Raw genomic sequence first — 113,343 nt, 5'->3', positions numbered from 1 at the left:
ATTTGCAAACAAAAATTATTAAATAGAAGTTGTTTAATTTGCAAAAAAATATTTATACCATACAAGAAATTGCTAATTTAATTTAGATATAGAAAGGGAGCTGTAAAAATCTTCATAAGTGAAAATAACCAGTAAATAAAAATCAAGTTTAGCATTGAACTTAAGTATTAGGTAACTTTTTTTTTGATTGAATATTATTAATGCCTGATGTTTTAGTGAAATTTAGTGGGGAAATGTGTTTCTGATAATGAAGTTATTTTTACATTTATTGTGATTTCATAATGAAAAATGCCCTTTGATGTCTCATCAAGATTGATTTTATAATTCATCATAGTACTAAAACCGATTTCCAGAAAAATCGTGATTGAAGATTTACAAACTTTGCATCATATGTGATTTTATGGGATAAATTTGTAGTAACGTTGGGAATCTTCTAATTGCTATGCACAAACAATTGGGACAAATGATTTCAAAGAAAAAAAATTGACTTATTCCTTAAGAATCAGGTTCAAATGTTTATTTATTTAACTTCACTTTTCTTAATATTTATATATTTTGTGCTTTGCGAATCCTTGTTTTGGAGCATTTATATTTCAATTTTCACTTTAATTTTTGAATGCAAAGAAGAATGAATTAAAAGCTATAGAAATGGAGCCGTATTCATATGGAGCCATTATGCATTGAATCAGCATCTGTTATATACATACCATTATCTCTGAGTAAATAAAAAATCTTGTCTTTTTTCCTCAAAAAGTTATAATTTCATAGCTTTTAATATTGCATTTAATTTTTTGTTGTTTTTCCAATTCTCTGAAGAGTAGTTCTCATATATTTTTTTACTTTATTGTGTCTGATTTAAATTTTCTGCCATCTGTAATAAGTCATTAAGATTTTCAATGTCACGGCCAGTTTGTATACACCAATTTTTCTATCATTTTGATGGAATAAATCGTGATTACTTTTGTTTCAGAAGTATTAATATTTAATTGATTTATTGGTTTATGCCTATTGACTTTCTTGATTTGGCAAGATGTAATTAGATTTTTTTTTCAAAACAGCTTTAATAATCAAAGGCTAGAAAATTCTGGGCTAAAGTGCCATGGTCAAGTGAACTACTACCAAATTTTGATTCACATCTGCTATGATTATTCTCAGTAAAACGGAGTCGATGAGATCTTCTCGTTAGTCCGGAATTAAAGCCTGGAGGTTCGAAACACTTAATAATGATTCAGTTCAATTGAAACGGTATTCTTTCTACTATGAATCGTTATCACACCCGTTCGAACTTCAAGGTTATAGGTTCATAAACATCGCCAAAATTTCAACACACAGAAACCGAAGCTGGTCGAAAGTGACTATTAAAGTAGCTTAAGAAGAAGCCTATGAAAGCCAATTACGTGTGGTTTCCTGCCTTCCGTAACATTTGACCGAAAACCATGCCACCATAATTTCTGTTTGTTGGTCCAATTAACTTTAGCTTGATTAGCCCTATACGAGAGCAGGGGCCATGTTAATCTCTATCGTTTCAATTTTAGTATATTTACTGCCGAAGCAAGTACAAGGAGTGTTCCGGTAATTACAATTCCTACATTCTTAGTAATACAGGAGGCATTAGCACGCCGGTGATTGGTTACTACAAGCAAGAAAGATAACAAAACACCACGAGGGGCAGAGCTTTTGGCGAAACTGAACTTCGAAGTTCATTAAGAAAAATGATCGCAAAGATGGAAAAAACAAAAAACTCGAATAGGATTGAGTGGGAATCAAGCACATAACCTTCGGTACGTGTGTCTAGCGCTCTAACCATTGCTCCAACTGCGAATGCCAACTTCATGCACAATTAAGTGTATCTATTGTTAAATTGCTCGCCAGCAAAAATTTCACGAGACGTAATGGTTCATCACTCATTTCGGCCAATCACAATGCGCTAAATTTCTGTAATGTAGATTTGTTTATAAGCTTCCGGGCTCTGTCACAAAGTTGGGCTGGAAGATATCTCGGTAACGGGATAAGTTCGATTTCAGAGTTCTGGTGCTCATTCGTTCAGCTCTATACGAGCGTGATCCAGCAGAGAGCCGACGCTCCCTCAAATAACTAGCCTCTCGATCATCTCCAGACAACCGAGAAGATCTCATAAGCTCCGCCGAGGATGCGGACGAAACTTTTGATAGTAATTCACCTGAACCATGGTTTTTATAGCTTTTCCTTTCCATCGCTCACCAACTCCAGTGATATCGCCGTATGGCAACTTACTACTGAGTTGAGTCGGAAATCGAGTTGCATCGGAAATCTTTCTAGAGTAGAGGTTCTCAAACTTTTTCCACCCGCTGCACCCTTTTCATTAATCAACGCTTATCCGCAGCTCCCCAGTGCAGTTTAGCAAAGAATCTTCGAGAAACCTTTGTCAGGGGCCCCACGTCGACCCTGGCAAAGATTGGCGGTGCACAGTGAGAATTGCTGCTCTAGAAGAAGTCATGTTATACTCTTGGATGAAGGGACTTCTCAAGTTACGGGAAAAAAGTTTTTTTTGCCATTCCCTGGGATCGAACCCGCGGACCTGATGATCACCTTGATGGTGGTAGAAGTTTATATATAGCCTGGGATCTTCCAAGCTTCAATATTTTTCGTTCAAATGACATTTTTTGATTATTTTTCTTCTAAACCAAGTCATTTTTCAATTTTTGTTCTGAACCAATAATCACACTGTGGAATCAATTATGTCTTAAACATTCTGAGTTTGGAGTTGATATTGTGATAAAATAAGTTACTTATTTCAAGTTAATCTTTCATTTCAGCAGAATTATTTTATGAAGACAGCAGCTCTTTTTTTTTCTCTTGGTGTTACAGCATTTGTGATGCAATTTGTGTTCTCAGTGTAGTTTATTTTCATTATTTTGTAAGATATATTCATTGTGAATAATTAAAGTGTGGTTCTTCATATTTTTAAGACTTTGCACAAACTATTATCAGATCTCAATATATTTTCAGCACCCATAAAGTCATATCAGATTTTACATGAATAAATAATAAACACTTGCATGAAAAAATATACATGTTGTGTTTTCTTCTCTTTTTTTGTGATTGATCAGAAAAGTTTTCTTTCAACTGGTAAATTTTAAAATAACTAATAAATTTGAGAAAATATGATATTTTTGTCTCTTGTATGAAGTTAACAATAATGATATTAATATAATATACTCAGTTATCCTGATCACTATTCCTGAGAAATAAAACAAACGTCCAACTTTACGAACGAAACTTCCATTGTTTTGATGATCCTGCATTATGATATTTATTTTTCTCAGTTCTTGTTATACTGTGCCGTGAAGTAAAATATTTATGTCAGATTCCTAGTTTGAGTACATTTACTCAAATGATTATCTTCGTATGTTCTCAAAAATGCATTGTATGTTGCCACATCACGTCACGAGGCACACGTTATGTGTGCCTTTTAGTATGATGAGCACAATAAATGAACGAATATTCACGATAAATAGGTAAACACAGATATCATGCTTAGCGCATTAATCTTCGTCTCAAATGGTATTGTTTGAACTTCAGTGAGAATGAGTGTAAATAGTCATTCGAAATTGGCTATATCAGGTTCTGGTCAGGCCTTCATGTACATAAAATGACCATGACCAAAACGGCAATCAAATACCATGTATTTGGAAAAGATTCTTTGTGATAAATTCAGTAATGTATCAACTAATATATCGAAATCTCAATTTACAGAAATGTTTGGTAACTGCAATTTTCGAACTGACTGAGATGATAAATGCGTAAGAGTCGTAGAAAATAGGATTTAAAGTTTATTATTTTATGAATTTGCGACGCAATGGTTAGAGAGTGAAGTCTTTCATCGGAAGAGATTCATGCATAATACAGGGTGATCAAAAAGTCACGCAACTCGTTCTAATATATTTTATTTTTAAAATTTATCAAGAAATAAGTAAAAAAAATTATATATCTCAAATAAGACAACATTTGTGGATACAAAAATAAAGTTTGCTTCAAAATGTTACAACATGTATTCAACTTGTGAGTTTTTTGCGTGAATACAAGCGCGCATTCTTTTTGCCAGGATTCTAGCCACTCTTCTCATGGCACTCACCTTTTCAATCTTCGATTGAATTTTTTTTTAGTTAATCAATGAAATGGGGGGGGGGGGGGTTATTCTTGATCATTTGTCTTTAGGTGTTCTCACAAGAAAAAATCGGGATTTTTTTTCAGGGTCCGTGATCTTGGTGGCCACAATCCTTTTGAAACAAGGCGGTCATCGAAAAATGTGGACAGTAATCCATTGTCTCATTAAACGTATGGCAAATTGCTCCATTCTGTTGCAAAAAGCAAAAAAGTTCATTTTCATCTAGCAGTGCGATGAATTACAAGATCATATCCCCATCCACTGTTTCTTAAAAGAAAAAAATGAACCCACAATTTTCCTACGGCGTGAAATTGAGCACCACACACCGATTTTGATCGAATGCAGAGGCTTTCATGATAGACGTGCAGATTTTCGGTAACCAAGTTCAAAAATTTATCTGATCTGGGACTTTCATCTCCGAAACAACCCCAACACGACAGGGTTAAACTCCTATTTCTTCGGAATTTTTTTTTTAGTTTTCCTTCAGTTCACGCATTTGATGCTAGATCAGTAGAGATGGACGCCCACTTCGTCTTGCGGTCTTCAACATTTCCAGTTTCTCGAAAATGGAACACCAATCAGAAGAATGTTGTCTTATTGGGCACAGAAACATTTTTGAATTCACTTTTGAATGCCTCAATAACGACTTCAAAAGAATGAGTTGAAAAATATTGTTCAATAATAATTCTTTGCTTCTGGCAAAAAACCATCTTGATTATACAACAAAAAAAAGAGCCACTGAGAGTATCAGTGCACATGGAAAATTTAAAAAAAAACGACTTTCTATCTTGAACAGTATAGTGCTGCTGTCTATGAGAAACTTTACATTTTGAAAAACTCAGTCGAATTTGCGAAATTATTTTTTATAACGGGTTTCGTGACTTTTGGATCGCCCTGTATTAAACTCGTAACAACAAATATGTTTACCTTAAGGTTTTGAAAGAAGACATCTTCATGAGTACGAAGTGAAAAAAGTTCTTTAATAATAACGAGCATATCCATGAATTTTTTATCGTACAAAATTTACTGTTCTAGTTAATCGTGACAAGAAAATATCAGATTACTTACAAGGGGAATGAGTGGCTATGTATACCACTTAAATATGTAAATTAGAAAAATGATAAAACGGCGCATTTGTATAGAAGATCTCTTATGTTCAAAGAAAAGAGATTTGATTAGGAGTTAAGAGAGAGAGAGTGGATTGGATTTAACTGAATTTGTTGTCGGGGCTTTCAGAATAAATTTAAGGTTTCCCAGAGATAATATGTTGTTTGGAAAATTGAAAGATCATATACCGTAATTGAAGTCTTTACATAATGAGTTGCTTTTCGTGGGCCATTTTCGTATACGTGTTAACAATTCCAAATTACTCAAACAGTGATTAAAATGCCTTTTATGGTAATTACTAATAAGAAAGTCCTTTGAGATCGATACACTACAACTTACTAAATGTACCAACGTAATTCCTGCCAAGATCGCGGTAGCCTAGGTCGATAAGATACTTGCCTAAAGTACCAAAGGATGTTAAGAGGTGTTGCGAGTTCGATAACCGATCTGTCCTTATCAGAAACTTTTCTGATCTAACTGACGCGGAGGTACACAACAAAAATGGCGACAACATGACTAGAGAAAACGATTGGTACCGCAAAGGAGTCAAACACCGACCTCTCGATGAGTATAAAAGGAAGGCAAAATGTCGAACGTCCTGTTCGGAATCGGCAATAAATTGTAGTTCCCGGTCTAATTGCCTTTGTGTGCAGAAAATGGCCGTGGTGTAACGAAAATAATCAAATTAATATCTGCCAAATAATCTTCCAGTACATGGGCTGCATACCAAGTATGTGAGGTGAGGTTATATAAAATCTTAGTTTTCCTTTCAACTTACTCAAGGAATGCACTAAAGGTATCATAGATATGATTTTGTCTCAAACAACTAGTCCACTTTTACGTATCGTAGTATAACGATTACACGCGGGGGAGGGAGGATTATAGTACAGTAGAATCTTCATAACGGACACTTTTGAAGACTGGAACAGGGCCTTGATGTATTTTGCTATTTAATAACGGGCACTCCCCATTAGCGGACGAAAATGTCGATCCACGGTGTCCGTTATCGGGAGTAGGGCCGTGACTAGGATTTTTGTGGGGGGTACAAATGTGATTTTTCCGCCTTTTCGGCAGAAAAATTCTATGATATTCTAACTAATTTTGTTCTTTCCTAAATTATGCCCCTCCAGAAATTTGCTGCCTGAGGCAGTTCCCCTCTCTCGTTCCGGATTGGATTTTGGTTTTAATCTGGCGCAAGTAGTTGGGTCAAAACTGTGGCAAAACATAACCAACTCTCTTGTTCCTGCCCAGATTGAGAGGTAGTTTCACTGTAATATTTCTTTTGGTGTCTGTATTTTTGTACATTCTAAGTGCCTTTTAGCATAAAATACATTTTCCAAGCTCCCTCAAACTAATTAACCACTTTACGATCAACGACGAAATATTGTGTCCAAACGCCAGTGGAATAAGTTCAAACAAGTTCTCTCTATTTTCTTTCCTCTCTCCTCATCATCGCGAACCTTTGTTACATCCCTATGAAAGAAAAAAATTGTTCTCTTTACCTCCGTGATGTGTATCATTCTACTATATACATGTAAGAGCTGAAGTGAACAGGTAGGGGTGAAGATGAAAGGGGCGGGGGATCTACTTCGTACCTACTCTCTGTAAGTACTACAAATAAGAGATAGAGAGTATAGTATATATAATAGATAAGTACATCTCTTATATTTAACTATATTACACTGTTTTCTTTTCATTTGTTTTTTTTTCCCTTACTTTTATATATTTTTTCCTTTCTTCTCCATCCTTTTTCTAAAATGCAGTTATGTTAGGTAAGGGTTACCACATTTATCGCCGATTTCGTCAAACAGAGATCACCCGAATTTATTGCCAATAGCTTTTAAGCGAAGGGGTTAAGACGATCCTGGTGACGAGGTCGATAGCATTCATAACTGCAAATAAATTTACTAGAGTCTCGAAAATCCGAGCTCCGAAAATTCGAGTTTCCGGATAATCCAAGGCACTGAAAAATTTCAAATTTCCTTCTTGGGACCCTCTTTTCTCTCTCCAAGAACCCAACTTCTTTATTTTTTTTTCTCAGGAATATCACGTAGTACGCGTACGTATTGTATATTAATTTCAGTTTGAAAGGAACTAGGCAGCCCCCCCCCCCCAATGGGTAACTGGAGCAATAAAATGTTCGAATCCCTTGAATGGGCGTAGACCATTTTAACTTTCGGAGAGTCGCTGAGAAAGAAAAGCAAGTTTGATCGTTTTCTTCGTAATGGTGGACAATGGCATTGTGCTTGCTTACGTAAAATCATTGGAAAGGCAGTAACTAGTGACTCGACGTTGTTCACCACCAATCCCTTCCATGGGCGGAGATACGGGGGGGGGGGCGTGGGGGACACCCCCCAGCGTCAAAGGTGGAGTCGACTGATCTAATGTATATGTTACCGGCAAAGTATGAAATCCAGGCATTCTATACAATGCCTGGATTTCATACTTTGCCGGTAACATATATATGAATTGACATCATCTTGCCTCCCCAGACTTCCAAGTCTATCTCCGCCTATGATCCCATCCCCAATTCTTCTCATCTTCGCGCCCTTTTCGCATTCTTCATTTTTTGAAACATATCGTATCACGTCTATATCTTATTCAATAATAAAAATACGGCAAGTATGCTGTACTGCTTTTTTGCTTGACTTTTTTTTTAAAAGTAAAACCAACATCTATAGCATTTTTTATTGTTTCTCGGATAATTCGAGTTTTTCGATAATCCGAGGTGGCCCATTGCCACACACACATCTTAACTACACTAGTCTCTACATGAGTCACGGTGAAAATGGATGGCCTCGGTCCCATCCACCGCTGATCATCGAGATTCTACTGTAAGTAAATTAAAGGATTAATTTTTTAGCTTGAAAATCAGGTAAAAATTCAGAAATGCTGTTATTTTTACGGGTTTTTTCTCTGCTTTATCCGATGAGAGGCCTATTGAAAAATTCTATATCTGCTGAAACACACAACACGGCCAACTAATAAAAACTTTTTTCTTCACAATCAGCGTCTTTTCTCTCATTTCTAGTTTCATATGTGATAAGATTGTTTCCTCTCGGCAACAGAATTGGATACTTGAGAGTTACGGAATTACACAATTCCAGAATAACGGAACTTTTATAACCCATTTCAAAACAAAGTCCGAAAGTTTCTCAAAGAAATTAGTTCATCTCTGGGAGCCAAATCACCTGCAACACCGAGAATTCCTGAAATTCTCTCTCTCCCTCTCTCTAGTTTAATTCATCGCCAGGTCGTTTATTCATGGATTGAGCAAGATGCTCGACAAACCGAGCGAAAAGCATCTCATGCGATTTCAAGGAAACTCACAAAATCAAATAGTTTTACAGAGCTTATCGCTGATTAAATTCAGATAAGTGCTGAACTCTGAAAAGAAACGATTCACACACAACATTTACGGTGAATATGTTAGTACAGAAAGATGCCGTTTCATTTGTGGGTTTCTAGAGATGGTTTTGAAACTATTATCCAGTCCAAATACAAGTTTATTCATTCAAAAGGAAAGTTTCGAATGTTAAATCAAATTGAAATCAAATTTTCATGTCTAAATTAATAGAAATGGAATTAACTGGAAATATTCTAGAAGGAATAGCATCAGCCATGTTGCCTTTATCATTTAAAACTAATCAACAATAAATAGTGATACACCCAAATGTCGAGTATAGTTATCACACACTTAAATACACTCAGATTTCAATCCCAGTTTTGTCGTGGATGTTTTTGGCTAGTCGTTTTTTAACCAGCTCTAAAATTTAAGGTCTTAGTGGTGTAATACTGGAAGTGACATAAGCCTAACGAGCTATGAATCCGTTTCTAATTGCAAAATAGAATCTTAAGCTGGAGAAAAAGCCAGACATGAGCATTTTGCGGCCCTCTGCAATATCTGTATCTTTAATCGCACGTAAGACTAATTTTTTTATACATTCATTCATTCAAACCGAACACATTTATCACCATGGGCAATTTACTACCGATTGAGTTGTGCCGGAAGTATGTATATGTGTAGGTATCTAACAGTCTGAGTGAGTATCTAGTGTCGTGTTTAAAATTCCATTCGCCATCTTTGAGTTAAGTGTAATGATTGGATATTTGTACCGTAATAGGCCTGTTGCTCACTGTGGCGAGACTTTTTTTAACGGGGGAGACCGGCTCGCATTCGTGCCTCGAAGTTGGGAACCACAGAAAACCACTGTGGTGGTGGCGGGATTCAAACCCGGGTTCTCGCGATGCGAGTCCGTCACTATGACAGCTCGACCACCACAGTGGCATATTTTTGATACAGCATATCTATAAACTTATAGAATTTTAAGCGCATTGTTAAGTCGTTAGAATCAAACTGAAATACGTTTTCCATGTATTTTGCAGCTCGATGTGATTGCACCTTTATCCTCTACCCAAGTCCATCCCTGGATAAAAGAGTTCTCAACTAATTACACAAAGAAAGGAAAAATAAATTCGAAAACTGCTATTACCATCCTCGAAAAGAAAAATTTCCAACTTCCTTATGCACTTGGGAATATGATAGCCATAGACGTCAACAAATTGGCATCAAGCCTAAGTAATTTACGTAAAGTGTGCTGAACTTTCAACGAAAACCTTATATATATATATATAAATTCTGTTTTCGCCATCTTTTTATTTTTCCTTTATATTTTTTTTTATCTTCACAGCCGACTTTCAAATCGCGTGATCTGACAGTCATGTTGAAAAATAAAGATGCTAATGCGTATCTTCTCGTGCTTGTCAGACAGACACCACGCAAACTTTAAAAATATATTTATAAAAAAAATCCCACAAAAACACATAGAAACATGAAAAAAAAAAAAACACGTATAATCTTCTTTTATTTTTCTTTCCAATTGATTTCGCTCTATAGGTAAAAGTGAAATTCTCTAAAACAAAAATGTCTAAATCACAAATTCTCGAATTTCATTATATATCACAACAGCAATAATTATATATCATAAGCAGTATATTTATTTATATATACAATAAACACCACATATACATATATATATATAATATAATTAATACATTCTACTTCTATTTTTTTTTTCAATTAATATTAGTTTTTTTTTTACTTCCATGAAGTTGATGATGTTTCGAAAAATTTCGTGGAAGATATACAAATGATTTTGGATGGTTACGCCATTTATGTAATAGTTTGGTACCGATAATTGCATCGAATACTGTAAGTACTGAAGGCCAAAACAGCAGAAAATGTGAATTAGGTATTTTATTAATGCAGTTATACTTAATTATTGAGAAAAATAGTTATTTTAAACCTTTCATTGTCACGGTATTTCGGTCAATAATTGTGCAAGGACTAAATACGGTGTGTTTTAGCCTTTTCCACTCTACTGTCGTCAACTATCGAATATATTATGTGATTCGTATCCAGGGCTTCTAGATGTTCACCAAAACTTCGTTATTTATTATATATTTTTTTATTTTAATCAATATAACCTTGACGCGACTTGTTTTTGGGTTGATTAAATGGAATCAATTTTAGTGCTTTGACGTCTAATGGGCCGCATCATTCGTTTCGCTACACATGCATATTTTATGCCAAATATTGAATTTTTTTTATCCTTCCTATTTCCAAAACGACTAAGGGACTTAATTTGTCATTTTGGCAAATGTTATGGCATATCCTTACGTTTTAGTTTTTCGATATCTACCGAGATAATATGGCATTTTGACAAATATAAGTAGATTAGTATATGCTCTTTTCTGAACGAAATGAGAGCTAGGATCTTTGTCTTCAAAAAAGTAAATGAATTCTGCCTTTTATGCATGTTTCGGGTTTGTAACCATATCGTGATAAAGTATGAAATAAGAACAAAGCCATGTAAAGAAGAGTTGTGAGTTTTCGCAATTTATTATCCAACAGCATTCAGATTTTTTAAATTGAAAAACAATGAAAAAAATCAATTATTTAAGGAACTGATTGAAAAGCAAATAACACTGACAACTAACAAAACATGATCAGTTGAATAGCGCTTAGCATATCAATTTGGACGTTTGATCCGACACTTACATATGGACTAGAACAACTAATTTATGAAATAAAAAGGCTCTCAGAAAGATGGTCGCGTCGATAAAATAAAACTTATTATAAATGTATAAATAATTCTTCATTTTAAATGCATAATTTTTGGTACATCAGCCTTATAGGAAACAAAACGCAAATAAATATACGGAAACACCTAGAAAAAAGTGTTTCAGATAGTGGTTAGTTATGACTCATATGTACGTATGACTAAGAGCGAATTTATAATGAATGGTTTTGGATAGGACATTGTTTGGTTTTTATGGGCAATTTATAGAAGGGGAGTTGTTTCTAAATAATGAGTGGTTATGCAAAATCAAAGATGTGCAAATACGTAAAAAGAACAGATAGTCCGTTTGTTCCTACAACATGAGCACTTTTCAACATGGAAGTATTTTTGTTTCTCAAGAAAGTTCCCAACTGAAAAGACGATTCAACTGATGTCAATCTGTTTTTTGATTACTGGTGCTTGCCGTTGTAGGACAACTTTCCTTGGAATCCAAGACATTTGCATCACTGGCGTCCGAAGCATCTTCTTCGTCATCGTCTTCTTGAGTTGTTTCGGTTTCTTCTTCAATGTTCTCGTCGGACAACAGCCGTTTTGCCATGTGCACACTCAACCCTTCTTGATGCTGCAAAAGCTTCCGCTTCAACTCGAACTCTTCTCTTCTTGCTAAAAATGAAAAGGTGAAAAATTATTTAAAAAACACGGTGATATAACCATCTATGGTTCTTCCCCCATAAAAACGTATTTAAATTTTTTCTTTTGCAAATACGAATATAAATGTTACTTTTAGCATATTTTTAATTAAAACAACACATTAACGCAGCATTTTTATTAATTAGAGGGGATTTTTTATCCCCAAGAGTAAACCCGAAGTTTTCATTCAAAAAAGAAAAAAATATTTCTAAGAATCACGTCAAAAGTTCGCATCGTATTCGAGGAACATCGATACATTTTTTAATCAATGTACGATCATTTTTATCTGTAGTTGAATCTAGTTACAATGGCATATTAAGGGTAAGATATATAGTTTTACTTTGTTTTACTATTAAAACAGATATAAACAGATAAAATCCTGCTCAGTAAAGTTGCTACCTTGAATGTTATTTCCAATTCCCTCAATTTGGTGCGATTTCATAAATCTCTGAACACATAAAATTTCAACAGCTCTAAAGAATGACACCGACAAAGAATCAATTCTTTCTAAATATAGAGTGTCCCACAAAGTAAGCCCTGATTTAAAAATGAAATAACTCGGAAATGGTGATTGATAGAATAGAACTAGTGACATATTTATTTTGAAAAAAAGTTTTCAAACTTATTTACAACTGTTGCCGACAGGTGGCATTGCACATTAAAGTCACAGTATGGAGTCCGAGAAAAAAATATGCTATAAACTGTCCTTCACAAGCAGTCGTTGCAATCACATCACAATGGATTCAGAACTATGCACCTTTAGCAGAACAGAGATGGCACAAACGAAGAACGAAATTTTTAGTCACTCTCTGTAGTTTCTCCACGGAAATGGACGCACATGCCTTACAGATCAAATCTTGCAGCTCGTCCAATGTTGCAGAATTTGTTGGGAAAAAAACAGTGTCCTTTTTTTTCAATTTGCTCTACAGACAGGGCCGAATCTTGAATCTTGCGAACTACACGGCCGCAGAAGGCTGAAAATAACGGAAGGGAGCCGATTATTTAGGGTGCCAACTGAAGACGGGTGGTTTTTTTAGGGCGCCAACTGAAGGGGAGGGGTGATTTTTTTCACCAAAATATTATTCGCTTAAACTTGAAAAATGTCCAGAACCGGCCCTGCCCACAGAAAGTAGTCGCAGTGAGTATCGAGGCCGGGTGAGTATGGAGGCCAATAAATATGGTAGTTCCAGTAAATATTGAGTAGTTCAAAGCAATGATTCTATTCCGGGAGTGCTCCTCAAGAAAGACAAAAACTGTTAGGGTACGGTGTGGTTGGGACCAATCTTGCATGAACCATGAAGTGCCTCGTCGGTCCTCCAAACCAGGAGACAAATTATTATGAAACGCAACGTACCGTTCATTAATAATCGTTTGCGCCATGTCTGTACTGCGTAAGGTGCACATTTCGATTTGATATGATTGCAACGACTGCTTGTGAAAGACAGTTTATAGCAATGGTTCCCAACCTTTTTTAGGCCATGGCTCACCAAAGCCTCCCTGAAATTCTGATGTCCCCCAGTCAGGGCTGTAACTAAATTTTTTGTCAGGAGGGGTACCCCCTGAAAATTCATAGTTCCATGACAACGTTTTTTTTTTCTGTTATGTAAAACCTTTTCGCTTTACATCCTTAAATTTTGCAACCCAGGGGCATTGCCCCCCCCCCCCCCAAGTAATCCTTGTTATTCAAAAAGTAGTCCCATTCACGTTGAGGGAGCCAAAAAAGTTATTTACTCAGTTTAAAACAGCGGTTCTTAACCACGGGTCCTTGGAGAGACTTCAGGGGGTCTGTGAGCTTGGATGAGATAAAAATTAAGTCATTGTTTTTACATTGCTACATACAGAATATTAATTTGTAAAGGGATCCGTGGATTGCATGTTTATTCTTTATATTGGCACAGGGAGTTCGTCGACTTCATCCCACTGGCACAAATCGTCCGTGGAACACAAAACGTAAAGCACCCCACTTCCAAAGTAATAGTAGTAGTTAAATATATATATATATCTCCCCCCTCCCACTTCCAAAGAAAACACTGGGAGAAATTTAAAAAAAAAAAAGGCTTTTATCTGTATGAATAAAATACATACAATGGCATAACAGAAACAACACAATACATAAACTACACGCAAACTGAATACAAGGGTATGATCTCCCAAGGGACCTATATCCGTCCAGGGCAGATCCATGAAAAATAACACCAAAATGTTTTCTCGTGGCAACACATCGTTTTAGTATATACACGTATGTGTGTACACGTGCACACACACACATATCTGGTTTCACCCACGGTTTTTCAAGTATGTGTTCATTGGATTCTCTTAGAACTTTATATACTATTTATGATATTCGTATTTTACACATATGTTTTAATCAGAGTTTTATATTTTTTTAGGCATTTTCATTTTTTATGCGTGAATCCAAGGTAGTGTAAATTTTTGGTCCTAAATAGATAAATTGTTTTTTTATTATACAGGGTGTACATAAATGAATATCCCAACTTTGCAGGGCTATTGAAAGAAAACTAAACAAAGTACAAACTTGTTGTTCATCGGAAATCAAGAATAATAGTTGGAAGTTTAAATTCGATCATTTTTGTCGCACCACGGTCATTTCCTGCACGCGAGGGCTAATCAGACCGGGACCTACAATTTATTGCCGATTCCGAACGGCAGGCTTGTTTTTTATACTCATCGTGAGGTTGTCCGGGCGGACATTGAGAGATTGGTGGTTCGATTCCCCACAGAGGAATGTGAATTTTCTTTCCGAACTACATCTCTATCTCCGCTTGGTTATCCACGCTTTCGTACTTCGCATCCTTTGGTACTTTAGGCGAGTAACAGGAAGAATATCGAGGCGGTAGGATAACTCATCCCACACTCTTTTCAGCATGTCTGATGTGATGGTTTGAAAGGCTGCAGATATGCATGTCTTAAGTTCGTCAACGTCATTTGGTAGCGGTGGAACAAACACCTGATGTTTGATGTAGCCCCAGAAAAAAAAAATCGCACGGAGTGATGTCAGGGCTGCGAGGAGGCCATTGACGAAGGGCAAGGTCCTGGGGTGCTCAGCGACCAATCCATCAGAGCGGCAATTTGCCATTTAAAAACCCACGAACAGCTAAATGCCAATGGGGTGGTGAACCATCCTGCTGCAAAATGAAATCACATGATTCTTCTTCTAACTGTGGCGAAAAATGAATCACATACGTTAAACTCACAGCGTTCAGTCTGAGAGCCTCGTGCCGCCATCTATCCCAATCTTCATGAACTTTCAACTGTTATTTTTGATTTCCGATGAACAACAAGTTTGTACTTTGTTCAATTTTTTTCCAATAGCCCTGCAAAGTTGGGGTATTCATTTATGTACACCCTGTAGTTTCACAAGGAATAATGATTTGAAATTGGGTTCCGTTATTTCTGATATTTCTTTGAATTTGTCTTATTTTAAACCAATCTGTATTTTTGAATAGAAAGAGTAATATGAAAGGATGACGTCACTCTCCGCTACCATACGAAGGTTTTTAACAACTGGCTGTTGCGAAGAGCAATTTTTTTTTTTTTTGGAAAGAGAGAAAATTTTCAACGGCCTTGGCGGGGAATTGAACCCACGTCCTTTCACTGTCCGGAAAGTGAAAGGACGTAGCTTCGATTTCCCACAAAGGCAGTTGAGAGAATTTTCTCTCTTTCCAAAAATTCATCTTTCGTACCGAGTCTTCACGCCCTGAGAAAATGTATCTACCTCAGGCAGTCATGACACTAAAAGACGTTCTAAATACTAAAAAAAATTGGTACAGTATAATGGTTTTTTTGACCATGTATTTTCTATGCATAATGAAATTATATACCGGATAGAGGGTGAAGTTTAAGGGTCGGGTTCCAAGGCACTTTAGTAGCAACTGAACATAGTTACGCTTATCAAAAACTTTTCGTCGAGATTATTCCTCATTTAATCTTGATAGATATGGTAAGGAAACAGAAACGTTATGTTGCGATTAATTATCATACATATTGCTAAATATCATATCCAGAAGCCAGAAATCCCCAAAATTTCAAAACAGAATTTCCAACAGATAATGACAAACCAACGCCAAAGCTGAACCTGAACCAGATATAATCAATAATCATCATATAATCAATCTCACATTATAGTCAATAATATATTGTATTTGTTTTTACGACATAAAATTCATTCAAAACTACTGTATATTGTTATTATAACAAAATCAATGTATACATTTTTAATGTTAGATGTTTGTTTTCTTCTGTGATGTAATTTATATGGGGTTGTATCGTGTGGAGAATAATACGTATTCGGGGTCTGTGAATTGTGATTTTTATGCATCCGTGTATATCTTTTAAGTCGTAAAAAACTTTATATTTCCTTTTCTTTTCAAACTTTATAAGACAAAGATTGTATTAGAATCAATATTTTCCAACAGTAAACACGGAGTTTTCATTCAAAATAGAAAAAAATATATTTCTAAGAATCACGTCAAAAGTTTGCATCATATTCGAGGAACATTGATAAATTTTTTATTCAATATACGATCATTTTTATCTGTAGTTGAATCTAGAATATACAGCATCATGTTTCGTGCAACATCGCGATATCACGTAACCCGATTCTGAATATTCGAGCGAGGGATATTCGATTCCCACGGAAATAAAGCCATATCCAAAAATGATTGTATTTAAATTAGAGTTGTTACGTCTATTGTGGGAGATCCATTAGACAATAACCGATAAAATGTCGCGTAAGCAATTTCTAAACACGAGATTTCAACATTTGTTGCAAACATTCCTTGATGAATGTTATAAAACATGATATACACTTTTTACCCATAACCCTAAAATAGATGACGCATACGTCTATATTCATACCTTTTTCTTCTGCAGTTTCTCCAGGATATTCAGTGGGCACTACAGGTACTGGTTCTACAATCACTTTCGTAGGCTTCTCGGCATCAAGCTTGAACCTGCAACAAATAAGAAAGTTGCAAATAACTTTTAGTGTACTTTATATATACACATGAAGAAGATCTTATACATGCAAGGGATTAAAACTAGTCTCAAAATGGTCTGAAAAAAGATCCAATGGTTAGAATGTTTTGAAATTTTCGTATAAATACTAGTGAAACAATATGATTTTGTTTAGTGAAGAAAAAAAATGGTTTTTAAAAATTTCCCATTTGGGGACATCACGTTTAAAAGTAATACAAATAATAAAAATTTACCAGTGATTTAAAGGAGGTGTCACACGACTCCTAAAGTCAATTTCAAAGAAATGACTTTAAAAACTACTCCATTTAGACGCAAACCAAATGCAAAAAAATTTTTTTGTATAAATCCGTCAATTTTTTCTTTTAAAATCAAAAAGAAAATAAATGAGTTATAGTGTGAAAATTTGTATACAAGAAAAAACATTTTTGACGTGATTTTCTCAGATTGCAGTTTTTAAGCTTGTCCGTAGGATTAAAAAACAATTGCATCAAAATTTCTAAAATTTTGTAGGAACATACGACAGTTGTCAGTAAACTAAACCTCGAACGTGGATATCTCCGACCATTGTTTAGAATTTTAGGAATTTTAAAAGTTTGGAGAAAACCATAAATTTCAAAAACCTGAATTCATTAAAAAAAAAAAGTACTGCCCATTGGTCAATTGCTAAATCGGAGATTCATTTTACTAACTCGTCGAATGCAAAATTTCAGAATTTTTGGTGCAGTATTTTTTTTTTTGAATCTTATGGATGAGTTGCAAAAACGTCAGAAATTCGATCCGAGAAAAACATTGAAAGCTTGTTTATTGAATACTTTTCACTCTGTAATCCACACTCAGTTTACTTCGTTTTTTTTATTTTGAAAGAACCAATGAGCCGATCGACACAAAATTTTTGTATTTGGTTCTAAAAAATTAAATTAAATATATTTTAAAGTCATTTTCAAAAATCGACATTTCGAAGCCTCAGAGATCGTGGCACCCTTTAATAAATGTTTAATACTCTAATTGAAATCAACTCGTATGAGGACAATGATCATTGTTGAAATTCCCCATGGTTATCCATACAATACGATATTTACAGAAAATTTATGAGCATGGTGGTATGTATGTATAAGAGGGGATCAAAAGCAGAGGAATACAAGTGACAAAATCTGCTAAATTAAGTGCTTACGGCGACTGCCTACCTTTCTTGAACTTTTTAAAAAAAATGTCATATTATATAAAATATGAATATAATTCATTTTATATAAAACGCATGTGGTTTTGGTTTAAATAGATATAAATTTAAGAAAATAAATGTTATTTCATAGATATTTTGACAAAGAAAATTTATATTTGTCATTTACACATGTAAAATCAGCATATTTTCAGTACTACTTCTGCTAGACATTGTACACTAAAACTAGTGCTTGTATCAGCATGCTCTTCACCTAGATTATTGCTGTGGCATGTTCAGCGCAATTAAGTAAAAGTTTTTCCAGTGTGATCGCATACGTAAAAAATACGAATTTTTCTCGTAAAATATATTTGATATTCTCAATTCAGAATCAAAAAGTTTCAAACGTATTACTTAGTTTTTAGTTCATTGCACAGCCAGAATTATTTAAAATACAGTGGGGGAAAATTTCATGGAGATATTTTGAAAAATGCTTGAGCTATATGAAGTTCTTCGTGAAATGATAAGCAAAAAAAAAAATCTTCAGAAAACGCACATTCAGATTTCATTACTGGATTTAGGTCATTAAATTCGTTTTATTTAATCGAATAAAAAATTTTGACGAAATTCCTCATTTGAAGGTAGGCAGTCGCTTTACAGAGGTTCCTTTACCTAACATCTGACTACTGGCAGACGGACAGACCCATATACACTAGGGCTGCTTTCTAGCTGTCGCTAATTTGACTACTACATAGAATTAATAAAACAATAACTTTGAAGTTGATTTTCTCAAACTCAGTCTCGATAACCTGCATCCCTTTGCTTCTGACCCCTCACATAAGAAGACATATTATTCTTAGAAAGACGTTATTCTTTTCCGATTGTTAAAGGAAATGTTACAACCGGAAAAAATAGTTTGCAAAGGTTTCCTCACAGGATCCGTTCGATGAAGCCTAAAAAGTTCCGGAACCAGCATGCAGAAAAAAATATTCGTATTCGTGGATTCTTAAAGAAAATAATGTTTTTTTACTTTTTCTTAGCATGCAAGAAGATATACATTGCCTATTCCGAAACTCCAGGAAAAGGATATCATCGCAAATATATTATATATGCAAGGATTTTTCTATTCCAAAAAAAGTTTTCACCCACTAAATAATACGCTGAACATTTTTTTGTTAAAAAAATAACAAAAAAGAAAGATTCTATAGATCCTATATGTCTGGAAATGTTTTTTTCTTCTCTGTATATACGCCATAAAAAGTCATTCTCTTTGTGCGTTGGTGGAGTGCTACGGCAATCTTTCGACTCGATTAGCAATTCAGATGACAGAAACCGGAGCCATATATTAGACGTTTTTCCCAATCCTTTGCTTGTGAATTTTCATGGGCTAAAAAAAAATAAGGGAAAGATGTTGATCTCTAGATTCTAGATCCTTCCCTCCGTTCACATGCCACGATATTTTTAAGCTATGATATTCGCCTTCGAAAAATTCAAAATTCACTTTCACAAGAAAATATTGGAATAAATAACGAACAGTGCAAATATTATAATAATGCCGTCCGTGTTTGAGTTTCAGAATTAAATGGAAAATTTCGCCCTTAATGTAATAATATTCGTCGAACTGCGGAATCGAAATAAGCGGGAAGGTTATAGGGGCAAGATATTTCTTGGGTAAAATTTATAAGAACCGTATCTTCATTTATTACAATCTTCACTTCCAATCATGAAAGTTTCAAAAGTGTGGCGCCCGAGGTTTTAAAATCTCGTTAAAACGATAAAACTTGTCGCAAACATTTATCTATAGCTTATATATGATTCAGAAATTGGAATTTTAAGGCGACTGCCTACATCATTCGGGGTACTTGTTTTTTAAAAAGGTCATTTTGGATAAAACGAATGTGATTTTGGTTTGGATATGGTATAAAATTAAAAAAATAAATGTTATTTCATGAATATTTTGGTACGTTTTTACGCTCGTTATTTCATGTTGTTAGGTATTTAAGTGATCGTAGAGATTTTTTATTTTGATATCATTTTTCCATAAGTTATTTCGTAATAAGATTGATTGTATGCAAATTTTAGAGAAAGTGAATATTAATGTTCCAATGTATCGAACGAGATTTTTTTTTATAATTTATTAGCAACTAAGATCTACAGATCAAATTTATGTCATTTTGATCCAATTCATCGATTCAGTCATCTATATAATTGTTGAACAGGGCATCTAGATATTTTTTATTCCCCTTTGAAAGAATTTTAGAAATCATCTTTTTAAACTATAATTTTTTCTTTTGTTTTTATTCTCAATTTTATATATTTTATGTTTCATGCATTCGTATGTTAAACTTGCCGCAAGGGTGCTCTTCTTTTGATGATGGGTACAAGTAGTGCTCGCGACTGAGAAAAGGTTGAAGACCTCTGTTTTAGATAATTAGGGTGACCAAATATGATCAGGAAAAATATGAGAAATTGGAAATCGCATCAACACCGGACATCGCCAATTCTTGCTAGAAATGTTGCCAGTTGTAGGCCAAATAACCAATATTTCCTTATAAATAGCATTTGGCAAAAAATACAATGCTACAGCAAGTCTGCAGTAATTTAAAATGTATTTCATTGTGTGGGGGAAAAAGTTTAACACGGCGAGGGCCGTCTTAACGCATCACAGGCCCCTGGGCAAAGTGATTTTTCTGGGGGCCCTCTTACCTGGCTAGAAATACCTGCTCATAATTTACATACTCACTCTCGAAAATTTTACCAGATCTCATTTTCATGAGGCCCTTTCTGAGCCCGAGGCCTCACGGGCCGTGCTCGGGTGGGCCCATGCATTAAAACGGCGCAGAATACGGCAAATATGTGATTAATATTGATATTAATAGTCATAACTAACATAATATGATCTATAAATTATACAAATTATCTTCATCCCCCGATTTCAGTAAGGGTTATGAATTGAAGTAAGTTTCATTGCGAAGATGGTGGGGGGGGGGGCGCTTTTCAAATAAAAAAGAAGACAAGAGCAAAATTAAGAAATTTTCCGTAAACGTGTCATATTATCACCCTAACTATGACAAATAACACGGAATAAGGACAGAAAATGTTTCGTTATATCCGAGGTCGTTGCGTTTTCATTGATGTTATAAACAAGGTTCATTAACATTATTCTCTATGCGAATTAGTCAGAACCACCAACTACTGACGTTATAACCGTGGTCGTCATTACCGAGTTCAACTGTAAGTGGGCAAAAATGAAACGTTGAACCACTCATGGCCTGGTTTGACTGATGTCAGGGCCGGTAGTTAAGAAATGCTGATCTAGAAAGTGGTAGATAGAGTCGGAGATGGGTTCAAAACTCAGTTCACCGGAAATTTTATGGTGTTGTAAAAAGATGTCATAACTTGTGCAGATTGTGGCAATGTATAGTGGCAATCATTATAGTGGTATTGCATAATATAATATTTCACGTAAAAAACAACATTTATTCACTAAATTGATTATTGGAAAGCATTGGAAGGTAAATAATAATATGAATGCTCTGAAAACTCATATAATCATTTCGTAAACTTTCATCATAGTTTTTTGTCTAATATGATTGTCATGTAATATGATGTTCAACCTTATTCAAACCTGAAGGGTTTATATAATATATAATATAATATATAATTTTATATAATATAATATATAATTTTATATAATATAATATATAATTTTATATAATATAATATATAATTTTATATAATATAATATATAATTTTATATAATATAATATATAATTTTATATAATATAATATATAATTTTATATAATATAATATATAATTTTATATAATATAATATATAATTTTATATAATATAAAAAAAATCACCGCGATAGTTGTTTTTAAGCAACCATCTTGCCATTCACTGATCAATATCTCTACCCAAGTAGAGAAACCAAGACGAAGACGAGAGCTCAATGCTCAATACTTCGCACCAACTAGCAACGGCAACATGAAATATTATACAGACACTTCTTTCCCTTTAAGTAGTTTTTAAAATTTTTCTGGTCCGCATTATAACTGCCACATTTGATTACGAAACCTTCACAAATTGGATTATATATACCAGCTGCTTTCCCCCACCCCCAACAAGAAAATCGACTCAGCCCATCGCTTTTATTTCCCTCACTGTGATACAAAATCACCTGCCATGATGTGTGTGGCCTTCTAGCAAGAGAAATACCTTTTTAAAAAAGTCTGTTGTATTATTTATATACTAAGTACACTGCTGGCCACCGTAAATGCAACACCCTGAAGGAAGCATGCAAATAATATGAAATTTACAACATGCATTAGCGGAGGTGAGATATGCAAATGATTAGAATTTCAGCGCAGACGCACATCACGCGCGCCTGTGGCGCCACTTCAAAGCGCTATTTAAGGCTTGGAGATTTCGACGATTTGAAGTACGGCAATTGTGTTTTTCTTGTGGTTTTTTCAAAAAAACGATCAATTATGCCTCGTAGAAAACAGCGATCATCTTTTGATCAAGTATCCGAGTTCGACAGAGGAAGGATAGTGGCCTACCGAGATTGTGGATTATCTTTCAGGGAAATCGGTAGTCGTGTTGGACGAAACCAAACAACTGTAATGCGGATATGTGATCGTTGGATGCAGGAGGGTACGACGGACCGACGTGTTCGATCGCATCCACCTCAGTGCACCACTTCACGTGATGACAGGCGTATTGTGCGTATGGCAGTGACGGATCGCTCAGCCACATCACGAACCATAGCACAGCGCATTCAGTCTGTACCGCATCATCCAGTGTCTGCGCGTACCATTCGACGCCGTTTACAGCAGAGTGGTCTGTCCGCAAGACGTCCATTGCTTCGTCTACCCTTGACGCAGAACCACAGACGTCTTCGCCGCCAATGGTGCGATGAAAGAAGGATGTGGACGGCACAATGGAATGAAATTGTCTTTACTGACGAGTCACGCTTCTGTCTGCAACACCACGATGGTCGGATTCGAGTCTGGAGACACCGTGGAGAGAGGATGCTGAACAGTTGCATTATGCACCGCCACACTGGTCCTGCACCGGGTATTATGGTATGGGGCGGTATTGGATATCACTCTCGCACTCCTCTAGTACGCATTGCCGGTACTTTAAAAAGCCAGCGCTACATCTCCGAGGTGTTGGAGCCAGTTGTCCTTCCTTACCTTCAGGGCTTGCCCACAGCCATATTTCAACAGGATAATGCGCGACCACACGTGGCACGCATTGTCCAAAGGTTCTTCGTCAATCGCCAGATTGAATTGCTTCCCTGGCCAGCTCGCTCTCCGGATCTTTCGCCGATAGAAAACATGTGGTCCATGGTTGCTCAACGATTGACCCAGATTACATCCCCAGCTGCCACACCAGATCAACTTTGGCAACGCGTGGAAGCTGCTTGGTCTGCTGTACCCCAAGAACACATCCAAAGTCTCTTTGAATCAATGCCGAGGCGTGTGGCAGCGGTGATCTCCAACAATGGCGGCTACTCTGGCTACTGATTTTGGCAGGAACCGCACTTCACAGAAGTCTATAAATTTAATCATTTGATGCTTGGTCAACATTTTATCTACAAAATAAATATTGTTGCGATATCTCTTGTCTTTCTTGGTGTTGCAATTTGGGTGGCCAGCAGTGTATATTTCTTCCTCTCTTTTTCTAGCTCCTTCTCTTATCTAACCTTGAACACGAACTGAATACGCGCACTGGCAGTTGATTGATTGGAAGGGGGGGGGGATGGAAAACATGTTTTACGGTAAAAACAGCTTCAACACATTTTTAGAAGCCGAGATATTTTGGGGTGGCTGAAAATAAAGCAGATCAAGTTTGACGAGATATTTCGACATTGCCGCTGAAAGGGTTAAAAAGAACAAAGAAGAAAATCAACTTACGTGCGAAAATGTAGATGGCGCACATACTAATAACTAATTGTCATTATGGAGTTGGTTCTCTACCCAGCCAACAACTACCGAGCCAATGTTAGTATCTAGGTATATTGTATATCCAGTAAATTGACACACTGCAATGTCACCATCAGAGTTAGTAGAAATAAACTCAAGACAAGTACAAAAACACCTTTATTCTAATGCATATGGAACGCCTTTTTAATATAACTAAAATCTCTGCTACTCACAACCATCAAGGAACAGATACAAATGCCAATCACAAAAAAAATATTTTCTTTTGACAATATTTTTAGCTACACGCAATCAAAATTTCATAGAATTTACATTTCGTAGGAGTCATATTTATTCTCACGCCCGGCAAAAATCCGAATTCTCCCAATTTTTCCGCCCGAAGGAAAACAACTTTTTCATTAGAAAGAACTTTTCTTCGACGAACTTCAACTTTAGAAATGTTTGAGACATATCAAAGTTTGCTGCCGGAAAAGCGACGCAGATTATTATTACATCAGTTTCTCGAAGTTTAAACATCCCGTTAAGATCGATTCGGTTCTTGAACAACAATTCCAATATTAAGAAGACACCAACGAATAAGGCGAATGCACGAAAATACAAAAATCCTGATGCATTTCGACAACAATGGGTGTCGTCTTCAGAGGAAAAATATTTAACCACTAGTCACGCTGACCGAGTTTTCCATTTGGGTTGAATACCAAATCTTAACGCTCAGTTGGTCAGCGGAAAAAGTACGTCTGTTCACTTCAAACGTCGTGGTCAGAATGAAGCTGTGAGCCTGCGTGAGATAACTAATACAGCGTCCTGGTGGGACGCTTGTGGAATAGTCCTACCCGATTGGTCTATTCGAATTTTCTTAGAATTCCCGCTCGAAATGAATTTTAGCCATGGTGTTGCGATCGGGGGTGTAGATTTATTATATCTACGAATTAGTATCTTACGAAATTATTACTATCTTACTATTACTATTACTTATTACTGTCTTACGAAACTCTCCACAAGCACAATTTTTATAAAATCATAACAATATTACTACTGCAGTCTACCGATGTGGCTGCAGTGCATTTGCACGTTAATTGAATTAAAACTTGTCTTTTCAAGAGAGAGAGAGGGAGAGAGTAATCTATTTATGCATTTTTTTCCACTTGAAAGTTATATTTATTTTTTTTATAATTCTACAATTGGGCCGTGGACCCCTGGGAGTCCAGGCACACCCATTTGGGAACCGCTGCCATGAAGAATAATGTTAATGAACCTTGCTTATAATGTCGATGGATAGCAACCACCTCGGACATAACGACAAATTTTATGTCACTTTTTTTTCTGTTTCAATGACGTTTTCGTAAGAAATTTCTAAGATTAGAACTGATCTCAACCAGGGAATTTTCGTTTGTTCTATTTATACCTAACGTTGAAAGAAAGATTTATTAAATGTTTGACGCTCCGACTTGTACAACGCCACAACAGGCAAAATACCCAACGAGGTGGCTGATAATAAGATGCCCATAAAAATATGGATGTCATATATTTCAAAAATATAGCAACCCAATTAAAAATGCAATTAACAAAAATTGTAAACAATATATACACAAATATATACACAATAACGAGATAGTGTCATTTAAAAAAAAAAAATCAGACCACTCAGATGACTAAACAACTTAATGAAACAGTAAATTTTCACATCGAATTTTCGAACCAGAAGCTTCAAAAGTTCATGAATGCCATTTTCCGTTTCTTCAGAAAATTATAAGTTGTAAATAGAGTGTTTTCTTGAAGTAGAGATTCTTGAATTGCAGAATTTATACGTGTACTTAACGGGACGCCCAGAGCGATCTTAACACATAAGACCCACCCGGACACGGCACGGGGACCTCATTTGCGAAGAGGCTTCCACGATAAGGTCTGAAACAATGATTTATGGCAATAAATATGTAAATTAAGAGGTGGTGTTAAAGCCCTCTTTCATTTTGCCCTAAAGCTATGATGCTGTTGAGACGGTAGTAGGAACACGCTTTTTTGGGTAAATATTCGAAAAATTTGTTAAAGTTCTATACAAGAGCCTAATTATCATCAAGGGTTCCACGGTGCAGCCCTATGACTATCAAGGGTTCTGCGATACAGCGTTATAACCATGGAGGGTTCTGCGATACAGCGTTATAACCATGGAGGGTTCTGCGATACAGCGTTATAACCATGGAGGGTTCTGCGATACAGCGTTATAACCACGGAGGGTTCTGCGATACAGCGTTATAACCATGGAGGGTTCCACGAAAAACTTTACGTTGGAGACCTCTGTTCTAGAAGATGATATAGTTGTAGAGCATTTCACGAGTTTTTTGATTTACCAAAGAATGATAAAGATTTTTAATAAGATTTTTGATATCTCTGACAAGAATCTTTCAACTAAAATCCCTAAAACTATACAGGCTGTCCCAAATTGTTTGCACAGCAGATATCTCCCTGCAACTTATCTCCTTGACTTAAAAAATACTTTCAATTACAAAAAGTTTTCGAATATATGCCATACAGTTACTTGAAATCTCAAAATTTGTTTGCGGCGTCGGATACATAAAAAAATTAATTAATTAACTTTTTATACAGTCCCCGTGAACACTGCTGTGCTTCAGCCTTTATCCAAATCGCAAGAAATATTTCACCTTTTACTAATGTCCCCGTTTGATAAAACTTCCATTTATTGAAACGTAGCTAGAGCTCAAGAAAGTCATTTGCAAAAAATATCATATTTTTAAACGAAGTTTATCGAGATATTGAATATATAAAATTATTATGTATTGGCAACTTATCACTGTGTTGGCGAGCTTTCGATGGCTCAAAAGTTGCTATTTTTAAGGACGGTACGCAAAAATAGACGGAATCCAACCTTTTTAGCTTTTTTTTATTCACAATAGATAACAATTACATTTTTTGACAATTATTTGGACAATTTCAGAATTTTTACAAATTTGAATTTAATTTACGTTTCGCAATTTGTGAACCACACCTTCAATCATTGGCGATAAATGCTGAAAACTTCTAAATCAAAAATTTCCGTTGATATTGCATTTAAAAATATACAGTTTCTTGTAAATGACTTCTCAAGAGCCGCATATACATTTCACTAATTGGAAGTTTTAGCGCACAGGGTCTGTATGAAAAATTTGTTTTCTATTTCTTTATGAAATTTAAGACATTTTTTGAGTAACAGCATGCCATTTGAAAACTTTTTGTAATTGAAACTTTTGGTATTGCACAATGAGTACGCATGCATGTGAATGACCAAAAGAGTAACCGTTGAGTTAGTAGGTAGGTGAGCAACCAAAAGAGTGACCAGGTCAGTTGACGAAAAACAGTAGCGTCGGAGTCGGGGGGGCTGTGTGTGCTCGAACAACAGCAGTATTTTGTAGCATGAGCCTCAGCACCTTCAGAATTGATTTAGAAATAATAATTTTCATCATAAAAACTCAAGTCGAGCACCTGTAAGTTTGTGTTGTTCATTGGTTAGCACATCAGGCTGGAGATCGGGGTTTTATCAGCTGTCATAGGTTCGAATCCCGACATAAAAAAGTTTTTTGCCGCTGTGGTGGTCGAGTGGTTATAGTGACGGACTCGCGATGCGAGGATCCGGGTTCGAACCCCACAGTGGTGGTCGGCTGAAGTTGGTTTTCTGTGGTTCCCAACTTCAAGGCGCAAATGCGAGCAGATCTCCCCATTAAAAAGTCCATTATTAGTCCGTCCCCATTAAAACAGAGAGCAACAGTCCTACAACGATAAATCATTCAATCATAACACTTCACTCATAGTTAGAAAAACTAGTGGCAGATGGCAGCACTACACATAACAAGCATTACAGAGAAACAACAAAAAACTTCACGTCAGGTTTCACTACACGTACACGCACATTCCCGCATGTACCGATTCGTTGGGGGGTTCCGGGGGGGGGTGTGTAGTAGTAGGTAGGGCCTCCAAAAAATGGCTCGGGGATCCATGATGTTCTTAAGTCAGCCACCTCGTTGGGCAATTTGCCTGTTGTGGCGTTGTATTTGTATTACCTACAGGTCTAACACACTTCCGACGCCCCGGACCAAAAGAGTGACCTAGAAAGTGTGCAAGCAGGGGGGGTTGACCATTAAAGTGACCTACAGAGAATTGGGAATCAGATCAGTGAAGGACCAAGAAAGCATGCAAGAATATGTGTGACAAAAAGAGTGACGAGACATGAGGCTGGGGCCCAAGTGTGCTAACAATAGCAAAAAATAATTGGAGAATAAGTGGCCGGAATATTCTACCAGAATGTCAGAAATGCGAAATTTGTATAGCCCACAGGCGGCCAAACCATAAATTTACGTCTGGCTATATATGGAGCATAATACAGCCAAAGATGGGACGACTTGGAATGAATATCGAACTTTATCAGTCGAAATAGATAATACAAATATAGGTTTCTGTTCCATCAAAGAAAGAAAAATCACTAATATCCTTGAGATGTCCAACGTGATAAAAAGATGATATGAGAAGTGAAAGCAAAAATATTCTAGAACCTACCGATTGGGGGGAAAAAATAAATCTTATTTAGTTTTCTTTTCGAATGGAACGTTGACGTCAGATTACAACTTCACTTATTAGTTTGTCTCTTTGGATTATTGTACTTGCGGAATAGGAAAAGTTGAAACGAATCGATATCTGGTTTCTTTCCAATAGTTGCGACGAGACTAAACGTGTTTCTGAACGTACAATTGCTCTGTCAGCGTTTATTTCAGGAAACGACATGAGAATTACTATCGCTAAAAATCCATCGCTAAAGAACGAAACTTTTCCTACATGCCATGATCAACGTTATTTGAAGAAATAAATGCACTCTATAAATTTGTACTGATGCGAATTTTTCTAAAAAAAAGCCGAAGTATTAATAATGAGACTTAATTAGTGTTCTATTTCGTTTGTTTTTGAATACAATTAAGTATAAATTATGACTTATATGATTCTGTAAAATATTAAAGTCTATAAAAGATAAACGGGTTTGGTGTAAAAAGCGGATTTATGGTTTTGCCGCCTATGCGGGCTAAACAAATTTTGTCAGCCTTCTCCAATTCTAGTGTAATTTTCTTGACCACTTATTTCTGGAATTTTCCGCCCTGGGCTATCTAGTCCGCTTGGCCCCATCCCGTCTCTAAGTCGCTGACATGTTCATCCTTTTGGCCACTCATGCTTGCTCATTGACCTGTACTTAAAGCCAGACATGGCCCAGGCTCTGTCACACGGGTTCCCGAAGGGTTGGGCCACGCTGGAGATAAAAAAAAAGTTATCGCTCTCTAGGTCACACACACACCCTTCTGGTTACTTCATGCTCACACACAGGGACACAACTAGAAACGAAAATTTACTCTGTCGCCAGAGGGCCACTGTCTATATTGGCGCCCCTCTACTGTAAAATTGAACGAGAAAACGATAATAATATCTGCACCCTTCCTGATCCAACACCCGGTTCACCAGACCCATCCCCCTCCTTGCCTTCCCCTAGTTGCGGCCCTGCTCACAAACTCTAAGTTACTTTTTTGGCCCTTCACATGCTTGCACACTGTTTTAGTCACTCACCGACCTGGTCGCTCACTCTCTAGGTCAATCTTTCTGTCGCTCATATGTGCTGACGGTCATTCAAATACTTGCACAAGCCCTGGGTCACTCGCCAATCGGTGCCTCACTCGCTAGGTCACTATTTTGTTCACTCACTGGCCTGGTCTCTTGTTCTATAGGACAGTCCTTTAATAATTCACGTTATTGCACACTGTTTTGGTCACCCACATACCTGCAAACTCTCCAAGTCACTCGTTTGGTCATTCACTAACCTAGGTCCTCACTCTTCTAGGCCAGAGTTTTTCAACGTTTTCGTCCTCACTTAACCCTGGGTGGTTGTGAGACTTTTCCACGGAACCCTAACAGAGATGAATACTCCTTTGTGTATAAATTTATAGCAATACCAGTAAAAACTTGTACTTTTTACTACCGCGAAACCCCGAAAAGCTCGCACGGAACCGTAGGGTTCCACGGAACACCAGTTGGAAACCAATGCTCTATACCGATTCGTGGTTTTACCAAGCCTGTAGACCATATAATTTTTTCCGCTTTTCTCTCGCTCTCTTTCTACTAATTTTCTTGACCAGTCATTCCTCAAATTTGCCGCCATTTCGAACATGCCACCCTGGGCTATAGCCAGCTAAGCTCTCCCTCCCCATAAATACGTTTCTGGGTCACACTTATGAGTTTACTTCCACGTTTCTCCAACGTCATTGATAACATCATCAGATGTTTGAATGCCAACCCCTGACATTGACGAAATTATAGATTAACTCATATAAACGACGGCCCTTCAGCCCAACAAACTCTCCTTCGATTGACGACGTCCGAAAATGAAAAAAAAACTGGTAAATTACTAATATATCCATAAATTTTAAATAATTACTTTTGAATAGTTCTACTAAATTTTGAAATTTATGGCATCAGCCTGAATTGCAATGCGGTTTTTTATAGCACTGATTCAGTCAGGCTAAATATTCTCATTTGACAAAAAGAAATAATTTATCGGACCCGAAACCATTCTTTACAAAATCATTTTCTCAATTTTCTACGTTACCATTAGCGTAAAATTTATATAGATATCCGTAGAGACGAGAGAAGAATAAATTTATTTATTTTTTTTACCTTATAAAACATCGTTAAGGTGAGAGAGTTTTTTAAATATTATTTTATATATATATATTATATTGGTCGTTTTCAAAAGTAACTCCATAAATTTGGCGACGGAATCTCATTCCTGGAGATGGTCGATCAACAAAGGCTGGATTCTCCGCCTACATCTTGTAAATGAATCGTGGCGTTTGACAAATGTGACGGGTCTCTGAAAACGTAATTTAAGATGAAAATAGTCTCCGTTTTCGTTCATCGCTAAAGAGACTCCCATGTATTACAAGACAGCTCTATTGATCTGGGGTTTTTTTTTTGAAATTGATATACGTCGAGATAATTACAGTCACATGTAATACCCTCTGCAAAAATCTTTTTCCAATTGAAATGCTTTTATATACCGTGGAAAAGCCTCATTAAATCGTCATATGTTGTTCCCTTAGTAAATCTAGTAGAAAAGTTAATCAAGGGTTAGTTTCATTCTGTCTGAAATTTAACAGTACTCGGATGACCGTCGCGAATTGTTTTCAATATACAGAGTGCATGTAATTAAAGTTCCGATTTCAAAACGCTATAAAATAAGAACCATGCCCTGCCCCACGAAAAAACGATGGGACATAGACGATTCTCATCATTTTTAGTTTTTTCGCACCATAAATTCGCTATAGAGGGCACCGCAAAATATCCCAGCCCCAAGAGGCTCTGCTGCAGAATGCGGGGCCATGATAAGAACCACTGGTCAGAATGACTTGAAAATTTTCACGAATACTCCTAAAGCAATGGAATTTTGTTTGGCGAAGGAACAAAAAATACTTTTAAATGCACTGATAGATGGCGCTGTACTCGTCAAACATCGCGAAGAAATTCGCTTACAGAATAGAAAAAATAGTCAGCCAGGGCAAAATGACAATTTAAATATCACATAAACCAATAATTCATGTAAACATCAGAAAAATGAAGTCATAACACTGACACCTACGACAGAAATGCTCAGTATGTTGTTCTGATACGAGGTGGAAAACTGCATGTTCGACAACAGATCGGAGTGGTCATGCTATGGATGTGGTGCGTAATGTGTGCTTTAAAAGTCGACGAAGTTCGCAATCGGACCACTGTGCACACCATTCTTGAGGTACCCTTGAAAGCCAGAAGTCGAAAATGTTGAAGTGATGAACGTAGTGGCCAGGTGTAGAGTGTCATCCCCGAAATTGTTCCTCAGCAGCAGCTTCACAATGCGCATCTTGATCAAAATTGTACTAACCCCCCCACACACACTGACGCTGTTAAAATGCCGAAAATTTGTGGTTAGTGGTGTGTTCTGTGCAACGTCAAGACTACATTCCGTTCATAAATTATGTGTATAATGCTATCGTGCATGTCTTGATCGCTGCATAAATACGCAAGCTACTGATGTATCGACACATTGAATGTCAGGAATTGGGAATTTCATTAAGTGGTGAATTCAATTCCTGATCCAATCCAAGATGTTGAAGAATATTCGGAACTGTTCAAAGAATGTATAGGGGTCTACGCTGGTCCCGAGGTAAAATTTTACCTATATAGATTCTAAGTTTTTTCCTTTTCGAAATATGCCACTCGTGATGAGGTCAAAAATTGAACTGGAATTGAAGGAACTTCTTGAAAAGGATGTAATGAAGTCTATCGAAAATCCCAGGTGGGCGACCCCGGTGGTACCAGTATTGAAGCCATCTGGTGAGGCTTTGTGGTGATCACACAAAAGCCCCCTCAACAGATCCATGGCTCCATACCCTTACCCCGATTCCAGCTATAAACAACTTGCTAACAAATTTAAAGGGAGGTGGGTTTTACGCAAAAATTGATCTCGCTCAAGCCTATTTACAGCTTCGAGTTGATGGAGAATCGGCAGAGGCCCAAACAATAATCACGCACAAGGGGCCTTTAAAGTGAATCGATTACATTTCAGAGTGAATGTCGCACCGCGATTATTTCAAAGTTTAATTGAACAATTATTTGAAGTTCTCGAATGGGGTAGTATCCTATTTTGATGTCTTGGTTCGGGCAGAAACTCTAAGTCATAGTTTCCCAAACTTTTTGTTCCATTGCCCCCTTCATCAGAAATTTTTTCCTCTCATCGCCCCCCAACTCACGTAAACCCATAGGATCCCATGTTAAATCAGTAGGTTCTATCACCCCCTTGGACCATTACATCGCCCACCAGGGGGCAATATTGCCCACTTTGGGAAACACTGCTCTAAGTGAATTGGCATGTCGTGTAAGAGTGGTTAGTAAAAGTAAAAACCACGGATTCTTTCAACTGTTTGAAAAATTTCATTTCTTCCTCAAAGGTGCCCGTGTCTTTCGATGAGTAATTGCCAGTGAATCTCGCGTGCGATGCTTCTCCCTACGGAGTTAGAGGGGTGTTGAGCCATCGGCTTCCAGATGGTTGCGAGACATCCATTGAGTTCTCACCGAGGAGACTTGCGTCAACTGAATGCAATTGCTCTCAGATTGACAGAGGCACTAGCTGTGATTTCGGCAGTTAAAAATTCTATCATTTTTTTATATGGACGGAAATTTACTCTAACTGACCACCAACGTCTGCTGGGTCTCTTCAACAGAATCAAAGCAACTCCCGAAATTCTTCCTCCCAGAATGTTTCGATGGTCATAAATGTTAAATGCCTATGACTTTACATTAATTCACCACGCAGGCCGTGGTGGGAGCCGTTCCTCCTCCCCTGTAAGTTTTATTTGTAGAAGAATTGTGTGTGGGGTGTCCTTCCCTAAGTGCGAGGGCGATTTTTAGGATGGCATATGATCCCCCTACTTTCTCGTACTCTAAATTTTGTTTTATGGGGCTGGCCGGACGTGGATTTGATTCGAGATTTAATGCGTTGTTTTCCAAAAATAACGAAATATCCGTTCATAAGAATTGCCTACTTTGGGCAGCACAGTAATACTACCTGAGCTGGGCCGTTCACTCGTTTTGTGAGAACTGCATATTGCTCATCCTGGAATTGAGCGAATGAAAGCGTTGGCTCACTCTTATGTGTGGTGGCAAGGATTGGACTCGGACATTTACAAATTTGTGTCAACCTGTTCGAAGTGCCAAGAAAGTAGATATGATCCTCCACGTGCACTATTGCATCCGTGGGAGGTAACAACCGTTCCCTGGTCAAGGCAGCATTTCGATTTCGCAAGACCATTCCAAGGACGTAAATTCCTCATACTGGTCGATTCTTTCTCCAAATGAGTGGAGGTGAAGTTGATGACATCAACAAATGCTTCCTCTACGATAGATGTCTCAAGAAAAGTCTCAAGACACACGGCAATCCTGACAGTGTGGTGTCTGATAATGGTCCACCTTTCAATTCAATAGAATATAAAGCATTCCTTGAAACTAATACTATTCCTATCATTTTAGTTTTCTCCTCGTAGAGCAGCAGGGAATGGTCAGGCAACGTGTTTTCAGTCGTCGAAAGACACTCTGAAAAAAAATTGTACATGGACCGTGGCAGAAGAGGATAGTTCAATATCTTCTACACCAGCACATCACGCCATCTACAACTACAGGGTTAAGTCCAGCCTAGCTACTAATGGGCCGAAAACTCCGCACGTGTCTGGACAGACTCCATCCATATTTCCTGAAAGATCAACGGGAAAAGCAAGAGTTCACCTTCCAGAAGGATAATCGCACACTTCGTCAATCCTCTACTGATGATTCAGTGTATGTCAAGAATTATTCTCAAGGTCCGAACTGCGTTCCCGCAATGGTCCTGAGGACTTCAGGTCCTGTGTCCTATGAAGTGACGACAGAGTCGTTTAATGTGAGAAAATGGCACATAGACCAGATAAGAAAACGAGTTACTGAAGCAGTTAGCACTTCAATCCCCTGGCATGATCGCTGAGAATGAATATGTTCCAGTTGCAGAAAGCTCTTTTGCACAGCAATTGAACAAGTCCGCGCCAATTCAACAGAAGGTGTCAGTTCCTGTTTCTGTTGCGAAACATCAACGAGTTCCAGACCTTCCGATAGAAACATCGATCAGGCAAAGGCAAATATCATCGAGCCAAGACGCCTAGGTATCGATGATATAGTGTGATCAAGGAGAAAGGAGTATTGTGATCTGTGACGTCAAGACTACATTTCGTATGTAAATTATGTGTATAGTGCTATCGTGCATGTCTTGATCGCTGTATAAATACTGTGTATCGACACATTTATTTATTCATCACTCCAACAACAGGTAATCCAGTTACAGTTGGGGAAAAAAATATAAGACAAGACACAACAAAACAAGTAAAAACAGAAGAACGCTTAAAATTAAATGAAATAATTGAATAAAAACCATGAATTACATCCGATCAACTAAAAAAGGCAAAATGAAAAATAACATTCCATCGGTTGTGCCGATCAACCTAAAACGTAGTTTTAAGTAACAGTAATTTATGTTGAATTGAACCGTTCGTTATTGCAAGCATTATGTTCCGTTCACCAGGATTTCCCCCAAATCATAAAAGTTGGAAGTGATTCATACCGCTGGGCAGTGACGGTATAGGTAACGGAACCTGCAGGGTGTGTTGTGTACCTATCTCTTTAAAAACTCGTGATCCAACGATAAACGCTGCCGCAAATATGCACCGTACAGTGATTTTTGCAGAATGAAGAGGTAATGGTTGCAGTGGTGGGAATGGATTTTCGTTCGCTCATGTTCTACAATTTTGCGTATTGACAGTACCTTACTGATAGAAATGTGATTTCCACAAAATTTGCCCGGTTTCTGTTCTGCGAACAAATTTACCAGTGCTCGACGAGTACAACGCCAACATCGAGAAATTTTGAAGCATTTTTTTCCCCTTCACTAAACAAAATTCCAATGCTTCAGTATTTGTGCAAATTTTCAAGTAATTCTGACCAATGGTTCTTATTTTAGTGTTTTGAAATCAGAACCTTGATTATAATCACACTGAGCGTAAAAATTTATTTTATTGTGGTTATTAAACTCTTGAATGGTTTTTCTCAAAATAAAAATTCTTATTTTCGAATTCAACGGTAGTCACATAATAAGCGATTTTTTTTTAGATAATTCTGCACTAACCGTTTACTAACATAGACAGTGAGAAAGTGTTCTGCGTTACTAACCAAAGAAAAGTGTTTTTTCATAAATGAACGTATTAAGTTTGTCTTTTATTGTCTGAAGAATCCTGCATTACACTAAAATCTAGGCCTAACCTGGCCATTTCATAGTAGAAGACACTTCCATTCAACACATTCAAGAAATCTGTGATAATGACTTTCAAAAAGAAACAACTTTGAGATGTTTCCTGATCATCTTCAGGAGGCATTGTTCCGTCCAGACAACAGCAATTAACGAGCAAGCTAATTACATACATTCTTTTCCTACGTGAACTGAAACCATTAAAACATGCAAAAGCTGACCCAACGATATATTTCGTTAACTCTGAGGAAAAGGCTTTTTCAACCAAAAAATTTCAACTTGAAAAGTGATTACGTTGTTTTCCACAAGAAAGTTCTCGTGTTGAAATTTCTCATTAAGCGTAAGTCCGACAATTTGTGTTGTTGGGAAATGTTAGAGATCTTTGCCTTTACATACATTGTAGACATGAAGGCTATTAGCTTTTAATGCCAAATATTTGTAGAAAATACAAAACGTTATGCATTCTATAATTATTTGGAATAATTAAACTCCAAGGAACCGGCATTGTTCAAGAATACTGATTATAAAGAGTAATATTTGACTTGCTTTGAGATTTTTCTCGTGTACATGAAAACAACACAAAAAAATTATACATATTTTATTTCAAAATATAAGACATTAGTTTATTATTTCGTTGCGTATTTCCTGTGCATAAAAAAGGAACAACATACAATTTCATAATTTTCAGATATTAGTTGGACACACAAATTTGACTATTCTGTCTTGAGACGCACCGAAATATATTGAAAATAAAAGCATTTAATTGGCTAGAACCATACAACACCACCACACACACCACACCACTTGTCAGGTGATCAACTTTCGCCATAACATATCCGTTATTGTATATATAGTGTTTTTTGATCTCAAGGTAAATGGAAATAGTTTATAAGTGGATAAAACGAATTCTTGGATGAAAAGAGAAAACGCATTGTTCTTTCTTGTCCAGGAACGTGACAAAGACAAGATGGACCACGGGAAGAAGAAAATATAAAACTAAAACACAAGCCAATGAAAGTCACAGAACATCACGTTCGACCGAAACCGATAAATATAGTATTAAATATTACATTCGTATCTTGCTTATAAACACAACCTTAACGCGTCTTTTCTAATGCATATATTGTACCTAGAAGAAAACAAAGCAGAATTACTTCGAGCGATCCTAACATGCAATTTATGGTAATATTTATGCTCGGTTGTAGTTCGTTATACATATATATTTTTATTTTACACGCTCTCCATCCATTTGTGTAATGCCATTCGGGACAAAAGATGGCTTCATGCGTATTCAGAGAGATTTTTTATCAGTTCCAAACCCACACTCAATTTAATTTACACGCCATGTTTTTATATATTATCCGTCGCTTCCGCATCCACTATGCTCGAAAACGTGAGAAAGAGGCATCTTATATAAAATGCGACAATATATATATTGTATTTAGAGGAAAGAACATTCTCCTATACATTGGCAATGTCCCAAGAGGTCTTCAATTGAAATATCAAACTACCAGAATGGTTATTTGCGGAAGTTCACATACAGAAAAAAAAACACGATAAATTCTTCCGATTTTCAATCAGATTCACGCACGGGTTCTCGTTTATTTTATTTTATTGTTTTTTTCCCTTGAAATGTTTCTTTTACATTTTTTATCTTATCTCGGAAACTTCAAATACAGTTATAAAATAAAATATAACAGACATTTTTCTTAAGTCAAACTCCAAGAAAAAAAAAATTTAATATCCTTGCGAACGTGATGCAAAAATCTTGATAATCTTCCATATAAAAGATAACGTGGACCGATCGAAGCAATGAATTGAATTCTGGGTAATATTCAGTGTGATAGAGTGGTTTCATAAATTTTATGTGTTTTATATCACATAAATAAAAAAAATTTTGAATGTCATTTTTTTTTTTTTTTGTTTAAAAAGATGCATTCAGTCATTTTAAACGTTCGAATAAAAGAGCTGTACTGTATGTACAGAGGATGAAGTGATTAATGTGAATTGAGATAATTTTGTTATTACATGATGCCAACATGATGTCACACGTAAAATAGATCATACCTCCATTTGCTACAATACCGGCACACATACGGCGGGTACGGACTCGTCAAGTTTTTCTTACGTTCCCTGAAGGCAGATTTCCACAATAAATTCTGCAATTGTGTTGCCGGTTCCATCATATTCCACGATGGCTGTAGTTCAATTTAAGCATATCCCGATTGTGCTCCATTAGAGATGGATTCACTGATTTGGTTGGCCAAGGTGAACTTAACTGGAGAAACACACTGATTTGCTAGTTATGAACTGTGTATTTTCCCGCGTTGTTCTGTTGGTAAAACGCTCCCCCTACACACGTCTGATATAATCGGAAATAAAATTGGCTGTGCAAGTCCTAATCTATGTATCTGCGATTAATCAAAACAGCTTGTAGTATAGATAAGGGTGATAGATTGTCGTGTAGAAGATTGCTACCTATATACCTACTGTTTACTGTCATGCCAGGTCGTGGTGCTCAGTGATTAAGACACGCAGACGACATCCTGCAGCATATTTTATTGCGATGTTATCGAGCATGCTAGGAGTATTTTGTGAAAACCTCGAGAACAAACTGCCAACTCGCACAACACAGCATCTTTGTCCTCTTTAGATAATTTCTTTGCCAGCCAGATCCCCGAGCCGGGGGTAATCTCTAACCGAGCAAATTTGGGTTTATGGTTCGTGTTGAAAAGAGTGGATTCGTCGTCTATCTTTGAACAAGAAACAGGTTTGCCACTGCAAGTGATGCCTGAAAAATCATTGGGAAAAAAAGTCGTATAAAGAGCAGCACTCAGTCAGCTAGCTATAGCGATAATACTCATGGCACACTTTTGTTCAATTGATCATTTTTGTCGCACCACGGTCATTTTCTGCACACGAGTGCTAATTAGACCGGGACCTATACTTTATTGTCGATTCAGAACGGCAACCTTTATTATACTCACCGAAAGTTTGGTGCGCTGACACCTCGGTGTGGGACTCCCTGCGGTAGCAATCTTTTTCTGTGGTCATGCAGTTTCTGAAAGGAAAGATTCTGAAAAGGTCGAATCGGGTATGGAACCCGTGACACCTCTAAACATCCTTTGGTACTTTAGGCGAGTATCTTATCGACCTGGGCTACCACGCTCCACTTTTGCTCAAAGATAGCGGATAAGCCGGTATAGTATTTATACTAGACTAAGAGCTCTAGCTGCAGCTGTCAAGGAATGTGACGGAATCAACAGCTCTATCGCAGAACGTATCGTGGAAACTGCTTCCAGAGAACATAAAGAAACTTTAACGAGTCCATACCACGCTGTATCGTGCATGTATTCCAGTAATAGGAACTACCATAACTTAATTCAGACATTATGTTGCCACAATTTTAGTTCGAAAATGATTTCAAGCCACAGAATTTAATTTTTCCATCCTCTATTTATATACCCTGTGTTCGAAATTTCAAAGTGATCAACAATTCCTTTTCGGATGCATTTTCTGCAGCAGAGAATATTGAAAAAACCCATGCGCTCAAAATGTTTGTTATAAAGTTTCATTTAAAGTTGTATTAAAGTTGAAATTTCATCTAAGGAAAGTAAATTTATTCGCCTTTGAATCGAATTTATAAAAAGAAATTTTCAATATGAATTAAAGGTCTCGAGTCAGTTATAGAATTTTCACTTAAGAGTAATGTTAGCTTGTTTTTTATTTGAGCAAAGCGTTTGTACACTAAAAACCCATTTACCCGTACTCCCCCGTTGCCTAATGTGTTTATTCCATGAAAATGTATCAGAGAAGAGAAAAAAAGAGGGATATAAGAAACTTTTTTCTTACCTAGCAACAACAGTAAATTAGATTGAAACTGAAAGTTCTGAGAAGAAATTGGATTTACTTGGTAGTTGTAAGACTTTTTGGCACGAAATCTGAATTGGCGCGTGAGATATTCTCGCTACAGAATTAATGTCTTTGAAACTTGATTTTGTTTTAGGTAAATGACATTCTTTCCTAAATGTACTGATTCTCTCTTAAAACAAATTTCTTTCTCATTTCCTCGAGAAATTTCGGAGACCATAATGAACTTAATGAATATATAAAGGTCTTTATACTGATGCGCGAATCTCAAACTTAAAATCAGTGTTTATTGTCGGAGGATTAATGAAAATCTAATTATATATATCTCCATGTAAACATTCAACAAACTGAGTTTTCCGTTTACCGATTAAATGAGCAATTTTTATTGCTGTAAGAATGGAAACAAGGATAATATATAGGGATAACTTTTTTTGAGAAAATGTGTAAAAATCTTCTATCAATGTACGCGGAGGAAGTAGTACTTATTTGAGTTCATGGAAAAACATTAAAAGTGATTTTGTTTGAGGTAAAAGGTGAAGTTTAACCATATCCATTTAAATTGGTAACCGTACCTCAGTTCTTGAAGGAAAAATTTACTCTTTTTGAAAGACCCCATACTTGCAGTTTGCCGACGATTTTAAATGATTAATTTCAATTGATTTTACAAAGATTTCCACCTTTTTTCTTAATAATTATCCACAGTAAAATTAAGAAGCGCAGCAATGGTGGACGTAGTAAGAGTTGGTAATGCAGTATTACCGTTAATAATACTATTTTGTGACCGCTGAATATTAATAGTCATGAAGCAAATGTAAAGCAATTATATGGCCATAATAAAGAACTTGCTTACATCTCATTTAAGTGACTCATAACATGGATTATGTCTCAGCAAACTTTCTTCTCTCTTATAAACTATTTTTTTAGCTTAGAAATTTATGGTTACCAAATGTCTTAACTTCGTTTTATTGTTTTTCTTTAGAGAGTTGCATGATTGTATGAGCAATTAGATGCATTGATACACATGTATTTTTATCTTTCAATTTTATTGATTCTTTCCACGTCGTTTTTCTCAATCCTTGCTGCATTATTCATGAAATATTGCGCGTCTAGCTTATATTTATGATCGTGTGAATGCGAAAAAAGACGTTTTATTGCTCAGTACATACAGGGTTAAGAACGCATGCTACGATTAATGAGAAACGTTAACCCTAAAACGCTTTCCTCACTTATTTGGATGTTGAAATCCATACGTTTGTAGGTATCTCTCCGGGAAACGAAACAACCGAAAAAAACAAGCAAACATATTATATTCTGGAATGCTTTACGTTAGTTACGAGGTAAAAGCAAGAAATGAAAGAAATCAAACCCGTATCCTCCATTGTATACCATCAAATGCTTCAATAAGTGCTTCGAGCACGCAATCTTTTTCCCGATACCGTAGTGGTAAATACATCTCAAGTTCTCCAAACACGGTATTATTTCTGTACAGTGCCAGAAAATAACGAAATTGCGTACTCAGTTACTGAAACAAAGGATTTTTTTTTTCCGCGAGGGATAAATTTAGCGTCTGTAGTTCGGGCACGCGAGTCACGCATCAGGATTGGTACCCGGTCGAATGGACATATCCAGGTTGTAATATGTAAAATAACTGGTCCGAGAGAGAAATGGATCATATTTTTTACCCTGTGTGTATAAATGTTATGCATTTCCTTTATGTGTCAGATGGTATCATTTGTGAATCTTTGTTCATGTAAATTACTCCACATATGCTGTTTTGGTTCCAAATATCATTCAGTGTTTAATTTTTGGACACAATAAAAGATAGATTGCAGAGCAGGGGTCTTCAACCTTTATTGAGCCCTGAGCACTGGCTATGCCCATTATCAAACGAATGTAATTTTCACAGGGAAATTTAATTGAAGCTTTGATCAAGTGCTCGCGAGCACAAAATTAGACATGAGTGTAGAGCACTTTTGGAGCTTTGGGGAGCACCATGGTGCTCGCGAACAACAGGCTGAAAATGCCCGCTGTAGGGTATCATCACCTTCAGCAGGGATGCACAACCTATAACCCGCGGCCAGATATGCGACATTTCTGCCACTCGAGGGGCCAGAAAATTGTGTATGAAAAGTGACCATATAACCCATATTTTACGGGCTATTCCGTAAGTTTAGCCATCCCAACTTTTTTTTAAATTTATAAATGTTCTTTTTTCACCCTATTTTCAACAAGACTTAGTTGAATTTTTGTAATGAATTAGTTGAATTAATGAAGAATTAACATTATTTTCATGACTTATAAATAGTATTCTGATATTCTGATTTATTATGGGCATCTTTTTCTCAGCCACCTCGTTGGGCATTTTGCCTGTTGTGGCGTTGTATTTGTATTTAATTACGACTCTAATTATCACAATTAACTATAGTCATGTATAAACATATTATCTCACATAATTTGTCAAACAGACTTTTTAGGGTGAATTATATTTTGACTTACAGTAGCCATCATTTTCCACGATTGGCGATTTTTCAGCAATTTTAAGATTGTTGGCAACTTTACGCTCCTTTGACAATTTTTTTGGCTGTAAATTTCTACTTTGCAATTGTTAAAATTACAATTACTTGTAACGGCTCACTTATAAATTTTTTGGCGATATCTCGTGTTTTCATGAAGGAAATATGGTCAGTCAAGGTATTTATCGTGTTGTGTATATTTATACTTTTCTACCGGAACAAATTTCGCGGGCCGCATGAATCACGTTGGCGGATCGCATCTGACCCGTGGGCCGGAGGTTTTGTGCCCCTGATCTTTAGGATTTAAGAGAAGACATTATATTCTGGTTATGTACAAGTGGCTTCAACCTGGCTCCTTTGCAGTCCTGGGATATTCTAAAGGCTACGCAGGTGAAAATCAAGTGGAAGGAGAGCTATGACAGATGATTAAATTGGGGCCTCAAAGCTGTGTAAAAAAAATAGAATTTGTGTGTGAAGAAATAAAGATTTCGAACAAAATTAAAATTAAAGAATAAAAAATAAATACTTTCAAAATCCAGCAGAACTGTTCATAAAACCAGGGCCATCTTAACCCGGGAGCCTTGTGTTCATAGGGGATCAACACGACGAGATCTGGTTCTATGATTTCCGAGAATAACTATATAAATATGTAAGCTGTTACTTTCTTCTTTAAGCTAAGGACGGTGTCCCGCCAGAACATAACTTCGCCCAGGGAGGCTCCATGATTTTGAGACGGTGCTGCATAAAACCAGGGCAAGAGGGAAGCTCATTGAATTTTAGCCTAGGAATTCGGAAATCGACCTTATTTATAATATTTTTTTTTTAAGTAATTTTTTTTAAATTTATAGTAAAGTTCTCGCTCCTGGGTGAGGGTGAGGCTGGATAAGACGGGAGTTAAGAAAATGTGTTAAAAAGGTGACTACCATGGGTGAAAAAACAGGGACGGACCCTCCATAAAATTCTGGATCAGAAAAAGGACCCTTCACAAAATAAAAATTAATGAAACTATGAATTAGGCATTCCAGTTCTTTCGTGATAGATTAACTAGATTATTTCGTTTCCCACAAAAATTACTTATTTTCACAAAATTAATGACCCTTTTCACAAAAATAAAGAAAATTTTCACAATAACAGGACCCTATACAGATGAAACCTCAGTGGACCCCCTGAAAAAGTTGGGAAACTGTATTAATATACAGTGAAACCTTGATATAACGATATCCGACGGACAAGAAAAAATGTAGAGTATCATTATATTGAAAGGCAATATTTTATCATTATGTGTCATCAAATTTATGCTGTTGTTGGCATCTTTTTTTTTAACTCGACACAAAAAATTTTAATTGATTAGTTGATGAACAAAATTCAGTTAGATGTATTGCTCCTGTAAAGAGGTTTATTGCAATAGACTTTGGTATCTTATATATAAATATAAAAGTATGTACGTATTTATGTTTGTTCTTTATACAAATCTACAATTTTAGACCGATCGTCGCCAAATTTTGCACATATATCAAACAGGACCGGGATGGATTCATAGGTTACTTAAAAAGTTCATCAGAGCTGGGCAAAAAACCGTCGCAACAATGGTTTCTCTGCCTCAGCAATCACTTTCGGAATGTTTATTTTAGTTACCATGGCTCCTCCTAGCAATGCGTTTAGGACATGTATATTATGTATTACATGTATTACACTGGTTTGTCACCTCTTTGATGCTGCCAGTGTTATGTATAATAGCTCATTTCATTCCTTTATAATGATTCGTCACTTTTTCGATCTTCCCAGTAAAGTTTGAAGAAAACCCGGGCAGCGCCGGGTATTATAGCTAGTATCATATAAATGAGAGAGATAGAATAACAATGTGACGAATTTGAAAATATATTGAAGGATATTTCGAGCAAAATATATTTCGATATAATATATTATAATCATTGTAGCGGTTTCAACGGTTCCTCAAAAAAATATCGTTATAGAAAATTTTCTCGTAGTAAATAAAGGATATCGTTGTATGAGAGGAGTTTATCATTAGGTTATAGGCAATTCCAAACAAGATATGAAAAAATATCGTTGTAGAGGGATTTACCGTAAAATTGAGTATCGTTGTTGCGAGGTTTCACTGTATTCACGGATATTCTTTCCCAAACATGAATGAAAATCAATACATATTTGAGTCAAAAAATTTAAAGCAAAACATCGAAAATTACATTAAAAAAAAATTAAATTATTAATATAAAATTTGTTCCATTTCTAAACGCTTAACGAAGCCGATGTCTTCTAAATATTAATTTTGAAAAAAAGTTTTAAAAAAACCTATCCAAACTCTCTGAAAATGGAGAATTTTCATTTTGCACAAAATGAGCAACAAAAGAAGTCGGTAAAAAAAAAAAAAAAAATCAAATTTAAAAAAAAAAAGGAAATTCGCTTTATACGCTTTATGAGAGAATAAAAACATTTTTTCTTTTGACAGAAAAAAAATTTGCCACTGGCAAAACAAATTAACGAAAAAGAAGAATGGAGACTGGATTTACCGGAATAAAAGAAATTGGAATGGAATTTAGAACACTTTGGAGAACGAAAAATTTCCCTCCTAAAAAAGATAAAACCCTCTCGATGGTATTCAATAAATAAACAAAAATATTGCTTTTTGAGTAATGAAAAGTAGTCAGCAAAGTCAAATCAATTTCAAAGATGACTTGTGCCAATGTTTTCCTTTTTTTTAACCTATTCCCTGGCCATCTAATTAGTTACCGTTCTCTTCTAAGATTCCTCGTATTTTAGTACAACGAGGAGTAAGCCAAAACTTTTATGGTATCGAATCTTTTCCAATTTCCTTTTTTTTCCTTCCCAATATTCTCCAGCGTTTCGTGATTAATGCGAATTAATTAAAATAAAGTGACAGCTATGTATTTGTCGCTCTCTTTGAAGTTTTATTAAATCATAAGCAATTTTCACAGACAGCCAACCAGTTCGTCCTTGTCAGAAAACTTTCCTGACGCAGGGGCACAACAACAACGGCGACATGACCGCAGAAAAAATTGCTACCGCAGGGAGTCCCACATCAAGGGATTAGCGCACCAATTTCTCGATGACAAGCCTGCCGTTCGGAATCGGCAATAAATTGTAGGTCCCGGTCTAATTAGCCTTCGTGTGCAGAAAATGACCGTGGTGCGACAAGAATTATCAATGATCAACAGACAGTCAAACAGACCAGCTATTTCGGAACATTCTTCACACGCTAACCTTACTTTATAGTAAAAATTCAAAATACAGAAAAATAAAATAAAATAAAATTACAGTAAAAGTTCGATATAGCGAGAATCTTGCTATAATGAGTGATTGTCGGATAGTGAACGGAAAAGATACAAAAAAATATTAGGTTATAGCGAGTTGAAAATCTCTATGAAGCTTTCACTATAACTCACTATAGCGTCAACAAAATTCTCCTAACCCTTTCAGACCCTGGCGCCACAAATGTGTGTGTGGGTTGCCTTTTCTCACTGAAGAATTTATTTTTATCATTTCGGGGAGTTACACAATCCACAATCCCTCCAAGTCAGGGCTTAAGTTTTAAGATGGAAATATTGTGAATATGAACGGGGGGAGGCTTTCACCACGGGCAGCATTTTAAAGTTAAACTTTCAGGGTTTTTTTAAGATAGCTTACAGGAGAAAGTGCCTCCGGGGAAAGTGTGATTTGTTACATGAAATTTAGCAATGAAATTCTGGAAAAAATGTTGTATGTAAAGTTGAATATACCCTGCATCACCTTGGCTGAAAAAATTTGAATCAAGTAGAATTATTTCTTCACAAAAAAAATTTAAAATTAAAAAAAAAAATTCAAAAAATAAATATTTGCTGACATTCATGTTTTTAATGCATTTTTTGAGTATCAAAAATGCAAAAAAACATTTTGAAAATTTCTAAAAAGTGAATGCTTGGATCTGAAAGGGCTAAAACGTTTAGAGTTTTTCTTTCTCTCCTTCCAAGAATTAGACTAAAAGGATCGGTTATTATCACATATCATTGCACATGCTCCCCGTAAACATTATTCTCAGGTACTCGTAACAAAGGATGAACACAAGTCACATTCCCCCTCCCTTTTTCCATATTTTTAGGCTTTCCCACTATACACACGGGATATGTATTGATTTTATTCCACTTCTGTTTCAGTGATTCATGGTAACTTCCATAGATTATTTGACTGAAACTTGAAGCAGAAAAAAATGGAAGTCGCTTTGTGCCATCAGATGAGGTAAAAGCAACATCGCAGAAGGTCGTAAAAGGTGGCGCGCTTCGAGAAGCTGTGCAACCCCCCTGGCAAAGGTATATCGTCACCCAAGGGGATTATTTTGAAAATTATTGTGCGTCGGTATTTTAAAATATTCAAGATAAAGAGTTAAGTCCCCGAACTTTCGAATCCTTCCAACTATTAGCCGTATATGATCTCTATATTCATTGTTTAAATTAATGCATTCATATTCGACGAGTACATTGGTCATTTTACATTTTAATTTAGCGCTCTTTGTTGAACTTTGCTGCACATCAAAGTGCCACGGCACATTGGCTGAAGATGAGGGATCTCTACTTTACGCATTGGTTTACCCATTTATGATTGCCCAATAATCTGTCAACCTAAATATGGATCTTTCATACTAACCACACGGAGTTCGAGATTCTAGCACCTTGATAGAAACAATGAAGAAGGGATGTAGGATACACCTATGGACGATTCTGGAGACGAGATATTTCGGTAAATCCCACCAAAAAGAAAACTGCAGAAATGGTCTATCGATGATAACGCGAACTGTGATCGGCATTAAGGAAAACACACTGGTTGAAAATCGCTGGTTTAGAGTAGTCTGAGCGAATGGTAGGGCAATACAAACGCAAATAATATGTTATTAGTGGAGGAAAAGAAGCTAATGGTGAGTTTTATAAGAATTAATTTGAGTGAGCAGAAAAAACAAAACTTCATAATTGTCGTAAGTGCCACATTTTTTTACTTCGAGTATTCAATCCTTAGCAACTGCACAGAAGAAACTACTTGTAATTCAATCAGAGAATATAATATATTTTCCCCACACATTTAATATGTCATAATTACCCTTCGGCACACGCATAACAGAAACTGCTGCGCCCCCAACAACTTTGTATATAATAATCTGAGGCGCTGAAGCGAGTGTCTGCAAAAATCATCACTCTCCCATTCAAACATCTACCTGCTTTGTATCAAGAAAACTCTTTTGATTTACCAAGAGAGACACATGATAAAAAAAAGAAAAAAGCCTGCAGGATGATAAGCAGAACTAAGAAAAATAATATAATAGGAACGTTATTGAATTCTCGTGTCTCTTGACGCCATTTAACCAAACATAGTAAACTTTTTCGCAATTCCTCAGGTAGATCCTATTATAAACCAAATTGTTGTGGCGAGGTAATTTCTGTCGTGTGTGCCGAATGTGTAAGCAAAGATGTGTGTAAGCAAAGACGCAGTGAATGTATAAGGGTAGAATGTTCTATTCTCTCATTTAAATTACAATTAAAATCGGCTTATGTAATTGCTGAGAATCGAATATTTGGAGGTGAAAATGGCGTTCACGACAATTCTTGCAAATCCTACGCATAAATACAATCCTCTCATACCATTCGTTTCAACAAAGGGACTTCCTCACATGGAATTTGATTCGATCGACGTCGAACTTCAAATACAAATCCAACTAAAGCTTATCCAAGGCATTCATCAATTAAATAAAACATAGCACCATTCGTTTTAGTGCGGTTTTAAAAATCCCATTGTCAGTTTCATCGCGAAGATTCTTGCGTTACAAGCGGAAGTTCTTTTCTCCTCATAATCTTTTAAACCATAATATCTCTAACCTATAATTAATTTTAAACTGCCAACGGCATTTCCGTTTGGCTCTTGAAAAAAAAAATTAAAGAAAGAAATAAGCTCTAGAGTTGGTAAATTTCTACTTTGACAATTATTTGCTTGAGTAAATAATACAACTTTGCAGTTTTTTATTCAGGGTATATTCCAAGTTTTTTTATATGATCGTAATCCGAAATGCCAAAGTAATTTTGTGAATATCGTAAACAAATTATTTGTATGTCTCTTAATTTAACAAAGTGATTTTAAATTACGATAATATTCTAGAAATATTTTGTAATGACTTATAAATATCAATAACTGTAGTGCAGAAATTCCTATCGCGGCATCTTCAACAAATTTATTTAGATGCAACAAAAAAATAAAATAAAATAAAGAGCGGTGATTACTATTCATGCAAGGGGATTTTGCATAATACACGCAATCATGAAGAAGTTGAAAGATTACGTCTTCAGTTACGATGGCATTACATACATCTCAAAACAACACAATGGTTATTAAAGTCTAAATTTCGAATATAATAAACTAAAATAACTTTTTTTCAGAAATATTTTCGTGACTTGCTTTCACGAATTTATACCGATTACGTTAATTAATGGGAAATCGATCGAGAGATAATTAATTTAAACAGAATATTTCTGTTCAACAATACAGAGATTTTATCCTTCGATAGTTAATGAGAGATCGTTGAGCAAGACTGTGTCGATATAGAAGACAAAAGCGCTGCCATTTTCACTGGTTTCTGTTGGAATTCATCCAATAAACTTTGATACAAATATTTTAGATTATTTTTATGGGGAGGGAATGCATCTCAGATAATTATGTGACACTTTCATCCGACACGAGCTAATTAAAGTCAAACGAACGCATCTTTTATGACTCTTGAACAATAACTTCAATATTTTTCACGAAATAGAATTCACGGAGACATCACGTAGTATCGAATCTAAAGACTAACCCGAATGTGTTTGAAACCGTTGAAATATTGAACGAAAAAAGCTTAAATATAGTTTATGTTAATTTAATTAGTTGATCTCATTAATCTTTCGTTGCTTCTAAGCAGAAATAAGTAAACAAAGTACTTGAAAAATGCATATTTATTAAAATGAATCCCCTTTAAGTATCCGCCAAACAAATTTGCTTACTCTGAAATTTCAAAAGCTTATTAATTCTCCCTCGTTTGCCGAGTAATTAAACTTTATCCTGACTCGAGAGCTTTTTGGAAAATATCTCGCGCTCGAATGAATGAATTTTAAAGTATCGGAGGATTAAGTACATTCATTCAAACAATTATTTCGGGTTTTTGGTAATAACAATGCTTTTCAATATTGGATATTTGACGATTGGGACTCTCAAACGTTAGTTAGTTTTGGTTTTTTTTTTCTAGAAAAGTTTAGTTTCTGCTTAAAAAATCTGTAGAAAATATTCGTATTTTTTTTTATCGAAATATATATATCAATGGTGAAGTCATGCTTTTAGTGCTATAATGATTGACATTAATAGAAAAATACCTCGAGATGTTAAACTTTTAACTAAAAATATCATTTGAGAAATGTTATACAATAAATGGTGCAGTAAATATTAGATTACGATCACGTAATCTACGAGTAAAGAGTGTAATTTATGGGTTCAATTATATATAATTAAAGCAGTATAGTTATGTGCCAGGCCCGGATGGCCGGAAAATAGAAAAAAAAATGCTAAAAAAAAATCTTTTTTAAATGACAAAAAATGCTATTAAAGTAACAAAACAAATTTCTTAAAATGCCGATTGTGTTCGGGAAAGTCAAAAAAAAAATTGTTTATAGTGTTGAAAATCACAAACACTTTATGCTCAATATTACATTTTACAAAAAACTGGCAATGAAATTTTCCAATGCCAATGAACACATTATAATTTGTAACTTCTATTAGCATAAATTTTTGCGAGTAAAGTTTTTATAGCGAAACAAACTTTACTCAACATCAACAGATGTTATTGGAGATATGTATTTAAAAAAAAATATTTACATACAGTTAATTTCTTTTAGATTTCAAAATTTTTAGATGCTCCCGTTAAGACATCATAAATTTTTCCGAGGTCAGTAAGTCCGATGTTTTTTCCCAATTTCGTAGTAGCAAATTTCCCTATCCCATCTTTAGCTCACCTGAAGAGCTTCACTGATTTAATCGATAGCATCAATATGCTAAATACTTCCTTTCTGTAAGGATCAAATAGTGGAAACATAAATTCTGTATGTCACCTGCCCTTCATTATTCTCACGATAAAACAAAGCTTGCGAAATTTTAATGTATGCAGCATCTTACGTATCTAAATCATTTCTCATGAATTCACATGCAAGTATTTTGCCATGTTTCCACTCTTGGAATTTTTTCTAAATACGAAATTTACATGGGATTCGTACTGAACTTTTCCTGTTAACTATAAAGAAATATATAAATGAAGTGATATGAAAGAGAGCAATGCATATTTTTTTTTGTTTAAAATTCTTTTTTTCCATAATTTCCCAATGAAACTAGCATGCACATAATTTTTTAAACTTCTTTAATCTGAAAAAAATTTAAGAGGTGAAAAGATACTATAAAAATGCCCTAAAACTGGAAAAAATGCCTCAGAAGTGAAAAGGTTGGAAAAATGCAAATGTCAACATCCGGACCCTGGTTAAATGTATGTCCTTTAAACATACGGGATGTTTCACGAAGAGTGTCAAAAAAAAATAAGAAATCAAGATTGATTCTTAAATTACAGTAAAATATGTAAAAATGATCAACAAAGCAGTCGAAATTCATCAATAATAGCGGCACTTTCGTAAAACAATAATTGAAGAAAATAAAAAATTCACATTTTATACAGCCCTCAAACAAAAAATGTAAACTATTAAAATTTACGCCTCTCTGTATTTCACTGAAAGAAATTTGTTCCGTGAAATTCGGATGAAAATCCACCGAGATATTCTTGATTGAAATTCTTAACTTTTGTTACTCTTTACATAAATAACCATGTCTCAAAAATTTAGAAGACGCAAAGAAAAACAAAAATCCCACTATCTGGAAACCACCGAAATATTTGATACTTTCAGTATAATTTTATCCCCATAATATATTGCGGCATTTTCGGAAACCTTTTGGAAACACCACTAGAAAATGATGGGGTTCATGTTGTGGAAAAGATTTATCGTTATATAAATGTAATAGTTACAACTTTAGGAAGCTTTAATAATCATGTTCTTTTTCTAAAAAAAAATCTGACGCTAATTTTCTTTCTGACATGTGCAGAAATGACAAATGTCTTAAGATCTGGTGCTGGATAAAAGTTGTCATCGTTGTCACGGGTGTGTCTGCGTGATGAGCTCCAAACGCTAAGCCAAACCTTTATGATGATGAAAGAACAAAGTAATTATTCTTCGTCGAAACTCTCTCTGCATATAAACCAAATTATCTGGCATCTAAAGAGAATTGTAGTGTAATATACAGTCGAAGGTGGTTAATTCAATGTCCAATGTCACTGGAAAAAAGTTAGAATTATCTAATTAAACTATCGGATCTGCAAAATGACTACAAACTGTAACTTAATCATCAGCATTCACATAGGACAATAGTTATCAATTATTAAAATTTTTGGTATTCAGTTACGGAATGGTTTTACAAATTTTAATAATTTATAATTATAATGTATATAATTTATCTTATAGTTGCTACATTATTACACTAATCTGGAATCTCAGCATAACTGCAGAATTTCTTGATTGTATTCAAAGCATGATTGGCGGAAACAATTCATGATCATCTGTTACGAGACTGATAAGCAAAATTTGGGAAACATTCTTATGCTCTATCCAGGAAATATACTTTCTCACTAACGTATTACAATTTGCACTTTCTGATACTTTCCATACTCTTTAGGGACGACGAAAAGATTTAGATTTTGAATGTTACAACTTTGTCTATAGGTTGAACAACATAATCAGTATTAAGTGGTACGCAGTCTCGATGCACTCCAGCTAAACAATGTTAAATGGGCATTGAATTATCAAAAAATTAATAATAATAGAGGAAAAACAGAATTTTTTTACTTTTATTAGTCTTTAAAAATTTGTTGATTAACAACTTGATTGAGGAAAGTAAAGCCTGATTTCTTGTAGAATTTTTCTAAACTAAATTTGCTCATACAAAAATCATGATATTTTTTCCTCCAACTTCGAATTATCCAAAAAATTCGAAAAGAGTTTGAATTAAACCATAAGTTTTAACATTAAATTAGATAAACTCAAGGGAAGTTCGTAAAAGTTCGAATTATCCGAAGTTTGAATTAACCACAAATTCGAATTAATGAAATTCTACTGTAGAGTTTCACTTCAGTAATTTGTTTTTCGCAAAAGTAACGAAAACGAATCCGAATATGAAAAGTTTTGCTGGACCAGCAATAAAAGAATCAAACACGATGACGTACCAAACGAACATATAAAAACAATAAATACCTCCTTCATTCTCTAGATATACTCTATAAACAAAAAAAAAAACCACATCGCACATTCATCTGAACATCTATCGCGAAAGTACAAGCGTGCACCAAACTTTCTTCCAGTCTGTCCCTCACAAAACTGTAGATTGTTGTGTTGTACACCTTAAGGATGTAAGAACTCATGAATCATTCAACACACAATGGAATATTCCCCAAAATAGGATTCCCAAAGTAAAGAAAAAAAACTGATATAAAAGAAAGGCCACCAGGCAAAACAATCCATACATAAACATGAATTGCGCACTGTGTGAATGTATTTGTTAGGAATTCAGTCGGAATAAACACTGCAGCGTCTCTGTTCTTCTTACAGATTTATCGATGTTGGTGGCAGTGTTCCAACCTGTATAGGATTCACATAGCTCGATCGCTTTCCTTACATGGTGTGATGGGAAATATTTCATAAACTTGCTATCGAATATGCGAAACATTGTATATTATTATAAATAAATTATTATGTGCAAAGTATTTATTATACAGGGTGGGCGCAAAGTCCTGGATATTTTAAAAATGAATGAAAAATCAACCAAGTGACATAAAAGCCCCGTTTACATGGGAAATAAAATATCCCGGGAAGTTACCGGTAACAGGGATTTCTGCTACAACCCGTTTACACGGCGTTTAGTTTATGCCGGCATTCTCCCCCCCCCCCCGCCTTCTTTCCAGAAGTTGCCACTGGTCACGTGGGTTGAACGGACGTGGTTGGCTCTCAAGATGACTGATGAAAGAGCTAACAGTAGTTTTCGCAGCACAAAGGATTATGGGAGAGGAGGTCGAAGTCACCCACCATTATTCCTCAACAAAGATGGAACTCATTTGACCGATCTCCGTCCCTCTTTTTTTCCCCATGAGGAAAAAAATTTTCATGCAAATGGTTGGAAAATGGCGAACCGATATTAGACCGGAGTTGAAGTGCGGTAAAGTAGTATGAAATAAATTGCCTATATAACTATCCCTAATTTTTATTTAAGTAATGTAATTGCTAAACCCATTTCTTAATTCAAGATGCTTATCATATCAAGTACCAAAGAAATCAAAGTCTGATAGCTGATCTATGAGAGATGGGCTACAAATTTGTTCGATGTTATCAATCAACAGCAGAACTTCGTTATGAAAGCAACACCGCTTGAAAAATATTGTCCTTTTTCATCATATGTTATTAGGAATTTCACTGATAAATTTTTTTTACAACACAATCACAAATGGTAATATTTTAAAATTTGACTTCGGCATGAAAAATAAAATTTATGAATTCGTTAAAAATTGCCACACTGGCATTAATTTTTCAATGTTCCCACAAACGAAATTGCATGACACTCTGTTCCAGGAATTTTCAAAGGCGGGCCTCTGTGGGTAGCTACTGATATTTCCTGGCAAAGGAGCGATATGTATGTTCTGCTTTTGTAAATAATACCTTGAGAAGCTGGGGGCAAGTTGGAACACCAAAAAGTTTGAAAACCCTCGCTCCGTTGTATTGCTTGTCTTTTATTTACGTTTCAGAAAAATTACAAAGGGAAAATCATAAGTCTTGAAGCTAGTTGAAGTTTATTTCTGTGTATGTGCTTGATGTAACCCCATGGCCCTTTACATTTCTCAGCAAAGCCCATGCGCTGAGATCTTTCACGGGCATTTCTACAGTGAGTTTTTAGTTAGTGTGAAAGAACAAAAAAAGTATCGTATTGAACTATAACAGTACGGGCTGAAACCTCTGTTAGCCCACCCTTGGGGGACTCCTCAGGATGGGGGGGGGGAGTCACGGGTGTAACATACATGTTTTTTATCTAGTGTGTCTAAATTCCAGAAAACTACATTTTTAGTAATATTGCTTTGGTCCCTTTGCCACCAGAAACCCGACTACTCAAAAAGTTTGCCAAAAAATGTATTTTCTCAAATTATTCGTAAATTACACAAGGTAGCGATAAAATTGCACATTAGTTTGTATGCAGGGCTTGAGCTATGAAGATTTGATTCATTGAATATATTTTCTTTGATCGTGTTTCCACGACATTAAGTTATTTCAAATTATTTAAGATTTTCAATAGGATCGATATGATGAATCATCTCCCTTCCCTAATCAATACACATCTGCGGCTCCCCAAAGCAGTCTAATAAAGAATCGCTTCGAAGAACCAGAGTGCTGCGCCGCACAGTTTGAGAATCCCTGGCTTAGACTTAAGGGCACCAGTTTCGGCTGATTAGGGGCAATTTTAGGTTGTGTCGCAGGGAGTTTTTTTCTAATAGGGTTGTAAATGCATGCAAGTTAACTTCGGCTGTTGCGGATTCCCCCACGATAGACACGTTCAAGAGGAAATATCAACGGCCCAGTTCCAAAAAGGCAACAACTCAGAATTCTAGGTTTTGAAATATCTGTATTTTAGACTCACTTTGTATGGTACTTGATAGGAATCAACTCAGATTTAAGGGGGTTGGTGCACGCAAATTTTCCAAAAAACACATTTTTCAATTTTTAAATACTATGAAATTTTCTGCGCCTAACTGTGTTTAAGTTTTTGTTCTACCTGTATTAAAAATATTTTAATGCATTTTTACATTAACTGCTGGCAGGCATTACACATGCTAATGTTTTTCACTAAAAATGCGTTTTTCTCAAAACTATGTTTATTGTTAGATAAGGAAATTTTAGATAAGGATTTTTTCAAACACCGCTCATTCAAATGTATTGAAACTTTGTATGTCTCTCACCACTTACACACTTTAACACAAGGATTGTTTATTAAAATTATTTTAAAATTTTTTATTTCACAAAATATGGGTAAATTTTGATGATTTTTGAAAAAGTTGCATGTTGTTGGAGTTAAATTTCGATAAAAAAAAAACAACCAACAATTAAAATCCTAAAAGCTCGAGTTAAAGTATGTAACACTATAGTGTTGAGAGGCACACAAAGTTTCATGACATTTGAATGAGCGGTGTTAGAAAAAATGTTCCTTATCTAACAATAAACACATTTTTGAGAAAAACGCATTTTAGTGAAAAACATTACCATGTGTAATGCCTGCCATCAATCAATGTAAAAATACATTAAAAATATTTTTAATACAGGTAGAACAAAAACTTAATACAACAACAACAAATACAACGCCACGAGAGGCAAACTGCCCAACGAGGTGCCCCCCCCCCGCGGAACCCCCAACGAATCGGTACATGCGGGAATGTGCGTGTACGTGTAGTGAAACCTGACGTGAAGTTTTTTGTTTCTCTGTAATGCTTGTTATGTGTAGTGCTGCCATCTGCCACCAGTTTTTCTAACTATGAGTGAAGTGTTATGATTGAATGATTTATCGTTGTAGGACTGTTGCTGTCTGTGGCGAGACTTTTTAATGGGGAGACCGGCTCGCATTTGCGCCTTGAAGTTGGGAACCACAGAAAACCAACTTCAGCCGACCACCACTGTGGGGTTCGAACCCGGATCCTCGCATCGCGAGTCCGTCACTATAACCACTATAACTATAACACACTATAAACACAGTTAGACGCAGAAAATTTCATAGTATTTAAAAATTGGAAAATGTGTTTTTTGGAAAATTTGCGTGCACCAACCCCCTTAATTACATTAGGGAGCGTAAAGCGGAGTGGGGAGTTGTTGCTGTTTTACAATATGTAGAGGCCTTTCCACCATTCTCATTGCGTCATAACTCAAATATGCAATTTTCTGAGCTTTTTTGAACTGAGCCGTCAATATTATAAGCTGAGTGGGACTAGCTGTGAATGACAACCATATTTTTGTGGGCAGTTTAGTTTTCCTTTTTTTCTGATTAATTGCTATTGGGTTTTTGTATTCAGGCTATGACAACCATATTCTAATGGGCCTTTTTTTTTGTATTGATTCTTTCCAGTCACCTTGTTGGACAATTTGCCTGTTGTGGTTTTTTGTATTTGTAACTAATTGATTTACTTATGCATTGCACAAAAAAATTATTTGTCAGAATAACCACATTCAAGTTTATAACTTTAGATTGCACAGAATTTTTATGCATCCAGCGGCTTTCCTAGAGTCTGGGGCTATTGATTGCACCCACATCATGATAACAAGTCCCTGTAAGGATGGAGGAGAAGCCTACAAAAACCGAAAGGGGTATTATACTCATCGAACATACAGATTGTCAGTGATTCTGACTTGCTTATTCGAGATGCTGCTCTCTGGTCTGGAAGCACTCATGATAATACCATCTTCGATGCATCCCACTTAAGGTATCGTTGTGAGAATGGTTTGTTTCCTCCACTTACTTGGTGGCAGTGCCTATGCCTGCAGACCATACCTCCCGACACCAGTTTTATATCCAGATATAGAAGCAGAAGAGCTGTAAGTGGTAACAGAATATTTATTTCCTTCGAATTCAAATATCTCTTCTATAAACAGACGTGTACAATTTGCATCAGAAATGTTTGATATTTGTTGTCCCCATGTACAGGACTTGAGAAATCCCAGATCGCCAGCAAAATTTTGCTGGCACCAATTTTTTTTCCGATTTGTAATTCCTGGCCATAAATTGTTTGATTTGATAGCTATGTATTTGTTTAAATTGAAGTAATTTGTGAACTGAAAAAAATCTATGAAATTCTTGGGTATAATGAATACCACACAAAAAAAACCAGAAATGCTGTGAAAGAGAGTATAGAAATGGAAGTTTGACTGCTTGTCTTCTGGACTGCGTTGCTCTTTGGGCAACACCATGATCATCATAGTTGCCACAGCAGTTCTACATAATTATATCCAGATTGATGGGTGACCACCCAGATGGAAATAATTATATCTTCATCGCTGTGAAGAACAGGATTAACTGGATAACATTCCCCAAGAACCTAGTTCCTCTGGAAATGCGAAACTCAGTTCCATTGTAGTCATTTTTACATAATTTCATAATATATTATTTTTACATAATTTCATAATATATTATTTTTACATAATTTCATAATATATTATTTTTACATAATTTCATAATATATTATTTTTACATAATTTCATAATATATTATTTTTACATAATTTCATAATATATTATTTTTATACACATACCTTCAAGATTATACCAGATTAGTGCAAATTAGCACTAGAATAAAAAAGTTTCTGTTCATTCCGAAAACGCAAATTTGTAAAAATTTCTGCCTGAAAACATGAATATTAACAAGGAAATGACAATCTGCTGAAAAATATCAACTTTACTAAGAATATGACGAAAAATGGGAACAATCACAGTTACATAATTTCCATTTTTTATTATTCCATCGAAATCCATATCATTGTTTTTGATAATGCCGAATTTTTATCAGCTATTTTCCGAAAAAAAGCTTGTTTAAAATAAGGGATATTGCAAAAAATATTCGATAATCTATTCACAGCTAAGCTTTTTTTTCCATTGTTGTTGTTTCTTACAAGAAACAATAATAAATTTATAGCATTAATTTAATATATGATGGAAGGAAAAGGTTCGTGAAATATAAAATAAATCTCAGTGAGAAAAATCGTCTCCGAAGTGAAAAATTAGAACAGATAGGAATACTTTTTCATTCTTGACATGAACTTACCCTCCCCCCACCCCGGAGAATGAACCATTTGGTCACACAATTCCAAAAAAAAACACAAACTTAGTGACAATATCGCGAGAATAAAGGATGATAGATATGTATGTTTTTTCCTTCAAGTTTACTTGCCGCCATTTTTTTCTTCAAAGAGTTTATTCTTCTGCTTCATTTCTCAAAAAAAAGTAAAGAAAATACTGAATAGAATTTTTGTTCGTAAGGTTTTTGAGACTTTATTTGCTTTACTGCTTTTATTTAAGAGGAATAAGAGATAAATTGTTGTCCCTCATGGATACTTATTTCATCCATTTTTTTTTTTCGTATTGAATCTCGAAATCGCTAGTCGCGGAAAATATTATATTATTGCATCTAATATGCCGCTTCAATTTCTTTTGTTCAATATTAAAAGACTTGATTGAAGGAGAGTTTCCTGAGTTGAAGGGCCGTCGTCGGTTTGAGTTTATTCTCAGCGGTTTCCCCGACACTAATGTCAGCGGATATTTATGATTTCAACCAGCTTGACATTCGTGTTGTGATTAGTTGTTGGGCACTGGGGCTGTTGTGTCTTGGATAGAGTCAGCTGTTGGTGTGACAGGCTTAAAAGAAGCAAACACTAATGTTGGGGAAACTCAACCGACGACAGCCCTTCAACTAAAGAAATCCTCTTTCATTTTGACGACGGCCGAGAAAGCCTAATCAGTTATTTAAAGATTTATATAAACACAAAGGGCAACAGGCAAAGTGCCCAACGAGGTGGCTGAAAAATGATTCCATAAAAATATGGATGTGGAATGCAACCAAAATGCAGCAACCCAATACATATATGTATCATGAAAGAAAAAAACTAGTAATCAATACTATATAATACACTGCCCATAAAAAAAAGATTATGGTTGTTTTATCTAAGTAAGGATAGCTTCTCGATTTATCCCACTATGTTCATCGTAGTTCTTTTTAAACGTGTCAATTGTGTTAGAATTCATGACTCCCAGAGGTAAGCTATTCCATTTATTAACAACCCTATTAGAGAAAAGCTTATTTGAAGCTTTATTATTTCGTAAACGTGACTGGATTCAATAGATGTGATAGGACTTGAAATTTAAACATATTTAACAAATTTTACCATAGAAAAGGGAGAAAACAAATGTTCAAATATACATGTCTAAAGCTGAGGTATCAACAACAATCCAATGAGAATTTTCCTATGTCATTGATCTTCATATTGACGTAGAAAATAAAAACAGTAAAAATAAATAAAAGGTTTTCGTGGAATCTAAATCATGAGAGTGTCTAAGGTAACTGCGTTGTATCCCTGGGAAATCGAATGACTATCGAAATCCATGTAACGGTAGTAAAAGTCAAAAACATTTCTTACTGAAACAACTGATTGTGTTTTGTTTCTTGAAAGTTACACCGCCACAAAAATTTCTTCTCTATATTTTAGAATCACGAGTTTTCTCGAAATAATGTGATTCCCAAGTTTCAAAACTGAAATCTATATCGGAGATGAATCTGACAAAAAAATGAAAAAAAAAGTTCAAAAGAGGGAAAACTCTCAACTCAGTACGTGACAACAAAAAAGTAAAAACTTCAACAACTATTTCTACCATTTGTGGATGAATGAAATCAATATTCTTTTGACTGCAGCAAAATCGAATTTTTCTCTCAGCAAATAAGTAAGTCGAATTTATATTCTTTGAATAAGAACAATAAGAAATGACACACAACTGCATACAATGTTTTTTTAACCTTTTTCCACCAAGAAAAGAGTAATACCTTCCTTTCTCTTTCATATTTTGTTCTATCGTGTACTTTCATGTCTTCATACATAAAATGTGGGAGGAACAAAGGCATTTTCAATGCAATTTTTAAAACCTAATAGCCGGGCGTGTCCAATAATCCGTTAATCGACATATAACGATTTCCCTTCTGACTTTACAAGTAAGAAATTAATCCGAAATCATGTCGATTCCGCTACTAGGTATGATTTTAGGGTTTCCTAGGCTGAAATTGAATTATTACAAATAATGTAGAAATACCATTGTATATCTAATGAGGTATTTTATGAAGATTTCCGATTTTGGTACTAATTGAAACCACTGAAATCTGTGGATCCGGCATAATTTCAAAGTACAGTCAAAGAGTATTAAATATGAATATTCGTTTTGTTTGAATAAAATTTTCAATTATTATTTTAATTTATCATCACTATTTACTGTGGATTTTGTTACCTTTTCTTCACTTCACTTACAACACTTTACTGGAAACAAACAAGAACATGATAATCTAAAAAAAGGTAAGGGCGTCTGCAACAATTCCCAACATTCTTGCGGTTTTTTGCCTTCAAGTAAGACGTGCCTTCTTAAGACTGACCGCAATAATATACCTTTATAATTAACTAATGATAAGAAAAATCAGACAAAAGATCTCCGAATTCCATCTTTTACCGTTCTGTGAATAAAAAGTATATTGCATCAACGGCTATATATCTTATTCTATCACAAAGAACTGTCGATTTCATTATTGTAAATAAAGTGATCTGTCACTTGAGCGCAAGAAGGTTAAAAAGATTTGTCAAAATATTACTCCAGAATAGGCCTTTGTTGCCTTAGTAGGGAACTAACCAAACTCCTAGACACAATATCTTACCCGGTTGATCTGAAAATGAGAGAATTTCGATTTTAATATATTTAATACAATGGGGTTTCAATACAGTCCAATGTATTAAAAACAGGTGGAATATTTAATGAAAAAAGATTTTACAACAGAAATGAATTTACATATTAGATTTAATAAATAATAAAAAAAAACTACTAATAGGAGCTTCCACACTGATTAAGTACGCGACTCTCTTCGCGAAAAACTTGAATTATTCGAGAAACCTTCTTTACAAATACAACGCCACAACAGGCAAAATGCCCAACGAGGTAGCTGATAAAAAGATGCCAATTACAAACAATATATATATACAAGATAAAATATTATACAATGCCCATAAAGAATACTTGTGGTTGTCTTATTCTAAGTATGGATAGCTTCTCGATTCACACCAACATGTTTATCGTACTTCTTTTTAAACGTGTCAATTGTGTTACAATTTACTACCTCCGGGGGTAAGCTATTCCATTTATTAACAACCCTATTCGAGAAAAATTCCCTGCGACACCATAGCCTTGCATTGTCCCTCACCAATCGATACTGGTGTCCCCTTGTAAAAGCAGTCGATTGACGGTGTACTAATAATTCACGGGCCATCCTATCCATCTCGATGAAAATTTTGAACACTTCGATCATATCTCCCCGATACTTACTTCCACTTTAAGACTTCCGCTTGCAAATCCCTATTGCTGATAAAGCTTAAATTTATGATAAGGTCTTCCAAAACCCTGGTAGTTATAATAAGATTAAAAATCTTATTAACTTTATGGAAAACAGTCAAGAATTATACACCTTCCCGAGACCAATGACATATCAAGATAGAGAAGATCCCTTGGACTCTGATTCAGACTCAGAACCTTAATTGCGACGTCTTTCCTAACCCCATGTGCTATAAATTATATAGTGATATTTTGATGGAATTCCCCGATCATTCGTGGTCGTGAGTGATGCCAATATTGTATTCTTTCCATGTTTATATATATTATTTATCCAAAGCTTATACTTCAGATTCAATGTTTAATAATATCTTGTTTGAATTTTGCTACTCTGCTTCGATAGGCTGAGCGCAATTGTTGATTGAATTTTTATTATTCATTGTATGGGCAATATTGAATTGAAGGATTGAAGGATTTGAATTTTATTTTTGAATTTTTATTTGAATTTTTATTTTTGAATCATACATAGTTTGTGGATGTTGTCCAATACTCATAATTATATTTTATCTCATTTCATGTATATTTAATACGCATACATTGTTGAGTATTACAATGTTTACATCGTATTATCATAATTATCGTATTATCATCTCTATATCTTACGTCTCGTGGCATCGCTTTACGTCTAGATCATTCCCAAAGCATATCTGTTACAAAAACTCTGACGTTGCACCCGCACACCCGCTAATAATCAAATTATATACAGTATATCATACTTTCTCAACTGCCATACGCAACGCCATAATTATTGTTATTCATCAATATATTCATATGTTCAAATGTATACCGCCGGCGAATCTACTATTGCACAACTGAACTTCATATATTCAAGTGAACTTTGAAATTTCTCCGGACTTGATCATCATTAGGACTATAATATCCAAATCTAAATATGTCTCTAACTGGTAACGAAGTTTCCTCAGCTCCTTCAGTCTTGTGATATTATTGATAACAGTAATCGGTCAATATCCATAATTCCCACCTACACCTTTATAGTTCATTGGACCTGAATTTGTACACGTATTCTGTTTTTCTTTTCATGTTCTATTTTCAGATTCGGGCCTATGAAAAACCCTTCCAACAGAGGACAAGATGAGAGGAGTTGGTGTTGCAGATCAGTCATCCGGCTGATGGTTGGGGACAGAGTACGGGGATGAAGGCGGTGGCTCGGGATGTTTTCGTTGGTCTCTTGTGTGGGTTGGGGGCTCGATGGCGAGGTGTCAGCGGGCGGTCCGCCCGTTTTCCTTAGCGGCCGGAGGGAGTTTCCGGGGGGTGTCATTGCCACGAGTCGGAGGCGATGGGGGCCTCGGTGTGGTTGGGTCCTATGGCTTATGGGCCGGGATTCCTGCTGGGATTGGACATCTAGAGAGTTTTTCCAGCATGGCCCAGCAGCAAGGTAATCTACTTCAGAGCGGGGGCCATGTTTGGTGTTAGTGTTGTGGTCCTTTGAGTGGGTCGGAGTTCCAGTGGCGTGATGCCGGCCGGCGTTCGGCCCGTGGTTTTGGTAGCTGGTGGGGCTTTTTATTTTTTCCCAGCCGTAAGGTAGCCTGCTTATATCCCACAATGGACAGAGCGGAGGCCATGTTTGGTGTTTGCATAACTCAAGCCCCGTGTGCCAATAAGGACACGTAGCTTTTCTCAGCCCTTCAACCAGGTCTATGTCCCTCCGTAGGTATGGTATCCAAAATCTTACAGCCAGGACGAACTAAGCCTCGAAAAAGCGGAAGAATGACTTTAGGAGAACGCGAAGACATCTTTTTGAAAATGAAACCGAGCATTCTATTCGCTTTTTTTGACCACCGCTGAACAATGTTCAGGAAACCTAAGCCGCTCGTCAATGAGAATTCCTAAATCGGTGACCCTAGTTGCATCCGGGATAGTGATACCATTCAACTCGTAAGAGAACTGTGAGTTGTTCGAACCAAAACGGGTGACCATGCACTTGTCAATGCTAAACGTCATGCTCCAATCTTGTTCAAGTTGGTCTGGTGCAACTCCCTATCGCTTTGATTCCCGACTACCCACATTAGCTTCACGTCATCTGCGAATTTGCTAGCGATACGCTGATCGAGTTCATCGATAAAAAGTGAAAAAAGTAAGGGGGCCAAGAACACTTCCTTGAGGAACTCCACTTGTGACGCCTATCCAACCAGAGAATTCCCCGTTCACCATAACTCGTTGTGCCCTATCTCTTAACCACGATTCTATCCAATTCAGCAAGTTGCCTCTAATCCCAATCTCGTGTAAAAACGCTTCAAGAGTTTACCATGCTGGACCCGATCGAATGCCTTCTGGAAATGAACGTAAACAACATCTACGTTTTTGTCCTTACCCAAAGCCTTCGTCATGTGATCATAGAAGCAAAGGAAATTAGTCACACATGACTTCCCCTTCCTGAACCCATGCTGATTATCTGACAATACATTATTCTCGTCTATCCACTTCACCAATTGCTTTTTGATAATAATTTCCAAATTTTTCGAGAATGAGCTCGTCAAACTCACCGGACGATAATTGGACTCAGCTTCTCTACTACCCTTCTTAAATATCGGGACAACATTAGCAAGCTTCCAATCCCTTGGGACGATACCCTCAGCAACACTACTCCTGCATATCTGCACGACTGGCCCCAACAATTCACTAGCACAGTCCCTGAGGACCCTGGGTAGATATCATCTGGTCCTGGTGCTTTTGTCGCACATACATTTTTTAGAAGAGAATATTTAGGACCTTCACGTCTTCCCCTTGAATATCGTTAAGGATTTTGTGACCCCATGCAACACCCGTACATTGAATATCATTATCTCTATTAAAAACCGACGCGAAAAAGTCATTGAATGCATTACACATGCCTACATTGCTCTCTACCCTACACCCTCCTATCGAGAGAGGGGCCAACTGTCCTTACATTCATTAGTGACTTATCTAAAAAAGGATTTTGAGTCGTCCACTTTTATACTCACTGAATGCTCTTTTCTTTTCAAGATAAAGGTTACGTACGCCATCCGTGAACCATAAGGGGTGCGATGTACAAACACGCTTTTTTCGAACAAAGGATATGACGTCGTGCAAAACAGAGGACAGCTTCGTAGTAAATTCTTCCCATTGACTTACCACCCCGACTGATTCCAACCGGTCTTTGAAAACTTCCGCTAACCTCTCTCTCAAAACATCAAAGTTAGTTCTTCTAAAACAAGGAACCAGTCTTTTGTTATCAATCTTACCCGAAGAAAACTTACAGAGAAAACTGACGTCACGATGATCATTGGAAGAAAACTCTTCCCCCACCGAAACATGTTCAACAAAATAGACAAATAGCCCTAGTGGCTTCTGATACATGCTGATTACAATAAATTATCGAGCACCAACTTAAGAAAGTTTTTCATATCGATCTCTAACTGAAAGGTTCTCCCAATCGAGTATCTCTCTCCCTAGTATGACAACCTTCTCCCGCTTACACATGTGGGAAATTTCATCATGAAATTTGGCGATGTAGTTTGGATCCCTATTCGGTGGATTGTAACAAACCATAGCAATAAGTTTATCATGTCTTCTGTTTTCAAGCTCAATCCATATAGTTTCAATATTACTTCTCTGCACGTTACACTTTCTAGCCTTCAAACATGATTTCACGTACATCAACACTCCACCCCCTTTCCTATCAGATCTATTTCTCAAAAAAGTATCGTATCCTGAGATGTGTAAGAAAGATTTATCCCCATCGTTTGCCCAAGATTCTGTAATGGTTGTAAGATCCAGGCTCTCCACAGCTATCATAGTTTCTAAAAAATCTTATTGCCCAAGCTCCTGGCATTAATTAGCACACATTTTAATTTGCCCTGTGAATTAGTGTCGATCGAGAAGCCATCCAGGTCAGAGGTAGGGAATTCCCCGTCAATACTGTTGTTATTATCATTAACTAACCCACATTCCCGTCTACGTGATCTCGGAGTAAAAAAACTTGACCTAAGCTAATCGCAAACCTCCCAGAACCCCCTATTCAGATGAATCCTATCCCAACGAAGCCACCTATCGGTAAATACGGGAAGCTCCAAGAACGTGACCCCAAGTGAGGAGCAAATGTCCTTTAGGTCTAAATTGAAATGCTGGATCCTACACCTATACCCCCTATTACCCCTTGGCAGTACTGGAATCATTGCCACATCTGAACCACCCTCCCGAGCGGATAATAAATAGTAAGTCCCTGTACTCTGACAGAGTCTCACTAATATCCGCTCGTACCCGATTCGTTCCCACCCACAGGATTACTCGCTCAGGGAGCTTTCGACGATGAAAAACGTCTCGAACGTTGCTAATCTTAGCCCCAGAAAGACAACAGCTCTCGAAACCCCGAAAATCCCAACACACTCTTTTCCCCAGTTCCCTAACCATAGAATCACCGATGATTAAACCCCTAGCACTATCCCCCCCTCCCTCTACCTCATCTACGACCACCCATTCGCCCTCTAAACTGTCGTTGTTCGTGGAGATTACTTCTTTAGCTATTTAAAAATAAATACAACCTCCCCCCTGCATTTGCAATCCAAATATTTACTTATCTAACGTCCGAGTTTAATGAGCCACAAATGTAAGAATAACATTGAATTCCAGGAATCAGAATTAAATTTGAAACAGAAGCCCCTGTTATTCTTTAAATGTTAATTACACAAAGAATTTAATTAATCTCTGGAGAGAATATCAGGTTTCCCTCAGCTGAATTGCCACTATAAACATCGTGGATGGGGATTTTTGAATAAAGTATTCATGTATAGAGCAGGTATAAAAGATGTTAAAATATATTCTCTATAAATATACATACGTAGACAAAGTTATAGCTGTGATTGAATTTTTAGACCACAAACACATTTTGGGCTTCCTTTTGACGAAGAAATGAATCATTCAGTGATACGTAAAAATAAATTGATATTATATTTTGAAATTGAACCCTAAAATAATTTTCTATTCAATATATTACGTAATATCATTTCCAGAACCAGGATTATACAGCGAAAAACATTAATTAAAAAGTTATTCTATATATTTATTGAGATGAAAAAGTGATTTAGTTTTTCATTTTTTGCGTTAGGGTTGAAACTTTATTACACATTTGACGATGAAATTGAGCTAATAAAAAAAGTACACCTGTATTATCAGTGTGAAAAACACTTGATTATTCAATCATTTCGAGCAAAAAGTTATGTAAGAAAATGTTGGTATATGTGTATTATAACGATAATTTTGTTTTAGATGTTACAAATATGATATCCGACTACCTTTCTTAGTACTTTTCTATAAAATGGTACCGTGGAGGGAACTTTAATTACATTTTTTGATAGAGTCTCAAAATCGTGAAAACAATAATAAATTTTGGACTACTTACGTCATTTTCTATCAAAAAGTCATTTTTATGTCAAATTTGTTAAGGAAAATTCATGTAATATTCGAAACACGATTTGCAAATAATTCTTATGAATGAAATGTTTTGGTATTATCTTACAATGATGCAGGTTATGAACCAAAATTTAAAGGATTGTATGGTATGCTCATAAATTACACCCAAAGCTGTTGTCGTACGTGGGAATTTTTTGAAATTTCATTTGACATATCGTGTATTAAACACTGTAATTAAGAGAAATACATGTGATACCTTAGATTTTTATTCACAACCTTAACAGTATATGGCAGAATATCGTATTAAAATTTTGTAATGATACAATTAATAGATTTCTGGAAATCATGTTTCAAACTCAAAATGTCAAAAATAGCGTTCTTCGTAAAACGCGTTCAAAGATTTTATTCACAGATTACTTGATGTGAAAACGCAACACTCAAGTTGGCATTACTTCGGTCCTGAGCATCATACAAACAAAACAAGGCCTGTTTTGGAATCACAAGAAATGGGCGTTTCATAAAAAATTAAAATAAGAAAATAGATGTTTTCTTCTAAAATGACATTTTATAAACGTAGTCGAATGCCTTAATAATTATTAGTATAAATCCTTTTGATTACTAATATTAATATCAATTTATATCATATGAATAATCAATACTGTCGCATTTTTTCCAGCAGAATACTCAATTAATGAACACGAGCGCAAAAATTCTACGTGTTTTCCCATTGACACTCATAAATACTGCAAGGTGTTTTCTTAACGCTATTCACAAGAGGCCTCTTGAAAAATACAGAAGGGTTTTTACTTTTATATAAGTTTTATCTTCATACTTAACTCGCAGCGTACACAAAGAGAAGAAATAATGTCATTCAAACGACAAGAACAATATGAGTTGCTCTAAAAAAGCAACATATGCGTACGTAACACTGTCTTATCGTACGCTATAAAGTCGAATCCTTGCACTCTGTTCTCCTCTTCTTTGAGATAACACATTTTCTAAGTTCTAAATCAAGAGAGAATGAAAGTTCTTCAGGTAACATGATGGATCTGATTTACTGTTTGTTTTTCCCCGTTCTCTTTTATTCAATAAAAACACTCTTCTTGTTTTGCCCTTCCTTTACTTACTCGTGAAATTTCTCCCACATAATTTCGTAAGATAATGCGTAATGTTGTTGCTATACACGTACGAGTCGAATTGTTTCCTCACCGACACGAAATTCAGGTTTTTTTTTGTTTTTTTTGTAGCTGTTCTGTGGAGGTGTTCAGAGTACGCTAGTGTTATTACATATTACGGTACTATAAAAAGGTAACCATCGATCTATAAGATGAGCGTATGACAGAATACGTGTAGGATGTGATAACAAAAGTTTCTGCTCCTCTTTGTTGGTACGAGAGATACACCCTTCTTTTTTCATTTTCTATTGAAATAACAAAATAACCTGTTCTATCAAACTTCGGTTGATGTGTTAAGATTCTGTTTCGAGAAGCTAACCATTGTGCACGTACCTTTACGTAACATTTAGAAAAAAGTAGATGGCACTGATGTTTGTTGAGAAGTTGTTTTATCTCCTAACTTATGATGGCAATAATCGTTGAATGACGATTTTAGCATGATCAAACAGATATATCCGTGACCGTAACTCAGACCTTCACAATTCTTTGTTAGCTTGGTTACTAAGTATGATGTTCTCAAACTTTCAAGGCGTTTAAAATTTGAAGCATTGATTTTTTTGTATAGATGATAGATTTGTTATATCTATACAAGCAGGACAGGTGGGTGTTATTTACCAAGTGCGGAGAGAGCAGCCGCACAGGGCATAAAGATACAGGGTGTCCGGTATAAAGGTATCAAAAAGTAGTGATTCAAACTGAGAGAACAACAAATGCTTAGTTATGAAAATGCTGCATCCTGTCTATTGGGTTATGGATCCAAGTTTTTATCAAAGTTTTCTATCAAGGTTGCGCATGATCACTGTCGAATGCTGTTTTGAGGCGCTTTTCACTGCTAGGCAGCATGTGGATTCTCAGAGAAATATTTAGGAGGGGAATGATCAAACTATTAGACGTTTAGATATAGTAGTAGTCCGCATGTGGGCGTTACAACGTAAGGTTCAGTGTGTGCTTTGGCTAGCCGAATTCAAATCAGTGACACGTGTCAAACCCCGTGTAGGAACAGAGTGGATTATGAAGCACCTCACACGATTTGAAACAGCGTATCTCTGCAGCAGTTAATTTAATAACATCCTATATGCTAACTGAACACTTGGCAAGATATCGAGTACCGTTTGGGGCTCTGCAGAGCCGCTAAAAGTTCTCACATTTGACTTAATTAACCGACAACTAAACTTGAAAAGAGTCACCCTCTTAAATAAAACTCAAATTTATAATTAATAACTAATCATGGGTGATTCTTTCATCATAAGCCATTACTTCTGGATACCTCTAGCCCGAGCATCCTGCATTAGGAACCGTTAAACAAAATCGAAATGCATTCATTACGTATTTAATTTTAGTTTTAACGGATTAACAGTCCTAGCTTGAAATTCTATATATTTATAGATATGTCGCATGAAATATGTCACATTTTTATGGACTAGATTTTTTTCCATCGGTTCCCAGCAAGGACCCCCATGTATTAATTTTCTAATAAATTTATAGAGCAGAAAATCTATGCAGTCACAATAAGAACACACCTAACAAAAAAATCTGAATTTTCTAGTTTTAATAAAGGGAATACAAGATAAATCCTTATATAAAAACTATTATGTCCATTGACATTCTTGAATAATACTCAGTGTCAGAATTTGACGGGCAATAGCGATTAACTGCTCCTTTGTACCGACAGGGAATTCGATTACTCCGGAAGAGACTCTTCGATGACGTCTAGTCTACAAACCTTATATTCTCATCAAGTATTTAGCTGGAAATCCTTGGAGATGGAACAATAACTCAGCTCAAGAAAAGGGTTTATACGCACTTTCTAAAACATCAAGTTCCTTGTCTCTAAGAGGGTAAGCTACTCAATGAAACGTTACGCAAACAGAACTTGTCAGTAGAGAAAATATTTAATATTTGATTTATTGAGCGAGAGTAAAACGGCTTTTGATACAAAATATTCGAGAATAGTAACGGTAATGGTCAAAAAACATGTAAGCTATTAAACACTGAGTCAGAGTGCAAATATTTCAAATAATTTTGTTAGAAAGCTTGTGATTCTGTGTTTTAGCTTAAATATTTCAAGCTACAATTTTGAATAGCAAAATTAAAAATTGATAAACCTATCCATTGAAATAAGAAAAAACTTTGAGAAGTTCGTGATTGAATGGACAAAAATTTGAGGTGAATTCGTGTGTTTTTTCGTATGATTGTTCCTTGAGGATAATGTTACTGTAATCGCCGAATAGCCGTGTCACGTTCAGCTCACAGATAGCGTTAAATTACGTGAATGTGAGACGAAAAGGCTCTTTCCGAAGGCCAACCTTTTAGCCAAATGAGAATGTGTGTGGCTTTCTGTTATCTCCCACGGGAGGGATTAATAAAAGTCCTTTTTTTTTGTCATCATCACCGTATAGTTCTGTTCCGAGAGAAAACCACAAAAACCAACCATAAACATACGATGCCATGCATTTAATACCTTTCCCTAATATACTCGGTAACGATTAAATATGTCCACAGTATGATAATCCTTCATACTAAGCATTATTCGCGGGTAAAATTTTTATTTTACCTATATTCGGTGTTATTTTCTCGCAGTAAATATGCCGTTAATTCGAAAAATATTCGATCAATTTATACAGGGTATCCTGTAAATCCTAATTCGGCCTTTATCTCATCAACCGTTTTTCGTAGACGTACGGTTCGAATTTGAAAAATGCTCAAAATGTGTTCGAGAATCACTCTGTACCAGTTTCGACAGTGAAAATATAAGTGTGTCATAAAATAAAAAAATATAATTTTTATATGTTCCCCGTCCTCTAACTTCTAATTAGAAATTTGTTGCCCGTCCTTTCCTGCGGTCAATAATAAAATAATCCACATTTCCAAGTGCAATAATATTTGTTGAGATATTCGAATTAAAAAACCAGAGGGAAGTTGGGAAAAAGCAGCATAAGCTAGCGGACAACGCTTCTTTCCCTCGTTTATGCTGTTCTTTCCCAACTTTTATCCAATTTTTGAATTCAAATATCTCACCGAATATTGAACTTAGAAACATGGAACTTTTTTGTTGGCCTCATGAGAGACAGGGAAACATTTTATTTGGAAGTTAGAGGACAGAGACCGCATAAAAATTTATATTTATTTTAATTTTGTGACACTTTATTTTCACTCTCAAAACTGGTCCAGAGTGATTCTTGAACTCATTTTAAACATGTTTTAAATTAGAACCCTATCTCTACGACGAACGGTTTATCAGATAAAGGCCGAATTAGGACTTACAGGACACGGGCACCCTGTACATCCGGTATTTATATTGTATTTGGTGTATTTTAGAATATTCAAGTCAAGTGCAATATAACTACAATGTATATGCGCATCATGAAATGGACGAATACGATTCAGGCAACGCATTTGATATGCACATCGTCTGAAAATGAAAAAAAAGTTTTTAGACTCATTTTTTAGTACCTTGTTTTTCGGGCCATCTATTAAACACTGATGGTACTAAATACTATGAAATGTTGTCATCTAAGCCCTCGAGTATTTGTATTGTGTTATTTCGTGATAAGCTATTCATATTTACTCCTCACAAAGTTTTTTTGCCTTAAAGCTCTTTTAATAGGAAAACAGGGGACTGTCATCAAATTTTGTTCCAAAACAGGAAATTCCGGGTTAAAAACCAGGTTAATGACCAGCACATAACGTCAACTCCACAGTTCCTCTTTGATACCCCAGGCAGACTCATCCGCTATATTTGAGTCAAGCGTGACTTAAGTATCATCGCCATAGACAATAGCTGTTCCCAAACCTGCTTTTAGGGTTAGGTGTTTTTAGTGGCAAAACCAGTTTTTTTGTTCAAAGGTGGAGGACGATGAGTGTCCGCTTACCTTTCTAGACACTATCTATGGCTACAATCATTAACACATGATTTTTTTATCCGGAATTTTTTGTTCCAAAACAAAATTTGATGATATAGCTTTCTTTATATCTGCTCATATAAAAAAAAAAGCTTTCATAAATAGTAAATGGCAATAGCTTATCAAGGATTGCAAATAACATAATACAAATACTTGAGATACTACTTGGCTTTGTCTAGGAGGCTTTGGCTTAGACTTAGATGACATTTAATAGTATTTATAGTCGGTTCGTGGTTAACTTTTCAGTGAAGGGTAGAAAATGTATTCTCGCGCCGCAGAATATAGTTCCCGCATATCGGATGTTGTTGAGAAGCATATATCTCGAAGTCATTAGTGTTATTTATGATTTTGGAAAAAATTCTGAAAAATATATTGTTTAAAACCAACAGATTCGATTTATAAACTAATAAATAAGAAAAAAAATATTAGTTATCATCATGAATGATTCATAGTAGCTGCGTCCACATTTGGCTCTATATACTATATTATTATATATTATATAATATATACTATATATATTATAGTCATATATCCTACTCTCCTACACAAAAATCAAGACAAGCACCAAGTTGTCTTGGTGCTTGGCTTGAAACACTTCCGAAGCCCCTGCTTCCGGGAATACGGAGTACAGCCGGCTGTTTGGAATGATATTGCTGTTCAATAGCCAATACATGTCAACAGTCGCCACATGCAGAGGCGCAAATTTCAGGGTTAGAAGATTACTAGAGAGGGGAGGAGGGATGAGAGTGCGATCTATGTGTGTGGTTGTGTGTGTTTATTTGATTATTTTTTCTCTTTCTCTATAACTGAAGATATCTCTCAAACTGTAAACTATAAACAAAAATATAATCGAACAGAGCAGATTGAGAACACGGAGTGCATGTGGCCCCGTTAGAGTTTTTTGGTTTAATTTTTGAATTTTTCCCCTTATGTTGGTAGGGGTTAGTTATGTCTTTCAGTGCATTATGAAATAAAACCTCCTATTGCAAACATCGACGTGAAATTATTCAGTTTAGTGCTCTTAGAGAATTACTGTAATGAAGTCCAAACAGTTTTAGCCTTTGACGGAATGGCCCTTAGAACCAATAGAGCAGACGTGGATTGTATTTACCATTTGGGACAACTACGCACGATCCAGACAAGGGAAGGGAAATGATGTTGGAAAACACATTCTACGCCTTTGGTGCTACATACTGGACATTAATTTGATGCCGATGAAAAGTAGGTTACTGCTATAAATATAAAATGATAATTTTCTTCTCTATTTTTCATCTCTTTTCAATGTACTTTAAGTTCTGGTTCGTTTATTTCCCGGGAGACAAAAATCGTTTTTGATTTCAAAAACAGCACTTAAATTTCTGGAAGTATCATTTGATCATTTTTTGTCGCACCACGGTCATTTTCTGCACACGAGGGCTAATTAGACCGAGAACTACAATTTATTGCCGATTCCGAACAGCAGGATTGGTTTTATACTCATCGAGTGGTTGGTGCGCTAACCCCTCTATGTGGGACTCCCTGCAGTAGCAATCTTTTCTGTGGTCATGTCGCCGTTTCCGTTGTACCCCTCGTGTCAGGAAAGTTTTCTGACAAGGACGAACCGCGTATCGAACTCGCGACACCTCTAAACATCCGTTGGCACTTTAGGTGAGTATCTTATCGACCTGGGCTACCGCGCCCTCTGGAATTATCAACAACAGTTGCCCCCCATCATCATAGTTATTAGTAAAATCATTGTGCACCATTTTACATGCGCTACGTTACACGCAAAGAGTAATTTTTCGCAATGAGCTTGGCGAGAATAGGCCAGAATTATACTATAAAAGTTTGATAAAATATATTTTATAAAATTTCAAAAATACAACCAATAAGACTACCGGTTCCACTGGCGCGAATATAACCAGTGCTATTATTGGTTGCATTTTTCAAGTTTCGTAAAAAAGATCTTTACTAAACTTTTATAGTGTAATCCCGGCCTTTTTCTGAGGCCGTGCATCGATACAGTAGTTAAGAGTCTTTCGTTGCCATAGAAACGAGTGGTGCGGTTCCTTCTAGCTTTCCCTCCACCACAAAGTTAACCACGAACGGACTAGATGGCGAGATAAACAAGACCATGATAAAAATTCTGAAAAGTTTAGTACAGACAATGGTCGTGTTGCTGTGTGCGTATCAAAATTATGAAAATTATACCGTATTTTATATATACATATATATTATACAAAATTCTTTCCTAAGATTTCCAGACGAAGAAAAAGTAACATATAGTCCTATTTCATAGATCGGCCAACAAAACCAGCCATTACATGTGAGATTCGCAATTTAGGTCCCGGATAAACCAGATACCATTCGACAGGAACCAATTGATTTTTCCTTGAGGTATAATTTTTGATTATATTTACGTATGGGAACGACATCCATTTCTTTATACATACCATCGAATCACCATTCTTTTATTTCCTAGATCGGAGGGGGAAAAAATGGAATTTTGAAAAATGGCTTTTCTCCCGTTTTTTTAGGATCCTGTTCTTCGTCAATCATGAAGCGAATTCCATGAGTGTCAGTGTATGTGCATGTATGCGTGTTTTTTTATCCATAACGGGAGCCGATTCTTTCACTTCTACCCCAACATCATCTCGATTTCTTCCGTAATGGCCTCCAACACGATTTGGTTCTATTATTGGGACCCAAGAATGAATATTTTGGGCACCGGGGCAAAAATCAACTCAACGTGAAAAAACGAGACGTATGAAAAGAACTAAAATGGAGCCGAAGCTTTAACGTGCCGCCTTGAAATTTTACACGATAACCCCTCATTCTATTTCAATAATTCAAATTTTTGCCATAAATGAAGATAAAATCCATGGTGTATATTTTTCAATAATTGTTTTTAGGTAGCAAATGAAATCAAACATTCGGCTTTATCCATTACGGGTAATACAGTCAAACTCGGTTATAAGGACATCGAAATTTCCGTGAAATATCATCGTTATAATCGAGGTTGACGTTTTAAAGACCTTTTAAATATTAAAAACGTAATCAAATGCGATAAAAGTTCAAATTTCGTCTAAATCATATTTTATCGAGAAAAAATACGAAAAATTGGGATCTAAGTACGGACGATTCTCACCAAAAATGTTGCCAATTGTCAGCGAAACGGCCAATTACTCCTTATAAACAGCCCTTGGCAAGAAATAAAGCGCTACATCAAGTCTGCAGTGAATTAAAATGTATTTCAATGAAAATAAAAAGTTGAAAATGGATCACATGTATGTGTCAGGTGAATATTTATTTATCCGAAGTTATATGCATTATAAATAATTTCTAAATTATGCAAATTGTCTATTGTCTTCGTCTCCGATTTTGGTGGAGATTACAAATTTAAATAAGTTGAAAGAACAACAAAAAATAATATATATATATATATATATATATATATATATATATATATATATATATACCATATATGAGGTTGGAAAAGGTAAAATTACTGGAAAATACGGAAATGTGTGTGTGTGCGCCTTATACGGGTTGTACCAATAAGTAAGTTAGAGAGCAATTTTTTTTCATCGTCAAGCCGGGTACAGACCCGCCGCATAACACGATGCCGAGGAACACAAAAAAGACTGTTTTTGACGGCAAAATCACCTAAAAAAAACAGGTTTTGGAGCGGCTCGGCGCGAAGTAGCGCTGCTTGTGTGGAACCGACTCTTTAGGTGCTTCCCTGAATGTTATCAGCTATAATTCTTGAAATTTTCTAGGAAAAACAGCAACAAAAGAGACCTTTATATCCGAGGTGGATACATTTACATCGACGTTATAAGCAGCGCTCGTTAACATTGTTCTCTATGGGAATCAACTCCTAACTGAAATGCCGTTATAACCGATTCGGAATTTTTTTTTTATTTTGTTTCCAATTTTTTTCCCATGCTTCTGTGCTTGATAGCAGGTACAGTATTTCCATACTCGATTGTTTCGAAAAAAAAGGAATAAGTCTTTGTATTTTTATAACAATGCGAACAAATAGGACGTGTGTTAGAGGTTCCATTTTCATTCATTTTTCTTATTATTTTATGAGACAGCGATTTTTCATTCGTCCAACCGTGAAGGGAAAACCAACAGTGTGATATGTCATCATTTCAAAAGCATCTTCTCTTCGGAAAGTAAAAGAAAACAAAAATATATATAATTAAGGCTGGCCACACACGAAGATGGTGGGATCTTGCTGCGTCGTGGTGACACTCCGTTATTTTGGACACCTTTTCTTCTACAAAAAACATCGAACAATGAATCTTAATACATTATTGACTATCAATATAAGTGATACATAGTTTTTTTTAAGATTAAGGAAACTTCTGGGAAATATAAATCATGGAAGTAAATTTATTTTACTTTCATTTTACTTCCATTATTATTTCATAGGGAGTTGCTCCAGACCAACTTAAACAGAATTGCAGCATGGGCAAATGAATGGAGCATGACGTTTAGCGTAGATAAGTGCATGGTCGCTCATTTTTGTTCGAACAACCCACGGTTCTCTTACGAGTTGAATGGTGGTGTCACTATCCCGGATGCAACTAGGGTCACCCATTTGGGAATTCTCATTGACGAGCGACTTAGGTTTTCTGAACATTGTTCAGCGGTGGTCAAAAAAGCGAATAGAATGCTTGGTCTCATTTTCGGGAAGGTCTCTTCGCGTTCTCCTAAAGTCATTCTTCCGCTTTTTCGAGGCTTAGTTCGTCCTGGAGTGGAGTATGCTGTAAGGTTTTGGAGACCATACCTACAGAGGGACATAGACTTGGTTGAAGGGGTGCAGAGAAGAGCCACGCGTGTCCTTATTGGCACACGGGGCTTGAGTTATGAAGAGAGACTTCATTTTTTGAATATGTTTACATTGGATGAACGCAGGTGTCGAGGAGATATGATCGAAGTGTTCAAAATTTTCAATGGGATGGATAGGATGGACCATGAACTTTTAGTACACCGCCAATCGACTGCTTTTACAAGGGGACACCAGTATCGATTGGTGAGGGACAATGCAAGGTTATGGTGTCGCAGGGAATTTTTCTCCAATAGGGTTGTTAATAAATGGAATAGCTTACCCCCGGAGGTAGTAAATTGTAACACAATTGACACGTTTAAAAATAAATACGATAAACATGTTGGGGTAAATCGAGAAGCAGAATTCTTAGAATAAGACAACCATAAGTATTCTTTATGGGCGTTGTATAATATTTTATCATGTGTATATATTGTTTATAATTTTTTTTAATTGCATTTTTAATTGGGTTGCTGTATTTTTGAAATATATGGCAACCATATTTTTATGGGCATCTTTTTATCAGCCACCTCGTTGGGCATTTTGTCTGTTATGGCGTTGTATTTGTATTTGTATTTATAAGATTGAAAATAGTTTTACATGTTTTTTTTCCAGTCACTTCCACATATAGTCTAACCCGGATATAACGTCAATGATGCTCTGAACTGCTTATACACTGAAGTGCCAAAAGTCATGGGATACCTCTTAATATCATGTGGGACCTCCAAGTGCGGAAATATTAAGAGTTATCCCATGACTTTTGGCACTTCAGTGTAGGTATGACTGGTTGGAAGATATCGGAATGTCTTGGACATTTCCGTATCTCTCCGAAATTTTGTCCCTTTTTTTATAAAAGTGACCCGTTTTTAACAAAATGAAGCTTACTTTAATTCCCTATCTTTACTAAAATCAAGAATTGAGATAATGGGCATAATTTATAAATTATATTGTTATGTGGATAGGACAATAAATATCTCAGATGAACATTTGTATATTTAATGTCAACATTTTTTTTTTGTAAAAATACAGTTTAGTTCACCGCAGATTTGCTGTATCTCTTCGTTTCCAAAACCCAGGGTTATTTGTACACAATAATTGGCAATTTCACCAAAAATTGGCAACATTTTTGGCAGGAATTGGAAATTTCCCGTATTTTTCCCGCTGAAATATGGTGGCCTTTAATCACAAGAAAATTAAAACTTTATAAGCACTTTTTGATTGCATCTGATTATACAGTAGAACTTAATTAATTCGAATTTAGGATAATTTGAACTTTTACGAACTCCTCTTGAATTTTCTAACTAATTTAATGTTGAAATTTCTTGTTTAATTCAAACTTTTTTGCATAATTCGAAGTTGGAGGGAAAAAATCATGATTTTTTTTGTATGAGCAAATTTAGTTTGGAAAACATTCTACAAGAAGTCAGACTTTGCTTTCCTCGTCCAAGTTGTTAAATAATATAATAATAATAATAATAATAACGTGATCCACACGTATTATCAAGGAATCAGCATGATCCGACCAGGGTATTTGTTAATGTTAGTAAACATCCATGCCCGAACCGGGATTCGAACCCAGACCTGCACAGTGAGAAGCTAGTTCCCTAACCACTCGACTGCCAGGCGGTATAACCAGCACATTTTTATAGTCTAATAAAAGTTTTGAAATTCTGTTAACAGTTTCGTAACGGATGATCATGAACTGTTTCCATAAATCAGGCTTTGAACATGGCCAGGAAATTCTGCAGTGATGCTTATTCCAGAACAGCGGAATAATGTAGCAGCTAAGATCAATTATATATATTATAATTATGAATTATTAAAATTTGGAAAACAATTTCGTAACTGATGTTAAATTTTTGATAATTATTATCCTCTATGAATGTTAATGATTAAATTGCAGATCGTTGTCATTTTACAGATCCAGGATAGATTAATTGGTTAATTCGAATATTAGATAGTTCGAACTTTTTCTCGGTGGCTTTTGACTTCGAATTAACCAAATTCGACTGTATACTTTTTATACATGGAAGGTCTTGAAAATGACAACCTCAGTTATAAAGATAACTAAGTTATAACGACATAGTTTCTCGTGGAACTTTCGATTACTTTATAACCGTATATCTATTAATACTCGCCATAATTTCTAAAGATTTCACTGTTCTTCTATGAAAAAAAAATCTTTCAAAATTTTCATGTACAGGGTGATTATAATTAAAGTTCCCGTGTACTCTAAGTAGTTTTTCTCAAAAACTGCTTATCCAAATACAACCAAATTTTTAGGACATCTTAATGAGATCATAGAGAGAGAGATTAGATAAAAAATTAGTTCAATTTTCGGCCACCAGGTGAAAAAGTGGAAATTTTTTATTGAATTTTCCCTTCTTCCCCACGGACCATATAGCGTATATATACCAAGTTTCAATGGAATACGTAGGTCGAAGTAGTTTCAGTATACTGACACTACTCCGACCTATGTAGCGCCCGTTCTAGGGCACGTATTCCATCGAAACTTGGTATATAAGTTATACGGTCCATGGGAAAAAGGAAAATTCAATTTAAAAAAAGCGACACTTTCCACCTGATGGTCGAAAATTGAACTACTTTTTTTTATTTCATAAATCTCTCTCCCGTGGTCTCATTAAGATATCCTAAAAATTTGGCTGTATTCGGATAAGCAGTTTTTGAGGAAAAACTACTCAGAGTACACGAGAACTTTCATTGTAATCACCCTGTACATTAAAGATATGGACAATCATCTCGGTTCACCTTAGTTACACACATTTTGAGGAGCAAAATCGATTTTATATGTCATTTCTTTACTCTAGAAGAGCATGAAGATTAGATAAGGGATTAGAGTTACTAACCTCACAAGGATAAAAGCTCTAATCTGTATTTGCTCAGTTGAGAAACGATAATACCCGTACCATATAAAAAGATCGAAAATTCTGAGAAACCGTTTATCGATGACCTAACCATGATTCAAAACTGAAATAAAATGTACAAGATAATTCAAAATGTCGGTGAAGGTGGTGGTAAACATATATTGGTGTTGCCGTGAGTGTGACTAAAAACAATGTTTTACTGATGAATATACGGTTGGCTTCTTCAAGTGCCAAATTAAGCTTCTTTAACACACGGTGAAAAAGCCGAACCTTCAACACCATACCCATGACCAGTGGGCCAAATGTGGCCGTCGAAGTCATCTAATGAGGACCGGGACCTCAAACCCAATTTTATAAAAATCAAACGCCGAAAAAAAACCACCAGCAAAAGCGGAAACCAACAATAATATAAACAATAGTACAAATAAATATTCTCAGTGTAATATTCGCCGAGATATTGATGATTGAAAATTAAAAGAACACCTCACAGAATGTAGAAAAGTTGTAATAAACGGCTACAAAAGGATGTTTCGTATTTTTTCTCGAGTTTGTCCCTTAGTATACTGGTCTTTCCTTCATTTTCAATGAATTTTGAACACAAATATCTCGGTAAATGTTTCACTTAGAAAGATGGTTTTTATTTATTAATTTTTGGGGAGGATTAGAAGAGACAAGGGAACAACTTTTTAATTGGAAGAAGACAGCAGGATTGTAGAGAAATTAAATTTTTCATCTCAGTACATACAGTATACGGCCCCTAGTAAAAGAAATGACATATCTGAGACGCTCACGTTATTTGAATGCTTTTCCTACCTAAAATTGTTTCTATCAATAACGGTTCAAAAAATAAAGGGTGCATAAGGAGATGACTTTATGCCAGGGTTCTTCAAAGCATGACCCGCGGGCTAAATGTGGCCCTCCGACATAGGCGGAGATAGACTTGGAAGTCTGGGGGGAGGCACGATGATGATGATGATGTCAATTCATATATACATTAGATCAGTCGACGCCCCCACGCGCCCCCCCCCCCGTATCTCAGCCTATACCCACTAACCATTTTTAGAAAATAGCTACTATACATAGAAAAACTATTCCAAAAAAAAATTCGTTAAAGAGCTCTGGCCACTGGAATCTGTACCGCGGTATTTAGAACTGTGTGAGATACTTTCCAGATTCAAAGTAATGCTGTGCATTTGATACATTAAAAGGGCCATCATAACGTATTCGGGGACCCGGGGCAAAAACAGTTTTTGAGTCCTATGATTTCATACAGGCTGCATATTTCGAGAGGCCAAATTCAGCATGAGAAAGAGAGGTATACATAATTACTGAATTTACAGAAATGCTAAAAAACATACCTCAATGAAAGAAATAATTTTAGCATTACTGAAAAAATAATTTCTTAATTGATGAAAATCTATATAATTAATGAAAAATAGTTACAGAATTACTGAAAAAAATTATTTCAGAATTGTTAAGAACAATTTCTATAATTATTAAGAGTAACTTCAGAATTGTTAAAAGTAATTCATGAAAAAATAAGGAATTTTTGAAAGAAAATAACTTCAGAATTATTGGGCAGATTTCAGATTTAATAAAACAATTGATTAATTGAAAAAAGGAAGTTATTTAAAAATAAATAAAAATTCACGTTTAATGAAAGAAATAAATTGAGAGAGAAAGAAAATTATATTATACTAGCTATAATACCCGGGTTTTCTTCAATGAGGCTTTTTGGATCACGTGATATCTCCCTCTTTCTTTGAGGGACATGCAAACCCTGTCTAAGTTAGCCAATATGGCGACTTCATGAAATAAACAAATCTAGATTTAAAGAAACATAGAAAATAATATTTTTTTTCCTTTTTTAAGGGGCGCTAGGTATTTCGATCCTCCCCCCCCCCCCCCACGAACTTCAAGTTATCTATTTCTGCCTGTTTCTGCTTGCAAAAATGATTAATTAAAGCTGTGGAATTTTTTCGATGTACTTTTTACAGGTCCATAATTAATTTTAAAACAACCTAAACTATATGAATTTATGCAGTTGAATATTAAAAGACAATACGGAGACATTAATTTTCATGCTTGAGAAGATACAAATAAAAAGTTGAAATCAATGTTATTGCCTGGATATCCAACTCAAAAGAAAAAAGGTCCGGATAATTACTTCATATTTAATCTCCTGGGCTTCGTATGCCTAAGCGAACTCAATATATTTCAAAAATCGAGAATTCGATACAATTTTTAAAATTATTGATGTGGCGGAAACCACACTAAATTTCCGCATTTCTACAGTAAAATCGGCAACTTTAGCACTGATTGCTATGGGGATCATCCTTTGCCTTACCCTCACAGTGATGCTGATAATGGCGTTTATTCAAAAAGCTCTCATTACTGGGAGGATTGAAAAAAGTGGCAAACCATTATAAAGGCACAAACTATTATACATACATTTGCAACATTAAAGAAGTGACAAACCATTGTAAAGGCATATACATGTCTGAAACGTACTGCTAGGAAACCGCGGTAACCAAAGTAAACGTTCCGAAAGTGATTGTTGAGGCCCAAAAACCATTGTTGCCCGACAGTTTTTTGCCCGTTTGGGGCATTTGCCCTGCTCTGACGAAATTTTAAAGTAGCCTATCGTTCAAGTCGGGTCCCATTTGGTATATATGCAAAATTTGGCGACGATCGATCCAAAATTGTAGATTTGTATAGAGAACATACATACACACACACACAGACAGAAAATCAATTATATAAAAGTTTGGCAAACCCTATTTAATGACCGAGAGTACCGTGGTATGACTTGGTGGCCCGCGGGTCTCGTGGAAAAATTAATTTGACCCCCCCCCCCCCAACTTCTGAAAGGTAGAAGACCCTTGCTTTACACCCTATATATTTTCTAGGATAGGGAATCGATAAAAATGCTTAAGTGATTAATCGATTATTTTTAAATGATAACCATTCTGAACAAACGTAATATTGTTAATTACGGTGATATTAATTCATGTACAAAAATGTCTTTTGTTCATTGCATGAATCACAGCTAAACATAAATAAATACAGGAATAGATTGAGAAATTAAAGTCACCTACTAGAAGCAATTCAATTAAACTATCTATTAAATCCTAGAATTTCTTCTCTTCAATTTTGTCGTTTTCTCCAGGAAACCAATTATTTTAGATCACTGATTTCGATTAATGCTATTTTGAATTGTTCGTGGTATGTTTATATAAAATCTTCACGTATTATCGCAATAATATAGTTTTTCATAGATGATAGGGTGCCTCGGCGAGGGAATCACCTCATGGAAACTTCATCCCTATTTGTGAGCAGTTCACACACTACAACATACATGCTCGATCCATGGCCTGCGGGCCAAATTTGGCCTTGGAATCATGTGATGTGGCCCGAGACATTAAACCTAATTTTTAAAAATGAACTAAGCGGCACATTTTCAGATTACTCAAGAGACCCGCGATATATTTTAAGATCACTTGAGTCACCCTCGACACATATTGCAGAGCACTTACGCGGCCTGCGGTCGAGTTTCATGTCACTTTAGTTACTCGCGGCAAAGTTCCAGAACACTCAAGTGACCCGCGGCACATTTTCAAATCAATGAAGTGGCCCGCACTCTCGAAAAAATTGAGCACCCCTACAATACAAGCTTGTTTTAGTCAGTCCTCAACCAGTGCTCCGTGGCCGCACCAGGAAAATTAAATAAATTGGTAAATTTCATGAATAAACAAAAAGCGAGGCCTATGGGGCTTCACCTTGGAAACTATATATTTAAAAGGGCTCCGTGTGTCAGAAAAGGTTGAAAATCACAGTTTTACACTATATAGAGCGATTTACAAAGATTTGCCCTTCGAATAATCTTACATCTGTCCTACATAGGATAAACTTTCTTACAGCTATTGATATAACAGGATTGGACAAATCCCAGGCGTCAGGTTGCCATGGCGACTAGAAAATCTGTAGTGGAGCCTAAAATTTTCTAAATTGGAGTCTAAAGGTAACAAAATTTTCTGATTTCATTACACTATGTCTTTTAAGATGGGAAAAGTAAAAGGAAACATTATTTAGGACGATTTTTCTTAAGCAAAAAACCATTGTTTGATTCTTAAGAAATTTGGCTACTACCATATCGCTATACCGCAATATACTGCCGTTAACGAGTTGGGTTGAAAATAAGATTGGTGCCTAAATATTTGTTAGATTTGTCAAGCCCCGGTATGTAATAATTATATAAATCCGAGTTTAAGAATCTTTCTAAAAATGTCACACTGCACAACTGTCAAAATGTACAACAGCTGCGAGTTCAGAAAAAAAAAAAAAAAGAACAATCGGTGAATCATTCGCCGATTTCCACACATTCGTTACATCACGACATAGATTTCTCAAAGAACTGGAAAATAATTTGTCATTTTTTTGATAGATTTCACGAAAGATTGATTAAATGGCAATGGCGTCCCCAATACGAGAAAGCAAAAGGAAAAAAAAAATTGTCGAAATGATTGAAAAAAGAAAGTTTGCAGAAGGAACAGAAAGAGAGAGAGAGAGAGAGATGTTTTGGATCTTCCACAAATTTTTTCATCGGAGAAGAAAGTTTCGCATTTAAATCTTTCTTATACAAAATCACTGAGAAATCAACTCCAGATACATTACACACACACACACACAACATGTAACAACATACATAACTGGGTCGACAGGCAGCAAACACTGAGGTCATGCCTGAACACCTTTTACGATTTCTCACTAGAAGTTCATGACACCTACACGCGGCCGACCGACTTGACTCGTGTTGGGTTGTGTAATATCATACTCGATTCGGAGCTGGTTCCAAGATTCTAAAGACAAATTCACGAGCTTTGGCTCGATGCCACCATGTTTAGAAAATCGCAAGCAAGAAAAGAAATTATTTAAAAAAAAGTTGCGGAGGTGGAGATTACAAAAAAATATTTTCAAAGAAATAAAATTCAGAAATATCGATTCAGTTTTTTTTATATATGTTTCTATAAATACTTTATTCTGATTAATAACTTAAGGGGGGTGTCACGACCCTTGAAGTCGAATTTTCAAAAATGGATTCGAAAGATATTTTGCATTCAATCGCAAATAAAATACTACATTTCGTCTCAATCGGTTAATCAAAACAAAAGAAAGAAAAGTAATGAATTATAGTGTAAATGTATACAAGAAAAAACACTTTGAACGTGGTTTTCTCAAATTACAGTTTTTCAGTTCATCCGTAACATTAAAAAACTACTGCACTGAAAATTCTGAAATTTTGCAGAAAGGTTTATTCGACATGTGTTAGTAAAACAAACCTCGAACTTAAATATCTGACCATTCGTTAGAATTTTATGAATATTTAAAATCTGAAAAAATATATAAATTTCAAAAAAATCTAAATTCAACACTTTTTTCTTTTAAATACTTCCCATAATCCGAGGTCCATTTTGCTAACACTAAAAATAAAGCTATATAACACACTTTAATTAAATGTTGAATAAACATTTCTGCAAAATTTTCAGAATTTTTGGTGCTGTAATTTTTATTTATTTTATTTTATTTCTATTTTTTTGTTAATCTTACGAACGAACTTGAAAACTTCAATCTGAGAAAACCACATTAAAAGTGTTTTTTCTTGTATACATTTACACTATAATTCATTGAAAGAACAATCTAACCTATTAACACGACATTTTCCGTATTTTATTTGCAATTGAATGAAATATTTTTTGAAGGCGTTTTTGAAAATTCGACTGCAAGGGTCGTGACAACCCTTAAGAAATTACTGAATTTTGAAGATTTATATTTTCCCGTAATTTTCTTTAGTTTTTACGGAAAATTATTTTATTCTAGGATGATTGTAATGAAAGGAGAAATCCCGGGATTTTTTCGTGAATAAAAAAATGCTTAAAAGGACTGGAAAATAAATCGTGTTCTTTATTTTCTCCCAAACAACAATAGGCTTCTCTTCATTTTTTTGGAATCGTGATGATGATGTTACAGGATTGTGTAAAAGGATAAGGAAAAATGCTTGATCTTCATCAACTTCCGGAGTCGGAAAAACGTGACCGTCAGAGAACATTCAACGGTTTTTATGTTTATTCTTGAGTGTTTTTCTCATGGAAGAGTCAAAATGAGAATTCAATTTAGCTCACGATTAAACTAAAAAATTCCTTATTCGACATTCTTGGCGACTGTGGAATCGACCGCGATATTCTATAAAAAAATTGGTTTGTCGACTTCAATAACTTTCACTAGAAGTACAGGGTGGTTAAAAATAAACTGACACTACTCAGACGTATTTAGCGCCCATCCTGGAGGAGATATCTTGATGAAATTTCGCATATAGAATATATGAACCCTGGGGGAAAAGTGAAAGATAAAAAAAAATAGTTCGATTTTTGACTACCAGATGAAAAGTGGCACTATTTTATCGCAGCTATCTTTTTCACCCATTGTCTAAATAACGTATATACCAAGTTTCATTGAAAACCATGGACGCTACATCGGTCGAAGTAGTGTCAATATAAGGAAACTGACACTACTGAGCTTAATTATACTGACACTCCGACCCATGTAGTGTCCGTCGTGGTAGACGCATTTCATTGAAACTTGGTATATACGTTATTTATACCATGGGGAGAACGATAACTGCTGTAAAATAGCGCTACTTTTTTACCTGGTGATCAAAAATCGAACTATTTTTTTAGTCTTTTTCTCTTCCACCAGGGTCCATATATTCTATATACTTTACCAAGTTTCATCAAAATATCTCCACCAGAATGGGTGCTACATACGTCCGAGTAGTGTCAGTTTATTTTTAACCACACTGTACAGTTTTTGCACTTTTTTCACGATAAAAACTATTATTTTAAGTGAGACATAATGTGGACAGATTTGAGAAAGAAAATTTTAGGAATAAAATAATGTATTAGTGTCATTTTAAGAATGGAATTAATTTTAATCAATCATGATTTTGGAAGATCAGGGAAAAATTGTCAATTTCGGCAACAAAACCAATTAATATGACGTATTTTTGGCATTGGTCGATTAAGAAGTATTCTACACGACAGTATATGTATGTAGGTAATCAAAGTCATGTACCATTTTTTATCAACAATAATTCAGATAACGTTTTCAAGAAGATGGTGGAGCCGAAAGATAAAATTGAGTCTAAAAAATTATGAAAAGAAAGGTACTGTATATATTTATAGGAGTGGCGTGGTATCACAAACTTACTCCTAAATTATCATATACAGTACATGTACAATAGCATAATATTTTACCACAAATTAACATGATAAACACGAAATGATCCTGTATCTATGTAGGATACAATGCTACCGATGAGGATTTCGTGACGAAACCAATGGAGTTTTAATGTTATGACCAGGCCCGGATGGTGATTAAATTTGCAGTTTTTTTGTTTTTTTTTTTTGCATCTTTGGCGTTTTTCTGTTTTTTTTTCCCACCGTTAGGGCATTTTTTGAGTTTTGGGGCATTTTCACAATATTTTTTACTTTTTAAATTTTTTGACAATGGAAAGGATGGAAAATTTTGTGAATACTGATTGAGTTGAGTACCTTTAATGTCTCGGAAAATGAAATAAAAGATGCTTTTTGGCTTCCTAACCAATAGGCATACACAAGATTTTCTCGGGGAAGGGTCATGTTTTATTTTTTACTAAAACAAAAAAGCTTGACCCTTCCCCAGTACGCCAGTCATGGCCCCCACATCTAGTAACAGGGTAACATTCTTGACCGGACTCTCAATAGAGTGAATTTCTTGTGAAAAAACAAAAAATGATAAGCATGGTCTCGGGCCTCCCCGGGCCGAAGCCCTGTCAGCCCCACTCTTGTGGGGGCCATAACGCCAGTGCCCTGAACCCATTCTTGAAATGTAACTCGTTCACTAGGAAAATTGTTATTTTTGATGAAATCTAAAAGTTGAGAAAAACAATTTACGTATGATTTTCATGTTGTTAAATTTTTTTCTTTCGACTTTCGAACAAACATTTTTCAAGAGAACTTTGTTTTATTATTTTGATAGCATTTTTTTAAAGTTTTTAGGGCATTTTTTTAAAGTCATTTTTTCAAGATTTTTTATTGCAACAACATCCGCACCTTGGTTATGACATCAAATTGGCAAAATATTTATTTTGTCGCACTTAAGATAATCATTTTTGAAAAATTTACGACTATTACTTGGCTTAAAATATCGGACGACCAAAAGTTTTAATCTAGTTAGCAGATTTTTCTGTCAAAAACAAAAACAGAAAATTCTCAAAGGAACATGAATATATTAAATGTTCAATTCACTCTAACTGAATATTTTTTCACATTTTTCAAAATTTCAAGTTAAAATCATGGTGAAAAGTTCACCGTTTATCAAGTATGGAAGAAAAAAGTGTTTTTAACATTCGCCAAGCAGCCTTTGTTATCTTTCAGACTGACATACAAGTTGTTACTCACCAAATACTGTCATGTCCCTTTTGACATCGGGGTAATTAATCCCATCCAAAACACGTCATTTACTGTAATGGAAGTGCTCTCTATCCATCTTCGAATAATCAAACTTTTTTATACATACGAAAATTCTATATATAAAAATTGCGCAAGTCCGTAGAAACTTTAAAAATGAATAAAAACCGGAAAAATAACCGAAATAAAAAACGGTTTGCAGGGTTAGCACCACTAGGTCACGGAAATTTTTTTAACACAGGAAAAAAAACTAAAAAAACAGGCGATAGGTGGCACTGGTACGAGCAACTTCGGTGGAAATATGCGAATGAGACGGTTATAAGAAATTGCGCTCCTAATCCACAACCGGTTCACCGTTGTAAACCGTGTATGTGGACCTGCTGCACTCTGCCGTTGCTGGATTTGTGACTCTCTTGAAATGTGTTATCCCCTGTGGTGGTGGTCATGTGGAACACATACTGCTGTAATAAACGATTTGGAGGCATTCTGTTCGTTATTTGCGTATCTTTTCTTTGACTTGTGTACGTCAGCACCACCTATCGGCTGTTTTAAGTTATTTTTCTTCTATCTTAAAAAAAATTCCCGTGATCTAGCGATGCTAACCCTGCAAACTGTATTTATTTCGGTTATTTTTCCGGTTTTTATGAATTTTTAAAGTTTTTACGTACTTTTTGCCCACCCTGTATCAACATTAAAGGCTAAATTATAACATTCATCATTTATGAAGACTTTAAAGACAAACTCAAGTATCTCTCACAACGGCCCAATGTAGAGCGTTTTAACAATTCAAGCTCACCCAATTTTCCTCAATGTACGAACGTCAATACTGTGATAAACTTGAGCGCGAAGGCTTTGACATTTACTACGGATCAAAGTAAGGAGCGATAAAACCGAACTCTAGGTTCATTAAATATTTACGCAAGAGAAAGGGAACTTTTTGAAATAATTCTTTAAGAATGAGGCTCTTATGCACAGGATGGGCGAGCATTGTATCTGCCAATTTGAATTGGCTACCGGTGTACGTGTACTCGAATATATTGAGAGCTGGAAATTGGGGTAAATCATTATACCATGAACACATCGGCCGGTGCAGATGCGGACGGATTGCATGAAAATGCCTCATATTACTATGAAAGCTCTAGGCGAGACAAAAATATCCATGTGTTGGATGATTGTTTTATGTTTTTTAGCACGACGTGAAACGATGCGGAATTTACTCATCCCCAGAATTATGAGCAATGGTTTACACCATTTGGCTCCAGACTTCTCTAACACTCTTCGAAATCATATGATTTCCCACTTTGGCGTGGCCATTCTGCTTCTGGAATATAAGTACTCTAAATTACTTGAATGAGAAAGTTTTTCACGTTTCAGATGACTGCGGACTTGAAGACTGTCATCAGCCGTGAAATATGCACAGCATATCTTGCGTCATGGAATCCTTTTCACATCGCCTCGAGGATATCATCCGGACAAAGGACATAATTTTCAATTTGTACTGTTTGCGTTTGTATTGCGTATTGTACATTATATCAAATGCTTGTGGGTGTAATTTTACTTTAGAGCCATATAAAGTTATTGCAAGGACTCGTAGACTTTTACGTTTTGATTTGAATTCGGTACGTACGATATGCACACGTTGTATAGAAGATGTGAATTTTCACTCAATCCATATCTATTTCTTTAAACCATATCGTCTTTATATCGATAGTCTACATACCATAGACTATCGACTGAAAGTCTATGGTATACTAATTGCTCAACTCCCAACTCTCCACGAATTTAGGCATATTCTCGCATGCGCGCTCGAACTTTGACAAGGTTCCCAATGCTACATCGCCCTGTACATACAAAATACGTAATACATATACGTAATGAAAGCTCTTCTGTTCTGAGCTGTATACAGCCTCAACTACCCATCCGAAAATTTTGAACTTTAGGAAAGTCTTTACGAAAGGAGAATTTTTTAAGCCCCTTTGAAGACCAAAAATCGCTGCATAGCTGTTGGTGCAGAATTACTCTGTTCGTGAAAGGGTTTCACCAGCAAAGCACGTTTTTGTAAAATCAACGCCGTACACTTTAATGAAGAATGAATGGAAATGATTCTGCTGGAGAGGTTTAGATAAAAATGGCCGTGAACAGTTTGGTCCCATTTTTACAAAAAAATAGCACGTGCACTACAATTTGCGTAGAAAACATCATCTAGAGATGTGACAAAACGTTTTTTCACTCGCAATTTTTTTTTTCGTGCATTCATATAGGCATATTCAAAGTTTATAACTTTCTAATGAATAGTTACGGTTGTAGACAGGTCTGAATGGGTTAATTTTAATTGCGTACACCCTATATTTAAAGAAAAGTTTGCGAAACATTTAGATGAAGTCAACATTTCTGAAGAAACGAAACATTTACAATCACTGTGAGTTCCAACTTTGGTGTAATCGCAGTTTTCCACAAAATTTTTCAATCATCGCAACCTATCCCGACAACACAAAATAAATGAAATAGTATCACCTGCAATGTAGCACTATTGAAAATATACTGAAAAGGAAAAGGTCATGATTTAACGGATTGTGGATTCCTATACAGTAAACTGCCGTATTAGTACCTTTACTCTACATTTAGTTTATACACTATGCTCTTTGTATATTGTTTTTCGTATGTATTGTGTTATTATCATATCTCTTAACAATGCAGGGGTATTTTTTTCTTCTCGTTTTAAATTATATCCGTAGGAAAGTTCCGACAAAGCACCAGCAACAAGCCGATAAAATTTGACAAGACCTCTCTAAAAAAAATCTTACGAAGACATCTATGAAGCAAAAAAATATTTGGGAGTACCTTGATAATACCAAAACAATAGGGGGTTATTTTAAAAATATGTACAATAAACAAAGAGGCTCTGAATGACTAAGATGGAAAATAATCCGAGGGTCTCGCGTTTCTTTCAGTATAGAATCAAGATGAGTCTGGTAATGTTGGAAATTTTGACATTATCCTCCTAGTAAAGACGTAATATGAAAGAAGTTGTGTTTGCCTTTACAGCGTGAATCAACCAAGATAATGGTAATAATGAACATTCTATAGAAAGTCTGAAACTTTTAAAGAAGTAAAACTTGATAATAATATAGACACGTAGACGACAGTCTCGATAATAAAAATAAAAAAGAATTGGAGTCAGAGCAAGAACATTGACAGACTGACTTCGCCAGTGTGAAAAACGATGTAGAAATGATTGATGACGATCCATTTTTTTTGGAAGAAAAAAAATAATAGAGTAAAATATTCCAGTTGACGCAACTCTTTCCCCATGAATGTATTTTCAAAATATTCGCTCAACAATTTTTTTTTTTTCCCTTCTAAATGTCTCGCGATACATGTAATTATACTCGTATGCAATTATAAAGTTTTAAAGAAATGGAAAAAATTAAAAATCCGCGTATGGGATAATAGGTGCTCCGTCCCACCAAAATTATACCTCACATGTTATTTTATTGTCATGTCTGATTAACATCATGATTATCGTTATCAACAGCTTTAACGCAAATCTGTAATACTAACCTCTAAACTTTTTTTAGCGCATATTCTAGACGTTTTGTTAGAGTGAAATCTCAATTATTTTCTTTCACTTAGATATAGAAAATCTAAAGGTAGATAAGATTTACGTTGCTAATACGGTACAGAAAAAAAAGTGTGTGGGGACTTATCTAACTATCCTTATCAGTATCCCTTTCATTCCCAAGAGCATTGGCAGTCTTTTTTATTCGATTTATATAAGGTATACACGTGTATACAGTCAGATATTTTGACCAAACAGTCTCGGTAGAGATCAACATCCAACGAAATCGAATGGAATTGTTGGAAATGATAGTGTATCACGCACCGAACATGACCTGGAGGTCATTCACAGAAATTAAACTTATCCATCTCTTACCTCTCGAATGATGAATACAAGTTAAACACATGCACAAACAAGAGTGGATCGCTCTCCAAAAAAAAAAAAAAAAAGCTAAAAAAGCGTACACCTTGAAACGCTAGATGATCGTAAGGATTCGTAGAACGCTTAACGATGTGTTTAACCTCCCACACGACTGTTCCAAAATGGCAGTGACTCTTCTGGAGTGGATATTATGTATTATCATTCTTCCTTTGACGTCGATATGTCTCTGTTTAAGGCCCTCAATGATCTAATTGCGTATCATTATCTCTTTATTCGTACACCTGATTCGTATACATCATTACCGGTGGAGGAAAACACCCATGATGTTCGAAATGAGACGTTGTCTCATTCATAAGAAAAAAAACGTGCCGTGTATACGTTCACATGAATTATAAATTAATCGTTTTTTAAATGTTAAAAAAAATTCCAATTTAAATGAATCTCAAAAAATAATATCCAAATATTTTCTGTATATAAGAAATATTTCGAGTTACCGACTGGTGAAGTATAAGGAGAAAAAAATAAAGTACGAGGTAGTCTACGAAGTATAATATTGATTTACCATTAGTCGATTTATACACGAGCCAGTGATCAAAAACCACTTCAGCAAAAAATAAATGTTTTCATTTTTCTTTAATAACAAGTGTGTAGGCAAGTTTCGTAAGATTCATGAACCCGTAAAGTTTCTCAAGTCCACACCACTTATATAGAACTTTCGTGATTCCAACGAGGCGTTTGTAATTACAGTATATCAAGTACTGTATATAAACGGGGAAAGGAGAAAATTTATAGGCCTAAATTTTCTGAAATATTTGTTTTCATCGAAACAAACCTTAATACCGTACTTTTTGGAGTAGAAGCTATTAAGTCGGAATTTATTTTTTTAAACCTCAAAACTTTTCCATTCATATCATCACTTTTTTTCTTGAACTCTAAATGCAAATATTAATTAAAACATGCTTACTTAATTCAGAAGAAATTCTCGAAATTCTTAATTCAATTTGTATATGTTTGAATTTTATACGATAATGTTCATATATAGTTTCTTGGAAACTGTATTTTACGAAATGAAAATTCATCTCCAAAAAAAATTGTTTTAAAACGTAAACGCATCCTGTATTGGCAAAAAACTGTAGTATATAATAAAAACCTGAAAAATACACACTTACCATTAATATTTTAGTTGTGACCAGCCTAAGTAAGGATATAATAAAATACTCACTTTTTTAAATCGAGATATTGGTCCTTGATAAAAAGACAGAACTTGGTTCGAAATCTCAATGGGGAAAAACAATTAAGAACCCGGATATTCGTTGATATTAATATTATTCTCGAAACAAAATAGCATTCATTAAAGCATAAATTACTCTTTTATAACGATTTGCTACTCAATAAACCAATAAGGAAACCAATTCAAACTCAGAGCTTCCATTTTCACGCGAAATCGTGAGTTGTTATTAGTATTGTTAGTGTGTTATCCCGACTTTTTCTATTTTTTATAAAAGTTTCCTTGAAAACGACGAATATCAAGAAAACCAAAAAAAGAATAATAATAAATAATTACGTAATATATATTTTCTCTTAAAAATCCTAATAATAAATATTACATAATATATTCGCTCAAAAAATCGTAATAAAGCGGCAAGAAAATTATAACTAATCAAAAACTTAGTTTCCAGATATTAATTTATTTTCAAGAAATTAATTGCCCTATTGTAACTAATTAATGTTTTTTTTGGTAAAATTAAAATAATTAAAGAAACTTACTGGAAATCAGAATCGTCATGTTCGATGAAAGTAAGAGAACTTTTTCTTAAAATTCCTTTGGCTGGAATCTTGGCTAAGTTTTCTGTCATGTCTCTCTTGTGTAATAGAAAATTAATACAAAAATGTTTAAAAAAATTTTGGATTATTATTTTTTCTTTCAATGTTAACACAACACAATGTTTCAATTTACAACATGCGAATAACACGCGGAGAGAGTCCGTCGCATAACCAACCGAACACGTTAACAGCTTCCGTTGATGTGACACACTCGACGAGATAGATCCTTTGCAGAATGTTTTTGGCGATTTTTCTGCAGTCATTGGCGAGATTTGCACTCACCCAAACCAATCGTCTCCAAACTGAACAAAAAGTTTGAGATACGGAAGCAATAATAGATCTATGTTTTAAAAATACTATTACAAAATTAAAAAAATAATTGCAATGAAATAATTAGAGAATTTGCTTCGAAATGCAGAATTTTATGTACAATTTTTTAGGATTATATTTCAATGTGACAACCGATTGTTGTTTTTCTTAGAAATACCATACATAAAGTTTACTAATTAATTAGTTAGTTGATGTGGTTTTAGGATATATATGTTACGGTAAATGTGATAAAATTGGTCATTATACATGATAACCGGTTTTTATGCATACTTAGCAATCGTCTTGGTGAGTTATAAATTTATCGCTTTTACCGGCGAATATGCATAATACCCTGGTGGTGAATTTGATAAATATGAAAAAATTCCAAATGAGACTATTATGCGTGATGAATATAGTCGACCAAGATATAATAATAACAAATTTTACAATCGTACCCGATGTAATGATACAATACAAGTATGAATTATCATGTATAGTATATATATATTATATGGTACGATTTATCCTGTTCACGAACGACGCTTGGGTACTATGCATAATCACCGGGAAAAGTGGTTAGTTTAGGGAAATTAATTAAATTAACCAGCGACGCTTGGGTACTATGCATAACGGCCGGTAAAAGTGATAAATTTAGAGAAATTTATCAAACTTACCAAAATGCTAGCAATTATTCATAATAACCGGATTTATCATTTACCCAGCAACATATATTTAACAATTAATTTTTTGTCGATTAATTATTCCCAAATTTTAATTTACAGTCTCAAAAAGGTTAAGAACCACTGATCTAAGCCAGTGCTTCTCAAAGAACCTTGTGGTCCTGGCATATACCCCCTCTTCGATCCTGCAACAGGACCCGAAGGCCGGGATCTTTGGAGGGCCCATCTATAGTAAATTTTAATAAGAAAAACAAAAAATTATAGAAATCGTCCCGAGACATCAGGCTAGAGCCCTGTCAGCCCCACCCTTGTTGGAGCCATGGGTCCCGGGATATTATAAGTGGGCCGCGTATGAAAATCAAGTTAAAAGGGAGCCATGACAGCTGGTTAAAGGGGTTCCTAGAATGTGGAAATTACTACAGAATTTGAGAAATAAAACTTTCAAGCGAAATGTGGTGGAAAAAAGTGTAACTATTTTTAGAATCCAGGAAGACTGTTCGTAGAATCAAGTCCATCTAACACATGAGACCATTCAGACATAGCCTAAGTGCCTCATGTGCATGGGAGGCTGCATGAACAGTTCTGGTACTGTGACTTCGGAGAGTAAGTATGTAGAAAATAAAAATATGAGCAGCTACTTCCAACCAAGTACTGGGGCCTCCCAGAACATCACTTAAACCGGTGGCTCCCATAATTTTTACACGGCCCTGCATAAAAGCAGGACTAGAGCTAAGCTCATTCATTTCCAGCCTAGAAGTCCAAAGACCGTTTGTTTTGTATAAAATTTTTGTTGATTATACCCATTTGTTTAAAAAAATTATAACACGCCCAGAAATTTACAAGAGCAGTTCATGAAATGCTCAAGTTGGAAAGCCCAAATAAAAGTGCAGTTGTATATATAATTTGCATTTTCATCTTCTAAGAGGTTTTTCTAGACTAGAGCATATCAGTGGCAAAAAATTTGCATAAAGTAGATTGACTGCGTCCTAAAATGCCAAATCACTTTTTACTGGTTTTTTTTCAAAAAAAATTAGAACACTCCGAAAGTTGTTTTAAAAAATTAGAACATCTGACTTATTACATGAGTATTTTCATGCAAATTTGCATCAGCTTGATCGAATAACTACTATATTATAAGGTTTTCCTGGTTATGAATGTAAACCTAGAATAGTTACGCGTGCTGATATCGTACGAATACACTGTACTGTGACCATGTTTGACCTTCCCCGTGGATTTTACGCATCAAGACATTTAATTGATAAGTCTCCGGCATAGATCTGGATTGGACCTCAGCCATGAATTCCATCATCGCTATTGTAATGTCGATAGCAGCTGGTTTGTAACTGATCAGCTTGTTGCTCGATTCCACAATCTCTTGATAAGATCAGCATCAGGTATTATCATCAGATGTCACGAAACCATTTAAGTATCGATGATGTTTAATAGAAATTGCCGAATTCTTAATCCAATCTTCATTTTCCATCTTCGAACAAAGTCTTCAGCTGCTACAACTGAAATATAGAGACCAATGAATCAGAAGACTTCTCTGAATGCAGGTGTACATTAGACTCCACCGTTTAATCAGTGTTGCCAACTTAATTATTTTCCAAATAGATCTGGTTTTTTTCATCCATTTGGTTGGAAAAAGTGCCCGTCTTAGTTGTTTTTCTTGTTATTTTTCTAGTCTTTTTCAAAAACATTTTCCTGTGTACTAGGGGATAGTCTATTACTAAATTACGTGAAAATACGGGAATATTCTGGGAAATATGGGACGTATGATCATCCAAATAATGACTGAAATTAATTCTGGTTGTTTAAGCCCGGTTTCTAGTTGTGTTTTATGAAAAAAGTTTTTTGAAAGTTTTTTGACTGTTGGCAACACTACTTTTGATTCCAGATAATTGAAAATTTTCGATCGAGATCTTGGCCATATCCAAGAAGGTGTATCGATGCTGCAGCAATTTACATAGGAAAAACCTTGATGTATGTGTCATTGTGTTTTTATCGCATTTCGTGGCAAGTTACTGTCGTCGTTTATTCTACTTTTTTTTTTTTTTTGGTATGAGCAAAGGAAAGAGAGCTGCCATCAAAGGCAGCTCTATCCAGCTCCATGGGCACACCTTTAATATACAAATATTTGGGGAGAAGAGAAGCTTAGACTTACATTTAATGGCTTTTATTTGCCATCGATACGTGACGCTAAAAACAAGATCATTAAAACTTGAGTCCTGGAATTTTTAAAGATGGTATACTTCAAAATAGTAAAAAATAAGTATTTTCGTTAATTAAAAATAGTTCTTACGATAATCATACGTTAATGGACTTTCGGATAAGTATGAGAACAATCTAACAATGATAGCTAGTAGATAGAATATAATACCAAATAAAAAAAGTTTCTAGAATTTTTTTCCTCTCGGATACAATATACGGGAGAGTTCTTTTTTTGGAATTTTTGGATGTAAGAAAAACGGATTTTCCGGACTGCGACCTCCTTTTCAAAGAATTTTATTCAAAAAAATTGCGTTTTTCTTCGCTCCTTTTTTGACGCCAAATTGATTTTCAAAAGACTCTCTTTTTTTTATTTTCTAGACTTATGAAAACTTTAAAAAGTAATTTCTTCACGGAATCATTTTTTCTCCCCTCACGTGCTTTTGTTGAAGAAACGTGCATCCAAATAATTTACGGATTATGTTAACTTTCGAAATATTCTAATGTGACATCTCATAGGCAAAAATAATGTTTCCGTGAATGTTTTTCAATACAAAATGGGTCCATTGGTGGTGGTGGTGGTGGGGTTACCATGAATATATAACATTAAAAAATCTCCTCCAGAAGGCTAATAAGGCGAAATCCCGACATGGAAAATAAATGCTGAACGAACAATAAATTTAGTCTTTGGGCTTTTAGAAGGATTAGTGGGGCCTACTAAGACCAAAGGTGAATTAGTTGAGAGATTGTCCCGAGGGGTAGTGAAATATGTGTATATTTAATTATGTGTGTATTGTAAAAAGGTGTCCCATAAATTTGTAAATATTTTAAAAATTCATAAAAGTTGAATGAATCGGTAGATATATTTGAATGTGGTTTTTTTGCGAGAAAGTTATTCTCATAAGGGTTTTTTCAATACAGGAAAAAATTAACTTCAAATTTTTGTCGATAGAGGCCGCTGCACGGAAGCAAATCACCGAATTTTCGGACTTCTTCAATCTCTTCTGCATCTGAAACATTCGTAAAGCTTCAGCCGATGATTCGTGGGTGAGGTGAAACAACTTCACCAATAGTACTTTATCGACCAATGTCAACAACACAATGAAAACCTTTTGTCTCGCCAGTAAAAATTAAATTCAGAAATGAGCTTTTAGTCGTACACCCTGTACTTTTTAGGATCCGGATTTTCATATTTCTAGTGATTTGCTTCCGTGCAGCACCTTTATCGACAAAATTTTGAAATAAATGTTTTTCTGTGCCAAAAAAACCCTCCGTGAGAATAATTTTTTCGAAAACCGCATTCTCGAATCTCATTTTTTCAACTTTTATGAATTTTTAAATTACTTACGAATTTATGGGATACCCTGTATAGTATATACTGATCATGGTGTAGGATGCTTTATAAAAACTATTGCATTTTTTACAAGAATATTATTCGAAATTATGTTTTATGGAGCCAAAAATTGCTGTACACACATGCTGTAGCAAGTCCCAACTTTGACTTGAAGGAAACCTAGACTGGGATTACAATATAAAAGTTTTGTAAAAGTTCTTTTATAAAATTGCAACCATTAAATTTATCTGTTACATTCGTGCGAATGTAACCAATAGGCTTATTGGTTGTTTTTTTTTCCAATTTTTATAAAACATCTTTATTATACGCTTTTAGTGTAATCCCGGCCCTAGGTAAAGATCATCCCGAACACCAAAGTCATAAATGATCGTTTATTCAGTGGATATAAGTTGTATAAATTTGGATCCAAGTGATAATGCCTCCCTTTGGACGTGCCCCATGCGACATTCATTAATTTCTACTGTGGTGACTAGACAGGCGTAATTTTCGTATATATGAAATATATGCGGATAAATGCGAAATTTACACACTTTTTAAAGCGAAAATTAATAGTAATTTTGTTCGGCACCTATTATGTGTTACTAATTATTGTAAACCCATAATTAAACACATCGTGTCGTTAGTATTGTTTGTTTTTTGTGAGTGAATGTTGAGTGAGTTTTATATTTGATTTTTTGAGAATCAATACGAAATTTCTGATTTCAAAAAAAAAAAAAATTGCTAAATTTACGTATCTCTAGTGCGATTGCTGTTTATTGCTGATAAATTTAACATCCAACCTCTCTCGATATCGACCAAATTTTTTATTGAATTTCAAACAATCGTGATCCATGTCCATCTGGTGGTGGAGGGAATATTACATATCCTCCTTTAATTCAAAGATGAACACGACCGTATTTAAGTATCTGCAACATGCGCAGCTGCACAGTCTGGCAAAATTCAGAGAGCGGCAAATTTTCAGCTCAAATCACCTTAAAGTTGGGGTAAAATATTTGACTGCGCGGGTCCAACATTGATGAGGCATCTCGTCGTCTTGAAAGCCTATTATTTAGTAATGGCAAACTCAGATATTATACAAAATTGATTTCTCAATGGAATATATTTGCCCTCCTTCCTTACTTTGCACTTACTGAAAATCGGAGGGAAGTCCACTTCGTAAACACAGAGCCGCCCTTAGGGGGGTGTGCGGCAGTTGCGGTCGTACCGGGCCTCGCGTTTTGGGAGAACGCAGGGCCCAGGTTATTATTCACTTAGAGTAATAATAGTTCCTTTCATAAATTCTGGAATTCTGCATCCTCATCTAGAACGAAATAATTCTGGAATTTTCTACATTTTCATAATTTTTAGATTTCTGAATTTTCGTTAATTTCTGGAATCATTTCTTTTATTTATTTTGAATTTTCATCTGCTTCTGCAATTATTTCTTGCATTTATTCTGAATTTTGTTGGAGGCTGGAATTATTTCTTGCATTAATTGTGAATTTTCATGGGTGCTGTGAAGTTATTTCTTACGTGTGTCCTGAATTTTCATGATTTTAATATCTTGAATTTCGATTTCCCTCTCCCACAAAATATATAAAATTTGGGGCTAAGGGGTCCCGAAATTATCAAGACGCCTCTGGCTCCGCTATTATTTTCGCATCGGGGCCCCGCGTCTGGTAAGGATGGCCCTGCATAAAGGAAGATAAGGCATATTTTTAAGGGTTTATAAATTTGCTATGCCTGCTAAGGGTTAAGAGAAACCAATGTGAATAATGTTGAGCTTGCCCAACCATTAAAAATATACTTTTAGCCATGCCATTCATATCAAACAGTCACAAATTACTCAAAAGAACTTTATTTATACTACACAATCACACGTAGTTACTGTGCACACACACAAACCTGATTTTCACACCGACAAGAGGGACATTTGTAATTGCAGCGCCCAAATTCAAGTAGTAAATATTTATGGTTAATAAACCAAACAAACTCAAAAACAGAGGCCACAACAAGTAAATGACCAACGAGGTGGCTGAAGAAAAGATGGTCATAAAAAAATATGGATGTCGAATATATCTGCAATACAGCAACACAAAATATAAGATCAGATATCTAAAAAAATACTAATATTTATGAGAAATATAATACACTGCCCATAAAAATTGTGTCTTATATTTAATTATGAATAGCTTCTCGATTCATCCCATATAAATATCGTATTTGTTTTTAAGCGTGTCAATTGTGGCAGAATTCATGACATCCGGGGGTGAGCTATTCCATTTATTCAGAACCGTGTTAGAGAAAAGTTCCCCGCAGCATAAAAACCGAGAGTTGCCCCTTATTAATCGATACTCGTGTCGCCTTGACGAAGCACTCGATTAATGGTGTGTTAATCATGGTACATCCTATCCATCCTATTGAAAATTTTAAGCACTTCAATCATGTGTCTCCACCCCACCACCTGCATTCTTCCAATGTAAACGTATTCAAAAGTTCGTCTCTCTTCATAGATCAAAGCTCGTCTGATTATAGTCAATGCATTTGATGGTGTTGCGACAAAATGAAGGGCAGTTTAAGCGAGGGTGAAAGGTGTGCGATGCACCAGGGCGGCAGCCTAAGCTTTTTTTTTTTAAGACATCAAATTTTCAGAATTTTATAATAAAAATTCACAAGACACCATACACTCTGTTTTGAGTCATGCCTTGACAACGAAGATTCGAAAAAACTCGAGAGAACAGACAGGGCCCGAGGCCGTAATACCAGAAACAAGAATGAACTCCATTGCAAGTGTGCATTTTGGAGGTTCCACCCCCCCCCCTTCCACCGAGTAATTTTTCGTTGACGGGCAAAGAAAGAATTCGGGTTCTCACTTGTCCAAAGCCTGGGGCACAAGAACCCCCTTTGAACTCCCCTAGTTTTTGACGTGGGAAACTTGTAAAAGAAGTAGGTATTTCGGCGAAATGTTAACTTCTATGTGTTAGAGATTTGAGATTAATTAAAAGGTTTAACCCCAGAAGGAAAGAAAATATGATAGTTCATGAACAAGAGCTGTATTAAGGAAAAACTTATTTGGCATATAATTGAAAACTATAAAATCGTTCTGCACCAAAAAACGAGACAGTTTCTTTAAAAACAGAACGTATAGTCAAGTGCATTTTGTTGGATAAACAATGTGTACGGCTTTGGATGAATAAAAAAATAGGTTTCTCCCAGAGTTCTCCTTGACACTTCCACCAAGATCGTCTTCAGAGTGCTGCACATTAAGCTTTCCACCCTGGCGGCAGGTGAGCTCGAGCCGCCCCTGGACAAAAAACCAGCAGTTATATATATACATAGCAGGAGAACAAAAATTGTAGGGTGATGACGACCCTGCATATAGGTTCTATTTCACTCTTACATAAATTCCATACATCTTGTGTTTTTTTTCTTCAAATAATTATATTTTGTGTGTGTATATATATGTAGTCGAGAATCAAAGCGATAGGGAGTAGCTCCAGACCAACCTAAACAGGATTACAGCGTGGCCAGGTGAATGGACCTTGTCTTTTAGCTATGAAAAGTGCATGGTCGCTCATTTCACCCTGGATTGGAGTATGCCGTCAGGTTTTGGGACCGTACTTACAGAAGGACTTTCACTTCGTCGAGGGGACGCATAGAAGAGGAACGCGTGCTCTTGATGGCACAAGGTACTTGAGCTATGAACAGAGACTTAATTTTTTGAAAATGTTTACATTGAAAGAACGCAGGTGTCGGGGGATATGATCGAAGAGTTCAAAATTTTCAACGCGACGGATAGAATGGACGAGTTATTAATACATCGTCAATCAACTGCTTCGACAAAAGAACAGTATCGATTACTAAGGGACTTATCGATGAGCGGCTTACGTTTTCTGAGCATTGTTCAGCGGTGGTCGAAAAATCGAATAGAATGCATGGTTTCATTCTCGAAAAGGTGTCTCCGAAAGTGATAGTTTTACTTTTCCGGGGATTAGTTCGTCCTGGATTGGACTATGCCGTCAGGTTTTGGAGATCATACTTGCGGAGGGACATTGACTTGGTCGAGAGGGTGCAGAGAAGAGCCACGCGTGCTCTTGATGGCACGCGGGGCTTAAGCTGTGAACAGAGACTTGATTTTTTGAAAACGTTTACATTGAAAGATCGCGGGTGTCGAGGGATATGATTGAAGTGTTTAAAATTTACAACGGGATGAATAGAATGGACCATGAGGTACTAATACATCGTCGATCAACTGCTTCGACAAAGGGACACCAGCATCGGTTGGTAAGGGACAATTCTAGTTTGTGGTGTCGCAGAGAGTTTTTCTCTAATAGGGTTATAAATAAATGGAACAGCTTACCTCCGAGTGTCGGGAATTCTAACACCATTGACACGTTTGAAAAGAAATACGATAAGCATATTGGGATAAATCGAGAAGCTATCCATACTTGGATGAGACAACCATAATTTTTTATTGGGCGGTATATTTATAAGGCTTTTTTATTGCTTTTATTGGGTTGAAGTATTTTTGATATAGTTTAGATATATATTCGACATCCATGTTTCTTATGGGCATCTTTTTTCAGCCACCTCGTTGGGCATTTTGTCTGTTGTGGCCTTTGTATTTGTATGTATTACTCACCAATTTCATTGACTCCCCAAAAAAGTTGGTTATTTCTAAACAGTGCGTGGGTGACTTCTAAAATTTTTGCTGTAGCTCTCAAAAAATTATTTACCAAGGAGATAGTAGACAGAGAAACTCTCCTTAAAGTACTCATAAAAAAAGTATAAATTCTCTATCGATAAGTTCGGTTGATTATGCATCGGCTCTAAACTCTTCCCAAAAATATATTCAATCAAGAATGGCTATTATGTTGATTGCAAAGAGAAGGAACGTTGCGCGTCTTCTCTGTGAGGAGACGTCTCTATCGAATGGTGATCAGAGTGGCTTGACGTTCTCATTTTGTGATTCGTTCAATCGCTTGTGCAGAAGAAGAGGTTACTCGTTCCCATGACCCCACCCAATACCCGAAAATCCGGAGACGCATCATTCTCTTTTCCTCTCCCCGTATATGTCTTTGATCGTCTGGGTGCATGCTGCTGCTGCTGCTGCTGATGGTCCGTCGTATCGATTGCTTTAACCCGTGCTCACTCACTGTTCTTCTCTAACTGCTACCCTGTTTCCAGAGGAATTGTGTCAAGGTTAGTTGGCCCACCCCCAATATATCGTACCCATCTATAACATCCATCTATTTTTTTTTCTTTGGGATCGTCGAACTCTTTTGCATCGTCCCTCTAATTGAAGGAATTTTTTTTTCATTTTTAGATCGCCTTTTCACACACACACACACATACACAATTGTAAATTGATTATATTTTATTTTAAGGGAATTCGTTCCACATAAAAAAACCAGAGGTTGACGAAGCGGCGATGGTTTCATCTCTGATATTTTTTTACGGTATAATAGTACCGTCCTATTTATTTACTATTACCGCAGTATAGTACGTACTATACTACGGTACTATTATTATAATAGTAAAATCTAGATTGAATTCGTAGCTACAGAGAATGTCTTGTGAAATGGAATGATGGTTTTTTTTTTATAAAAACAAAACAATATCAGAAAAACGCTTTATTGTCAAAAATTTATTCTGGTATCTGATTTGTGGAAAAGGCCACAAACTTTTTTCAGCTGGTTTGTTGTTGATGGTACGAAATCTGACCGGCAGGTGACACTCGGCCATATTCTGGAGTTCTTTATGTGATTTCGTCGTCATCCGGACTGCCTTGGACTAATCATTCGAGACATCCTAGTTCATGCAAGATGGGACAAAGCCTCATAGGACTACTGTCGTTTTAGAGTTCCCTGAAGAACATTTTGTAAATCTGACTTCGCAGTTCTAAACTTCCCGTCCTGATCCAGAGAGGGTTAGGGTATTTTCCGCATTCCAGATCCACCTACTTCAGATCTCTCTCTTTTTCAAGGTAACATCTCTCGATAGCAGACGTATAATGAGAGAACTATCATTTCCACACAAAGTTTTTCACGGCAGAATTAATAACTCTTATTTGACGAGCCGAAATTAACATCTCAGTGCCATCTCGCTAGCAACGGGCTCATAGTTTCTAGAATGTTTTTTATTCACCTCGTGCACGCACTAGCATTTTGGATACTTCACCCATTTTGCTAGCATATAAAAATTATAATAAGGGTGGATTCCCAAATGTTTTTCATAAAGATTCCTCATTCCACTAGGAACTGTACATATTTCTCTTTAATGTTTCTTTTTATCTCTACGAGTGCTCAGTGCAGTCTTACGCATGGGCCCACCCGGGCACGGCCCGGGGGTCTCACAAAAATGAAAACCGTTTCAAATTTGCGAGAATTCACCAGGTAGGGCCTCAGAAAAACGCTTGGCCCGGGGGGCCCATGATACTCTTAAGACGGCCCTGCGAGTGCTTTGGCATCGTGAATTTTTTTCTCTTGTTTTCATTTGTTCCTCATATCAGTTTCCTTCCGTTTACTTATCTTCGAATATTGAATTTTTGCTCAATTCATTTTTTTTGGGTAGACGTGGCTTGTCTTCCTTGTGTATCGAATTATCAATTTGTATTTCCATTACGGTACGTATATATATTTTTGTGTTATGTGTTTATTTGATTTAATTTCTATACGTGTAAATTTGATGAATTATTATTGTACTTATTTTATTATTTTCATTACTTTATTGTAAATACAAATACAAATACGTGTATTTTTGGTATTTTTATGTCCGTGGTGATTTTTCGTCTCTGTAACTGGGCTTAGCCTGTTAAGATGTGCAAATAAATAAATTCAAATCTTGTGCGGTTTCTTCCTTTGGAATCCTCTTGAAGCATGTGGGGGCATAACAAAAGTCCCTAAACGCGCTCGATGAACTTAAGCAAATAATCATTTCTATATATGTGACGAATGTACAGAAAATTTAGGCAAATTTTGTTCTACGATTACGGCATGTGATTGCAGCTGAGAGCAGACATTTCGAAAATATTTCGGTTAGATTTTTATTTATCTTTCATTGAAAGTTAATTGCTATATAGTGCCATCCGTCGGTTACAATAAATATAAAAGAGATAGAGTAAATACAGGGTGGGAAAAAATCCGTACGCATAGAAACTTTAAAAATTCATAAAAACCGGAAAAATAACCAAAATAAAAAACGGTTTGCAGGGTTAGCATCGCTGGGTCACGGAATTTTTTTTTACACAGGGAAAAAACTAAAAAACAGCCGATAGGTGGTGCTGACGTACACAAGTCAAAGAAAAGATAAGCAAATAACGAACAGAATGGCTCCAAATCGTTTATTACAGCAGTATGTGTTCCACATGACCGCCACCACAGGGGATGACACATTGCAGGCAAGTCACAAATACAGAAACGGCAGAGTGCAGCAGGTCCACATACACGGTTTACAACGGTGAACTGGTTGGGGATTAGGAACGCAAATTCTTATACCCGTCTCATATGCGTATTTCCACCGAAGTCGTTCGTACCAGCGCCACCTATCGGCTGTTTTTAAGTTATTTTTATTTTCCTGTCTTAAAAAAATTCCCGTGACCTAGCGATACTAACCCTACAAATCGTTTTTTGTCTAATTTCTAAACGCTTTACTGATACTCTTTGAACACTGTCAATCTGTTTCAAGACACATAGTGAGAAACTTTGGAGAAAATCATCAGTAGTAGGATCTGGTCTATAGCACAACGATCCAGAGTTAGCTCGTTTCAAACGTTTCGTCTACATCTACGGTATTATCTTCAGTTGTGGTGAAGTCATCTCCTTAGTTGTCCAAATACGACTAAGTCCACGACTTCAGTTTAATGACTACTGATCTAGCCAACGATTCTGTCATTGGCTTACTGCATGAAACAAGCCAGATGCTGTCTAAATCCGCAACACTTACAAATACAGTACAGTCGGACAGCCAGGGAGATTTGCCCGTCTCCACTGAAGATGTGTACCGTATATGTGAGTGTGTAGAACAGAGTGGCCAACCTGCGGAACCCCTGGCACAAGTGGCGTGCCATGGTATCTGGAATGGCACGCTAACGCTTTTCAAAAATCAGAGAGAAATTTTAATCCATTTTTCAATCAAATAGAAGTTCTCTCCAACTTTTAAATAATCCCTATCTTATGGATCATGGTCTTGTAGGCTGCCAGACCTATACAGTACTCAGTTTGAAGCACGTTTAAAATAATCATTATGTGATGACTTTCTATTCATTGCGTTTTTGTTTGGTTTTTCGTCTTTGGGCATAGTTACTGGACGTCCCATGTGTGTACGAGGTTCAGGATCGTCTGCATGGGGGACATGCATTGTATATCCATGAATTCCTGAGGGGGGGGGGGGGGGTAAGCATAGGTGGAGATAGACTTGAAAGTCTGAGGGGGCATGATGATGATGATGATGTCAGTTAATATATACGAAAATACATTAGATCAGCTTCCCATGCCCCTCGTATCTCCACCCATGAGGCTAAGCGCTCTTACAAAGTTTATTGGAGGAGGGGGGAACAAGCACCCCCTGAGCAGGGCCGTCTTAAGAACATCATGGGGCCCCTGGCCAAGCAGTTTTTCTGAGGCCTTTTACCTGGTAAATACTAGAAAATTTCCAACGGCTCTCATTTTTGTGAGGCCCCTCTTCTCTTGAGGTCCCCGGGCCCATGTGTTAAGACGGCACTGCCCCTGAGTGCTCGAGTTCCGGTGTCTATGCTTAACATAGTCTAGGTAAGATGAACTTCTACTGACATACAGGGCGTCCATAATTAAAAGACCCGATTTTAAAGTCGCCTACAGGCGAAACCAGTTATCAGAAAAGTGTGAAATTTTGTAGAGGACTTCATGAAGTGCGTGGATGGGAATTGGTTTCGGGGAGAAAAATTAGTTGCACATGTCGCCACCAGAGGGCTTTGAATACCTGTAGTAAACATGTAAATTTATGTGATGTCACGCAGCAGCTGTTATAAAACGTAGAAATATTTGCGGAGATATTGTTCCTCAATGTGTTTGCAATGACGATAATTTACAAGATCTCGCTTTCTTAGTCAAATTGTTTTACCAAAACAGCAATTCCGCAGCAACTGCTCTACAGAAATATTGGACTTGGAAGAGGATTCGAAAAGGTCCTAAGAGGACAGCCGAACAATATTTTGCAGGACCGTAGAGAAATGCTAGTGACCCGTAAAAATAGGACGTATGATCTGCGCGTAGAAATTCGTAAAGTGGTATGGCATATAAGTATGGCATCGAAAGTAATCTTGATGGTGGCACGGCTTGGAAAAAGGTTGGCCACCACTGGTGTAGAAGAAACGTTTGTAATACTTTCTTCTGGACAACGGCCGCTACAACGCCTGCATTTAATGAGAAGTTGTTCGTATTTATTCGAATCTACTGTATACGTGAGTACAATTCCCGATCCCGTTCATTAAGAGAGGAAGGTAATTCTATCCGGGTATTCACTTCCGGCAAGATGAACCGAAATCATCGGCTTACATTTATCGATGTCTTGCGGAAACTTGATTGGTATCGAACTCATCAACGCGTGAAACTCGTCATTTATCTTCAGGTGAATCCAGAGCATTCGATTGATTGAGATTAGAGGTCTTCAATTGTAGTTTCGCACCGCAACGAATTGAATGCCTGTTAAGATTTGCTTCTTTCTGTACAAGGTTATAATGAAATGCTATACATAGTACTCGCCCAAAGCCAACCTCATCTTTGACCTTAACGTCTACTTGGTTAAGTACACCTTCAAGTCAGAGTCGGTACTTACTGTTCATGAGCATAGTAAACAAATATTTTTTTGGACGTTAAATATTTCTTGACGTACTCGAGCATTGAAAATGCGCCAAGTACAGGGTGATTATAATTGAAGTTTCGGTTTCAAATCGCTGTGAAATACGAGCCAGTGGTCAGAATGACTTGAATTTGCAAGAATACTCCTAAAAGCAATGGAATTTTATTTAGCGTAGGACAAAAACACTTAAAAATGTACCGACACATGGTGGTGTACTCGCCAAACATAGTAGATTTGTTCGCATAATGGAAACAATAGTCAGACAGGGCAAAATGATGATTTAGTTAACATCGTATAACTTCATAATTCATGGAAAAATCACAAAATTGCAGTCATAAAACAAATAAATACGTCATGCCTAGAAATGTTCAATATGTTGTCTACCGTGTTCTGCTAGGGGATGTGGAAGCGCAAAACTGCATTTTCAACAAATTGGAGCTGTGTCGATGGTGATGGTGTGGATGCTTCCAAGTCAGCCAAGTTTGCAATCCGCGATTACTGCACAAGAGTTACGGTCAGGTAAACGCGGGGCATCCAGGTGTTGTGTCATCCTGTCATTCCTGAAACGGTTCTTCCGCAGCTACTTTCCTAATGTTGCGATGTGCATCTTGATAAAAGTTGCTGTATTCACACACACTGACGCTGTTGACGTGTCGAAATGATGTGTTACGCAAAAGGAATTCGTACCGCTTATTAGTGACGGTACAGGTAACTATAACGGGACCCGTAAGACCTTTCTCTTAGGACAAAAATGGTCCAAAGATAAACGTCGCTGCAAATCCTTGCCACACAGTGATGCAGAATAAAGAGGTAAAGTGTAGTAGGAATATGGATTTCAGTTAGCCCAGTATTCTGCAAATTTGCATATTGACAGCACCTTGCGGAAGAAATCTTCGTCTGGCCACAAAATGTTTGTCCGGGCTGACTTTTCCCTTCTGTGAACAAATTCCTCATGACTCAACGAATACGGCCAACACCAGCTATAGTAGTCTACTTACAGCTGTTGCTGGTACAGCGCTCTCTGTCGGTACATTTTTGAGTACAGTAGTCTCGATAATCCGACCGTACTCTAGTTGGACCATCCAATTATCCGTCATTTTTACGCTTGTTTTCTCCGATTCCCATAGAAGAGGAAAACATGTCACTGCATACCTGTGCGCGGAAGTTTATATTTTTTAAATTAGCGTCTTAGACCGGGATTACACTATAAAAGTCTGATAAAAGATCTTTTGCAAAACTTCAAAAAAAACAGCCAATAAGCCTATTGGTTACATTTGAACGAATGTAACCGAAACTTATTGGTTCCATTTTGAAATTTTATCAAACTTTTATAAAACTTGAAAAATACAACCAATAAACTAATCGATTGCATTCGAGCAAAGGTAACCGATCTGTTTATTGGTTGTATTTTTCAAGTTTTATAAAAACACTTTTACAAGACTTTTATAGTGTACTTCCGGCCTCAATCTTTTATAGGCAGTGTGTTTTATTTTATCATAATCATTAGTTTTTATTAGTTTTATCTTAGCGTATTTTAACTTTTTTCGTGATAATTGCTTTTATTTTGGTTTGGGTGGCTGTATTTTAGTTATATTTGACATCCATACTTTTTATGGGCATCTTTTTTCAGCCACCTCGTTGGGCATTTTGCCAGTTGTGGCCTTCGTATTTATGCACCGAAACTGATACTCAATACGTATAACAATGTCCGAAAGTCTTAGAATATTTATCACCGATTTTTTTTAATACGAATATGTAAGAATTTTCAAGTCGAAGACATTATTAAGATGCGTAAATATCAAAAATGGTTTGTGATTGAAATTTTAAGACGTTAATTCTTACAATAAATGTTCGGGATAGAAAGTTTAAAAATTAAATACACCATTTCCCAATAGGGCAAATATTTTCCAGCACAGAATTTTTCCCCATTTATTAATTTCTATTAACCCTTTTACTACTCTTACGGTAATTTAAAAGTACCACTTTCTCTTTAACCCCCGTACATATCCCTTACATAAGTTGTTGGATGTTGGTATTTTGAAGTATAAAGGCTGTATAACTATTTAATGATTACCAGATGACAGTTAAAGTGTGGGACAACTATTTTTTTAAATATGTTAATTTAAAAAATTCAGTTAAGGGGTGCGTGCACGTAAGTTTTTCAAAAAAAAACGCATTTTCTAATTTTTCAATTTTTAAATGCTATGAAATTTTTTGCGTCTGTGTTAAAGTTTTTGTTCTACCTGTGTACTAAAATATATTTTTTTAATATTTTTATATAAACTGCCGGCAGGCATTACACATTACATGAGTTTTTCACTAAAATGCTTTTTTCTCAAAACTAAGTTTTTGTTAGATAAGGAAAATTTTTTCGAACACCACTCATTCAAATGTCATGAAACTGTCTCTCAACACTATAGTGTTACATACTTTAACACAAGCTTTTAGAGGATTTTAATTGTTGTTAATTTTTTTCTCGAATTTTAACTTTATGTAAACTTTTTTCAAAAATCGCCAAAGTTTACCCATATTTTGTGCCCTAAGAAAATTTAAAATTATTTTAATAAAAAAATCCTCGTGTTTATTTCGTGTTTCCCCAAAGTATGTAACACCATAGTGTTGAGAGACGCACAAAGTTTCAAGGACATTTAAATGAGAGGTGTTCAGAAAATGTTCCTTATCTAACAAAAACTTAGTTTTGAGAAAAAAGCATTTTAGGCCGGTATTTATAAAACTTTAAAAATTCAACCAATAAGGCCAGCGGTTGCATTTTCTCGAATGTAACCGATAACCTTATTGGTTAAATTATTCAAGTTTTATAAATTAACTTTTATGAAACTTTTATAGTGTAATTCCAGCCTTAGTGAAAAACATTAGCGTGTGTGATGGCTGCCAGCAGTATATATTAAAATATTTTTAGTACATGTAGAACAAAAACTTTAACACAAACGCAGAAAATTTCATAGCATTTAAAAATTGAAAAATTGGAAAATGTGTTTTTTGGAAAGAATTTGCGTGCACCAACCCCCTTAAATGTTTCGTCCTAAAGTGTTTAACATTATCAGTAAAACACTGCTTTTATGAATACAATATGTTCCCTAACAAATGTAAGACAAATTAGGATTTTTCTCTGCGGTAAAATAAATAAATAAATATTCATGCAACTGAACACATTTTTTGTTTTATTGTAAGTGTATAGTACTGGCGAAATTTTCAAGACTGTACCCAGAGGAGCATTTATGGTTTTGCCGCCTGCGGGCTACACGAATTTTACCGCCCTTCTCCCATTCTAACCCATTTTTGACTGACGTTGCCATTTGCGAAACGCTTTGTTTAAACTTTTTTTACAATTAATTTTTATCCACATTTTTGTATGAAGTTAACATTTTTGGAAATTAAAAGGTTCAATAAGTGCCATAGTATATTTTAAAATTTGTTTACAAAAAAGAAATTTAATTTTTAGTGGCTTTTCAAGAATGAAATTTTTGGAAATTTTATCCCGATTTTCGATCTGGAATTTTTTTTTCCCCCATTGACCATGAACAGAAATAATTTTTTTTTAATAAAAAAAAATTTTTTTTCTTAAATTTTTTTTATCACATGATACATGAGGTTTCCGAATATTATAATCACTAATTATTTCAATTAAATTAAGTTAATTAATTTATATTTATTAAAAAGTTTATTAATTGTAAATTTACACTAATTACAAAGAAAAACATGCTAAAAATTAATATCCAATTTTTTTTAAACTTGAATATATTATTTAAATAACCAGTTATCATGTTTAAAAAAATTGTGCGATTTGGTCATGAATTTGAGGAACGATCAAAAATAGGATAATCTAATTTTCTTGGCTTACTCTTTCTTCGAATTCGCTACCTTGTGCTATAACACGCTTGGCCTCCCTCCACTCCTGCAAGTACGTTTGTGTTTCTGAGTCACTCTTCTGGTCATTCACATGCTTGCACACGCTCCTGGTCACTCTTTTGATTGCTCATTGACATGGTTCCTTGCTGGGTCATTCTTTTGATTGCTCATTGACACGGTTCCTTGCTGGGTCACTCTTTTGATCATTTACACCTTTACACATACTCTAGGTCATTCACATGCTTGCACGCAGTCTAGGACCTAGAATCTAGGTCACTGTTTTGGACCATGTGACATCCTTTTCGTCATTCACATGTTTGCACGTGCTCTAGGTCCCTCACTGACCTGGTCCCTTGCTTTTAGGTCATTGTTTTTTTGTCATTCGCATGCTTGCACGCACGTTAGTTTACTATTTTGGCCCTTCACAAATTTGCACACGCTCTAGAATAGATCATAGTTTCCCAACCTTTTTTGTCCTATCGCCCCCTTCTTCAGAAATATTTTCCTCCCATCGCCCCCCAACGCAATATAACCCATAGGATTCTATGTTATAGCCGTAGCTTCTACCGCCTCCCTGGAACATTCCATCGCCCCCCAGGGGGCGTTAACGCCCACGTTGGGAATCACTGCTCTAGATCACTCTTTCGGTCATTTCACACTCTCTGGGTTACTCTTTTTGTCATTAACATGTTTGTACGCACTCTAGGTCACTGTTTTGGTCATTCACATACTTGCTCCCGCTCTAAGTCACTCTTTTGCTGACTCGCGTGCTTGCAAACTCTCTAGTTCAGGGATTCTTAACCCAAACTTGGTCGCGGCACTTCCAAGATGGGTCGTCAAATCCAATAACAGTCAATGATTCTTGAGCTATATAGGTCATGACCCGAATTCCATTAGCGTGAGCTTCCATGATGGGTCGTATAAACCCACTAACAGGCAGGGATTATTGAGCTAT

General features: G+C 35.8%; 1 protein-coding gene across 1 annotated transcript; it reads right to left on the bottom strand.

Annotated features, from left to right (window-relative positions):
• Positions 1-10,354: 10,354 nt before the first annotated feature.
• Positions 10,355-94,349, bottom strand: LOC149065569 (uncharacterized). Its single transcript, XM_089253903.1, has 3 exons — positions 94,095-94,349; positions 16,906-17,000; positions 10,355-12,000 (listed from the first exon to the last, which is right to left on the bottom strand). Exons 1-3 carry the CDS (start codon positions 94,181-94,183, stop codon positions 11,771-11,773), a joined length of 414 nt encoding a protein of 137 aa, XP_089110029.1. The 5' UTR covers positions 94,184-94,349; the 3' UTR covers positions 10,355-11,770.
• Positions 94,350-113,343: the final 18,994 nt, after the last annotated feature.

The sequence above is a fragment of the Pholcus phalangioides genome, unplaced genomic scaffold (assembly GCF_987345545.1).
Source record: "Pholcus phalangioides strain wild (caught in Gottingen) unplaced genomic scaffold, Ppha-v1.0 ptg000039l_1, whole genome shotgun sequence".
Classification (NCBI taxonomy): domain Eukaryota; kingdom Metazoa; phylum Arthropoda; class Arachnida; order Araneae; family Pholcidae; genus Pholcus; species Pholcus phalangioides.
Note: the sequence above shows the minus strand (reverse complement) of the source record. Positions and strands in the feature narration are given on the sequence as shown.

Bases quoted from the DNA above. Each gene is read 5' to 3' on its own strand.
- LOC149065569 (XM_089253903.1), bottom strand. From the start codon at position 94,183: ATGACAGAAAACTTAGCCAAGATTCCAGCCAAAGGAATTTTAAGAAAA. The intron at 17,001-94,094 runs GTAAGTTTCTTT...TATTTGTTGCAG, and splicing joins CATGACGATTCTGATTTCCA to GTTCAAGCTTGATGCCGAGA. The intron at 12,001-16,905 runs GTATGAATATAG...TTTCATTTTTAG, and splicing joins AGAAACTGCAGAAGAAAAAG to CAAGAAGAGAAGAGTTCGAG.